The following is a 110,348-nucleotide window of genomic DNA, read 5'->3' as shown; positions in this document are numbered from 1 at the left end:
GTGGTTTCCCTTGTCCGGGGGCGACGCTGACCCCGGCCCAGCTAGCAGGACCTGAAATCCAGGGGGTTCGTACTTGGCCGTGTGTCTCTTGCCTGCGTCTCAGCCCCTGGCTGCCCGGCCGCCAGCGTCTGCCCTCCAGCCCGGAGCAGCAGCTTCCTCACCTCCCCTACCAATGACAGGCTCATTTCTCCAAGGCCAGACCCTTGGTTCATTCAACGACAGACATGTGAAAACCTGCTTTGTGCTAGGACTGGGGCTTGGCAATGAGCAAGACAGAGCCGTGGAGTTAGGGAGGCCATCACACTGACGACTACAAGCTGCTAAGTGCTACGGCAAAAACCATGTGTAACGGGATCGGATCTTGTCTGTAGGTCAGGGAGGACTTCCCGTAAGAGGCAGCACAGCAAGCTAGATGAGGATGACCAGGAGGTGTGAGGAGTGGGCCGCAGCATTCCAGGAAGAGATGCCTGGACTGGAGAGAGGGCAGGTGAGCCTTGAGGCAGAGAGGGGAGGCCAGAGCAAAGCTTGGCCTTTGTCACACTGAAAGCCACGGGGAGCCAGTGACAGGCTCTGAGCAGGAAGGTTTTGATTCAAACACTGGCTGCTGGTGGAGGAGTCCCCCCAGGCAGCAGAGGGGGGCTGATGAGTGTAAGAGAAGGGGCCGGGAGAGGACGGCCTCCAGAGGGATGTGAGATGAAGCCCAGGGGACTTGCCAGCGGAGTCCTCATGCAGGTGCAGGGCGGGCAGAGCATCACAACCCCGGACACGCAGAGTGGCCGGGGTGAGGGGGTGGCCACCAGGAGGCTCCTGTCCAGGAGAAAGCACCCGAAGTTCTAGTAAGGGCATGGTGAGTTTTAGGTGTGCCTTTGACTGCCAAGAGGCCATGAGCAAGTTGTTGGAGCCCAGAGGCTGGAGCAGGGAATCGGAGAGGTCAGAGTGCGGCTTGCATCTGAAGCCATGTCCAAGGAGGAGGTCACTTTGGGAGGACGTGCAGAAGGAGCCCGGGACCATGCCTGGGGGTGTTCTTGACATTCAAAGGTCAAGGAGAGGAGGCTGGCCAGGCAGGGTATGGAGAGGGAGGTAGCAGACCGCCCCTGTGGCAGAGGCAGGGGACGAGCCGGCAGGTCCTTTCTTCCCAGAAGAGCAGAGCCTGCCACTGGCGTCAGCCAGGAGGCCCTGGGCCTCTAGTGAAACCGGAGTTCGCGGGGGTGCAGATTCTAGGCCTGGCTGGGGGGGTGAGCCCTGTGGGAAGGTCCCCAGCTTGGGAGATTCAGCTGTAAGAAGAGGAAAGGGTGACAGGGGATTTGAAGGCAGCAGAGGAGGAGCAAATCTGATGCCAAAGGGAGGGACGTTTGCCTTCAGGCTGCATCCATGCGCTGAGGGGGCGGAAAAGGTAGAGGGGAATGGTAGTGACCCAAGGGGGAGGCTTCCTTAGAGCAGGAGGGGTGGCTGGACACCCGCCAAGCGCGAGGTGTGCCTTGATGGAGCCTGCACTCGGAGGGAACCGCGGGCCGCGCCGTCACTGGGAACAGACCCCGGGGCGTGGAGGGGGCTCAGATCTGGAGCTAGCTCACGTCCACAGTGTACTCGCCACGGCTAGTGTCAAGCCACCAACCTGACTTCGCTGAAGGCACAGGTGGTGGGGGAGTTTTGAGAACTGACTTGGGTTCAGACACCTGAACTGGTGTGTGGCCACGGGATCCGGAGAGAAGGGCCGGGGGCCAGGGCATGCAGGCCCAGAGAGCTGGATGCTCCCAGTCCTTCCACCTGCTGACATGTGAGTCCGCCCTGTTCTTCCTTCCAGTCTCTCACTTGACTTATGGCTGTTTTGTTCCCTGTGCTGGCCGCTGGCCTAGCGGAGACGAGCATGTCACCCTCATGGAGAGCCCACTCAATCTCAACTTGGTGCCCAGAAATCTGGTGAAGTGGAGGGGGCAGGAGGCGCTAGGTGGCCTCTCAGACACCTGGAGGTCGGGCAGGGACAGAGAATGAGGCGTTTCTGGCAAAGGAAGGGCACTGCCTGGGCAAAGTGCTGAGATGCCACAGCCTGATGAGGTCCTGAAGTGTGGCTGGGCCCCAGGTGCCAGCGGGGGTCTTTTGGGAGCAAGCAAGGCTGGAGAGGAAGCAGGGCCCAGACCCCATCTGGCTCTGCAGATCTCACGGGTTTAACTTGCTACAAATGACCAGGAGCAATTGAAGGGTTTAGGACCAAGAAGCCATGTGGTCAGATCTGCATTTGAGAATAATTCTGGTTACAATCTGGCCCTGGGGGTGGGAGTGTCCAAAGTGGAGACAGAGAGACAGTAGGGAGGCTGCAGGCGGCCAGCCAGGAGGTGACTGCCGGTGGCCCGGGCTGCGGAGGCCATCGGAGGTGCAGAGGAAGGTGAGCACAGCTGACACTTTACTGAGCGGAGTGCTCACTACGTGCCACACCCTATTCTCAACACACGAGATGTGTCATCCCACATACCCCCCAGTCAGCTCTTGAAGATACATGCTGTGAGTACCTCATCTTACAGATAAACAGGCTTGGAGGTTAGAGGATCAGGCAAGGTGGCCTAAGAGTAGCGAGAGCAAGTTGAAGAGCTTGCTCTGGTTTGACAGGGCAGGGGTGGGGGCTGCCATTCACGAGCCCCTAGCCTTGACAAGGGCAGGCCAGACGTTGGACAACAGCAGTTCGATGTGGATGTGTTCTCTGGGGACCTTTGTGACCTCCAAGTAGAGATGTCACCACAGAGTTAGACATTCAGGCCCATAGCTCTGGGCTAACAGTAGAGGTTTGCGGATCATGAGCACAGCAATGGTGCTGGAAGCCGTGGGCTTGGGTGAACTTGGCCAGGGAACTCAGGGAAAGCGAGGACAGGCCCCAGCACAAGGAACCCCAGAAGGGCCGGGAGGGAGGGCAGTGGATGGCAAAGGCGCACAGAGGAGGCCAGCAGGGGCGGGGATGAGGGGGGCCCTGCAGGGGAGCCAGAAGGCTTCTCAGCGTGTAGGGGAGGGGGCGAAGAAGTGGATGCTCATGGCAGTCCACCCTGCAGAGACTGGTTGACAAGTGTCCCCTGGAAGCAAAGGACAGGGGTCATTGTCAGGCCCTCCCAGAGTGGTTTCCTTTCCTTTCTTTTTTCTTTTAAGATTTTATTTATTTATTTGAGAGAGAAAGCATGAGCAGGGGGAGGGGCAGAGGGAGAGGGCGAAGCAGACTCCCCGCAGAGCAGGGAGCCCCATCTGGGGTTGGATCCCAGAACTCTGGGATCGTGACCTGAGCCGAAGGTAGACGCTTAACGGACTGAGCCACCCAGGCGCCCCTGGAGCAGTTGTCATGGGGCAGTAGGGGCAGGAGTGAGAACTGAGTGGCAGGTGAAGGAGCAGGCCACAGCGTGGCCATGGAGGTGGGGACAGCGGGGTGCAGGTGGCTGAGCACTTACTGTTGAGAAATGAAGGTTTCCTTTTAGCGTGTCCTAAGCTTTTCCATTTACAGCCTTGATTTTAATTAATTTGTAGGGTTTCGGTAACTTTATCCCATTGGGGACTTAGAAAGTACAGTAAAACTTCAGCTAGCCAGATTCTTGGCAAGTGAGCCACTCTGGAAAATGAGTATTTGAGTGAAAATATTTGAAATATAGGATTTCTTTTTTTAAAACGTTTGTAGAATGGAAATAATCCTATAACCATATGCAGGAGAGAGAAGACACAAACACCCACATCCTCACCATCCAGTGTGAACAGCAGTTCCAGACTAATCCTGTGCCCAGCACCCCCACCTCTGAGCTCTGAGCTCCCGGACACTTGGAAGCAGATCCTAGACACTTGATCAATTCATTGGTGGAGCTTTCCTACATTTCTCTAAAAGACAAAACACATTTTTAAAAAAAGATTTTATTTATTCATTCATGAGAAACAGAGAAACACAGAGAGAGAGAGAGAGAGAGGCAGAGGCACAGGCAGAGGGAGAAGCAGGCTCCATGCAGGGAGCCTGACACGGGACTCGATCCTGGATCTCCAGGATCAGGCCCTGAGTCCAAGGCAGATGCTCAACGGCTGAGCCCCCCAGGCGCCCCAAGACAACACTTTTTAAAAAAATAATGTGACCACAGTACCATTATTACTCTTAAAATCTTTAACAGCAATTCCTTATTTAAATCAAGTATTCATTGTTCAGATTTCCCCCAATAGTCTCATTTCCCCCCAGTCGGTTAGTTAAAACGAGGCTCCAGACAAGGCCACACGTGGCGTTCATTTGCTGTTGAGACCCCCTTTCTCTGCAGGTAACTTCTGTGTTGAGGAAATGGGCGCTCGGAGGCCTGAGTGTCTGGGGACGCGGGAGGAGCGCCTGGGACAGAGAAGGCCAGACGGGGCGGCCAGCTGGGGACATTGATCTGCGGGCAGGAGGCAGGGGCGGGGCCCATCCTGAGTGAGGGGAGAGGCCGCCCGAGGGCTGGCGGGTGATGGCCCCAGGCCGGGGGCACAGCCAGGTGCAAGAGAGGTCGGGGTCAGGCTGGCGAGGAGGTCGCCCGAGGAACCAGGGAGAGGACAGGCGACAGCAGCTCCTCCCCGCCCGGCCTCCCTGGCGCCCCGCCCTGGCCTCCCCCTGCCGCTGCAATGCTGGTGGCCAGCGGGGAGCCCCTGCTCCGCCTCGCCCTCGCCCTCCTCCTGCTTCTGGGCGCCCCCGGCCCTGAGGGGGCCAGTTCTCTTCAGAGGAGGTTTGAGTATAAGCTCAGCTTCAAAGGACCAAGGCTGGCGGCGCCCGGGGCTGCAATACCCTTCTGGAGTCATCATGGAGGTGAGTGGGCCGGAGGGGGGGACCAGTGGGGACCGGCCAAGGGGAGCAAGGGGGGGGTGGATCAGCCGGGGGTGCTGGCCAGCTCCAAGCAGCTGTGACTCAGTGCTGCGTGGGCCTGCGGGCCCAGGGCCCCTGTCACTGACCTCCTCCTCCGCCCACCACGGCCCACGCCGCCCCCGGCCTCAGTTTCTCCGCCTAGGGCTTCTCTCTCTCCCTCTGCCTCTCCTGGACCCTCTCCTTCCTCTGCTTCTCCGGCCTGTAAGTACACATGCTCGCCCACCTGCTGAGGCCCAGACCCACCGCCCAAGGCAGCTTGGGCCGCGCCAGCCTCCCCGCTCCCTGCTCCCGCCTGGAGAACTGGGGGCTGCCTGGCAGCTGGAGCAGCAGCTCTGCCCTGTGTGTGCTGGGGGGGGCCGAGCACGAGCACGGTAGCTTCTGGAACTGCCCAACCAGGCCTCCGGAGTCTCCCTTCTACTTGCTCTTGTTCAAGACGGATCTTTCTCCCCACTGTGGGGCTCAGTCCCACAACCCTGCGGTCATGACCCGAGCTGAAATCAGGGGTCAGATGCTCAACCCAGACAGGCACCCCTCGGAAAGGCTTCCCGAGGACTGACGAAAACCCACGCAGTACAGACGAGCTTACGTTAGAAATGAACAAGAGGATCAAGACTAGGGGGTAAGGCTGAGGCAGGAGGTGAGTCTAGGAACACAGCTTGTCACCAGCACGTGCTGCGTGGCCTGCCCCCCTGACTTGGCCATGGAGCTGGCTCAGAGCTCCCTAACAGGCAGGGCAAAGAGAGAAAGCAGATCCATCACGTATTTCTGTGTGTGTGAGATGGAAGCTCTGAGCGGCGCGTGATTCCTGACTGAGGCCAGAACAGGTGTCCCTTTACCATGACAGGCCCCGTCAATCTTCCCTCACAGAGGCACCGGAGGTAAACAAAGGAAGGGGCCAGTTCTCCCGGCACCAAGCCGGGCCCTGCCTCAGGCCCAAGATGGGAGGGCCACGTGGCTCCCCCTGCCCCTGGGCCCCACCAGGCCCGGAGTGGCTCAGACCAGTGGAGGAGCAGAGGCTCTGCCGAGGTCACACAACCAGATGCGGCCTGTCCATTCATTCGTTCACTCACCTGCCACCACCACTGCCCCTCTGTGCCGAGCCCAGAGACGCAGCGCCGAGTCGGACTCGGGGAGCCGGCAGTTTGGGGTGAGGTCTCACGTACAACCCACGTAAGGCTGACTGCACACGTGTAGTATTCAGTGGACAATCCTTGCCTCCTACAAGCCACTTCAGAGGCAGTGGTGGCTTCTAAGGGCCCCCAGGACATCTGGCCTTGCAGCCTCTGAGCCTCCCCACCCCCAGCCCTGGCCTTGCTGAGCAAACAGCTGGGATTAGTAGCCTCCGGAAAGTCCTGGCAAGGCCTGGGCCTTGGGCCAGGTTCCAGGCTGGCAGGCCAGAGGGGTGGGGAGCCAGCTGGGTGAGGCCTCTGATCACCCTCCCCCCGATTCCCACCAAGCCTGCCTCAGTTTCTCTCCCCTTTCCCTCCTCCTCCCAGATAGGCCTCCCCCTAGCCACAGCTACTGAGAATTCACACACACACACACACACACACACACACACACACACACAATCCATCCCCCACCCTTTCCTCACCACCTGCCTTGCCAGCCAGGTCCCACTTTGGTTTTTGAATGCTTTCCTCACCTTGGAATGCCCCCAGGCGCCCCCACCAGGAAGCCCCCAGGCCTCCTTTGGCCACATGGGAGTCTCTCCGTGCTTCCGCAGTCTGGATCCTGAACCCCAACGTGGTTGTTCTCACAAAGCACTCTGCTGTGTTCCGGGGCCCCCCACGCATCCTTTTCCTCCGTGGGTCCTGTTTCCTCACCTGAGACTCAGAGAGGCACTAGTCTCTCTTGTGGGGTGAAAGGCTGATGCTTGAACAGTTGACACTTGAACAGCTCAGGGGTTAGGGACGCTGGCCCCACACGCATGGAAAATCAGGATGTCACTTGTGACGCCCCCAAGACTTAACTGTTAATAGCTTGGCCACAAGCCTTACCAATATGCACAGAGGCAAGTAACACGTTTTGTACGTTGTACGTATTATATATTGTATTCTTACAATAAGGTAAGCCAGACAGAAGGAAGTGTTAAGAAAATCGTAAGGAAGAGGGCGCCTGGGAGGCTCAGTCCGTTAAGCCTCCGACTCTTGGTTTTGGCTCAGGTTGTGATCTCAGGGTCGTGAGCCTAGGCTCCAGGCTCAGTGCGGAGTCTGCTGGAGAGTCTTTCCCCAACCCCTCCTTCCTCGCTGCTCCTCCCCCTGCTCACACTCATTCTCGTTCCTTAAAATAAATAAATTCTTTAAAAATATTTTATTTAGGGCAGCCCAGGTGGCTCAGCGGTTTAGCACCACCTGCAGCCCGGGGCCTGATCCTAGAGACCCACGATCGAGTCCCGCATCGGGCTCCCTGCATGGAGCCTGCTTCTCCCTCTGCCTGTGTCTTTGCTTCTCTCTCTGTGTGTCTCTCATGAATAAGTAAATAAAATCTAAGAAAAAAAAAGAAAAAATATTTTATTTATTTATTCATGAGAAACACACAGAGAGAGAAGCAAAGACACAGGCAGAGGGAGAAGCAGGCTCCATGCAGGGAGCCCGATGCGGGACTCGATCCCAGGACCCCGGGGTCACGCCCTGAGCCAAAGGCAGACGCTCAACCGCTGAGCCACCCAGGTGCCCCTAAAATAAATAACTTTTAAGAAAAAAGAGAATCACCAGGAAAACGCATTTACAGTATCATACGGCATTTATGAAAACAATCGCGCGCATATAAATGGACCCATGCAGCCCTAAGCCGTGTTGTTGGAGGGTCAGCCATACTTTGGAATCGGATGTGCTGAGTTCCAATCCACTTAGTTCCTTAGCTTGTCTGAGCCTCGTGTGTAAAATGGGGCCTTTTATTTATTTTTATTTTTTATTTATTTATTTTTTTTAAATGGGGTCTTTTAAAAGCAGGCCGCACAAACTTGTGGTGAGGCTTCCTTGAGAAAGCAGGTGAAGCGCCCCCTGTGGGTCTGACATCCGTTGCCCCCACCCGGCGAGGCGCCCCAGCTGTGGGGGGCTTCAGCTCTGTGCTGGGCTCCAGCGCCCACGTCTGCAGTGGGTTCCCGCATGTGACAGTGGGCCTGTTATTTACTGGCAGGCCCTGATGTCACCTCCTTGCTCCCCCAGAGTGCGGCCCAGGCCAGACAGAGAATGACGGAGGGCAGGGGAGGGGGGCGGCCCGGCTCTGAGCTGCCCCGGTCCGCAGGTGCCGTACTGGGCCCGGAAGAAGTGCGCCTGGCCCCGTCCACGCAGAGCCTCAGTGGTGCCGTGTGGAGCAGGGCTCCTGTCCTCTTCTCGGCCTGGGAGGTGGAGGTGCAGATGAGGGTGACAGGGCCGGGGCGCCTGGGAGCCCAGGGCATGGTGAGTGGCCCCAGCCGAGACCCAGCAGGGGCGGGGTGGGGGGGGGTGAGCTGGGGAGGCGGGTGGCGATCCAGAGGCTCCGGTGTCCCGAGGTCCCTGGGCTGAGCAGCTGGGGCCCCGCAGGCCGTGTGGTACACCCGGGACAAAGGCCAGGTGGGCTTGGCCCCGGGGGAACTGACCTCGTGGGATGGCATCGGGATCCTCTTCGACTCCTCGGCCGAGGACACCCAGGTGAGTGGTGATCTCCGGGCCGCCCTCCCGTCCACACTTCGCACTCCAGCCCGCACCCACGGCTCAGGCTGCTTGTCATCCCCACAGCAGAGCCCCGTCATCCGCGTGTTGGCCAGTGATGGGCACACTCGCCTCGAGTCGCACGGGTAAGCACCTGTCGGGACTGACCCCAGCCCGCTCCCGGGGCCTCCGCGGTACCCTCACTGCCTACCCGAGCCCCAGCCTGGGTCCTGAGGCGCCCCCCCTCCACCCCCCCACCGACACCGCCCGGCTGTGCCCTCTTCGCTGGCCTCTTATCTGAGCTGCTGCCCTGGAACTCCTGTCTCCTTGGTCCCCGCGGGGCCTCCTCCAGGGCGGGGACCCGAGTTTGTTCGCGCTTCCCAGGAACGGCCCCACTGAGTCCTCAATGCCTAGGGCCCCCACCCCGGTGGGGGGTGTCAAAGGACACAAGGGGGAGCATGTGCCGAGTGTGGTCACTCACAACACCGCCTCTGAGCAGCAGCACCCTGGCGGCGAGGGATTCTTGGCCCCCAATTGCAGGCTGGCCAGGGAGGCCCAGAGAGGTGGAGCGACTTGCCCGAGGTCACACAGCGGTGCGCGCAGGGCCGAGATTGGAGGCCATGTGGCCTGCGCCCTGCCCTGCGCCACCCCTCTTCCAGCTGACGTGGCTTCCCGTCCCATCCGGGAGCAGGGCCAGCCCGTCAGTGTCGCTCAGCAAATACCCCTCAGCTCATAACAATTAGAGTAATTGCTCATGTTTATGGAGCAGAGACTACCTGTGCGCCTGGCACCGGGCCGAGCGCTTTACAGTCACGGTCTTAGTTAAATCCTCATAACAATGTTATGAGGTAGTTCCAATTATTATCCTCATTTTGAAGGTGGGGAAAATTCAGGTTTGGGAGGGCTGGTCACACAGCCAAGGTGACACAGGCTGCCCCCGGAGCTGGCCTCCCTCCCCGCCCTGTGCCCGGCTGGGGAGCACCTGCTGTGCGCCTCCGCCCCACGGAGCCTCGGCCCCCTCGGGCCCCCAGAACTTGTCTGTGCCACCTGTCCCGACTCAGTCCTGCTGAGTCAGGCCAGGAGAAAGGAGAGGGAGGAGAAGCCTTCCCCACAGGCGCAGGCGGATGTGGAGGTCAAGGGAGGGCCCGGGGACCTGAGGGCAGGACCCACACCCCTCAGGCTCTGTCCCCCAGGGACGTGGCACAGGGAGGCCTTGGCCTCTTCTGTAAACTCCAACTCCCAGCTCCGCCAGGCGAGGCCTGCTTTCCTGCGCCTCTCCTCCTGCTATAGAAGCAGACTCGGCTAGGCCACAGGGACCTGTCCCGTCCCGGGTCCCCAGGACGCCTGCGCAGAGCAGCCCCCGGGACCACCCCCGCGACCAGACCTTGGGTCCTGTGCCCACAGGGACGGAGCCAGCGGCGAGCTGGGCTCCTGCCGCTGGGACTTCCGCAACCTGCCACGACCCTTCACAGCACGGATCACGTACTGGGGGCACAGGCTGCGTGTGAGTGGCCCCTCCGGCTTCTGCAGCTTCTCTGGGTGGGGGCTGGAGGGCTGGAGGGCCCAGAGCTACACAGCTGCTGTGCAAGCCCCGTGACCCCAACAGAGTCATGCCCGTGCCGCCGCACGGGGTTCCTGGCACATGCGGGCTCCTCCTCCCTGCACACACTGTTAACTCCCAGAGCACACACTTACGTGGGCTGGAGTGAGACCAGGTGAGCGTGTCCACCCCCCACCCCCATGCCATTCTGATGCCAAGCCCTGCAGCCGCCTGCAAGCTCTACTTTAGAACCAGGGGAGCCGGTGAATCAGAGATGGGGACAGTGCCCCACAGCTGGTCCAGGTCAGGGGAGAGGAGAGGGTTCTATCTGCAAGGGGCTCACTCCTCTGTACCCCTCAGGTGTCCCTGAGCAGTGGCCTCACTCCCAGTGACCTAGATGAGGTTTGCGTTGACACCGGGCCCCTGCTTTTGGTTCCTGGAGGTTTCTTTGGGGTCTCGGCAGCCACCAGCACCCTGGCAGGTGAGGGCCTTCTGGGCAGGTGAGGGCAGAGAGTGGTACCTAATGACTCATCCTGCGCACACCTTCTAAACGGCTCTGGGCATGGGGCTAGCCACTTCCTCTCTACGTGGCCTGGGAAGTCATGCACAAGCCCTCTCCGGGCCTCTGCTGCCACCGGGGGAGGTTGCATGGGCCTTGCAGGGCTGATGAGTCTCAAATAGGATAAGCACCAGAAGCCTTTATTCCGGTGATGGCCTCATACATGCCCCCAGCTGAGGACTGTGGGGCAAGCAGAAAAAGGCAGCCACGAGAGACATTTAGGGAACCGGAGCAAAAGGATGTAACGTCATGGAGAGTCCACGGAGGGACCCACAGCTGGAAAGCAGAATAGAACCTGAGAGTGGGAGTTCTTGAAGGCTAGGACTTTGGTCTTTAGGCTCTAGGCCCTAGGGAGCCATGGAAGGTTTCTGAGGAGGAGAGTGAAATGATCAGAGCCCTGCTGAGGGGGTGGCTGCTGAGTGCTTGCTTCTACCAGTAGAGGCCACGCTCTGGGCCCTGAGGGTGTCAGTCTGTTGCCCTGGCTCTTGCCCAGGACTGTCCAGTTTACCCACTCACTGTGGGGCACCCACCTTTGGCTCTGTGTGTGGGTCCACACTCACCGTCCACCCCCCTGCTTGTCTGCCCCCAACACGTTTCCTATGAAGTGAGCAAGATGAAGGATAGAGCTGCCCAGATCTCCAGCCTGCCCAGAATGTAATGGGGCCTGGGGGTGAGGGCTGAGCACACAGGCCACTGGGCCGAGGGGGGCGTCTTACCTTCCCTTCTCTTCCCCCTTCCAGATGACTATGACATCCTGTCCTTCCTGACCTTCAGTCTGAGTGAGCCAGGTCCTAAGGTGATGCCAGCCCTGGGCCGGCGCTTCAGGGGAGAGCTAGGGGAGAGACAGCCCGGGGACCCCTCCCCGTCACAGAAGCTTCTGCTCACGTCACGGTGTTCCATACCATCATTCCAGCCTTTATCTCTACTGAGAGCTGTCTGTGTCTCTGAGCTCTGCAGCTCTGCCCAGGCCAGGCCTTATTCCGGGCCGTGCTGGGGGCCAGAGGTGACCTGGCGCCAGGCCCTGTCCTGGAGCATCTCCCAAGCTGGCTGGGGACTGTGGGAACATGAAAGAGGGGTCCTGACCAGCTAAGGGGAGCAGGGAAGGCCACCTGGAAGACAGGAGCTTGAAGAGCAGAGAGAGGTGGCTGAATGGGGAGCAGCCGGGACAAAGGTCTGAGTCCCGAGAGAGCTGCTGGGGTGTCAGGCGGCAGCAGGAGGGAGGGGGTGGGGACGGGGCAGCCGCAGAGCTGGGCTGCAACTTTAGGGCCTCGTGGCCCAGTGAGGGAGACCCAGCTGGGGCGCTTCTTCCCTGGCTGGGATGGATGTTTGGTCCACCAGGATGGGGGCTGGGGCCCTGGGGGAAAGCTCCCCTCACCGCAGGTCTCCCACAGGTTTCAGGCCTGACTTCTGTCTTCTTTGTCCAGCCTCTCCACCAGCCCCTTCTGGAGATGGAGGAGCGCCGGCTGGCGAGGCAGCTGGAAGGGCTTCGGGCAAGGCTGGCCCTCGGCACCAGGGAGGACGCGATGCCAAAGCTGAGCTCCAAAGTCCAGGAAGAGGGTAGGGACCCAGGGAGCAGGCAGGTGGGGCAGGGGCCCATTGGAGCATCACAGGACCCTCTTCCCTGCAAACCAAGAGTCCTTTAAGTAGTGGGGAGAGGAGGGCCTGAGGAGGCCCCATCTAGCAGACCCCGGGTCCCAGGACTCGGCCCTATCCCCACCCCACCAAGCAGACACATCTTTTCAGGGGAGAGTCTTGGAGGCAGAAGCCTGACTTTCTGCCCACCCTCTCCAAGAAGCCCCCCAAAGATAGGACCTCCTACCGCGGTGCTGCCGGCTGCCTGTCCCAGCTCTGCCCCACTCTCCAGGGGAGCGACGCTTTGGCCTGCAGGAGACGCTGGGCAGACATCGCCAGATCCTGCAGGCCCTCCAGGGTCTATCCGAACGGTTGGCCCAGGCTGAGAGGCAATGGAAGATGCAGTTGGGGTCCCTGGGCCATGCCAGGCCTGTCGGAGCCTGGGTGAGTGGACCCCTTGGGCACCCAAGGCCCTGCCTGCAGGCCTGGAAGAGCGAGCTCCCTCAGGCACTGGGCCCCTGGCACTGGGGGGCTCCCTCTGTCCAGGAGGAGGAGCAACTGCTGTACTTGGGGACTAGTCTCCCCCAAGGCCTGGGGGGAAAGGAGAGGGGGGTGCAGTGCCGCAAGTGGCAGGATGGGCTGGATCTGCGAGGCCGGGGAGCGCGCAGGGGGTTAGCCCTGTGTGAGCAGGTGCCCCCGCATCTACGTGGCTGGGGCTGGGAGAGGCGCTGCCGGGTACCCGGGGCCCTGGACAAGTGCCAGAAAGAGACTGGGTGCTAATTTGCATGTAGCTCCACATGTGACTTGGGTCACGTACGAATGGCTGGCTTAGTGCTCAGATGCACCCGAAGCCTCGCTTCATTGCCACTTCCCTCCTGGCTTCTCCTCGGAACAGTCATGCCCCGTGGCACGCCCAGCCTGGGCCGGAGAGCTGGATGCTCGATGCCAGGTGGGAGAGGCCAGGGGCTCCTGCGAGCTTTGCTGGGCTCTGACAGCTCGGGGCTCTCATCTGTGTCCTCGGGCCAGAGTGGCTGAGGCTGGGCTGCTGGAGCGGCGGGGTGGCGACAGGGCCACACTCCAAGGCCAGGCCGCTCTCTGACCCTACTTCCAGGCCCGGAACTCCTCCTGCCAGGTTCTACCCACCCTGGAGAGGGGCGGTCACTTCTCCAGACCTCTCAGCGAGACAGAGGCGCAGGCACTGAGGGCTGTTGGGCACTGGCCCCATCTTGGACTGTGCCCTGAGGGGGAGTAGGTAGGAGAGGACTCGATTGGGCCTCTGCTGCCTCCAGGGGCAGAACCACTTCTGCAGAGGGCAGAGAGCCTATGACCCTCAGGGGTAAGCGGTTTGAGAGGAGGGAAGTCCAGAAGCCTAGCCAATTGGGGGATAAACTCAGTATGTCAGATAATGTCCAAAGTGAGCAGGGGCCAGGTAAGCTGGTAAGGCCTTCCAGAAGGAAGAGGGCTTCAGTGTCCCTGGGGAAGAGGGATTCTGAGAAGAGAGGGGCTGGGCCCTGGGCCCCAGAGAACAGGGTGGTACTCCTGCAGGACTCTGCCAAGGTCTGCGCCCTGCTCCACAGACAGAGGACTCTGCTCCAGGACCTGCAAGAGATAAGGTAAGGACATCTGCGAGGAGGGGCAGAGAAGTCCCGCTCCACCCACGTGCTCAGCCTCAAGTTCCTCCACGGGTTCCCTAGTCCTCTCCTCACTTCCTGAGCACCCAGCACAAAGTCTGGAGCACAGGGAGGGGCTGGGGCACCATTAGGTTTGTTGAGTTGACTTGAACTTAATTGACTCAAGTTTAAGGTTTTGAAATTCCTAGTTTAAAAGTAATTCTCCCTGGGAGGGGGCCCTCATGAGAGCCCCTATAAGACACCCCACCTCCCCAGGGAGGGTTGAATCTGAGCCCTCCTTCAGTGGCAGCGCCTGGAAGGAGGCTGTGCTTTGATGACATGCTTGGAGCAACCACAACCAAGATCAGGCCCAGCAGGAGGGTGCAGTCCCTGTGTTCTTTGTGCCTCCACCAGCCCCCCAACATCCCACTTTGGGCCAAGCCTCAGGGGCTCCCCACAGAGCTCTGTGGACAGGGAGGTCACCTTGATGTCACGGAGGAGGAAAGCTTCAGGCTGGATGCTGGATTCTGGGTCCCTTACTCACATCTAGACGCTTGAGGGTGGGAGGATGGGAAAGGGGAGAGGAACTAAGTCCCCCGGGGGCTGGGGATGGAAAGCAGAGCCCAGGGAGCCTAGAGTTGAGAGAGGCAACTTTACGGAGAACTTTCTCTGAGCTAGAACTGTCTGAGGACACAGGAAGGTTTGGGGGAAGAACACCAGCCCCTGAGAAGGGGCCCTATAGATGGTGCCTGTTCCCCACCAGGTGCTGCAATCAGGGATGATGAGGAAGGGTTAGGAGGTTTGGGTACAACCAGAAGATAATGGGTCACCTCCCCTGGTTCGCATCCCCCCGCCCCCCAGGGATGCAGCTGCCCGCGTGGCCTCAAGAGCACAGCTCTTCTATCTGCCTGTGGGCACCAAGCATCATTTCTTAGAGCTGGCCCAGATCCTGAGCCTCCTGCAGAAGGACGTTCAAGGCCCACTGGTGAGGGGGAAGGTAGGGATACCATGAGGCCCCCGCCCTTGAGGCCCAGCCCCTGTGCATCCCCAGGTCCTCCTGCCTTTGTGCTCCCTTCCTAGGACTGCTGACAAGCACATCTGTGTGGGGGTCTGTCTGTGTCTGTGATGGAGATCTTACCTTCTCTCTGCCCTCTCTGCTCTCTGGAGGGTTCCAGAGACTCTCGATGCCAGCAGAACCCTGGAGACCATTTGGTCCAACCCCCTCAGTGACCAGAAGCGAAATGGGAGTGCTCAGAGCTTGGTGGTGAAGCCCTCTCTTCCTGGTGCCCCTGCCCTGTCTTGCTTTTACATTTGCCCTCACTGTCTGTCTTTCGCTCTCTACTTCTCTCTTTCTCATCTCTAGAGCCTTTCAGAGCCCCGATGATCCCAGGCCCTAGGCCTTCCCAACTGTTCCCACAGATGGGCCATGGGAACTTGGGTGGGGGAAGCTGCTTTGTACCCTGACCCTCTCCAAATTCTCTGGAGATGACAGCCAGGGTGTCCCATGCCTGGGAAAGGAAGCAGAGCCCACACAGATGGCCCAGATTCCAGGTCCCCTCTTTCCTTTTGGGTAAGAAGCTGATACAGGACTTTAAAATGTCCCCTTTCAGAAAGCAGCAGCCAAGCCCCCCTGCTCACCTGGCCAAGCCCCAGGGGCCTCCTCGTGCCTGCAGCCTGGCATCTTTCTGCTCTTCCTCCTCATTCAGACTCTAGGCTTCTTCTGTTACGAGTACTTCAGGTGGGTCTTCCCACGAGTAAGACATCCTACACCTACCTGGCACCTCTTAATTCTGGGTCAGAGCCACCCGACTTGAGAGGTGGGGCACTGGGGCCCAGGGGGAATGTGCCTGGCCTGACAACTGCCAAGGAGCAGCACCTGGGCCAAGACCCATTTTTCTGATAGGCTCTACTGGTCACCTGCCCAACTGCTGGCCCCATCTAAGTCCCGCCCTCACAGAAGTCACTTGCTGGTGTGAGAAACTGACGAGTAACTGGTAGTTATGTGGTCGGTGCCATGATGGCAGGAAGCTCGGGGCTATGACAGTACAGGAATAAAGCCCTTGACCCAGCTTGGGCAGATAGAGGAATTGACCTGGAAGGGATGTTGGATACGGGTCGTCAAGGTGACTAGAAGGTTTCCAGCCTGTCAAGATAAGTAAAGGCATCAGTGCAGAGGAACAGCATGATAAGAGCATGGAAGCATGAAAAAGAAAGCACAATATTCTGGAGAAAAAGTGACTCGCTCAGTACTGTCAAAGCAGGGTGGGACCAGTTTGTGAAACCGAACGAACAGGATTTAAAAGGTGGGGGGAAGTCACTAATTCTGCTTGGTGGGTGTTTGTTGAAGGAATGAAACATTTAGAGATGGGGAAGGTGCTAAGGTGCTCAGAAGTGGGACTGACAGTCCTTATTGATGGAATGTCAAGACAAGAAGAATCAGGGTGGTCTGGGTGGTCCTGGAGGAGAAGTGAAGTGTGCTGAGCTTTAAAAAGCAGAGAAGAGACAGCCTCCAGGTGAGAACAGCAAAGGTACAAAGTGGAAATGATGACAACCTTATGCATTAGGTAGGCTTATAATGGTGGCCATAAGGCTGGAGCCACCTGGACAGACCTTGAATGCCAGGGGAAGAATGTGGTCCTGATGGGGCAGGTCAAGGGAGCCACGGAAGGTCCTAGAACAGGGGTGGAGAGATGCTAGAGAGGTGAGTTTGGAGCCTGGTCTCAAGAGCCCCAAAGACAGAAATCCAGGTAATCTTCTTCTTTCCTTGACAGTAGGCGGGAGCTGGACAAGAGCCTTCAGGACTGTTTGTCCACAGGCAGCCATCTGTGTCCTGCACCACACGTCCCTGGGGCCCTGGGGGTTCTGAAGAGGCAGCCTCTCTCCCCCAGTATGCGTGCACGACTCACCTGAAAGCCCGGAAGGAGGTGGATGGTGTCTAGGGGGGAGACAACTTGGCCAGTACCCTCTCCTTCTGGGTGCCCAGCTCCTGCTACACCTTAGCTTTGGGGGAGCTCCAATCTTATTAAAAGTGATTTACATCTCTCCATGCTTTGACATGTTCATTGACCTTCTGGCTTCACCTTACTTTCTGATGGCTTCCACTTTCTCCAGACAGGTACCTGGACAGTGAGCTCCAAGCAGGTAAGGAGGTCAAGGAATGGCTTCATTGCCAAAAGACCAAGATACCCCACGAGCCTTGAACCCCGGACAATGGGGGGAGAGGAAATCACAACCGGGTATAATTCTATCCCCAAATTCACCCAGCACAAAGAGTGGTACCTCCAGGTGTCCTTCCTGGCTTAGCTAAGCCAGCATCACCATGAACAACCTTCTCCCTGCCACCTCCTGCAGCTCTAGGGGTCAGCAGGGCTGGCATGGGAAGGAGGCAACCCATGGTGCTCGCTTTGGCAGCACACACACTAAAATGAGGCAACCCATGGAGATATAATTGGGATTCCCCCTCTCTGGTCTCCCTCCCTTTCCCAGCGTCCACCTCTCTGGGCAGCTGCTGGGGCAGCGGGTTGGGGACAATGGGGCAGAGCCCAGGGCTGGATCTTTGCCCCTTGTCGCCACTTGGATCAGCCAGCTGAGATCCTGGCTATCAGGGACTCAGAGGAGGAAGTGAGGGGAGAGAGGGGGAGCAGAGCTCCGGGCGCCTCCGTGCGCCCCCGTTCCCGGGAGACCCCACCCCCGCGGCCCTAATCCGCTGTCAGCGATGCCCAGGCGGAGCTTGGCGTGGAAGGAGGCACGTGGGGGAGGCGGGAGTGCGGAGCGGGCACGTGGTGCAGCCTCCTCAGCCCCGTGCATGCCCCCCGCCCCCCGTGAGGAGGGGTTTGGGGAGGCGGGGGCTGGAGGCTGGAGCGCGGGGCCCCGCCGGGCCGGCGGCAGGAGCTGTCCGCGAGCCCTAGTGCTGAAGTCGGTGCGGACGTGCCCGGCTCCCGGCGCCCGTGCCAGGGCCAGCGCGGACCATGGCGTTCATGGTGAAGACTATGGTGGGCGGCCAGCTGAAGAACCTCACCGGGAGCCTGGGGGGCGGCGAGGACAAGGGGGACGGGGACAAATCGGCCGCCGAAGCGCAGGGCATGAGCCGAGAAGAGTATGAGGAGTATCAGAAGCAACTGGTGGAAGAGAAGTGAGTGGGATCCCTTCCTGGCGCCGACGACCTTCCCCCGAACCCCCTCCAGCCACTTGACCCACCTCTAGGGCCGTTTCAGACACCAAATCCCCTTACCCTACTTTTCTAGATGCGGTAAGAGGCTGGGATGTGTTTTCTAGGCTGTCCCCACAGCTGCCCTATCTTAAACCCGGGACCCCATCCCAGCCTCGCACTATGGGCAGAAGGAGTGGGGGCAGGGGCAGTAGGGACCTGGGATGGGGTGGGGGCACGTGCATTTCTGACGAAACGAGTAATCCCTTAATCCGATCTGGTCCGTCTTCCAACTGGAGCTCCTCTGAGCCTGAGATTCTGAGAAAAGCGATGCAGCTGAGGCAGCTCAGAGTTAAGGAGACAGGTCTTGAGATGGGGCGCTCATAGATATTGAGGCTCAACATCGACTGTGTGCAGGCAGTGCTGGGGCCGAGAGGCATCTGAGGCTGCTTAGGTTCAGATCCAGTTTTGCTTTGTTTTATTTTGTTTAGCTGGGTGACTTTTGACCAGTTACTTAAACTAAACCTTTCTGTGCATCAGTTTCCTCCCCTGTAACACGGGGATGGCAACCATAAAACATGTCCTATATATTTTTTAAGATTAAATTATTTAACACATATAAACCACATAGCACAGTGCCTGGCACATGGTAAACCATTAAATATTAGCTATTATTTTGCTTAATCCTGATAATAGTTTTTTTTTTTTAAGATTTTATTTATTCATGAGAGACACACAGAGAGAGGCAGAGACACAGGCAGAGGGAAAAGCAGGCTCCATGCAGGAAGCCTGGTGTGGGACTCGATCCTGGGACTCCAGGATCACGACCTGGGCCAAAGGCAGGCACTAAACCGTTGAGCCACCCAGAGATCCCCCTGATAATAGTTTTGTGAGTGGCAAAGGAGGAAAATAAGTGATATATCAAAATGGTAGGGCAGCCAGGATGCAAAACCAAGTGTGTCCCGAGTACTTGCCCTCACACAACACAATCCGTCAGGAAGGGAAAAGACAGACGGGGTTGGAGGCCTCGAGGGACACATATTAGGGTCTGCAGAGCAAGCCACACTGGCTGACACTCCTGCCCCGATAGCCCAGTGTGGCAGGTGCAGAGATAACAAAGGGCCGTGATGATGGGGGGAGAGGCAGCAAAGCCTAACCGAGGTCCACCTCGGGATACGCAGAGACCCCTGCGTCCCTTCCCTCACAGACCCCACCCATTCTCTGGGCCCTTGAGATGACTGCGCCCCGGTGCCGCCCCCCCCCCCCCCCCTGCAGGATGGAGCGGGACGCGCAGTTCACGCAGAGGAAGGCTGAGCGGGCCACGCTGCGGAGCCACTTCCGAGATAAATATCGGCTGCCCAAGGTAAGCTTAGGAGCTGGGCTGGTAGGCACATGGGGACCTTGAGCATGGGGCTCCCCACTGTTTCTCCCCACTCTGGGCACCGCAACTCTTAGCTCCTGAAACTCATGGAGTTCTTGGTTGGACCTTTCCTTCCCTGACCCAGAGGGTAGGGCTTGGTGCTGAGGGGGGAAGCCCAGGCTTCCCATGACTGGTAGGTTTGTGTTTCTGGAGCCAGTTCAGACTCCTTCTCTCCCCCATGTGTCCCTCCCCCAACCCCTAGTCAGGCCCAGGCAGAAGTGGAAGGCAGTAGATTTTACCACAAGGGTGAGTACAGTCGAAGCTCCTGAATACCCAGGGAGAGGGGTGGTGTAGAGACTGCAGCACCCTCTGTGTGCCAGGCACTCGGCCTTCGTGCCTTTGTGTAACCCCTCAGTAGCGCTTCCAGGTAGCCGTTGCTCACACTACAAATCAGGAGACTGAGGCTCAGAGAGATTAAGGGACTTGAAAAGCCACACAGCCAGCTAGGGTTGGAGCTGGGGTCAGAGCTCAAGCCTGTGAATGCTGAACCTCAGTTTACTGCAGGACCTGTGGCTGCCTTCCAGGGCATGGAGTCTGTCTGCGGAGAGGAGAATGCCCCTTGGTTGGCCAGGCAGCCAGGAGGCTATCTTCCATAGGCAGTGCAGCACTACATGGGCATGTAAGTGTTGCCTAAGGAGGAAACTGAGGCACAGGCTATTCTCAGTGCCCAGAAGCTTCCACCTGAATTGCAAAACCAGACATTCGAACATCACATTCACTCATTCAGCAGGTGTTTCCTGATCCCCTGGCTGCCTCTGACTCTCCACAGGGCACCAGTCTTCTGAAAATCTCTCAGAGAGGGAAAACAAAAAACAAAAAACAGTCCAGAGAGCCTGGAAAGCTACTGAGTTAAAACTCAGCTAGGAATGGAGGCATTGCTCAAATGCCTGCACCGAGCATATTAAAAGACAACTCCTGCCATCAGGAAACTGAATCTAATAGAAGAGGGAAGACGTGGCTGTAACTGAGTAGGATATAAAGTGGAAAGTGCCAGGGTCCCCAAAGGGATAGAGAAGTGCAGTGGCAACCAGTAGGTGTTGGGCAGAGAGTTCAGATATTGGAATCCATGATGTAGGGTTTTCTTTTTTTAAGATTTTATTTATTTGAGAGAGAAAGTGCATGAGTGGAAAAGGCCTCAGTTTCCTTGTTTGTAAAATCGACAACAATACCTACCTCACAGGGTTATTTTGAATGTCAGCCATACGATAGGCACTTGATAAACGGTACCCATCACTATGACCAGTACACCTTCCAGAGTAGGTAATGATAGCCTATGACTTAGCTGACTGGGACAGTTTGACTTCTAAGCATTTTCATTTTGCTTTATTCACTATGCTAGTGTCTTCAGTATCTTAGAGCGAAGTTAAGTGGTATTAAAGTGCAAGGTGTCCATGTCCCAGTGTCAAAAGCTTGACCCTGGGATGTGGGGGTGGGGACTGAACTCCCTGGAACATGTGGCTCAAGAATCCTGGGGTCTGGAGCCCAGTCCAGGCCTCTTCCCTGTCCCTTCAACTCTGGGTCTTCCTGGACCTCCAGCCCCACTCCACCTCTCGCACTCTTCCCTTCAGAATGAGACAGATGAGAGCCAGATTCAGATGGCAGGTGGAGACGTGGAGCTGCCGCGGGAGCTGGCCAAGATGATTGAGGAGGACACAGAGGAGGAGGAGGAGAGGGCCTCCGTCCTTGGGCAGTTGGCCAGTCTCCCTGGCTTGGACATCGGCTCACTCAAGGACAAGGCCCAGACCACATTGGGAGACCTCAAGCAATCAGCTGAGAAGTGCCACGTCATGTGACTTCTTCACTGGGGGTTGCCCATTGGGGTGACCACAGGGCTGGGCCCACATGAGGGCTGAGAACATGTCTCAATGTTCAGGGACCCATACCCCATCTCAGTTTTATTTCCCCCTGTCCCCTGCTAGCTTGGGACCCTTCTCTTCCATGGCCCAAGCCTGCCTTCTGGTCTATCCCTTCCATTGGGGCCAAAAGTCCCCATTCCTCACCTTTTCCCTCAGGAACCAATCTCTCTACTCAGCCTGGAGAGGCCTCCTAAGATTGTAGGAATAGGCCCCTTTCCCTCTGCCCATGGCCCCAAGTTCGTGCGCACAGGAACACCCATTGAGAGACACACAGAGATATGGAAACCATAGCATGGGCAGAAGCATACGCCACAGATGAATCCTGGCACACACAGACACACGCACACAGGCCAGCCCCTCTAGACACCAACACTCAGATATGCTTAGAGAGGTCCTTAGGCAGACACCCTCAGTAGACAAGAGGCCCAGATTTGAGTCTCCACATTCACTCTCCTTGAAAGCCTCTGCTCTTTCTGGGTCTCACTGCATCATCTCTAAAATGAGAATGGACTAGGTAATTTCTAAGACTCTTTCTGGCTTGGCCTCTGGGCCCTCGGAGCCAACCCCCCACTCCTCCTTGGGCACGACAACAGCTGCAGCCGTAGCTGCCAGCGGCTGCCATTGTGCCGTGGGCTCTGGCTCGCGGGAGCTGAGCGGTGCTGTGTGAGGGGCCGAGTGCCAAGGATGAAGCTGGCACTGAAGTGGCTCCAGGCCTTCTCTGGACCCAGGCCCAGGCAATTTCTGTTCTGTTCCCGTAGAACTCTCTCTGGATTCCATAGCTGGATCTCCTCTGTGAGCTTCGTGAAAAATAAAAATTTGGAATGATGTACCGTCCTCCCACTTCTTATAAACCTCCAGGAACCGTGGGGTTCGCCACCCTCCTCACCTATAGCTTCATAGCAACGCCAGCCTCTATAAAATGCTCAAGCTCAACCCTCTCGGGGGCCCTGGGCAAGGGCGGGTCCCGGCACTGACCAAGTACCAAGTGCAGCCTGGGGCGGGATGGAACAGGTCTGGGCTTTGAGGAGGGTGTGGCAGCCAGCTGGGTGGGGGTGGGGGGTGGTTTCAAGGGCAAAGTTTCCATTAGGCCTCCCCTTGTAAAATAAGAACAAGAAACATAAAGCCTGTTCAGTAGGTAATGTGGGGAGAAACAGGCGGAGGGAGAGGAGAACAGGAGGATGGGGAATTCGGGGGGTGACGGCGGGACAGGCCGCCCGGGTATCTCCGGGGCCGGGCCGGGCCTCTGAGCGGCTCCCGGGCTGCCCCCCCCCATGAACCCCGCCGCCCTGACCTTCCCGGAGCTGGTGGAGACCAGGCTGGGGCCGCAGGCTGCCTGGGGGGCAAGGGCCTTCTCCTCAGCAGCAGGGCCCGCGTCAGCGCTCTCCCCCCGGGGCCCTTCCGCCTAATGGGATCCGACAGCCGCCTTTCCCCTCAGTGGTTTGCAGGACCCAGCGCGCACAGGCAGAGGGGCTGGCCGTGGGGGGCTGGGGTCACCCGTCGCCGAAGCCTCACATAGCGAGCGGGTGGGGGGCCCTGAGCCCCTTCACTGGGTTCCTCCCCGTGCCTGGGAACCCCAGGAAACCCTGACCTGCGTGTCCCTGAAACGGGGGCGGTGGGGGGCTCCCGGGCAAAAGGCAGCGGCTCTGGGGCCCGGGCCAGGGTGGGCACGGAGGACACGCCGAGGGGCCTCGAGCTCTGCTGGCCTCTCCCCGCCTCTTCCCTTCATCCTCCCCCCACCCCCCAGCTTCTCTGTCAGCCCGTCCTTCTCACTGGTGCCCTCCCGGTTTGTGCCTCATCCCTGGCCCCTACCTGCCCTGCACGGAACCCTCAGTGGGGGGCTCCTCCGTGCTGCCCCCCCAGGCCCTCTACTCTCTGTCCCCCCCTGGCCTAGGCACACAGCCACTTGGCCCGGGACTGGTCCACCCACCTGCTGTGATGTGAAGGCCACAGAGAGAGCCGCCGGCCCCCAAACTTCCCTTTTCAGAGCAATTAAAACCCTGCCATTGGGGCAGCGTAGCTTAGGGGAAGCCGGTTACCCACTGGGCCTCTCACTTCTCGCCTCTTGTCCTCCTCCCCTTCTCGCCTCTTGTCCTCCTCCCCTTCTCACCTCTTGTCCTCCTCCCCTTCTCGTGCTGGGCCGGCAGTCCGGCAGTCCGAGGGTACAGGTATTGAAGGGGGACGAGACAGCCCTGCGGCAGGGCCCCCGCCACCTTTCCTGGAAGAGAGGGACGACAGGTGGCCGGCCTGGGCCCCCAGCCCCACCCGACTCTCTGGCCCTGTAACACAGGCGATTTGGGGAAGACGGGTGACCCTTCCCCTAGTCCGGTTCCCTTCCTCCGCCCCCTTCCCACCCGCCCAGCTCAGGCCTGCTTCTCAGACAGAGCGGGGTACAGAGGGAACCAGTGACCTCTGGAGGCGGCAGGTCCCCAGGGAAGAGCTGGGAGGGTGATGGGGTTTGGAGTCCAGAGGACATCCCCTCCCCCCACTGGCCAGATGGGCCCCCCTCGGCCAGGGAGGCCAGCGCTGGGGACACCGGGGGAGCGTTTGCTTGCTGAGCCTGAGATGCGGGCGGGCCTGTTGGTCTGGGGTGGGGAGCCGTGTGAGGGGCGGCGGGGGGTGGGGGGGCAGCGGCACGGGACCTGCTGCCCTGCCCTGACCCCAGGCCTGCCCAGCACAGCCGGTCCCAGAACCCACGGGGCAAGGTGCGGGGAGAGCAAGGGAGCCGGGGTGGCCCGATCCGGGGGAGCCTTGGTGTGGAGGCCACTGCAGCCGTGATTAGCAGGAACCGTGCCTCGGGGTGTGTGTGTGTGTGTGTGTGTGTGTGTGTGAGCGTGGGCACTCCAGAGTGTCGGTCTGTCCAGGTGGGGCCTGCGCGGGTCTGTGAACCTGAACGTGGCTGTGGTAGTCCTGTGTGTCTGTCTGTTGCCTACGGCCTGTTAGTGTCTGTTAGTGGGATTTCTCGAGTGTGGGTACGAGTCACCCCAGAGAAAGCGATGTGCCCCCTCCCTCCCGTGATTGGGCCACTTCGCACGTGGGAGCAGGGACAGCAGCTGGCTTCTGGGAACACGGGGACAGGCGCTCTCCTAGATGACCTCCTGTGGGAACCACATCTTCCTACTTAGCTGGGCACAGGGACACCTCAGTCTGCTCCAGCAGCGGCCTGTCCGCTTCTCCCGGGGCCCTGGGGAGACAGAGGGACCCAGGCCAGGGGCTCCTGTAGCCCGGCCTCGTGCTGGCTCTGGGTTGGGGGGCTGAGTGGCAGCGGGAGGACAGGCTGGCTGGCGCACGCAGACGCCGGGCTGTGTCTGTCCCTCTTTGTGCACTTTTGAAGTGTTAAAGGTGAGAGTTTCCAACTCTCACTCTCAGGAGGAAATACATATTTTTTAAAAACCAGTTTAGGGCAGCCCGGGTGGCTCTGCGGCTTAGCGCCACCTTCGGTCCAGTGTGTGACCCCGGGGTCCCGGGATCGAGTCCCATGTCGGGCTCCTGCAGGGAGCCTGCTTCTCCCTCTGCCTGTGTCTCTGCCTCTCTCTGTATCTCTAATAAATAAATAAAATCCTGAAAAAATAAAAATAAAAACCAGTTTAGCTTATTTCCCATAGGTCTTTGCCATTCGAAGAGAATCCTGAAGCGCAAGTCCCACTTCGTCGGGCTGGGCTTCCTCCTTCCTCGGCAGGTGGCTCGGACACAGGACCAGCCACCTACACGTTCCGCCCGGGGAGGGCCCTTCCCCAGGGCCTCCTCCACTGGCCTCGGCCTCCCAGGCCTTTCCTGTACCTGGCTGGGCCTCTCCTCCCCACGGCCGCCCGCACGCAGCCTCAGGCTCTTGTCGGGCACAGCCCATCAGCTGGTACACATCAGCAGCGGGGTCTGCAGGCCAAGCCTCTGCCCCGGGATCCTTCTGTTTCACCCGCCTTTCGGCCCCATCCTCCCTCCTTCCCACTCTCCCTCCCACCCACCCACCCTGAGCCCATTCTCCCTCCTTTCCCTCATTTTTCTCACTCAGGCTTTCTTGTGCGGCCCACTGCTGGAGATTAAGTACATTCTTCTCCCTAAATCTGAAAATGAGATTTTGTTGAACTTAGGTCAGGCTCCTATACAGGGGGTCATTTAATCCTTACCAACCACTACAGACACCTCTTCATTTCCTGGAGAAACTAGCTCATCCATGGGTCCCAAGCTTCAAGGGCCAGCGGGCAGGGCCAAGAGCCTCGCCACGCCTCTGCCCACTGCTCCCCACTGCCCCCCGAAGGCCAGGCCGAGGCTTCCGGGAATCAGGTCCCAGCCGGTTTCCTTCCTGTAAAGGAAGCCCGTTCCTGCCTGCTCTGAAGGCCTAGGGAACTGCTGCCTTGTTTGCTGCCCCAGGGGATGGACTCCTGCTCCCCTCAGTCCCCAAAGATGCTCCTGAGTGCCGTTCCCATCGACACCTGGGAGGGGGAGGGCAGGCTGCCAGAAACTGCTTCAGCCCAGGGTCCTGGGGAGCTGGGCTTGAGCACTAGACCCCCGAGAGGATGCCCTTTCCCTGGGTCTGGCTCACTGCTCACTCACAAGGCCAGGGGGAGAGGGGATGGCGAGGCCAGGAGATCCTGTCTGGGGGCCTTCCCCTGCCCTCCCTCAGGTTCTCCAGCTTTTCCTGGGGCCCCTCCAGCCCAGTGAACAGCGGCTACCTCTCTTTTTTTCCCAGGGCAAGAAGAGAAGCACAACTTCAGAAAATAATTTAATAAACAACGAATTATATTCTTTACACCTAGCCTCCTGCAAGGAAGACACCTCTTGCCCCAAGGAGGCACTAAAGGGCACAAAGGTCAGAGATCACCAGCACCCTTGTGGACTTTTTTTAAAAAGAACCCCCAAAGAACTCCACGTGTATACATTTTTCTCCAGATTAAAGTCACTGCTGTCCTCTTAAAAGCCCACGTGGGGAGCTGAGGAGGTATTCACAGCCCCACTGTAGAGCTGGGGAGACTCAGTCCAGAAAAGGGGAAGGGACGTGCACAGGGTCACACACTGGAGTAGCAGCAAGGGCAGACCCAAAACCAGGTTTCCTGGGTTGCTAGCTCCTCTGCAGCCGGATGGGTCAGGCACCCCCATGCCTCCCCCTTCCAGGCCGGGACCAGCTCTGTGGCAAGTAGGGGCAAAGGCTAAAGGCTAAGGACTGCTCTCCTTGTGCTCCCCTGGGCCAGAGCGGGAACAAGAAGGCATGGCCAAGCCTTGGTCCCACCCCTGCAAAGTATATTATCTTCAGGTCTGAGGGATTGTCTTAAACTATCAAGAGGGCGGCAGGGGTCAGCTCCCAGGAAACCTGGTGAGCTCTGTGGGGTTGAGTGCCCAGTGCGGGGTGGATGGTCCCTGAGGGGTCTGGGGGTGCCCCATTCCAGTGCCAGGAGGGAGGGAGTTGTGGTAAGGGCTCCCGGAAAGGACAGGGTGGGCCCAGGGCACAGCTGCCTGCTGACAGAGAAGAGCCAGAGGAGAAGCACCCTGCAGAGGGCCCCCTGCCCTGTTCTCAGAGCAAGGCCAGGGGCTCGGGGCCCCCAAACTGACAGGCTCAGGATCCAGCAGTCACCAAATCACAGAAGTCACGCGGAGGAAAGCCTCCCAGAGTCCTGCTCCCCTTCCCCCACGGGCCAAGGCCCAGCGCTCCCCACCAGGGGACACAGGCCACCAGGCCACCTGGGAAGTGCCAAGTATCCTGGGGGGTTGTGTCTTAGAGCTGCCCATGCCTGAAGCCTGCTCTGTAGCTTTGCAGGGGGCCACAGGATCCTGGGCGTCGGTCCAGGTGTGTCTGCAGCGATGGCTGGCTTGTGGTCATCCGGTCATCCTTCCCGGGTCACTGCAGGGTGCACGCTGTGGGGAGGAAGGGGGAAAGCTAGCCTCAAGTCTCTGGCAGAGAGGCAGAATTTGGGGCTGCCCCCAGCCCTTCCGAGCCCAGGACAGGACTCACAGGTACGAACGGACTCGGACAGTCCCTCCTTGTCCAGGGTCTCGGCTGCCCAGCGAGACTCCCTCATCTGTGGGGCATACAGGCAGCCCAGGGGTGAGGGGCAGCCAGGCAGGCCTGGGCCCCACCGAGCAGCCCCTGAGTGAGTGACGGCCCGAGGGGAAAGGACAGAGAGGCGATGGGGAGACTCCGGGACAGGCGGGAGGGCGGGACAGGCCAGGGGCGCCGGGGCGGACAGCCGCAGGCAGACAGGGCCAGAACCCAGACGTGCCCACCTTGACCTGCTCCTTCAGGTATTCGGCTCGAGCCATGAGGTTCTGAACCTGCCACGGGAAGACATGAGGTTCTGAACCTGCCACGGGTGCGGGCTGGAGGGGCCTGAAAACTGCTTTCCTCCTCACTGCGGATGCCCTCCAGAACCCTCCAGCCGACCCGAGCTTCCTCCCCCTGAGCTCGGTCTCTGCTCCCTCCTCCAGGAGGCCGATGCCCCTGAAGCAGCGCGGCCCACTTTCCCAGACCCCTGGCACCCGAGCCCCTGAAGGAGCGCACAGGGCCACTGTGAGGTGTGACTCCCAGATGTGGAACACCCTGAGGGAAGCTGGGGAGGTCCCCCAACATGGGGGCAGGGGGAGAGGCAGGGAGGAAGCTTCCCGACCCTCCCAATCCCAGTGGGCACCTCGGTGTGAAGCAGCTCCCGCCTCCGGCCTGTGGGCTCCGCTACGAAGAGAGGGAGAGCACGCGGTGAGGGCTGGGCAGCCCGGGCTCGGGGTGACCACGGGGCGGCGACCACGGGGCCTCACCTGCCAGCAGCACCAGCAACTCCCCCAGGGCGCGCTGGTACAGGTCCAGGGCATCCTGCTCCCCACCAGCCTCCTCCTCCTATGGCCACAGACACACTGGGTCACTCAGGGTCATGCCCAGGACGCTTCCTGCCCCACCCGGATCCCTGGTACTGGATACAGACCTTGGCCATGGCAGCCGAAGCCACTTCCAGGGCCGCAAGGAGCCGAGGTTTGTCCCGGGCCATCTCTGGGGGGAGGGCAAAGGCTCCGGGTGAGGGGTGGCCTGGGTTTCATCTCAGGGAGCCTACCCCATGCTGCCGCCCCTCCTGCTGGAGGGAAAGGGCAGGGGCCGAGGCCAGGAACCAGGCCTACCTCTGAGCAGGTCTTGCGCAGAGGTCCCCTGCCTCAGCAGGGCCTGATTGGAGGACGAGACGATGGCTTTGAGCTCCTCAGCCCGGGACACGTACTGCCCCACCTGCAGACGGTGAGAGGCCGAGGAGAGGCTGTCCCCCCAGCCCCACCCCCACCTCACCCGCACCCACCTCCCTCCATATCCCTGGTGGCTGCCCCAAGCTGTGACGTCCGGGGGCTGCGGCGGTGGGCCTGGGCCTCCCTGGGAGAGCCTGCCTCTCAGCTGCAGGAGAGCCAGGCTGCGGAGATCCCGGGATGGCGCCCGTTTCCTTTGGGAAACGCCCTCACCCACCTTTGCCTTGATTGCCTCCTTCCGCTGGGCATCCACTTCGTCTGCAGAGAGCAGGGGTTATGTGAGGAGTGCCCCGCCGCGCCCCAAATCCTCTGGAATCCTCAAAAGGACCCAGTGTCACGTTTACCCTCCACAAAATCCTGGGGGACAGGGGGGCTGCCTCTGGCGCCCACCCGGTGCAGCCACGGCCGCCCTACCACTGCTGACCCTGCCCTGTGTACTCACAGTGCAGCGCGGGCACGAAGAAGTCCAGGGCTTTGCAGTAGAGCGATAAGGCGGCAGCGGCGTCCCCGTCCTGGTCCTTCTTCACAGCCTGCACCACCAGGGCGGTCTGGGGGACAGGAAGATCAGGAGTCAGGCCACCCCCATGCTCACCATGAACACAGAAGGGCAGATCCTCCGTTCACCGCCTAACGGGGCTGCTGAGCGCCCAACCCCTGCCCTCATCACACCCCGTCCCGCTGGCCTGCGTACTGCTCGTGCCAGGCTCTCCCCACTGGGCATGTGCTCCAGGTCCACCCAGGGGTGGGCAAAGAAGTCCTGGAAGGAGATGCGACGGTTGGGATCCCGCTCCAGGAGCCGCTGCAACAGGTCCCGGCAGTCTCGGGAGAGTGGGGGCCGTAGAGGGAGCTGCGGGGTGGGGAGACCCATCATGCGGGGCTCTAGCACCTCAGCCCCCAGCCCGCGCCCCTGTCAGGATCCCCTGATCTGGGGACGCCCCAGAGGTCCACCTGTGCAGGTGGAGAACTCGAGCCTCGGGAAGAACAGTGACAGGACGAGGTGATGGAGCCGGTGGAGGGCCACACCCTCACCAGAAGCCTTGGTGTCCCAGAACCCTGGTTATGGGTCCTTCTCCCCTCCCTAGATCACTCCTGGGAAAGCTGGGCCTGGCCTGCTCTGCTCTTCTCCCCCAGGGACCCGCACAATTATTGGGGGACGGGGAGGGTAGGCCCTCTGCTCCCTGCCGTGAGCCGGTCTGGGCTCCCAGAACCCTAAGCCTCCACCTCCCCTCTGGAGCTTGTCCCCACACACAGGGCCGCCCGGAGCCCATGCCCCGGGCTGTGCAGGTGGCAGTGAGGGCTCTAATCTCAGGGCCGGGCAGGTTGCCAAGGCCCTCCAACACGTACCTCGATCACCCGGTTGCTCCGGATCTTCTCTTCCAGCTCCGTGAATGACCTGGAGGCAAAGGGGGGCTGCCCGAAGAGGGCTTCTGTGGAAGGGAGGCAGAGGGCAGGCTGGGGGGGGACAGGGTCAAGCCTGGCCCGGCCCACTCCTGGGGGTGGTGGGGGGACCCGCAGGGTCACGTGGGTTAGCACCCTTCAGGAGTGGCCCGGTGAGGCCTTCCCTGAGGATACGCGGTGGAGGCCCCAGGTTGGGGCCAGGGCCAGGGCTCTCACCATACAGGATGACCCCCACGGACCACAGGTCCACCCGGGCGTCGTACTGCCGCTGACACACCATCTCGGGGGCCATATAGAGGGGGGAGCCACGGAGCACATGCTTCTCGTCCCAGGGAGACATGTGCTGTGCAAAGCCAAAGTCTGCGGGCAAGAGGCCAGGCAGCAGGGCCCCAATTCTAGCTGCTGCCGCTCCTGCCCCTAAAGCCTCCCCTGGGTCCAGGGCAGGGCTCCTCCCCACCTGTAGGCTCACCAGGATCAAGCCTACTCTGTAGCCTCTGCTCACACCCCTTCTCTCCAGATTAGCCTAGAACACCCTCCTACACCTTCCTCTGGGAGCTGGAACAAATTCCACCCACCCCGCACAGCCCTCTTGGGGATCTTTTTCCAGGAAGGCCACCCTGATTGCCCTAGCTATGAGGCTAGGGCCCAGTAGGGCCTAGAAGATGAGAGTTTACCTTGCTTTCTGGCCTCCCAGGCTCAAGTCCATTCTTCTCCAAGTCCCGTCAGGGGCCACAGCCACCTCCTCCCCCACCTCCCACCCTCCGGCACTGCCAGACTGAGCCCATCCTGTTGTCACACATGGAGTCTCGACCCTGACCCGAGACTGAGGCCTGACCCCGTCCAGTGCACTCCTGGAGTCACGTGTGGGGAGCCCGAGAGATGTCCTGCCTTTTGGTGGTGGGGCCCATCTCTGCATCTCCCAGCCCATCACTGTTTGATGACTCAACAGAGGGTGCCATGAGAACAGGGGCTGCTGAGCGAGCCCAGGCAGAGGGAAGCCTCTGCCACCCTCCAAACCTCATCCCTGCTGTTCCAGACTCACACCTGCCAGTTTAAGGTGGGGCTTCTCCAAGGAGCTCAGCAGAATGTTCTGTGGCTTCAGATCCAGGTGAGAGATATTCTGTTCATGCAGGAACTGCAGGGCACTAGCTGGGGAACAAGGCCCACCCAGAGAAACAGGTCAGAGGAGCCCACACTCCCCTGCCTCTCGCCCCTCCCCCCAGCCTTCCATCTGCCCCTTCAAGCCTGCCCAGCCTGACCTTGGCTCTTTAACACTTAAGGATCAGGTTCCTGCCACTTCTAAGAATTTGCCCCCCAGCACCCTGGACTCCTGCATGTCCCCTCCCTCTCCTAGGAGCCTCCCCAGCTCTTGGGGTCTCATCGTTTTCCTTAGCCTACTTGAGTCTACCCCCGGGGCCCTGGGACATGCTAGAGTTCCTTATGGAAACCTGGATTCCCCCCACAGGAGGTGGGGGGGGGCTTCTCTCTCCACCTCTCCTGGCATCCCGAGGCCAGGGATAGGCACACGGGAAAGACGGGCCCTAACCGTCCAAGCTGAGACAGAGACAAGTGCCAGGGATCAAGGCCGGTTGGGGCAGGGGTCACAAGAAGGGGTGTCGGGCGGGGTCAGAGGCTTTACCCAACTGCTGCATGAAGACGCGAGCCACCTTCTCGGGCAGAATCCTGCGGGTGTGGATGAAGCGGGACAGGTCGCCCCCTGCGCAGAACTCCATGATGAGGTAGATGTGGTCGCTGTCCCACTGCGGCGACAGGCAGACGGCAGCTGGGAGGGAGCGTCCCTCCAGCGCCCTGTGGGGGCCGCCCCACCCCGGGCCCGCACCTGGAAGTCTCTGAGCTGCACGATGTGCGGGTGTCGAATGCCCTTGAGGATCTCGATCTCCGTCAGGAGGTTCTCCACCGAGGCCTTGTTCAGGCTCTTCTTGGCCACGCACTTTATGGCTACGACCTCGCGGGTGTCCTTCTGGGGCGGCAGATCCGAGGGCTCGGGGCGCAGCCGGTGCCCCCCCCCCCCCCCGGCCTGCGGGCTCCCAGTCCGGGTCTCAGGCCCGCGGGCACCGGCTTCGGGAATCCCCGCCTCCGCACCGAGCTGCGCCCCGGGGGCCCCTCCGCGGCGGCCTTCTGGAACCGCGGCCCAGCCTCCTCCCAGCGCCGCGTCCGCCCGCTGCCGCGCCCGCTCCTCGGCCGCTCGCGGGGCTCCCAGGCCTCCGCCCGCCTCCCGACACACCGGGCTGTGCGGCCGCGTGCAGCCCCGGCGCGGCCCCCGCGCCCCCCGCGCCGCCCACCTTGGCGTAGGCCTTGTACACGGTGGCGTACGTGCCGCTGCCCAGGCGCTCGGTGAGGATGAAGCCGTCCAGCCGCGGGGGCCCCCAGCCGGGCCCCGCCATCCCCGCGCCCCGCGCCCCGCGCCCCGCGCCCCGCGCCCCCACCCCGCGCCCGCCGCTTCCGGCCGCCCCGCGTCCCGGGCTCCACGCCGCCCCCAGCGCCGCCCGCCGGGACTGCAGCGCGCTGGGCCGGGCGCTGCCCCCGGCCCCGCCCCCGCCCCCCCGAGGCCCCGCCCCGGCCCCGCGCCCCGCCCCCGCCGGCCTCCGCGAATCCCGGGGTGGGCGCGCCCTGGTCTTGGCGGGCGCGAGGCCGGCAGCCGTGGCCGCCCGCGGGAATCCCATCCGGGCTGTAGGGCTCACGGGAGGGGCAACGGCGGGGAGCGCGGCTGAGCAGGTGCGCGGGCTGGGGTCCGAGTCGCGGAGGCTCCCCCAAGCGCCCCGCCCGCCCAGAACCGTGGGACGACAGGGTGCTTTTCGCCGAGTAGCCTCGGGAGGCGGCTTGGCGGCTCCCAGGCCAGCGGAGCAGGGCGGCCAGAGGCAGCACCCTGACCGCCTCCTCTCGTGCAGGCTCCGTGGGCCTCTCCATCCCCCCAAGTATACCAGACAGGGGGACCCGTGTTGTCTGAAAATGTCGTTTTTATTTAAAGCACAAAAATCGAGACAGAACATATACATTTGTACACGGGGGAAAAAATACCAGAAAGTTTACAAAACCTTGATCACTGCCACGGCCTTCAGCGGCTCTGGACCTGAGTGGGCTGGCAGTCCGCAGGCCGCGTCGGAGTGGGCCCCAGGTGCCAGAGGCAGGCAGTTGGCCAGCTTTTTGAAAAGTGCCCTCAGTCCACACACCCACCCCTGTATGCAGCCTTCGGAGGACAGGGTGCAGGGCTTATCTGGGGGCTCCAGGTGCCCATCCCACAGACACGCCCACGGAATTACCAGGGCCAGTGACAGGAGACAGGTTCTGCTGGGGGTGTGGGCGGACCCTCCGATAAGAGGCTCGTGGGTCCAGCAAGACGGGTACAGTCCTGGAATGATTCTCCTGCCCTCCCAAAGAGTCCTATTGCTGAGGGTGGAAGGCAGAGTAGGGAAGAAGCTGAGGCCTTGGCAAAGGGCTGCTGTTCCTCAGGAGGAGAGGAAATCAGGATAAATAGGGCCAAACCACAGCAGGACAGTCAGACTCCACCCTGCCAGACAACTGCCAAAGGCTGGACAGGACCACCTGGGGTCAACGTCCTCCATCCCTCCCATCCCCAAATCCCAGGCAAGCCCACTGCACATTCAGTACGTCCATGGAGGGGAGGGCTCAGAGAGGCCCCAAGGGGCACACATGCCACCCATACCAGGGGCAGGTGCAGGGGGCACTGATCGGCTCTAAATCTGTGAGAAACATAAGGCAGGGAAGAGCCTACAGGTGATGCCCGAGGCTTTGGAGGCCCAGAGACCACCTCAGAGTAATCTGGGGAACAGAGCTTTCCATCCACCTGGACTGGAGCTCATCTAAAGGGGAGCCCTTGGGCGACTACCCCAGCCTGGGCAGGAAGGTAGAGGCAGGATTGTGGATGCCACAGGCTGGGTCCATGGAGCCAGTTTCAGGCTAGGCGTGCTGGGGAGGAGTGGAGCCCCAGGAACCCAGCAGAAATAAGACTCCAGCTGGCACAGGTCCAGGTCAGCTGGTGATTCCAAGTGTGCACATGTATGTGCACATGTGTGTGTCTGTGTGTGTATGTGTGTGCGTGGGGGGGGAGTGAACTTCATTCCCACTGCTTCGAATCCTACCAAACCACCACCAGAGAAGACAGCTTTTTTTTTCTTTTCTCTTCTGTTAAAAAAAAAAAAAAAAGCCCTGTCCCTCCCTCCCCTTCCCTTGGGCAAAATGGGAGAGCAGGTGGCTGAGGAAGGAGGAAGGACTTCAGCAAGACCCTCCCTGGGTCTGTGCTGAGCATAACCATTGTTTAAGGCACCCACGGCAAGTGCAGCTAGAAGGCAGGTGAGAGAAAAGGCTGCTGGGGCAGAGGAAGGAGAGTCAGGAGGACTAGTTCCCTTGGAAGGCTCCCCGGGCAGCAGAGGAGGCAGCGCTGCGGAAGGTCCTGTTGCTGAAGATGCCCTGGGAAAACTCCTCCTGGGCCTGCTGGAAGCTGGCCCCCGTCCGGCGGTACAGGGAATGCACCTGCAGAAAGAGGCTGCGGTGAGAAGTGCACCCTGGACGCCCACTTGATCTCCTACCCAGAGCCTTGGTGACAGTCACTGGACCTCTGGGATTAGGGTAGAGGGGAGCAACTGCCTCTAGTGATGGGCATCCCCGAGGCGGAGGCTGGAGAGAGCTGCCCCAGTGCCCACCACTCACCCGCTTCAGAAGGAAGAGTGAGAGCACGGCACACAGGGTGAAGAAGCCAGCCACCACCATCATGATGACTGACACAGCCAAGTGGTCTTGCTTCAGTGTAGACAGGGCTGCAATCCAACCACTGCAAAGGGAAAAGGAAGCCAGAGAGAACACAGTGGGAGTAGGCCCCAGAGGTCCTCTTCTCTAAGTGGCCACTGTAGGCTGACCAGCCACCAGCCAGGCACCTCCCTGCAGCATAGAGCCATGGGCCAGAAGCCCTTGGCCTGTGAAGGCTGAGAGGCCCCACGCTGCCCTCAGACAGGAGTAGTATGGGGGGCGGGGCGGGGGGCTTTTCCTGCTGCTATGAGGGCAGATGGAAAGCTGGGCTGTTAACTTCCAAAGGCTCACCCCCTGGGGAAAAGGAATACTGGCCAACCCATTACACTCATCCTGTATCACCTCCCACTGAGGGCCCAGGGCAGCCCCTCTGCCTCCCGTCAGTCATGTCACCTTCCTGAGCCCCAGGATCCTTACCTATAAATGGGGATATTTTCACACTTCCTGATTTAAAAACTTACTACAAAGCCACAATTCTCAAAACAGTGCACTACTGGCACAAGGACATATAGATCAATGGAAAAGAACCGAGTCCAGAAACACGCCAATATGTCTACCATCAACTGATCCTTGACGAGGGCGCCAAGACCACTACATGGAGAAAGAACACTCTTCAACAAATGGTGCTGGACATCCACATGCAAAACAATGAAGCTGGACCTTGACTTCAGCTACACAAAAATCAACCCCAGATAGATCAGAGACACCTAATATGAGCTAAAACCAGAACACTGGGCAGCTCATGTGGATCAGCGGTTTACTGTCGCCTTTAGCCCAGGGCGTGATCCCGGGGTCCTGGGATCGAGTCCCATGTCAGGCTTCCTGCATGGAGCCTGCTTCTCCTTCTGCCTGTGTCTCTGCCTCTCTCTCTGTGTCTCTCATGAATAAATAAAATATTAAAAAAATAATAAAAATAAAACTAGAACACTTAGAAGAAAACAGTTTACCCTCCATGACTTTGGATTTGGCACTGGTTTAGATATGACAGTGAAAATGCAAGCAACAAAATAATAGACTTCATCAAAATTTAAAACTTTTGTGCATCAAAGGACACTATCACGAGAATGAAAAGGGGAGGGGAAAATGTGTTAATCTGATAAGCTAGTATCCAGAATATATATAGAACTCAACAAAAAAAAAGCAACCCCATTACTAGAGAAAGACCTGAATAGATATTCCTTACATATGCCCAAAAAGTACATAAAAGATGGCCAACATCATTAATTATTCAGGAAATGTCAATCAAAACCACAGTGAGGGGACCCCTGGTTGGCGCAGCGGTTTGGCGCCTGCCTTTGGCCCAGGGCGCGATCCTGGAGACCCGGGATCGAATCCCACATCGGGCTCCCGGTGCATGGAGCCTGCTTCTCCCTCCGCCTGTGTCTCTGCCTCTCTCTCTCTCTCTCTCTCTCTCTGTGACTATCATAAATAAAAAAAAAAAAAAAAACAACAAAACAAAACAAAACAAAAAAACATGTTATTAAAAAAAAAAAGAAAAAACAAAAAACAAAAAAACAAAACCACAGTGAGAGGGGCATCTAGGTGGCTCAGTCAGTCGGTCTTGGGTTGTGGGTTTGGGCCCCATGTTGGGCTCCAGCATGGAGCCTACTTAAGAACAAAAAACAAAACAAAAAAAACCAAAAAAAAAACCATCACAGTGAGATTTACCTCCAGGTTGAGAACAAAACACAATTAAGCATTGGTGAGGTTGTGGCAAGACGAGAACCCTCACATGCGGCCAATGGACATGTTAAAGAAAACATGGTGCAGCCACTTCAGGAAACCGTGGCTGTCCCGCCCCATGTCTTACCGCATGACCCAGCAATTCTACTCCAGATACGTACCCAAAAGAACCAAAACCAGATATTCAAAGACTTTTATAAAATGTTCATACCAGCACTATTCGCAACAGCAAAAAGGTGGAAACAACCCCAGGCTCTGTCCAGTGGATAAGAGGATGGATGATTATTCCAGAAAAAGAGAAGTGAAGTACTGATCTGTGTTACAACATCACGATGAGTGAGAGAGGCTGGGCGCAACAAGCCACACATTGCATGGTTCCATTTACATGAAATGCCCACAGAGCAGCCTCGTCACTGCCCGGGGCTCAGGGGAGGACTGCTGAGTAGTACAGTCTCCTTTGGGGTGACACAAATGTGCTGGAAACCAGATAGAGGAAAGGGCTGTGTAACATTGTGGATCTACTAAACACCACTTAATTTTTTACTTTAAGATGGTTGAAGTAGTCAATAAAATAAATTTTATCTTCTGTGTACTTTATAATCAGCAAGATGGGGTTCCAGCCAGCCAGCCATGGGGGTTGGGAGGGGAGGGGAGGAAGGCCCTGGGAAGCTGGGGGCTGCAGAGCTCCTGAGGAAGCCTGGCGGGGCAGGGGTGAGGGCTGAGCAGGGGGTGGACTGGGACCAGAACTCAAGCCTGCTGAATGCGGGTCAGGAACAAACAGCACTTAGGCCACAGCCTATCTTCCAGGATCTCACTGAGGATAGTGAGGAATGGCATTCTCAGAGAGAAAGGGGCCAGCTTAGAAACAGCAGAGCGAGCCGGATGAGGGGTAGTGGGAGGGCAGGGTGCATGCTCCAAGTGCAAGGTGAGTCAGTCCCCTCCCTCTGCTCTGGGTCGGGCAGCTCCACTGGAGGGTGGGGACCAACGTAGTGCAGCTCTTCCAGCCTCGGGCTCTCAGCCAAGCGGCAGCCTGACCTTTCTGTCATGTTCCCTGTGCACTGGGGCAGAAAGGAAAACATCAACCAGCAGCTTTTCTTTTTGAGGCTAATTTAGAGCTGAGGACTACGGCACCCAGGAAACTCAAGCCAGCTCCATGCTCAAAGCAACCCGGGAGAGGCTAGGGCTCCAGCTCCTGACATTACAGGGTCTCTAGACAAAGTCACGGCACAGAGTCTGCAAAAGGCCTCTGTTGGCAGCTGCCCAAACCCGAGGGCTCGCCTGGGGCCTGCAGAAGTAGCACCAGCCTCTGGGAGGGCGCGGCAGGAGCAGAGGAGGATGCAATCCACCACAGGACAGAGCCCTGCTAGCCTAAGGGTGCAGGGCAAGTCCACCCACAAAACCCCAGAGAGTGGTGAACAGGCAAGGCAGCAAGTGACAACCGATGAAGAGTCAGAGGAGCCCAGGAGAGGACGCCAGCCAGCCCGCCCCCTCCTGGCCAGGGGGGGGAAGGTCCTCTGGGACAGGAGCCAGGAGACAGGGTGAGAGAGGCCAGGCCGCCTGGAAAGCATCATTCCCTCGTGGTGCCCCAGCTCTCACCTGTCCCCCAGGCCAGGGATGCCAACCAACTGGATGATATAGATCACTATTTGACAAAAAAATATGAAGAAGAACACGAAGAAGCTGAAAGAGTTGTCGGACCTGTGGAGAGAGGGGGAAATTGGAAGTCATAAACGGGCTCGGGGCTTACTCCTCAGCATTCCTGATTCCGCATGGCACAGGGAGCCAGGAGGCAGGATGGGAGTGCAGAAGACAGAAGAGCTCCTGGGGACCAGACACACTGTCCAGGGGACATAGACATCTACAATCATAATCAAAAAGGGCTTGTCACTCTTGCTCTTGTCACTCAGTTTAAGAGATCGTGCTTGACCCCTTAACCAAAGAGCTAAAAGTTGCTTCCCAGAGGACAATATTAAGAGGGGTCCATTTCCCGGAGTACAGATTTGCATTTCATAAAAGGAAATCTATGCCAAAGGTATAAATACCTAATTATAAAACCATTGGCCAGAAAAGTTATTCGAGGGGCGCAGAATTCTCAACCGAACCACCGTCTCCAGGTCCTCAGGGCTGGAACACTGCCTGCCAGAGTGCATGGGAGGGTTCAGCCACTGCCCCGCCCCATCCCTGGGGCCTGCTAGGCTCCCAGGCCCTAAACGAAAACATCAACTCAACTTGGAGGCATGCTTCCACAAGCCCTAGGGGTGTGCGAGGTAGACCCACAGTCCAGTGTCCATTGTAGGTCAATCACTTGGCACTCAGTGAGCTCAAGGGAGTTCCTGAGGAGGTGGAGGAGGGGCGTACACAAGCTCCCAGTGATAAGCCATGGAGAGCTTATCAAAGTCAGACCTCCTTGGAGCTGCATGCCCTAAAGCTGAAGGGGGGGTGAAGAAGCCCATCCGTCTAAAGTCCTAATGCATCAGACAGCATGGGAGCGGCGGGGGCACAAGGCAGGCTGGGGCACAAGGCAGGCTGGGGCACAAGGCAGGCTGCGAATCCCTCTCCAGGTCTCCCCTGCTAGTCCAAGGATACTGTCCAGAGCAGACCCCAGGCACAACTCAGGAAAATGGCTCCTGACCTCCATCTGCTCTACTGTGGGTGGGAATGGGAAAGTGGATTTCCCTACCACCCTGTTCTGCTCTAAGATTGGGATGGGAGCCCTGGGCGTAAGGCCCTTGGCTGGCTACCTGGGATGCCAGTCACATGCTCACCCCTTGCCCCAGCCCCACTCACCTGAAGGCCTTATAGATGGGTCGGTACCAACAAAGGAAGGCACAGGGAGTGAACATGATCAACCACAGGATCGAAAGGCCAAAGTCCACTCCCTTGGAGCTGTCGACTAAGAACCAGGCCAGGCAGGCAAGCAGGTTCAGAAAGAGAGTCACCGAATGCACTGGCGAGGGTGAGGAGAGAGAAATGAGGGTGAGGAGAGAGAAATGGGCTTGTGCCAAGGGGACTGAAAGTTTCCCAGGCCCGGCAAACCACCCCTGGAGGGGATGCAAGGTCCACACAGTGAGGGCCGCAGTGGAAACTGCGGACCCTGGTCTACATGGAGGCAGGGTGAGCTCCTGGGGCAGCAGAACCGGGGACCGAACCAAGTTTGTAGAAGGTGAAGGGACAGCCTGGGTACATGAAGGTGGGAGTGGGGAGGCAGACTCAAGGGCTGATCCACGGGGAAGAGGCCTTTCTCTCGGTGATTCTTGTCCCTGGCCCTGCAGGGCTCATGGTGGAGCTACAGGGAGTCTTCTATTCACCCGCGCTCCTAGGAGCCGAGGGGCCTAAGGGAGGGAGGCCTTCACCCAAGGAGGACCCTTCAGGGCAACGAGCTCCACGGGAACTCTGAAGCCTCCTGCTAGGCCTGCCCTCCTCGATCTGTGGCGGGAACCGGCCCTTTCAGGGCAGGGAGTAGCCTGTGGAGGGCCAATCCTGTGGGCGGAAGGTGCCCCCTTCAGCCCAGCACTGAGAGGCACTGGGGTCTGTAGCGAGGAGCAGTCAGACCACAGACAGGGCTTGAGCTCAGAGGGCATGGGGGGGACTCACACATCCAGAGATAGTAGAGCATCTTGCATATCCGCTGGTAGTCAGCAGGGATCTCGATGGAGAAATCCTGATAGAAGCAGGGCTTGACAGGGCACCAGAAGGGCAGGGGCGGCCAGTTGTTCTCTCTCACTGTGTGCAAAGAGGCAACGAGGTAAGGCCTTGGCCTCTACAGTGGCTTGCTGGAGGCACACTCTGGTACTTTATGGGCCAAACCAGGGCTCCCAGAAGGGCACAGGCAAGTGAGGCTCAGGGGTCTCTACGGGTAGGGAGTGGGTGATGGGCCAAAGTGTGATGGGCCACGGAAACCCACAAGCCCACTCTAAGATAATGGATCCCAAATGCCCTGGGAAACAGCAAAATGGCCTAAGTGGTTACTTTTATGAGCTACCAGCCCATAAGCACGAGGGGTGGTCATCATGAAGATGAGAGGGAAGCACATGCAGGAGCAGGGCCCCTACTCTAGCAAGAACTTTCAGAGATGGGGATGCCTGCGGAAATAACCTCCACCGTGGACCACACTGCCGGCCGGCGTTCCGGCCTCCACCTCCCTGCTCTCCACACCGGCCCCAGCACCACGGAGATGACCAAGACCCAGCAGCGCTCCAGGGCTGCCCGGGGACAGGCAGGCTCAGGGCAAGCTCCTGCACCCCGCACTCTGGCCCAGAGGCTGGCCACCTCCCTTACCATGTAAGCTGGCCACCGTGCTCTGCAGCTCCCGCTCCTTGCGCTCTAGCTCAGCTGCCTTCCTGTCCAGCTCTTCCTGCTGCCGGAGCAGGCTTGCCTGGGCTGCGGAGGCCACGGCCTGGGGGGCACAGAAGGCATGGGCAGCCAGACATGGGAGATAGAGGGGCAGTGTCAGCCTCAGCAGGACGTCAGAAGGGCCTTGCCCCATGCAGGGAGAGCCAATCTCAGCCCCACGGCGTCTTGGGAACCAGAGAGCATCACAGAGACGCCAAGGCGACCTGCGTCCTATGCCTCTACACCACCTCCGTTCCCTTAGGCATTCACCAGCCTTAACCAGGGCGCTGCTCTCTCTCCTTCTTCCCTGAGCTGGAGCAGAGAGAACTATCCCCTGTTCTGGAATCCAGGCAAACTTCAATTACCCTTTAGGGTAACAGCAAAGGGGAAATGGCCTCACAAGAGACTAATCTGTAACCAGAAACCAGAAAGCCACACCTCATTTGAAGAGCCTGGAGGGTGTGTGTGTGAAGGGGGCACAGTGCAAACCCACTAGCAGTGAGCACAGAGGGGAGGCACCTGAGGGCAGGCCTCGGGGATCTAAGCACCACCCCTCCCCACCCCCAGACCCTGGGAGATACCCCTGCCGCCCACCACCAATCTGTGAAGGTTACATCCCAGGACTGCCCGCCAGGCTTGGAGGACCTTGGAGGTCGTGCAGAGTGCAGGCTTCATCCCCTGCGCGGGACAGCAAGGCCCCGGAGTGAGGAGGCATCTGGGGAACTCTGGGAGGCTGAGCCGAGCTAGCCCCAGCAATGCAGCCCAGGGCCCCAGTCCTGCCAGGTGCGACAGCCCCCGAGGCTCGGGTCCTCATGAAGTCTACAGTCCTCAGGGAGCAGACATGAAACCGGTCATCTTGCAGGACGAGAAGCCAGGCATACACGTACATGCGTATGTATACGTGTGTGTGTGTGTGTATACACATACAGACGCTCGCTCTCCCACTCTCTCCAACGAGCTCTCTGAAGAGCTAAGGCTGCCTCTGGGAGATGATCCCAGGCACTGGGGGCCAAAGCAGGCCCAGAACTGACCACGCTGGGCCATGCTGAGGGTCTCAGCTGTCCCTCCCAAGTCCAGTCAGACAACGGGAACAGCTTGGGACCCATGAGAGTCCAAAGCCTGGCTCAGGCCTTGCCCTCACTCACGTTCATCTACGCTTTGCCTACCTTCGGAAGCTTTCGCATGTAGCTGTCTCTGAGAATACTATCTCCTCCTAGTAGCATCTGCCTCTCTGAGAGCTCACTCACTGTCAGGAATCTGGTAGGCAGGAACTTGCTGGCCTGTCTAAGCAGGAGCTGCAACACACAACTCCATTGTGGGTCATGCTCACCGGGGCGGCGTGCACCACAGGGGCAGGGCAGTGAGGTGATGGAGTAGAGGGTCAGGTACAAGGCGGACAGGGTTCACAGTATTTGGTGAAGGGATAAAGGAAAATAGGAGGGAACACAGGAATAAAAGAGGTAAAAAAATAAAAATAAAAAAAAGATTCCGGGGCCCAAGTGGAGAGGACAAACTAAAGCTCCAGAAGGATCTGGAATAGCTCAACAGGGGCAAATGCTCTAAAGACACCAAGGACTCCAGCCTGGTAAGCAGAGCTTATGTTTTGGTGGTAGTGGTGGGCGGGTGTAAGGATCTAGGGTGGCTGAGCAGAGCCTCCGTGTGCAAGTGACCAGCTCCAGAGAGATCACCAAGAGGGCCCTTGACGGGGAGCCAGGAATTAAGGCCCTCTGTCCACGCTCTCCCTCCAATCTCAGAGCTCAGGTACCGGTCTGGGAGCTTCCCTTTCTGGAAAGGAGAGGCAAGAGGGATCTTCATCAACAGTTACCTGGGGGGTGGGCTGGGTTGGTTCCATGGAAGGCTGGAGAACCGCTGGCTGCGAGGGCCCAGGGAGCTGCGTGACAGGAACTGTTGTCGCTGCATTTGTCTGTGTGCGACACCCCAAAGGAGGCAGGTGAGTGGCTCCACTGGCCGGCCACACAAGGGCAAACTCATGGCAGGGTGAGTGATGTGCCCCTGCCTGTGAGGGGCATTCCCTTTGGGGCACACCTGGGCTGCCTCTCTGGCTTCCTGGCCACGAAGCCTCAGGCGCTGGGCAATGTGATGCTTCACCCAGCACCCCTGCTGGAGCCACGGCTCCCCAGCGCTGTCTGGCCCTCTTCAGAGAGGGGCCCAGATCACAGACTGGTGACTCCTTCATCCTTCCCCCACCCCAAGTTCATGTTAGGACTGTCCCTTTGAGGACTGAAGCTTCTCAGAGCTGTCGCCGCCTCTGCCAAGGCTCCTGGCCCCAGAAACGTGGCACCACCCGGAGGACCCAGGGACTCAGAAAGAGGGCATGCTCACCAACCTCTGAGAAGGGGTTGAACTCAGCCAGGCTGCCTTGCGGGGCATTGGTCAGTTGGGTCACAGAGGGATCCTGCCAAGGTGAAAACAGCCATGAGATGTGAGCAGAGACTGTTGATGAAGGGGAGGCACATCGCCATCGCTTGGCCCCTCCGCTTGGCCCCTCCGAGGGCCAGCAGGCACTCCCAGGGATCCCCTCCCTCTCGGGAAGGCTCCTATGCCCAGCCCCTGCCACACCAGGGCTGCTGCGATCTTCTCCCTTTCTGGAAAGGGAGTTCAGCCCCAATGACTCCCCAGAAGAGACCCAGAACAAGCTTCGCACTCCGTGACCTCAGAATAGATACCACCCATATCCTTGTTGGTAACCTTTCCAGATGAAAAACGGTTTACAGCATTGACCTCCAGGATCGGGGTGGGGTTTTTTGGGGGGGGTGAGAGGGGGAACCAGGGGTAAAGACTTATTTTTTTACTTTATAACCTTTCGGTTACTGTATTTATTGTCTAAAAAAAGTACTTATTCCTCTGATTTTTTAAAGGACAGTTTAAGGTCATGGAACACAAACATGCTGCTGGCTGCCAGTGCTGATTTTATTAAATCAGGCACACTCGCTAGGAATAGAGGCATAAAGGGCTCCGATGAAAAGCTGGGAGAATGTTTTTGGGTTTGGTTGTTTTTTTTTTTTTTCCTGGATTCTTTTCAAAAAATGCAAAAATGTCCTTAGAACACAGTCTTTTCCTGAGTTTTCAATCTTCCCTTCCCCATCTGACCTCTGCCAAGGCCAGCCCTCTGGCCTAGGGCCTGCCTGCGTAGCAGTGCCTGTCATCTCCTGCACCCCAGCAGCCTCTGTGCTGGCCTGGGGCCATGGGCCTCATCCTGCTCCCTCCCTATCTCCCTCGGCCCCACCCTCCCTGCCCTCCCCTCCCGTACTTAATAGGTGTGGGGCTCAGGTCCAGCTCTGCAAGACCTAGGCTCGGGAGAAACAGCTGTGAAGGCTGGGCACAGGCTGCTGGACTTTGCCAAGGCCCTGGTTCCGAGGCCTCCCCTGGCCCCCCTGCGTACCTACCCCCTCCCTCATGGCTGGTTCACACGCTCCCACCGGCTGGCCCAGCTTCACCTCCACCAGGAAGCCTCCACCAAACAGATTCTCAAACACAGTATTCACACGAGACAGACCTTCTGAGGATAGTCCTCTCAATTCTTGGCTGTGGGAAACAGACCCTCGCCAGGGTGCTGTGCTTATCTTAGGTCTCAACATGGCTGGTCCCTATTCGGTACATTCAGAGAAGCAAGGGTCGGCGGTGGGCGTTGCTGAGGTTTTTCACATGTACCAATTCTCGTCTTCCCACCTGGGCCTCCAATTCCTGAGACTGGCTGACTGGCCCCAGGGGCTGGCCCAGAGCGGGGCACACAACCCCAACTCACTTCTCTCTGGATGAACCTCACCTCTGCACCCCTACCCAATGTCCTCTGCAAGGAGGCAACATGGCTAATGTCCTTTCTGCTGGACACCGGTCCTGCCGGGTGGCCCCTATAACTTGAACAAAGTGGTAGGGTGAGGTTCAGAAGGCCACCTGAGCTGGGGGAACTGGCCTTGAGGTTATTTGCAGCTGAGTGACTAGCAGATTTCTCCCAGAATCACTGGGCTGGCTTCCTCCAAGAAAGATTTGGGGCTCAGGCTCCGATCCCCTTTCGGACTCCGCAAGCACCAAGCCCCAGCAGGCCGGGTGAGCTGAAGTCATTGAAATCAGATCCACCATCCAAGGAACTGGTTACTTGAGTCTGTGTCACGGGACAGAGGACAGAGAGGGTGGCTCTCGTAGCAGTTTCGGGTGCTGGTCCACATGTCTGCCCGAGGTGCACACGTTTTAATAAGCAACCTCCAGACCATGAAGAGATGTCATTTCCTTTACTAAGGTCAGCCAGAAGAGGATTCTGGGCTGGGCAAGCTGACTACTCTGTCTGTAGTGATCCCTTCTCCTTTTTCTAGAATCTTTAACTCTTGGCCCTGGACCTCTTTAGGGGTCCAAACAAATACTGTCTCCACTAGCAGGTACCCTCTGCAGCCAAATGCTGCTACTGCCTTTTTTTATTTTTTTTTTAAGATTTGTGTATTTATTTGACAGAGAGCACAAGCATGGGGAATGGCAAAGGGAGAGGGAGAAGCACATTCCCCACTGAGCAGAAAGCCAGACACAGGACTTGATCCCAGGATCACAGCCTGAGCCAAAGGCAGACACTTAACTGACTGAGCCCTCCAGGCGCTCCAGCCAGAAGCTTCTGTGTCTATTTCATACTTCTGGCTCTTAGTGCTTGGTGAAGGGCCGGACGCAGAGCAGAAGCTCACGTGATGTTGCAGAGTACCTGCTGCATGCTCTCCCCTACTTTCTCTGGGGGTACTGCTCAAAAGCTGAGGAGCACCTGCATCACTGTGTGGCAGCCTCAGGGTCCAGAAGCACCCCACCTCAGAAAAGGGGCCTGGAATAGTCCGCCTTGTTCAGCAGCGCACCCCCAAAGCCTGCTGCTGTCGGCAAAGTGCTCAATGTGTGGTTGAATGAATGAACCCCATTCCCAAGGAGCATTGATAGGGCACTGTGAGTGACCAGGACACCTGCTTCTGTTCATTTTTATTCCTGGACTTCAGGGAAGTCCTTGGGGAACACACTCATGGTAGGAGACATTGTGGACAATCTCACACGAAGGGCCACACTGACCAGTCTGAATGAAGACCCTTCCTTGGCTTCTACTCTGAATCATATGAAAATAAGAAGTCCCCTGCAGCAACCTTCTTTCCCACTTACCAAGCATCAGCTGACTCATAAGTGGGTCAAGTCGTTACTTCAAGGGATGCGAGAGCTAAGTTTCACCTAGAGAGAGGTAACCTAAAACCCCCATGGTACACAAAGGACTCAGGCTGGTTAATGCCCGTCACTGAACTGGTAACAAAGAAAACTCTCCTGCACTCGGTTCTTTTCATTCAGGGAAGAGTTACAGTAGGAGGACGCACCAAGACAAACAGGGGTGCAACCCTTGCCCTCCTGGAGCCAATGATGGATGGTTCTAGCAGACATGTGCACACAGCACAAGAGCCCAGGGCAGCGTGAAGAAGGGGAGGGCGGGGAAGGGAGGGCAGGAGAGGGGAGGAGAGGCCCACCACCCCTGGGGAAGGGGACCCCTCGTGTAGCTGGAGTGTCAGGGAACAGAGGGAAAGGAGGCAGACAGGCAGGCTGGAGCTCCGCTGGGAAGGGCGGGGAAAACATGCGTGTTTCCATTTTGGCAATCACTTTCCATGTCACAGGCCTGGCTGTGCATGAGCTGTAACTTTTCCCTGCTTTTCCGTCCTACACTCCACCCAAGCTGCCAGTAGGGGGTTTATTTCAGGCTCCAAATAAACACATTAAATAAATACCTCATTAACAAAAACAACTCAGCCATTCTCTCTGGGAGGCAGGGAATTACCAATACTTTGGAAACTCTGTGAAGTCCTATTTGCTTTGGAGACAAGGGTATGTGTCATACGACAAAAAAGGGCAATCATCCCCAGGTGGGCTGGCTGGGTCCCAAGTGAAAAGAGCCACAGTTAACCTCAGTACTTCCTTACCTGAGAATCGACCCTAAGGAAATATGATGAAAATATGTAAAAATCTGTATCTGCAAAGACATTTATTGCACCAGTATTTACAACGGGCAAAGAAAATCAGGGGCACCGTGGTGGCTCAGTTGGTTGAGCATCTGATTTTGGTTTTGGCTCAGGTCATGATGTCAGGGTCATGAGATAGAGCCCTGTACTGGGCTCTGCACTCAGCATGGAGTCTGCTTGAGATTCTCTCTCCCTCTGCCTCACTCTCCACTCACTCATTCATTCTCTCTCAAATAAGTAAATAAAATCTTTTTTTCAAAGATTTTATTTATTTGAGAGAGAGAGAAAGTATGAATGGGGGTGGAGGGAGAGGAGAGAGAAGGAGCAGAGGGAGAGGGAGAAGCAGGCTCCCCACCGAGCAGGGACCCTGACACTGGGCTCCATCCCAGGGCCCTGGGGTCATGACCTGAGCCGAAGGCAGATGCTTAACTGACTGAGCCACCCAGACACCCCACAAATAAAATCTTAAAAAAAAAAAAATCAGGACATCCAATGACAACAAGCACAAGAATGTTTTAAGTACACATCCCCTCAATGGCCTAAACAGCCATTAAAAATCGCAGCAATGAACACAGGACAGCAACATAGAAAAGGCCTTGTTATATGAATCTCAAATAACAATTCTGTCAAAAGAACTCATATGAAAAGAGACTGGGTAGAAAACCAAAATAACAAAGGTTGCAAAAGAAAGACTATAGAAATAGAAATGATCTATTTTGTCTTCTAAACTTTCCATAATGTGGGACGCTCAGTGGTTGAGCATCTGCCTTCAGCCCAGGGCGTGATCCCAGAGTTGCGGGATCAAATCCCACATCAGGCTCTTTGCATGGAGCCTGCTTCTCTCTGCCTGTGTCTCTACCTCTCTCTCTCTCTCTGTCATGAATAAATACAATCTTTGAAAAAGTAAAATAAAATAAACTTCCTATAACATGATGACATTATTTTTACCTTCAAAGCACACATACCCAATCATTTTTAAAAAGAGCCCGAGAACCCACCAAATGAGCAAGGTGCACTCAATCCTCTCTCCCTGCCACAGTAGTGATGAACAAAGCAGCTCAGAGTGTGAGGCTGAACCAAGTGGCCTGGCACCAGAGGCCCTCCAGGACCCAGTGCCAGCACCCCTGGCAGCAGTCAGTCCTTGGTCAAACTGAGCCACTTGCCACCTCCTTCCACTTTGGTTTACTCCCTGCACAACCCATCCTACACCAAGAACAGGGCTAGGACATTGGGAAAAAAAAAAGCCTTGGTTCCTGTCTTCAAGAAGTGGACATACAGAGAACAAGCAGTCAGGGTGGGAGTGTTGGAAGAGGACAAGGCCAGGCAATAGCTTCACCGCGGAAGGAGGGACTGAGCAGACTGGGAGCAGACTGGGAGTCAGGGAAGGCCTCACTGAGGTGGCACAGGAGTCGGATCTTGAGCAATGACAGAAGTTTAACAGGCACTAAGGAGGGAAGCGAGAGCAGCATCTGCAAAGGTACAGCATCTCTACGTGTTCAGGGCACAGGATGTGGGGTGACCCAGTTGGGTGAAGGCTGGAATTCACCCAAGGCAGGACAGAGGACATAGAAGTTTATTGAAAATGCTGCAAGGGAGCAGTGGGCAGGACAGCAAAGGAAACACTGTTAGCCGTGAGGTGGGGGCGGGGGGGTGTAGTTAAGGGGAAGTAAGGGGGGATGGGATGGGAATGAATGGGATTTAGTTTGGGTACCTGTGCCCCGTTATAAGCAGCCCACTGGTCAGCTGGGGCTCACGGGTATTCTGAGGTGAGTCACTTAATGAGCCTGTTTGCATTCCGCTAGGGGGCTGGGGGCTCTATGGGCCTTCTACCTGACTCAGATTTCCAGTGCTCAAGCCTGTGACTTAAAAGTGGCTTCTAGGGATGCCTGGGTGGCTCGGCGGTTAAAGCGTCTGCCTTCGGCCCAGGGCATGATCCCAGAGTCCTGGGATGGAGTCCCGCATCGGGCTCCCTGCATAGAGCCTGCTTCTCCCTCTGCCTGTGTCTCTGCCTCTCTGTGTATGTGTGTCTCTCATGAATTAATAAATAAAATCTCCAAAAAAAAAATAATAAAATAAAGTGGCTTCTAGGGGCGGGCGGTGGGTGGCTCAGTTAAGCACCTGACTTTTGGTTTCAGCTCAGGTCAGGATGTCAGGTTTGTAAGCTCAAGACCAGGGTTGGGCTCTATGCTCAGTGGAGGATCTGCTTGAGATTCTCCTCTGCATCTGCCCCTACCCCCACTCTAAAATAATCTTTAAGGGATGCCTGGGTGGCTCAGTGGTTGGGCATCTGCCTTTGGCTCGGGGCATGATCCTGCAGTCCCAGGATCGAGTCCCGCATCGGGCTCCCTGCATGAAGCTTGCTTCTCCGTCTGCCTGTGTCTCTGCCTCCCTCTCTGTCTCCCTCTCCCTCTGTCTCTCATGAGTAAATAAATAAAATCTTAAAAAAAAAAAACCTTTAAAAATAAGTAATTATAAATAAATAAAAATAAGTAAAAAGTAAAAGCGGTCTCTATACAGAAGACAGTTCTGAGGACTGTGGAGTGAAGAGTATAGAGAACAGGAGTGCCAAGGAGCCAGCGTGAAGCAGAGGTCGGGCAGGTTGCAGGTGCCTGGACCCCACCCCAGGGCAGCGCAGGGCAGCTAGAGACTGGTACCGGCGTCTCTGCCGTGGCGAGCAGGGAGGGAGGATGGGCCGGGACTGCAGTCCACAGGGGTGACGGTGAAGCATGACAGCTGGGAGGGGAGCAGCAGGGACAGACTCCAGATACCCTGCCCAGGTAGATGCCATGGGCTCGATCACTCTCTGGGCAGGAGAGGGGGAAGGGAAGTTAGAGCAACTGGGTGGCTACGTTGGGTGACTGGTGACCAGTGCCACCGCTGAGCAAGATCAGCGGTCGCGGGGGAAGGGGAACAGGTTTGTCAGGAGAGGGTGTGGGAGCAGGGAGACGCCCTGAGAAGATACCGAGTCAGTTGGGAGATACCTATAGACTATGTCTGCTCGAAACGGTTGGCAACATCCAGGTGAGACGTGGAGCTACTGGTTTGAAGCTCGGGGGAAGGTAAGGGCTAGAGTCCTATGTCTGGTCTGGGTTTTTTAAAATAGGTTCCACAGTCAACGTGGGGCTTGAACTCACAACCGGAAGACCAAGAGTGGCACGCTCTACCGCTAAGCTGCAGATGCCCTGAGAGCTCCAGACCCGGGACGGCGGGGATGTGCATGCTATTCTGAGGCCAAAGTGCAGTACCTGCACGCACTGACCCTTGTCCCATACTTTCCCGAGATAAACCTGAAAGTCTTTTCTCCACTTGGGAGACAGTCCTTGAGTCTGCAGCCTTCCTGGAGTGGGCCTCACTGCAATAAATCCCTCTCTTGTTTCACCACCATTCATCTCTCTGCCTCTGGATTTGGTCAGCGCCAAGGGGCCGAACCAGGCCTGGTCGGGTCCCCGGAGCCTGGTGCTCTTGCACCCCTGTACCCTGGCTGGCTACAGAAGAACTTCCTCAGAGAGGCATCCGCTGAGCACAAAGTCAAGGACAGAGCTCCAGGTTTCGCAGGCTGAAAACAGGCGGAAGGTGGTGAGAGGCCGAGGACAGAAGCACCAGACACTAGCCAAGCGGTGAGCGAGATGCAAGCGGCGGCGCATCCAGGCCTGCAGCCAGGGGGAGGCAGGAGGTGCCCGGGGGCTGCCTGGTGACAGCAGGCAGGAGCCACATATAGCTGCTGGTGCTGTGTCACCTGAAATATGAAATACCTTCGCCTCCCATCTGCCAGGCTCCCTGCTCTCAGCCTAAGCCTTCCTACCACCCGACTCTGTCCTTCCTCCTCGGATCCCTCACAGCTGCTGCTGGCAAGTTTTGACTACGTCCTCGTACTCGGTGTCACTGTGAACAGTTAGCACTTCCCGGCTCTCCGGCCACATCAGAAGTTCTGGCCGGCCGCGTGCTCATTTACGTACATCTCCGGCACAGGCCCTCGGAGCAGCAGGAGCTCAGCGATGTGCATACATGTGTCAGCATCTCAGGCACTGCTTGAGCGCTGCTGGACAGGTCACACACCCTGCTAACGTGCACAGCACTCTTCTCTGACAGAGTGGCAAGAACCCCTTGCTCATCCCGGTTAAATATTACCATTTCTCTAAACACAGGATTAACCTACTCCAAGTACCTGCAAAGAAAACAGAGGTGTAGGGACGCCCAGGTGGCTCAGTGGTTGAGCGTCTGCCTTTGGCTCAGGGTCTAATCCCCGGGTCCTGGGATCGAGTCCTGCTTCTCCCTCTGCCTGTGTCTCTGTCTGTCTTTCTGTCTCTCTCATGAATAAATAAATAGTCTTAAAAAAGAAAACACAAATGTGTTCAAGCTAGCTGCATCTCTGGCTAGGTGCTTTCTACCACCCAGCCAAGCTCCAGGTGCCAGCCACAGAGGCAGGGAGACGAGGTGCCAGCCACAGAGGCAGGGAGACGACTCCCAGCACCACCAGCACCACCCTGCTTCCTCAATCTGGCAGCTGTCTGGACTCACACTATCTGAACTTTACCAATTTCAACTTGTTTGAGACAATGCTCCAATTCCACAGGCAACTTCCAACAAGTCCATCTGGTGCTTTTAAGAATTCCCAAAGTCAGTCAAGCTGGAGCCCACCCTCTCTGGGAAACGGCAAAACCTCCATATCCGTGCAAGGGAACTTTTGTTCACACCCAAATCACATTTTTGCTACCACTTTCACCTCCCACAGGAGAGAAGCATTTTAAATCACTGGGAAGCAGCCATAGCACTGAGATTATCTTTTAATTGCAAGGAGGCAATGTGTGAAAGTGATATTGTGTGATCTGGCAACTCATGACACTGAAAGGTTTTCTCTGTTCGAGCACCACCAGCTACTTCACTCCCTTTCCTTGAGATTGATGCCGTCTGCCTGGGGGCAACGTGGCAGAAATGCCTGGAAGGAAAGCAGCTCTGGCACTGGCCTGGGTGACCTGCTTGTTAGTGGACTGCTGAAAACTCAAACCGGCATGTCAATGCCCACCTTCAGCCCTCTACCTCTTCACCAACCTGACAAGACTTCCTGAGAAGCTTTCAGGACTGATCGCGTTGGGATCAGTCCAAAGCAGGACCCACATACACAGAGTACAGAGCAGATGCACTATAATTAACAGAGGGATTAGGAGTGCCAGGGGAGGTTGTAAAATCGGTAACATTTGGCTTGCAGTTTCCTGCTTTCCTCCTGGAAGTTTGGTGAAACTTCTGCTGCGCTCTTGTGACAACTCTGCTTTCACAGCTCTTGCTTTGCAGAAGTTTGCTAAGGATCCCAATTATAACTCTATGCAAAGAAGAGGTCAAAAAGCTCACGCCCTCAGCACAGGGCAGGGGAGGCAGCTGGGAGTAGGAGGTGGATAAAAAACACGAGTAAAGAAGTCAATTTAAAGGCACATGGTGGGGGATGGGGGATCCCCTGGGTGGCTCAGCGGTTTAGCGCCGCCTTTGGCCCAGGGCATGATCCTGGAGACCTGGGATCAAGTCCCACATCGGACTCCCTGCATGGAGCCTGCTTCTTCCTCTGCCTGTGTCTCTGCCTCTCTCTCTCTCTCTGTGTCTCTCATGAATAAATAAATAAAATCTTTAAAAAAAAAAATAAAGGCACACCAGAAGTTGCATAGTCTAAGAGCAGAAAAAGGATTCCATAGTTGGATACCTTTGAGAAGTACTGGGTCAGATCAAGTTGAGCAAATGTCTTCACCAGAGGATTGCTCAGAGCCTTTTGCAAACTAACAACCCTTGTGAATCTTCAAGAAAAATGGAATACAGAGTGATTCCCAAACTTAGATGGCTACATATCCCTGAGCACCTTTCAGGACTGGTATTGCTCAGAACATATGCTCCTAAAAAGCAGAGCATACTTGTCTTAAAAAGCACAGTATCATCTGTATTATTCAAGTCCCACACACTGGGGGGTGGGGGTGGGGGACTTGCATAGCTAACACTAATTAGTGAGTACTAAAACTCACTTAACTAGCACTAATCACCACTACCAGTACTCTCAATTCAAGAATGTGGACAGTGATGACGAAGATACATTCCTTCCTTAGCTGGCCTAAACAATCCCAACCCAGTTTAAGACTAATATGTGAACTTCAAAAGCTCCATATGTGGGCTCCTGCCAGCTGCAAATTAGCTGCTGTCCCATCATCCCTGGGTTCCTGGTTTCCTCCTCTCTGAATTGAGGGGTTACAACAGATTTCTGAGGATGCTCCCAGCTCAGGGACTCTGGACACCAAGTATACTTTCATGACCCATCATGGAGGGGCAGAAAACGTGACTCTGCTCTGAAAGCTGGCTAGGTGTGACGGTTTCTGAGCCTATCGCCCTCCTCTCCCCTTGTTCTCTCCTGAGCTCTGCGCTAACACCCTGGGTAAATGAAGCTGGGTTCACACCCAGTCACCCCAGGGCTGTACCCTCCCAATGTGCCAGCCCTGGCAGTCAAGGAAGCAGACACTTCCATCACAAGGACAGGGAGGGCAGCTCACCAGGAGAAAGAGCTTGGGGGCCTCACGTCCAAAGCTCCTTCTCCCCCCGGGGGCCGCGTGCCAAGAGGAAAAAACCCAGCGCAGGAGTAGAGTCGCAGCCAGCCAGCTCTTGTCTTCCCACACAGGATTCCCCACCAGATGTTGCTCTTTACAGGCCCACAGCTGCTTCCTGTCCTGCCATATCCTGGGGCTGCCTGATGGACAGACTGTCTCACTTGAATGCAGAAGTTACTTCGACCACAGTTTGCACAATCATTCCTGGGGCTGGAGATGTGGTTTAAGACTAAGACTTTCAAGCTGCTATTAATACAGGGCAGCACACAGGCCAATTATCTCATCCACTGCTAGCACGGTGGACAAACTCTCTGCATCTTTTGACAGCTGACTGCCTCTGTTGGATAGCAGCAGACATTTTACGTCTGTTTCTGACAGGGGGGAATAAAAAGAAAAAAAGCAAATTATTACACAGAACCCATTCCAAGAGACTACTAGATCCTTACTAAAACTCAAAGTCCAGTGTTATACGGCAGTTTTGTAATTAAACCAAACTCTTGGGCAGCCCGGGTGGCTCAGCAGTTTAGCGCCGCCTTCAGCCCAGGGCCTGATCCTGGAGACCAGGGATGGAGTCCTGCATCGGGCTCCCTGCATGGAGCCTGCTTCTCCCTCTGCCTGTGTCTCTGCCTCTCATTCTCTCTCTATCTCTCTGTCTCTGTCTCTCTCTCCCTGTTTCTTTCATGAATAAATAAATAAAATCTAAATAAATAAGTAAATAATAAACCAAACTCTTACCAGATGATACTGGCAGGGAAAAAAAAAAAAGCAAATGTTTTTTTCTGTACTCAGCTAATAGAGATGACAGCGTTACATAAGAGACAAGGTCCCTGCAAGGGTTCTATCAAGAAACAGTAAGCTAGGGGATCCCTGGGTGGCTCAGCGGTTTAGCGCCTGCCTTTGGCCCGGGGCGTGATCCTGGAGTCCCGGGATTGAGTCCTATGTCGGGCTCCCTGCATGGAGCCTGCTTCTCCCTCTGCCTGTGTCTGTCTCTCTCTCTCTCTCTGTGTCTATCAAAAATAAATAAATAAATCTTAAAAAAAGAAACAGTAAGCTGCCAGGGGACTGTTCAGGATGTTACAAAGACCAAGCTACCAAAATTTGCCTGGAGGGCTCCCTTGAGACCAAGAAAGAAGCATAAAATGTCCACTCTCTCCACAGTGTACCATCATTTCCTTCTAGGCTCCTTTGCCTTTGCTCTGACCCTTGAAGGAATTCAAGGTGAGAAAACTCATGCTGTGAGTCGCAGGAAGGACCCCTGTCAGCACTTCCCCCACACCTGCAGGAAACTTCGCAGCGGCCAACGACCAGGATAAAGTGCCAGCAGGATGAGTTCACATGCCTGTGACATCCTGACGGAGCAGAATCGTCGGAGTTGGTAAGTCACCAGTCAGCACAATTAAGCTTCCCTAGAACTGGTTTTGAGCAGACATGAAAGGAAAGGCACGGGAGGTCGGGAGCGAGCAGGAGTCCCAGCCCCTCGTTGTGGAAGAACAACACCCTTGGCAGCTCAAAGGCAGAGAGGTTTGGGCTTTACGTGGGAAGACTTGGGCTGTTATCCTTTGCTCCAGACGCGAGGCCAGCGCAAAGGTCGACAGGTCTCAGCGCCCCTGCCAGCGCTTCGGGACCCTCAGAGCCCGCCCCCTCCCGTTTCCTCCCTCCCTAACCTGGGCGCTCTCTCTGCTCTGGCTTAAATCCCGGCCCAAACCAGAGCCGTGGCCGAGGTGCCGAGTGCTCATCAAGTCCATGTATCAGCGTGCCTTGGCTACCTCCCCGCCCGAGCAATTCTCAGCGGGTTTCCTACACCTTGTAGGCCTGTCTGGCCGTTGGGCAGGTGGAGGGAGAGCGAACCTTGGGATCTCCCTCCTTCTCCTGCCCGCTAGAGGCTTCCACCCCGCTGTGCTGCTGTCACCCTCTGTCCTAACAGGACTCGAAGCGGGTGTCCCCCCAAGTCTGCGGGGTGGGGAGGGGTCTCCCCGTCCGGTGAAGTCGCTTCTCTCCCCGGCCGCGTCGGCTTCAGTCCCCTTGCCTGGCAGGGTCCAGCCCGGGGGGCGACGTCGGGCGAGCTAGAGGGTCCCCCCAGCTCTTCCAGGCCACCGCGCCCCGCCCCCTCCCGGTGCCACCTGCTGCTAGCCCCGCCCCCCGGGCACGACGATTGGACGGCCGTCAGAGCCCATTCTCCCATTGGGCAGACAGCCCGTCTCTCCTACGCCACGTCTCCCGGCTCCAGCGAACGAGGCCCGGCCGCCGCGGCCTTGGAGAACGGAGTCGGGGGCTGTACCTGAAAGGGGTTTACGTCCACCGGGTCTGCGAAGGGGTTGGTGTCGACGGACGACATGGCGGTCGGGGGGCTGAGGAGCGAGCTCCGCCGGCGCTTCTGCCTCCGGGCGCCCAGACCCAGCGGCGCTCTCCGTGCAGACCCTCCACTTCCGGGAGCGAGGCGGCCGTTCTGGCGCAGGCGCGGCGCCCTCCCTGGGGGCGCGGCCCGCGGCGTCACAGAGGTCCGCCCCGCCCATCGCCCCGCCCCTGCCATCGCCCCGCCCACCACGGAGCCGCGTGGGCGGGGCGCCCTACTTCCAGCTGCTTTCCTCTCGCTGAGTTTGGGGGTGGCAAAGTCTCCAGGGGAGACTCTCCCAAAACCTCTGGGCCCGAGGGCTCCCAACTCTGCTCCGGGAATTTCCCAAGTAAACCAAGTGGAGGCGGCAAGTCAAGCCCCTGGGGTCCCTGGAGGCAGGCCTGGGAAGCCGCGCCGGTCTGGGCGGGAGGGCGGAGTGTGAGCTAGTTTGGGCGCGCCCGGGACGGAGCTCCTGCCCTAGAGGACGTCCAGAGCTAGGCCAGGGCCCGGGGTAGGGCCGAGCCCAAGAGCTCTTGGGAGAACCGACCGTGCCGCTGTCCACGCACAGGCGACCCCTGATTCTCCTGGGTCCTGCCCCCTGTGGCCCAGTGTCATCGTTCGGGTAATGAGGACCCCCGAGCCGGGTCAGGTGTAGGGCCCGAGCCGGGATCTGAATCTGGACACGAAGCCTTTGTTGGGTGAACGCGGGATTTCACCCATTGAGCCATCAGCCATGGGGGACACGGCTACTCCCCACTACCCTTATTTCTTCGTATCTTTCTGCTTTGTTCGCACCTGCTGCCGCCCAATCCAGCCACACTGTCATTCCTTCCTCTGGGCTGGTACAGGGCTGCGGATTGGCCTATTGCTGTTTATGCTGTAACCAGAGATGGCTTTAAAAGGGACAAAATATTATGAAATATTATTATAAATGATATTATTTAAAATATCGTTATAAGAATATTATTATAAAATAATATTATATTATCTTAAACCTTACTGCGTAAAGCCCTTCAATTATTTTCCAATTATTTTCCATAAAGGCCTGAATTCAGGGTAGCCCGGGTGGCCCAGCGGTTTAGCACTGCCTTCAGCCCAGGGTGTGATCCTGGAGGCCTGGAATCAAGTCCCATGTCGGGCTCCCTGCATGGAGCCTGCTTCTCCCTCTGCCTGTGTCTCTGCCTCTCTCTGTGTGTCTCTCATGAATAAATAAATAATCTTAAAAAAGAAAAAAGGCCTGAATTCTTGTATGGCCTCTAGGTCCTGTAGGATCTGCCCCCACCTATCCGTCCCTCCTACTGGCTTTTTAGTTTCTCAACTTCCCTGTTCCCTCCCGCCTGGGGGATCTTTCCCATGAAGTTCCCTCTTCCTGGTGTGTGCTTAGCTCATGCCCTCATCAACTTTAGTTAACCCCTACTTATCCTTTTATCCAAGCTCAGATGCCCCATCTTCACGAGTGGCCTCTCCACTCTGTAGGTTAGATCACCTCCTTCCCCCATAACAAATGCTTACATTACCCTGTAGTCTTGCTTCATAATAAGTATTGCAGATTGTAAGTATACACTTGTCTAGGCGGTTATTTGTGTTCTGTCTAACTAGACAGTAAGCTACACAAGGGCAGGAGTAGGGTCTGTTTTGCTCACTGTTGTAGTTCTGGCACTAACATAACCTCTCTTTCTCTGTGTGTGTCTCATGAACAAATTTAAAAAAAAAAAAAAAAGGACAGATGTTCTGGTCACCCAGGAAGTTCCAAGGGATAAGTGATTTAGGAGTTCTATGTCAGGAATTGGGGTCAAAGGCCAATTATAGGAACAAAAATTGCCCCTAGCACTTTTCTTTTCTTTTTTTTTTAAGATTTTATTTATTTATTTATTCATGACAGACACACACACGGTGGGGGAGAGAGAGAGAGAGAGAGAGAGAGAGAGAGAGAGAGAGGCAGAGACACAGGCAGAGGGAGAAGCAGGCTCCATGCAGGGAACCCGATGTAGGACTCTATCCCAGGTCCCCAGGATCCGGCCCTGGGGTGAAGGCGGCGCTAAACTGCTGAGCCACCCGGGCTGCCCCTGCCCCTAGCACTTTTATTGCTTAGGACTTTACAAAGGTTCTAGGAACTTTGGCCAGGAGTCCATTATTATATATCACATCATGGGCAGCATAGAGATCTTTGCTGTTTGCAGCCTGAAAGGAAAACAGTCCACACAACATGAGGCTAGCCTGCTTCCTCCTTGTCTGCCTGGCTTAGTACAATGCTGGACTGGTGAAGAAAGAATGGAACTTGCTATCACCAATGTGGAGCTTGACTACTCATCTGTCTCTAAAGACCACTGGGATCGGCCCCCTTCTCCGTGAAAGAGACATCATTTACTCATTCACTCACCCAGTGGGGGAGGAGGTGTAACATATTGGAATTCTATGCTGTTAGGCCAGTTCAGCCCTCCGAGACCCATCTTTCTCATCTCTAAAATGAGGCTAAAGGCACTACCTGTCTCATAGGGTGTCTTGAGAATGAAGTGAGACAATTCTTGAAAAAGGCTTAGCATGGTATTTATTTATTTATTTTAATTTTTATTTATTTATGATAGTCACACAGAGAGAGAGAGAGAGAGAGGCAGAGACATAGGCAGAGGGAGAAGCAGGCTCCATGCACCGGGAGCCTGACGTGGGATTCGATCCCGGGTCTCCAGGATCGCGCGCTGGGCCAAAGGCAGGCGCCAAACCATTGCGCCACCCAGGGATCCCTTAGCATGGTATTTAGCACATAACGACACATGTTCACTGCTGTTATAGCTTGAGCTCTCAGCTGGGCACTGGCAGGAATGTGAAGCTGAATTAGATATATAAGGTCTAGTAGGGAAAAGAGGTCATCACTAGGAAAGTGTGATCAGTTCCACTATAGATAAGGATGAAAGGCTCTAGGCTCTCCAAACACACTATTTTTCTGAGTGTAAGGAGGGTGGCATGAGGTGGGGTGTGTCCCAAAGATCTGAGTTCTTTCTTCCCTGTACAGAGATACTATGAAGGAGTGACTCTACCTCTGGCTTTAGTGGTAGTGGTGGTGGGAGGTGCTCCAAGAAGCCCCCGTACCTACACCAATCCCTCATTCTGTTCCCAAAAGGTTCATATGGCTGGGGGGGGGGGGGGGCGGATGGAGAGGAGGAGAAGGAGAGAGATTCAAAGGTAGGAGGTATGTGGGATGTGCTGTTTGTAGGATTCTTGTGTTTTCCATTTTATTGTTCCTTAGAAGCTTCCTTTGAAATGCAGGCTGATGTATCTGAGCCAGGGGACCTCCAGGGAAGGTTGATGTCCATAGCCAGGCAGAAACAGAGAAAACAGCACCCCTCCTTTCCCCTCCGGGGTGTGAGGTAGAGACCGTGGGACCTGGGGAAACGGGAAGGGAAGCAGAGTCAGGACTGTAGCCCCTCATTCCCTGTGCCTCAGCTGGCTGCCCTCCTCCTGGGCTGCTGACTGAAGTCCAGACGTCAGATCCTATTTCCAGAGGATTAGCAAGATTATTCCACAGACAAGGCCCAGCCCAGCCTCCGGCATGCGGAGCTCCACGTGATTCTCTCTGACTTGTGTGTGTGCCCTGTGGGCAGCTCCGCCTGGAGGAGGGATGGGGTGTGTGTGTCTGTGTCTGTAGTATTTAGAGCATAGAGGATCAGAGGAGCATCGCGCCCCATCCCATGTCACTCCCTAACATACCTGTTATTTCCATTTTATAGAGGAGGAAACTGAAGCTCAGACGGTAAGGTGCATGTGACATCTGTCATCATCAAGCACCAGTGAGCCCCTACTTACAGCAATTCTTTGCTACTGACCGAGGTACTCGGTAAAACCTGAAGTCCCCACAACAGTTTGCAAATTCGGCCCGCTGCCTTTCCCTTCTGCCCCCCTGGCGGGCACTCCCACCCCACAACACACCTGCTCACTCCGCTCCAGCCACACTGGCCTCTGTGCCACTTACTCCCGGATACAGCAGGCCCATCCTTGCGTTCCCACCACTGACTCTTTGCTCAAGCTGCTCCTTCGGCCGGAACATTGCTGGTCACCTCCAAGTCTGTGCTCAAGCCTCCCCTCCTCAATGAGACTGAGACATCTTAAATCCTGCAAACTGCCTCCCACTCGCACTCCCCCACCGCTTAACTTTTCGTGACACTTACCTTTCAACATTTTATATGATCTACTTATTTATTATGCTTATTTGCCCGTCTTCTCTTCACCAGGATGTAAGCTCGATGAAGGCAAAGCTATCCAGGGATCTTCACCTTCCTTTCGGATGCACCGCCAGCCCTTGGAACCGCCCGTGGCATTTTTTTTTTCGCCCGTGGCATTTTGCCAGCGCTCAATCTGCGTCCGGTGAAGGGACGAGCGGATACGAGACGCAGGACTGCGGGCGGCAGTCTCCGGGCTTCCGCGAGCTCCCGGGGACCGCTCGAGGGCGGGCACGCGTTCAGAGTCCGGGGCGCGGCCGCAGCAAGGCCCACGGGCCTCCGGGGAGGCGCTCGAGGAACTACATTTCCCGTGAGGCTCTGGGAGCAGAGGGGGCCGCGGGGGCTGCCGGGAAGGGCCGACGTGCCCGGGCCGGGCGGGCAGCGCGAGGATGGCGGCTCCGCGAGGTGGGCTGTCAGCCGCGGGGCGGGGGCGCGCGGGGCGGGGGCGCGCGGGGCGGGGGCGCGCGGGGCGGGGGCGCGCGGGGCGGGGGCGCGCGGGGCGGGGGCGCGCGGGGCCCCTGGGGACCCGGCGTGCCTGCCAGGTGGGACCCGGGCTTGCAGCCCCGCGGGTAGATGGGTGGGCTCCGGGCGCGACGGGGACACAGCCGTTACTGCAGCGCTCGCAGGAGGGTGGTGAGGGAGGAGCGCGCGTGGACTCGGACGCGGGGTGCCGTCTAGTGGGCGCCCCCTGCTCCCTGTCCGTGCCCCCCGCCGCCCCCCGGCAACTGTCTGCCTCGCGGCGGCGGAAGAGCCCTCCTTCCCGCTTTACAGATGGGAACGTCGAGGCCTGCGGCGGAGGGCCTGCACCCACCGTCTGCGGGACCCCCCCCCCGACGGAAGCCGCAGCCCGTGTGCGGGTTCCCCGGGGCTGCGGGGCCAGGCCTCGGAGCGGAGCGGAAGCTGACCCGCCGCCTCCGCCCCCCAGTGTTCCCACTTTCCTGCGCGGTGCAGCACTACGCCTGGGGGAAGATGGGCTCCAGGAGCGAGGTGGCCCAGCTGCTGGCCAGCAGCGACCCCGGGGCCGCGATCTCCGAGGACAAGCCGTACGCGGAGGTGAGCCCCGGGCTGTTCCCTTTACCGGCAGGTGGGACCATGGGTTCCTCCACTCGGAGGGCCTGGGCCAGTCCCGTGGATCAGCCGGGGCGGCCGCAGAGGGAGGAGGCCTTGGCCCCCGGGACCCTGGCAGGTGATGAGCCCAGGTGGTGGCGCCGGAGGAGAGAGGCTTGGGCATAACAGGCTGGGATTTCTCCCCTTAGGAACTCTCAGCACTTGGGGATCCCTGTTGGCTCGGCGGTTTAGTGCCAACTTCGGCCCAGGGCGTGACCCCTGAGTCCCAGGATCGAGTTCTGCATCAGGCTCCCTGCGTGGAGCCTGCTTCTCCCTCTGCCTGGGTCTCTGCCTCTCTCTCTGAAAAAAAAAAAAAAAAGAAAGAAAAAAAAAACAAAAACAAACAAACTCTCAGCACTTACTGAATTTTATTTTATTTTTTTTTTCACTTACTGAATTTTAATTCAGTCCTCTTTGACAACTGAAAATTTTACTTTGACTAGCCTTTACGTTTTAATAGCCTACAATATGCATTTTTTTTTTCTGCCATGAGGTGACATAAACCCAAAGCACAGCAAGGCGTCTACTTTGGAGGCTGGAATAAATGAATGTTAAGCCTTCTCAGAGCCATGTGAGAGACCTTTTTAGTGACCTTGACAGGGCAGGCATCTTTCTCCTCACTGGACAGATGAGAAAATCCAGACGGAGTGACCAGAAGTAACTAGCCCAGGCCTCCATAGCTGGCTGGAGGCAGAGCCTGAACGGGGTCTCCAGACTACTGGTGTTCTGGGGTCCGTTGTCTTCCTGTATGTCTGTGATGGCACGAGCATGTACGCCCAGGCCTGGGACGCCCATCTCGGGATTCAGGTTGGTGGTGCCAGATTCTTCCTCTTTCCCTCCCAAGTTTACTGTTTTTCCAGTTGTGGATGGGATCCCACCCCCGGGGAGATGCCAAGATCCTTGACGATCGCATCTCACAGAAGACACTAGGCCAGTGGATCGCCGAGAACCAGGACTGCTTGGGCTCGAAGGTCAAGGACATGTTCCATGGCAAGCTGCCCTTCCTCTTCAAGGTGCTCTCGGTTGAAACGGCCCTGTCCATCCAGGCACACCCTAACAAGGTACAGGATCAGAGTTGGGGTGCAGAGCTCAGGATACTGAAGAACTCATCAAGGCCCTCCCACTGCTTTTATTTGCTGCTTTTACTCCACCCACGCCACCCTCCAGCCCAAAGCTAAATCTAGGCCTGACGCCTCCCAATTTAGCTCTGGAAGGCTAGATAGTGGTGACACAGGCTGGCAGCAAAGGTTCAGTGGGCAGCTGACCAGCCTGTGCCAGGGGAGCTTCTCTGTGCTCTTCCCTGGGTTCCCCTCATCCAGCCCAGGTCTACTCACTTGTGCTGTTTGTCCCGCTGGCTCTATGGGAGAGTTCACCTTCCAGGGCAAGGCAGGTGCCCTAGCTGTTGCCTCGGCTCCTAGGCATTTGTCTGTCCAAACGTCTCATTTCTAGAGGGCAGAATAAGACCCAGAAAAGACAAGGATTGAGCCAAAGTCACACACCTTGTTAGTATCCAAAGCGTGGCTTGGTGTTTGGGTTTCCTGATTCACAGTCCAGGCCTCTTAAAATCTCCCCCAGATTTGGCCCATGTTCCTCCCTGGGTTGGCTGAACCCTGAGTTTCTGCACTCTGCCCTGAGTGGGCTCATTGCCGAAAGCATGAAGCCACTGCTGTCTGGTGGGTGGGGCTGGTTCCTGCTAGGTGATGATGCACCCTGACTGTCCTCTTGTCCCTCTGGCCACCCCCCAGGAGCTGGCAGAGAAGCTGCACCTCCAGGCCCCACAGCACTACCCTGATGCCAACCATAAGCCAGAGATGGCTGTTGCCCTCACCTCCTTCCAGGGTTTATGTGGTTTCCGTCCAGTTGAGGAAATTTTGACGTTCCTGACAAGTAAGGTTGAGCAGAATGCTAAGAACATACATGTAGGGCCAGGATGCATGGGCTGCCCCAGGGCAGAGCGGGGACTGGAGCAGAGAACAGAGGTTGGGTGTGACGGGAGCTGAGGGCTGGTTGGCCCAATGAATTCTTTTTTTGTTTTTGTTTTTTTTTAGATTTTATATGAGAGAGAGAGAGAGAGAGAGAGAGAGCGCGCACAAGCAGGGGGAGGGAGAGAGGGAGAAGCAGACTCCCTGCTTTGTAGGGAGCCCAGCGGACACGGGGCTCGATCCCCAGACCCTGGGATCAAAACCTGAGTGAGCCGAAGGCAGACGCTTAACTGACTGAGCCACCCAGGTGGCCCAGTCCGATGAATTCTTGAAGCCGCCGGGGTGGGCCTGTGCGCCCGGGGTGGGCCTTGGGGCTGGGTTCAGGTGTGGTTGCTGAGGCCGGTGGTGAGCAGTTGGCCAGAGCTTGCTTTGCGTTGCCTGGCTCCTTGGTTAGGGATGGGATAGGGGGCCTCCTCTAAGTTCCCACTTCTGCGGGTTCCGTCTTGCCATCCCTGAAGTGGTCACTGTCCGGGCTTTCCTGCAGAGGTGCCTGAGTTCCAGTTTCTGATTGGAGATAAGGCGGCAACACAGCTGAAGCAGAGCATGGGCGGTGACTCCCGGTCTATGGCGTCTGCTCTGCAGAGCTGTTTCTCCCACCTGATGAAGAGCGAGAAGAAGGTGGTGGTGGAGCAGCTCAACCTGCTGGTGAAGCGGATCTCCCAGCAAGGTGGGTATTGGAGGCCTGGGTGCAGAACCCTCCTGCCTTGCCCTGGACACTAGTCCAAGTTCTCAACCCTTCTGCTCTCCTGGAACACTAAAATGGACCTTAGATGACTTAGGTGTTCTATTAGCAAGTGAGAATATTTTTGTCTTTGTGGAGCAGGGCGCTAGGTTGAGTGCTGCTTCCTCACCGGCTCTTTTCTCTAGCTGACTGGAGAGGGCTTGGAAAACTATTAGATCTTCCCCCTAGGCATCCTGAGACCTCCCCAGCCCAACAGTTGCTCCCCATGGATGGATTTGTACTTTGGGCCTAGAGAGCAGGAAGGGGACAGGGGAATCTTCATCCCTTCTCCAAAGGCCAGAAGCCCAGAGCTTTCAGTGAGTAGATCTTTCCTTTTTTTTTTTTTTTTTTTTTGGTTAATCTATACACACACATACACACACAAACACGTTTCCTTAAACACCTGCTCTGTGCCCAACCTTGTGCTAACTAAGGAGAGTTCAGGAAATGACTGTGATGGGTGTGGTTGTCACATTTGGGTTGGGGAGTCAATACAAGTAGTGTACAAGATAGAGCGGACTCCAGCTAGGAACTTATGTGGTACACATGATGAAGCCCCAGCCCCTTCTCTAGGAGACCCCAGAGCTCTTCTGGTTCTCTCTCTACACATTTTCCTGCTACCTCTGAGCCACAGAGTACTGTTTTACCCAAGCATATCCTATGTGGGTTTTGTTTTTTTGTTTTTTTTTTTAATAAAGATTTATTTGAGAGCACAGTGTGATAGAGCAGAGTGTGGAGGAGGGGCAGAGGGAGAAGGAGAAACAGACCCCCCCGCTGAGCTGGGAGCCTAACATGAGGCTCATCCCAGGACTGAGATCATGACCTGAGCCACCCAGAAGCCCCTGATCCTATGTTTTCTTTGTGGTTTTTGTTTTTTGTTTATTTTATTTATTAATGAGAGAAACACTGAGAGAGGCCGAGACACAGGCAGAAGGAGAAGCAGGCTCCATGCAGGGAGCCTGACGTGGGACTTGATCCCAGGACTCCAGGATCACACCCTGGACCGAAGGTGGCATTAAACCACTGAGCCACCCGGGCCGCCCACTTTGTGGTTTTTTGGTTTAGTTTTTGCTGTTGTCTCTGCTTGCATGCCTCCACTTGAGGGCTTCTTGTACTCCCAGCAGAACGGATTACTCTCCTGGGGGCTCCCTGTTCCTATGTGAGGTATAGCCTTCAGCACCTGTGAGTCTGTCATCATATGCACACTTGTGAAAACTGGGGTTTTCTGCAGGCCAGAGACCTGTCTCCTTGACCTTTGTGTGTTCCCAGTACTTAGCACAGAGCGGGTGTGCGTGTCTTCGTGTGAAGACCCAGAAGCACCCTTCAATCCAGAGAGAGCAGCTGGTTTCTTCACTTTGGCACCGACACATCCAGCTTTTCCTTACTCTGCCTTTCCCCCATTCTCTGCACACTCAAGAGGGTTCAGCTCACACCTTCCCCTCCCCTAACTTCCAAGCCTTCCCTCACTACTCCAGCCCAGGTTGAGCTCACCCTCCCTTGGTCCGTCTCAGGACACAGTTTTGGCACATTCTGTCTCTTGTCATCTGGGGTGACCAACCATCTTGGTTTGTCTGGGACTTAGTGATTTTCTGAGACACAGTACCTTCAGTGCTAAGAAAGGGAAAGGCCTGGGCTATCTGGGACAGCGGGTCACCCCACATGGAACTCTTGGGTTATCGCCTAGAATGATTGAGCTTCTACAGCAGTGGCTCTCAACCAGGGGACATCAGCAGTTGTCTAGAGACATTTTTTGTCTCAAAACATGGGTTAGGGTGCTAGTGCTATCTTGTGGGTAGAGGCCAAGGGTGCTGCTAAACATTGTACAATACACAGGACAGCCCCCGTAACAAAGGATTATCTGGCCCCAAACTTTAGCCCTTTTGGTGGCTGGGGTATTGCTGGGCATACAGACGGTCCGAATGGAGAAAATGGCATCTGTGTGGGCTGGAAGATCAAGGAAGGCCGGCCCCCAAAGGGTGGGGACGTGGCTAGGAGAACATACCCACCAGTGTCTGGATTCCTGTGGGCAGGGACTTCCCCAGGACTCGCTGGCCAAGGTGGAGTTGTGAACACCACTGAGTGTTCCTAAGTGGCCTCACGTGCTCTGTGACCCTCAGTGGCTGCTGGGAACAACATGGAGGACATCTATGGGGAGCTCTTACTGCAGCTGCACCAGCAGTATCCAGGTGATATAGGATGCTTTGCCATCTACTTCCTGAACCTGCTTACCCTGAAGCCGGGAGAGGCCATGTTTCTGGAGGCCAATGTGCCCCATGCCTACCTGAAAGGAGGTGAGCCATATTTGTCGGTTTTTTTGGGTGTTTTTATTTTTGTAGATTTTATTTATTTATTCATAAGAGACACAGAGAGGCAGAGACATAGGTAGAGGGAGAAGCAGGCTCCTCGCAAGGGAGCCTGATGCGAGGACCCTGAGGTCACGCCCTGAGCCAAAGGCAGACAGACGCTCAACCACTGAGCCACCCAGGTGTTCCTGTTTGTTATTTTTTTTTCTTTTTTTAAGATTTTATTTTTAAGTAATCTCTGTACCCAAAATGAGACTTGAACTCAAAGCGTGGAGATCAAGATTTACGTACTCCACGGACTATGGCAGCCAGGTGCCCCAAGGTGAGCCCCATTTTAGCAGTGATCCCCACTACCAAGCTTTGCTTCATCATCTAGATAAAAGGGGGAAGGGGTGGTCAGAGGAAGATCTTTAAGGTCCCATCCAGCTCTGGCCTAGGGTTGGGCAGGGTAGTGGCCAGTAGGGTGCAGAATGCCAGCTTAGTGTTGGACAGTTTGAACCTTCACACGGTCCTTGTGAGGTCACGGTAGTCTCATGCCAAGCCCTGTCTGCATGTGTGGGAACAATGTGAACCCAGGCTACGTGGGATCAAGGCTATTCTCTCCCCTGCATCACTACCTTTGCATGTCTGTTTTCCCCACCTAGAGATTTTTACATGAAAACAAGTTGCCACAGAGAGGTGTCACATCTGGACTACTGGCTGTCTATCCTCATGGACAGGATTCTGTGGTAGAACGGAGTCTGGGGCTGACAGGATTCCCCCTGACAACAGTGGGCAACCGACCACCTGTTTTTTGCTATCTGGTATCTTAGCCCATTCTCCCAGGTTATGCATTTCACGCATTTTTTGCTGCACTCTGCAGGCGGTTCACGACCCTCAGGTTAGACCAGCCCTTCATCCTTCATCAGGTTATTAGTACATGACAACTGTCTGTCCCCAGACTGTGTGGAGTGCATGGCGTGTTCGGATAACACTGTTCGTGCTGGCCTGACACCCAAGTTCATTGATGTGCCAACCCTGTGTGAAATGCTCAGCTATACCCCCACCAAGGACAGGCTCTTTCTCCCAGCACAGAGTCAGGAAGACCCCTATCTCTATATCTATGACCCCCCCGTGCCGGATTTCACGGTCATGAAGATGCAGGTGAGTGGGGTGGCGGCAGTGGCTGTGGTGGGGTCTTGTATGGCTTGAAAAAGCCTGGCAAGGGCCACAATGTAGAGTACACCGGTAGCTGGGTTTCCTTATAAGCGCACTTAGAGGAGACCAGTGGGGGGCAGGGATGAGGATGATAGGACATGGCCAAGGGCCCTGCCCATTCCCTTTGTACCAGGGACCAGACAGGGCCTGCATGCTGACAAGAGCCTGAGCAGTGGGGGAGAAGAGCTCTCCTTGCTGCCCTTGAGGCTGTCCTGGGCCCGCTGGGAGCTGCCGGGAAGAGACCACCATCTGCATCGTCCTGTTCTTTCTGCCCAGGTCCCTGGCTCCGTCGCCGAATACAAGGTCTTGGCAGTGGACTCTGCCAGCATCCTCCTGGTTGTACAGGGGAGAGTGACAGCCAGCACTCCTACAACCCAGACCCCAATTCCTCTGCAGCGTGGTGGGGTACTCTTCATTGGGGCCAACGAGAGGGTCTCCCTGAAGCTTGCCGTGCCCAGTGACCTACTGCTGTTCCGTGCCTGCTGCCTGCTCTAAAGGCCGTAGCCTTCCTGGCTCTCCTCAGGCCCAGCTCCAACCCCTTCCCTGGTCTGGAGCTGGGTATGCCCTGAAGAGCAGGGGTAGAGTAGTGAGCCCCAAGGTAGGGACTCCTGAGCAAGCCTAGGACAAACCATCTCTCCTGGGAGGAGGACCCTGATGGGGACAAAGACCAGACACTCCCCTGGTCTTCTCACCGTACTGGAGCCAGGCCCTGCTCAGGGTGGAGGCGGCAGCTCTGTTCCAGCCTACAGCATTAGGCAGGCTGGTAACATCTAGGATTAGCTCAGGGTCAGTCACAGCAAGAGGGTCATTAATTTAAGAACAGGTTTCCAGCCCTGGGACTGCCCATTTCCTCAGCTGTGAAGGAGGGCAGAGCAGGCCTGTGGCCTAATATTGTCACCCTCTGGCTCTGTCAAGGCAATTAAAGATCACTTGTGTTGAGGCTCAGAGGCAGAGCAGTCCGCTGTCTGTGTGCCAGTATCTGAAGTGGGCTGATGGGGCCCTTCCTGGGTGTCCAGTTTTTGCTTTAATTCCCACCCCAACAGCTCCCTGAGGTGGGTATGTATGAAGCCCTTTTATAGGAACATCTGGGAAGGGATCTGAAGATGTGGAAGGTGGATCTAAAGATAGTGCAAGATTCTCCAGTGCTTCCACTCAGCCTTAGGGCAGGGGTCAGCACGCTAAGGCCAGCAGGCTGCCGGAGTCCAGCTGCTTTCAGGCTCCAGTGGCAAAAGGAGATGCATCAGACTATCTGGCCTCCAAGGCCTAAAGTATTGACTGGCCTTTCCAGAGAAATTTGTCAGCCACTTTAGGACACATTCAGTCATCATACAAACAGGGATTTGGGGACAGGATGACCCAATCTGTGTTGGGAAGAGAAACCTAGCTACTTTTCCTAAACCGGCAGAACACATATAGGATGTCTATTCACGCTGTGCCTACTACCTTCTAGACGTGCATGCGCCTCTGCAGGAAGCGGCCCCACTGTTTTGCCACTGACTAGTCAGGTCCTGTCACCACATACGAGGTGGAGACTCCCGTGGAGTAAGGGCTTAGACCAGCACAAAAGGATCTTTCAGGGCTGCTGCCCGTACCAGACGCCCTATACGATGGAAATCTAGAGAACCACCTTCAGAATGGTTCTGACTAACCTATTCTGGGGTTTCGTGGCCTCGAAGTCTTTTTCAGCTAAAAGCAAAAGCCAACCTGGGAAAGGAAAGGGTCTGCAAGATGGGACGTCCTCTAAAGAAAAGTGCTCTGCACAGGCCTGCCAGCCTCCAGTGAGGCCAGCCTGGAAATGCTGCCCACTGGGAGTTGCAGGAAGAGGCAGGTCTCAGGAGGAATGGCCACGGGTGGGCAGGGGGGACGGACCTCCTAGGCTCTTCATTTCACAATTCAGGGGGCTGTGGTCTAACCCTTACTTTCAAATCCTACTGCAACAGAGACCGCCCAACTAGCATGACTGTATTTATTCGTACAAACTTTCAGAGTTGTGGAAGCCTAAGCCAAGAGTTCCGTAGCGTCCTCTGTAAACACCACACACCTACTTCCCTCTGGGAGGTTAACTGCGAATACACCCTGGTCTCCCCAGGACAGGCACCTGCAGGATACCTGGCGCTCTGAATTAAGGCAGTTTGGCTCTAGGCACCTTGGTACCTTTATTGGTGACATTTTGTTTAGCCTGGGACCTCCGGCCCCAAACAGACCATTTCTACCCTGTCTAGCTGCCAGGTGCCTCCAACTTTCTCCACAAAGGTAATGACTTCCGCACAGAACCAACCACTTCTAGAACATCCTCTCCAGGAACAGACTCAGGCAAGTAGATAGCGTGGACTTAGAGTAACAACCATCTGGAGGGCCTTGGTCTTGGGGTCCTGCTGCCACCTTCACCCACCTAAGTGCTGCACCTAAGTGCTCAGGTCGTTGTCCTAACCACTCCCCCCCCCCCCCCCCACAGATGTAGCCCCACCACTGGGCTTCCTGCTACCACCACACTCTCTTCACACTGCCCTGGGGGGTGCCCTCTGTGCACTTCTGTACCTCTGCAGAAACCAGAAAGGCCTGCACAAAAAGTGTTCCGCATGTGAAGCACCCGTGTGGCGCTGCAGTCCCACCCCTGAAACCATGTAGGTCTCCTAGTCTCCAGACCCTGACCTGCCGTGTCTGTGGCCTCGGTCCCATCTACCTCCTGCTGTGATGCTACTGGATCAGAAGTCAACCACAGCCCCTGGATACCATACATCCTTAACTTCCTAGCATTTGACAGAAGCACCAAGATAGATGCCTGCGAAGTGCAGATAGATCATCCTAGTTATCTGACAAGGGCTTTTTAACTGACCACCTCAGCCTTCCAGTCACCTCAGAGCAAGAGTTCACGTCATCCTTCACACCTCTGGAGGCCACGGGACATCAAATAAAGCACCAGACCAGGCACTTCCCATGTAGGGCCCACCCCCCAATCCTCATGCCCCTTAGGCTGGGAACCATGTCCACTCTCACAGTCATCAGCATGGCTCTGGGTGAGATTCCCCGCCCCCCCCCCCCCAAAAGAAACCAATTCTAGAGAGGACTGGTATAGCGAGAGATGCCATCTGGGGTGGGGTATGGCCACTGGGGAGATTATGCTGGTCTCAGCCGTGTTCACACTGAGGGTGGAGCTGGGTTGCCCCAGAGGCTTACTCGGGAGGCCCATGCTGGAGTGAAGGGACACCCTCCGCAATGGCAGGTTATCTCCTTAGGGAGGGGCCCTGGGAGCTGGCACGGGGCCCATCCTGCCTGTGAGTCTCTGTCCACATCAAAGACCCACACAGCAGAGCCAGTACACTTCTCACTCCTTGCTAGTTAAGATCCAAAAGCTAAATAGGAAGGCATCTAACTGCTTCCTGCAGCTCCCTCTGCTGGTAATCTAAACCTGCAGGCTTCGGGGTGAGCTCCAGTCCCTTCACCCAACCTTTACACTCAAAGGCTGGGTGTTGAATAACCTAAAACCAAGGCAAAGGATGGTAACCAAGGAAAGATAAATAAATAAAATATGTACATAGTGGAGCAATTTTTCTCCACCGGGTGGAGGGATTACTAGGAGCCCTGATCCTGCTGTGTGTGATCAAGCAACCTGCTGTACTCCCTGCCATGGGCAAACAGGTGCAAGGGGACGAAGGCCAAGGGGCCCTGCTTTATGCTTTCTTGAGTGCCCCCTCGTGGAGCCAGGAAGAGGGAGCATATGGAATTTCTTAAGCTGAACTGAAATAGTTCAGCTCTTTTTCAAAGACCCCCCAGCTAGAAGCTGTAAAGTGCTATTTTCTGCTTCCATACAACACCGTCCAGCATAGCCTGGCCACAAAAGCTTTCTCCCTCCACAGAGGGGAACAAATACAGGTCAAGATATGTGCAAGTTTTCCTTAGCCAACTTGTCACCACCAGAACCAGAATTCCTGTGTGCCTGCCCTTATTAAAGTGGTTTCTCCAAACTCTGCTCTAATACCAGAGGAAAACTGCAGAGTCCCGCCTATCACCGCATGGCCCAGATGGGGGCCTCTGGCTGAGAAGCACCAGGTAAGGCGTAACTGCAGGTCATTGACCTTCTTCCCAGAGGATCAGTGCCTCCAGTGATTCTGAGGCTGATGGCCGTCCCCACTGCACTCTGTGAACTAAGAAGGGTCCACAGGGCTCTGCAGGCATGGTGAACAGGGCCCATCTTAGGGGGTTATGTCTACTGGAGAGTACAGGAGGAAGAGTCCCCAGGACAGCACCAGCAGCAGGAGCACGTTGAAGAGGCCATAGGCTTGGGAGGAATGAGGTCCAAGTCCTCATCATCTGGAATCTCATCCAGGTGATACCCATCTTGAAGCAGCTGCCGGCTCACATCCTGGTTCACTTGCTAAGGGCAAAAAAGGAGAGAACTGTAAGCCAGGAGGCAAAGCAGAAACAACTGCTGCCCAAAAGGCAGACCTACCTACCTTCGCTTACCAGAGCTTCCTCTCCATGCTCCACCCTCAGGCCAACTCCATGCATCACTGGACTACAAGAGGAAGTGCCTGTGCCTCACCCAGCAGGGAAAGGCCCCAAGCAGGGGCACCTGGGTGGCTCAGTGGTTGAGCATCTGCCTTTGGTTCAGGGCATAATCCCATGGTCCTGGGATCGAGTCCTGCATCAGGCTCCCCACGGGGAGCCTGCTTCTCCCTCTGCCTCTCTCTTTGTGTCTCCAATAAAAAAAAAAAAAGAAAAAAAGGCCCCAAGCAGCCTAAGCCAGTACTCTCCAGGCTGCACTATCACTAACCCCCAGGGGAGCTGTTCTCACTAAAGAATCCTTAGACATCTGATGTAAATATCAGATTCCAGATTCTGTTTGAAAGTCAAGGGCCTGACTGTTCCCACTGGGAACCTAAACTGGTCCCTACAAAGGCTGAAGAATATGGGACAATGAAACCAGGACAATGAGGTAGAATAGGAGTTACATAGGAAAAGGGTGGGGAGCAGCCTTGTCTGCACTGCTGGTTAAACATGCAGCACCTTTATGCCAGCAGAGCCTGTTCCCTGCAAAGTGGAACCTGTCAACCTAGATTTACCAGTTCCATTGAGCAGAAGGAGTAGGAGACGGGGAACAAGGTAGGACTTTCTCTGGCTCTTGGCTAATTTTTCTTTTCTCAGTTTTAACAATCTTAGGCACCCAGATATTCAAGAAGGAGAAAATTTACAAACTCCTTCTATTCTCTTTGGCAGAAACTCAGGGGGTTGGCCAAGGGTTTTCTGAACAAGGAAAAAATAATAAAAGTGGTGTACAGTCCAGTCATGTCTCCAGCACCTGGCCTCTAAGGTGGTAAGCTGCACATGCCAGAACTTTACACCCCTGTGTCTCTGTCTGGGACCATCACTCTGGAAACATGTCCAGAAGGCCATCCCACTGGTATCTCAGTCGGGAGTTCCCACTGATGGAACAACTGAAAGAACACAAGATGTCTGGACTGACTAGAAGAAAACAAGACTGGTGGAGGATGGCCAGGGGAGGGACAGGAATGCTGATCTCAAATAAAAGGCAATTAGAGGAAGTGAGACTAGAATTACTGCGAGACACTGGAGGGCAGGCCTAGGACGACTGAGTCCATCCTGCAAGAGACATTTCAAATAATAAGGAAAACTTCTCTAAGAGCTACCTAAGGAGTGTGTGCGTGTGTTAGAGGGATGGCAGGCAGCAAGGCTTCTTGGAGGGAGTGAGTACTCAGTTGCAAGAAGCATTCAAGCAAGAAGAGGCTGGTAAACACTTAGGTGGGATTTATCCAGAGGACTCCTTTCCTAAGTGGTCACCTGGGCTAGAAGACTTGTGAGGTCCTTACAGCCCTAAGGGTCTATGGTCTTCTGGATTTGAACAGCTTTCCTCAGACACCTATACCTCTGTTGGGGGAGTAGGGCAGAGTAGAAGATTGGAGAACCGACCGGAAGTCTGGGAAAGTGCCGTGTATACAGCAGGCACAAGACAAGCATTTAGCAGTGGCGGTGACGCTGCCTGCAGCCTGGCCCCGTGCAGAAAGGCGCTCTGGACTTGCCTCTGCAGAGGAATACCCGGAGGAGTATCTGGATTCCAGCTCCCCATCACTAGGAGAAGAGGAAAACAGTCAGTTCAGGGGGGATGCCTCTGGAGCACAGCTGCAAAGGCCAGGTAGAGAGCATGCAAGGGGGTCCGGAGGACTTGAGATCTGAACACCACAGGTCACAGAACTCAAGCCCAGAACCAGGAGTACCACTGGCTCTTTCTGTTGGGTCCAGCGGGGGCGGGGGTCACTGTCGCTGACAGCGAATACGTAAGGAGGGAGGATGATTCCCCCACTCGCAGTTAGTGCTCTAAACAGAAGAGCAGCATGATCACCTGAGTCCTCTAACCAGGCTATCCTGGGAAGGGATGATGCTCTCTAGAAGACAGCTCTGGAACACGCAGGGAGGGTCCTGGACGAGATCTGCAGTGGGACCCACGTCCCTCCCCAAGGGCCATTTCTGAGGGGGGGGGCACTCACCTGTCAGAGTCGAGGGACACCAGGTTTTCATCTGGACTCTGACTAAGGGCCGTGTAGCCCTTGTTGAACTTCACCGACCTGGGGGGAGATGGGAAGAGAGCAGGCAGAGATGAAGCACCGCCGGTCACCGGGAGGGAGGGCCAGAGCACCGGCCCTTACGGGGGAGAACGGGCTGCGGGGCTCCCGCCTCGCCTCTCCGCCCCGCGACCCGCGGCCCCGCGGCCCCGCGGCCCCGCATCTGGCTACAGCCGCTGGGGACAGGCGCTTCGCTGCGGCTCCGGAGGGAAGGCCTGCTGCTTCCAGAAGCGGGAACACTCCCCACCGCGCCGGCCTGCAGCGGAGGGCGGGGAGGCTGCAAGTCCGAGGCCAAGTCTCCTCTTCACGCCTCTCGGGTCGTAGCTTACGGGGAAGAGGCGCCGGCTCGGCTCCTGCCCGGCCTCGGAGCTCAGCCCCTGCGGAAAAGGCGAGGGAGCCCGGCCGCTCCGGCGCTTCCCCGCCCCCCCACCCCCCCGGCCCGGCCCGGCCCGGCCTCGGCGCCCGCCGCAGCCCCCCGCGGCCCCAGGGCCCTCGCGTGACGCCGTCACGGCCCGAAAGGGGGAGAAACTTAAAACAGCGAAGCCGACGGGCTGGCGCCAGGCTGCTCGCTGGCTGGGCCTCGGGCCGGGCGCCGGGGCCTCCCCGGACGCCGCCGCGCAGGAGGGGCGCCCGCCGAGACCTTTTCGCGGAGGAGTCGGGGCGGGGCGGCGGCGCCCCCAGCACGCCTTTCCTCCGCAGAACCGCCTTGGCCAGGTCCCGGGGCTTCTCTGCAAGGCAGACGGCGCGGGTCAGCCGGTCCTCCCGCGCCGGAGCCCGCGGTCCCCGGGCCGCCCCCCGCCCCCCGGCCCCCGCCCGGCCGCACTCACGCAGCTTGGCCGGAAGGGAAGGCGCGCGCGTCACCATGTACGGGCCCCTCTTCTCCACGGCCGCCGGGGGCCGCTCCGCCGCCCGGGCACCCCCGCCGCCGCTTCGGCCGAAGGGCGGCCCCGGGGCTCCCGCCGCGCCCCCCGCGGTCCCGCCGGGCCGAGGTCCCGGGCCGCTGCGGTCCGCGCTCGCCATGCTGGGCCCTGCGCGCCGCCGCCGAGCCCCCTCCGCCGCCGAGCCCGCGCCCGCGTGAAGGCGGCCCTCCCGAGAAGGGCGGCGGCGCGCAGGCGCGGACCCGGCCCCAGCCTTCCGGCGGCGCGCTCGGGGCGGCCGCTCGCGGCCAGGGGGCGCGCGGCGAAATGGAGGCCGGGGCCGGGCGGGCCGCGGAGAGCGGGTGAGGGCGCTGCGGGCCCGCGAGGAGCCGCCCGCGGAGGCCGCCGCAGGCTCACCGGCCCTCGGGCGCCGCAGCGACGCCGTCCTGGTCCCCGGGGCCGACACAGGCGCAGGACTGTGTGCCTCAGGCACATTCGGGAAAAGGAATTTAAAACGAGCTTTTGAATCATCAGAAGCACAGAGGAATGTTTATTTTCGTAGATTCCAGCCTTTGAAAAAAAAAAAAAAAAGTTATTTGAAAGAGAGCGAGCGCGCACCGCAGCCAGACTCGCGGCAGAGCCGGCAGCCGGGCTCCATCCCGGACCCCGAGGCCGTGTCCTGACCCGCCCGGCCGCCGGCCTCGGCGCCCCCACCCCCGTATTGCACATTCGGAAACAGCATCTAGGACCTTGAACTCAGGACCCTGACATCAAGACCTGCAGTGAAAACCAAGACTTCACCCCTTAGTGGACTGAGGCACCCAGGCGCCCCCACATGGCTCGAGTCCTCTCGACTTCCCAACGTGACCAGTTGTTATTCCTGTCATGCAAAGGAGATTTAGACTTGGTCAGATTCAGCAGTTGAGCGGTAAACTTGGGATTTGAATCCAGCTCCCTGGAATGTTTTTCTCATGCCCATGAGAAATGTTTTTCTCCTGGCTATGCTGCCTGTTAGACTGATGGGTACTTCTCCAAGGGCCAAAGAAAACATGATCAGAACCCACATGATGTCACAAAATCTCCAGGAACTTGCAGAATATCCTCATTCATGACCCTCCTCCATCTCCCATCATTAATGATCAGCTAATTGCTATGTGATTGAACATGACCCCTGAACCCAGATTATGTGACCTGCCAATAACTGGCAAGGTATTTAACTTACTCATTTCTCCATTTCTTCAGCAGTGAAATGGGGATAATAGTACCTATCTTGTGAGGTTAAATTGTAAAGTTCTCCAAATGGCACCTCGCATGTAAGAACTCAAGATATGTAATCTTATGGGGACACTTTAAGATTTTATTTATTCATGAGAGACACAGAGAGGCAGAGACAGGCAGAGGGAGAAGCAGGCTCTACGCGGAGAGCCCAGATGTGGGACTCAATCCGACGACCCCAGGATCATGACCTGAGCCAAAGGCAGACACTCAACCACTAAGCCACCCACGCAACCCTTATGGGGACACTTGACTCAGAGGGTAAAACAAGATCAAAACATTCCCCTTGGGGTTGTAAATTTAAGCCCCTGGGTGGGTGCAGAGATATTACTTAAAAATAAAATCTTAAAAAAAAAAGTAACCTTACAAAACTTACACTGTTCTAGGAACATGTTGTTTATTCCTGTGCTTGGCTTTATACTCCCCAGAGCCAGACTGCCTTGTTTATTTTGCAACTTCTGTTTTGATCCCTTTCACCTATTTGCCACACCCCAGCAACCACCAGTCTGTTATCTATAAGCTTGGTGTTTTTGTTTTAAGTAATCTCTATACCTGCGTGAGGCTCAAATTTAGGACCCCTGAGATCAAGAGTCACATGCTTCACTGACTAAGCCAGCCAGGAACCCATTTCTTATTTTGGGGATTCCGCATGTGAGATTGTACGGTATTTGTCTTTCTCTGCCGGACTTATTTCATTTAGCATAATGCTTTCAGGCTCCATCCATGTTGTTGCAAATGGCAAGATTTCATTCTTTTTATGGCAAAGTATTTTATGGTATATAAAAGTATATATATATATACATTATATATATTTTTTATGGTATATATATTTATCCATTCATCCATCGATGGACACCTAAGTCGTTTCCATATCTTGCTATTGTAAATAATGGTGCAGTGAACATGGAGAGTGGTGAATATATCTTTTCATATTAGTGTTTTCATCATCTTTGGATAAACACCCAGAAGTGGAATTGCTGGATTATACTGGAGTTCTATTTTTAAGTTTTTTGAGGGAAACTATACTGTTTTTCATAATGGCTGTACCAGTTTAGATTTCCATCAACAGCACGAGGGTTCTTATCTCCACATCCTTGCCAACAGTTATTTGTTTTTTTGAGACTAGACATTGTAACAGGCTAAGATGGAATCTCACTGGTTTTAATTTACATGTCCCTGATTAATGATTTTGAGCACCTTTTCATGTGCTTATTGGCCATCTATCTGTAGGACTTTAAGAATTTATTTATTCATTCATTCATGAGACACATACAGAGGCAGAGACATGGGCAGAGGGAGAAGCAGGCTCCATGCAGGGAGCCAGATGTGGGACTCGATCCCCAGTCTCCAGGATCACGCCCTGGGCCAAAGGCGGCACTAAACTGCTGAGCCACCTGGGGGGTCCCCCCCCAAGAGGTCCTTCTGAGAGGTGTCACCTACCTCCACCCTCACTCTTTGCCAGAGAGGGGCATCGGTCAGCCAGCACCCTAGGCTAGGCTTCAAAGGGAAAGACCTTGAGGACAATAATATGAGCAGTTATAGTGGTGGTGCCGATCTTTCAGCTTTTCACTTTTGAGCAGGTTAGCTGCAGGGTTGTCATATATGGCCTTTATTATGGTAAGGTATGTCCACATTATACTTTGTTGCGGTTTTATCATATATAGATAATATACAGAACTTTTATCATATATAGACTGTTGGCTGATGCTTTTCCTTCATCTGTTGAAATGATCACAGTTTTTATCCTTGTTACTGTGGTGTATCACGTTGATTGATTTGCAGATGTGAAACCTCCTTGTATCCCTGGAATAAATCTGTTGATCATGGAGTATAATCTTTTCAATATGTTAAATTCAGATTCCTAATATATTGTTGAGGGTTTTTACATCATGTTCATCAAGAGTGAAAATTTTCATTCTGTACTCCCCTCTGAAACTCTTTTCCCACCTCACAGGTTTCAGACTCCAGCCTTTGACTTCTTCCATTGTTGGTAAAGCAGAGAACTGCATGAATCTGCAGGTCTTTGTGGATCCCAGGTCACCAGCTCCAATTTCATCCTCCCATGAACGCATGTCACCTCCTTCTAGGGAAGATATATTTCCCAGTCCTCACATCCTTATGTAGCACTATCATAAGCAAAGTGAAGTGAGGATCACCAGGATTAACTGATCTGTCAAAGATCACAAAGTTGTAGAGATGAGAACTGAATCCTTATCTGCTTCAAAAGCCTGTCGTGTGTGTGTGTGTGTGTGGGGGGGGGGGCTGTCCTCTTTTTGTACCAGTCAGGTGCATGTCTTTAATGCTCTAGACTGAATTTTATCCTCCCTATTCATGTTTAAGTTTCAACCCCCCAGGGTGACAGTTCTTGGGAGATAAAAGCCATTAAGGAAGTGATTAACTGAGGTCATCAGAGTGGGCCCCTAATCCAACAGGACCAGTATCTTTATAAGAGACACCAAAGATGTGTGAACAGAGGGAAAAAGCTCCTATTTCTTCATCTTATTACTACATTCTTGTCTCCCATCAGCTGATGGGTAAATATAATACAAAGATGCTAGGACATACATCACATCCATCTTGAGGGGATCTAATTGGAATTTCACATCATCGATGTAGTATTTTTTCTTATTTCACAAGAGATTTTACTTATTTGAGAGACAGCACAAGCAAGGGGAGGGACAGAGGGAGAAGCAGACTCCCCACTGAGCATGGAGCCTGACAGGGCTCAATCCCAGGACCCTGAGATCATGACCTGGGCTGGTCAGATGCTTAACTGATTGAGCCACCCAGGCACCCTTTAATTATTTTTTTTTAAAGATTTTATTTATTCATGAGACAGAGAGAGGCAGAGACATAGAGGGAGGAGAAGCAGGCTCCATGCGAGGAAACCAACGTGGAACTTGATCCCAGAACTCCAGGATCACACCCTGAACCAAAGGCAGATAGATGTTCAACCACTGAGCCACTCAGGTATCCCGCACCCTTTAATTTTTAAAATAATCTCTACAAAATAAATAAGTAAATAAAATAAAATAATCTCTACACCCAACATGGGGCTCAAACTCACAACCCTAGATCAAGAGTCACATGCTCCATTGACTGAGCCAGCCAGGCACCCCCATCTGTGTAGCATTCTTGCCAAAAATGTTTAACTGGATTTTAATAATCAGGAAACAAATAGCGAGATGCAGATTGTAGGGCATTCTACACCACCTCTGGCCTGGACTCTTTAGAAAAATGAACTGTATATATATTTTATGGCAAAATTCTTAAAGTATATTAACAGTATTGTAATAATGTAGGAAAAGTCCTTATTCTTAGATGTCTGCTTCACTACTTAGGGGTAAAATGCCATAATTTACTTTCAAATGGTTGAGGAAAAAAGTGTATACATATACTAAGTACAAAACAAATGTAGCAAACTATCAGTTTTTAATATTTTGAAATAAAGAATAAGGAAAGAAGAGTTCTGTTAGGGGTAGACGCTTGTCCATCATCAAGCTGTTGAAGCATCATTTTCTTTAAATTGTGAACATTGGGCAGCCCCAGTGGCCCAGCGGCTTAGCGCTGCCTGCAGCCTAGGGCATGATCCTGGAGACCCGGGATGGAGTCCCACCATCCCACGTGGGGCTCCGTGCATGGAGCCTGCTTCTCCCTCTGCCTGTGTCTCTACCTCTCTATGAATAAATAAATAATCTTAAAAAAAAAATAAAAATAAATTGTGAACATTATTTATTGTCTACTTCCTTTAGATAGAACTAGAATCTATTAAGCTAAAAGATGTACCTACTTTCTCCAGCACAGTACAGGAGTCAGTCAAATTTGACTCATAGACAATGGGGGAATTGACATGACAAAACTGGCATTTGACAGGAGTAAAAAATTTATCAGTAAATGTATCTTGTCACTTTTGCCTCTTAGTAATAGGCTTAGGATTTAGAAGTTTGCTTGCTTCAAAAATAACTTCCATTATTTTAGATTAGCGGATTGACGAACATTTCCTATAAATGGTCAGAAAGTATTTTTGACTCTGGACTATGCAATATCTATCCCAACTACTTAGCTCTGCCACAGTAGTGCAAAACAGCCACAGACACTGTACAACAATGCAAATGTGGGACACCTGGGTGGCTCAGAGGTTGAGCATCTGCCTTTGGCTCAGCTCCGGATCCTAGGATCCGGGATTGGGTCCTGACCTGGGCTCTTTGTGGGGAGTCTGCTTCTCCCTCTGCCTATGTCTCTGCCTCTCTCTCTCGCATGAATAAATAAATCTTAAAAAAATAAAGTCCTTATTAGTTATGACTACACTATAGAACTTCCTAAATTGTGACCCTAACTCCAATTTTTCCAGGCTCCAAATTGGTTTCTTATTCACTATTCTATTACCAGTATCTGGCACAATGCTCGGCATACAGTAGGTATTCAATAAATGTGGCGTGAAAACCATCATAGCACTCGTTTCTCACCCTTGCAAATGGTTGTAAACCTATGTTTCCTCCTCAGGCGCCTCCTATGATCTTAAGAACAGAAACCATTTCCATCATTTTCTGTTCCTCCTATAAAGTAAGAGCCCATGATCCTGACATGGCCCTTTTTCAGCTAGTTATAGTTAATCCTTTACATCTGGGAATTGAAAAAACAGGTTTATTATTATTATTATTATTATTATTATTATTAAAGATTTTATTTATTCATGACAGAGAGAGAGAGAGAGAGAGAGGCAGAAACACAGGCAGAGGGAGAAGCAGGCTTCATACAGGGAGCCTGACATGGGACTCAATCTCGGGTCTCCAGGATCACGCCCTGGGCTGAAGGTGGCACTAAATCGCTGGGCCACCGGGGCTGCCCAAAAAAACAGGTTTAAATACGATTATGAATGTACATATGGGAGCTGTCAAAACAAACAAACAAACAAACAAACCTTTCCTCCCCACTCCAATGGTGCAAAGACCAAACAGGTCATACAATAAGTAAAATTACCTTTTTGATAAAGCTGTGGATAAACAAAAACCCTCAATCCTTTAGGCTTCAACTTAAATGTCACTTCCTTCCTCATAGTACCCATATGTACGTTCACAGAACTTTAAAAATCTCTGCCGTGATAATCTTTACATATGTGATTGTTCTGTTACCCCCACCCATCAACTGTAGGATTTGGGAGAGCAGACTTAAGATTATGTCATCCTTCGGGGAAGCAACCTAAAGAGAATCTGGAGGAAAAACAGCAGTGTGACTGCTATGTTATACTACACAAAATGAGGGGAAAGAGCTGGCCTATGGAGGGGTCAAACATAAGAACCATACCTATCAACTATACAATTAAATAAACATATGTGGCTATTTTAGTTTATTTCCATTTCTACTTTTTAAAAAAGGAGAGGGGGACTTTTTAGTAGGGAACTAGTCTTTCATAAAAGGTCATTTGTAAAAAAATAATAATAATAAAAAATAAATAAATAAAAGGTCATTTGTGTTGATACCTTACCAAAACTGATTGTACTAACATTTTCTTACTTCGCTTTAGAAGACACATAAACCTCAACCTAATAGTAATCCTATCCCCTGACACTACAGTCTGAATGACTATACTAGAAGTCACACAGACCTAGAACCTCTTTCTCCGACAGCCAGTCTCCAATAATATAGGACTTCTAAACTAAGATGGGATTTGTGTATTAATTCTCTCAAGAAGTAAACCGATTTTAGTTCTTAAAAGCACTGAACATCTAAAATAGCTAGTTATTTGATGTCCAAGGCTAATACTGCACAGCTAAAGGAGAACAGGTAGGGAAGGAAAAAGTCACTAAGAGAGAAGCTGGCTACTACACAGCACATTCTCAAGACTATCTCAATGATCACTTTTAAAATTATTTGATGTCAGATGGTTTCCAGAGAATTAAAGCAGTTCTCTCAGCACATAGTGGCAACAAAACCATGAAATCAATGGTTCTATGATGATTCATTTTCTGCTTTTCAAAGCAAACACATGGAATAATACCTAATTTCAGTTCAAACTCATTTCCCTTTTATTAAAGTCCAAGTTACCATTACATGGTTTGGTACTCAATAAAGGAAAACTTGTTCAAATAAGGTAATATGTTATCATCAGTATTTCCAGGTGATTGTTTACAATCAAGTAGCATTATGAATAAATCCTTGAGAAGCCCATCTGTAAGAGAAAACAGGAAGAATTAGCCAGAAAATAAAGGAAAGATAGAAATCTTACTAAAACAGTATTTACTGGGGTGGTCCTCTTTTCCAACCATAAAAGTGCTGGGGAGTTGCCCTTTAAAAATGTTTTTAAAGAAATATGTCATCACAGCTAGGATATATCCTATGTAGCAAAGATCTCTGGACTCCTTGGAATTCTACTTGATAAAATAAAATGTAAGGAAGAAATTTTCTATTCTGAATGCCTAATTTTCTCACAGAAATCTTTAGTACACATATTTAAAAAACCTTTCCATGTACTACAAAGATGAGCTAAATGACTTTAGCGAGGTGGTGGTGGTATGGGAGTGACAAAGATAAAATTGAGACTCCTGCTCCAAAGCAACCTTTAACCAGGCTCACTGGACCTTTATCTTGTGAGAGATCTGATACCAGCTCCTTCAATAATTTTGGGTGTACTTTTATAAGATAGTTTAGTTCCACTATTTTAAAAATAAATGTCCTCTTACTTTAAGGAAGCAAATCCACTATTTAAGCCTCATTGTTTACTACTGAGAAATGAATATAGCCTTCATAAATGCCTATATAGGACATGTTATAGTAAGAGCAAGAGACTCTGGAGCAGTGGAGCTGGACTGCCTGGCTTAAAGTGTAGGTTCCAGTACTAGCTATATGACTTTGAACAAGGTGCCTCAGTTTCTTCATTAATAAAATAGTAAAATGGAATAATTATAAAAATAATAACTCCCTCATGGGATGGTTTATGAGGATTAAATGAGTGAATATTTACACAGCATTTAAAACAGTACCTGACATAGGAAGTTATATATACTATATGTGCTTAAATAAAATGAAAATGAGTTATGCTTATACATTTTCTGTTTTACAAAGGATTTTCTGCACACTCCTCTCTACCTAGATAATCTTGTGACTGTTTCTATTACCTGCCTTCCCACAGAGAATAAGGTATCAAATACGTTTTAATTATCAGTGAATATTTACTTGACTGTTAAATTCTAATATGGGCACACAAAAACAAATGCATCAAATTAATAGAACCCTGTTAAAAAAATAAACAGATGTATAAAAGCATGAGTGATGAACAGCTAATACATAGTGGATTACTTTTAGTTTGGGGGAGGTAAAAGGCCTAGAATTTTATTTTTGAAATATTTTATATACATTTTTAATTAATGGGGCTTCTTCTTGCTTTTACACCAATAAGAGAACATTGTAACAACTAGAAATAACAATTCTAGCTCCTTAAATTTACCATCATTGGTGCTCTCTGGATCTTTTATGTTCATAGCCACTAAGGCAGCCATTAAAAGGTCTTACTCTGAGAACACTGAAATGTCATCCACTCCCCACTCCCTGGATTCATTTCCTGTCTTATTCAGTGGAGTGTTGCTTACCCATGGGTTTTACACTTTGTCAAGGCCCAGTTCCTCTGGAGTGGAGATTCCCAGTTCATTTAAAGTTGGTCTAAGTTCCTGGATGACATAGGGGTAGATTTCCTTATGAGGTCCTGCTTTGTCCTGATGGCAAAGAAAATATCTACATTTAGCTCTCTGAAAAGCTGTGTCTATTAAAAAACTGAAATTGAGAATGCTTTTAATCACATATGCACAGGCTAGTAGCAGAGGATCAAGTCACCTACTTTTTTTAAACTACTATTATTGGGAACCCTGGGTGGTGCAGCGGTTTAGCGCCTGCCTTTGGCCCAGGGCGGGATCCTGGAGATCCAGGATCGAATCCCACGTCGGGCTCCCGGTGCATGGAGCCTGCTTCTCCCTCTGCCTATGTCTCTGCCTCTCTTTCTCTCTCTGTGTGACTATCATAAATAAATAAAAACTTTTAAAAAACTAAAAAAATTATTATTATTATTCATGAGAGACACAGAGGGAGGAAGAGACACACACAGGCAGAGGGAGAAGCAGGCTCCATGCAGGGAGCCCAATGTGGGACTCGATCCCAGGACCCCAGAATCACGACCTGAGCCAAAGGCAGATGTTCAACCACTGAGCCACCCAGGTGCCTCAATTGTATTGCTTTAAATTATAAAATTCTTGTTTAAAATGCAATGTATTTATTTGTTCACTACTGAAAAACCAGGAATCATAATCAAAAGGATAAATATATGTCCTCTTATGTTTTCATCTATGTATTTTTTTAAAAAATAAAATGGGGTCACACCACAAAGAATCATTTCATTATTTTTTTCAGTTAATAGACTGTGAATTGTTGGGGCAACTGTCAGTTCAGTCAGTAGAGTTTGTGACTCTTGATTACAGGGTCCTGAGTTCAAGCCCCACATTGAGTGTGGAGCCTATTTAAAATTAAAAAAAGAAAACAGTAATAATACACTATGAATTATATAATGTTAAATGCAGGGATCCCTGGGTGGCGCAGCGGTTTGGCGCCTGCCTTTGGCCCGGGGCGCGATCCTGGAGACCCGGGATCGAATCCCACTTCTGGCTCCCGGTGCATGGAGCCTGCTTCTCCCTCTGCCTGTGTCTCTGCCTCTCTCTCTCTCTGTGACTATCATAAATAAAAAATAAAAATTAAAAAAAAATAATGTTAAATGCATTGATTACCATAACATTAATAGATAACCTCTTTCAGGAAGTCCCATCTTAAGAAACCACTAACATTTAACTTTATACCACAAATAGCACAAAGAATCTTTGTACATCCTTAATTATTTCCTTAAGATAAATTCTCAAGTGGAATTGCCAAACAAGACGGTATCAAGCACAACTTTTTATTTTTTATGTATGTATGTATGTATGTATGTATTCATTCATGAGAGACACAAAGAGAGAGAGAGAGAGAGAGAGAGAGAGAGAGAGGCAGAGACACAGGCACAGGGAGAAAGCAGGCTCCATGCAGGGAGCTGACATGGGACTTGATCCCAGGTCTCCAGGAACAGGCCCCAGGCTGAAGGCAGCGCTAAACCGCTGAGCCACCCAGGCTGCTCCAAGCACAACTTTTTAAAAAAAGATTTTATTTATTTGTTTATTAAAGAGAGAGAGCATGCACATGAGCAGGGGGAGTGGCAGAGGGAGAGGGAGGAGCAGATTCCCCGCTGAGCAGGGAGCTTGACTAAGGGCTTGATCCCAGGACCCTGAGGTTATGACCTGAGCTGAAGGCAGAAGCTTAACCAATGGAGCAACCCAGGTGCCCCTCAAGCACAATTTTTTAAAGACCTTCCATAAATTGTGCAAAACTGCCCTCCAAAAAGATTGTAATTGCAATGTACATTTCCTATAGCTTTAAGAACTGATTTTAGGTATTGGAACAAATTCAGAAACACAGAATATGCTGAAACCTACCAAGAGTCCACCCACATTGGAACTTTTTTTTTTCCCGGAACAACTTTAGCAATGTTATTTCACTGACCTTAACAACCTCTAGGATGCGAACTGCACTAGCAAAATCATTTAACCGTCTGCATGCCCGTAAAGCAGCATCAATGATTTTGGGTTCTGGAACCAGATCATAGCCAACGAGTGTGTTCATCCCTGTCAAATTAAAAAGAGGAGCCATATCAACCTGGAATATCTTCATATAAACTACATTTCAATTATCTATATGTTTATTAAATAATAAACATGTGATCTTGTCTGTCTGGATCTCTATTCTCCTATCTAGGATATAAGAGAACCTACCTTTAACAAATTCTAGATAGTAAGAGCATAGTTGATCCTCCACAGTGAACTAGTAGAAGGAACTATGCAGTAACATGCAGACTGAAGATTAAAAAACAATAAAAAACCCCAAGCATTTTCTTAAATGCTAATACAATTTTCGTAATAATTAGCTGGCTTCTTTTCAAACAAGAGGGTCATTTTCAACTTGTATCCTTAAATCTTATTACAATGAATATACTTTGGTTGCTTTAAAATAGCTTTGATTGGGAAATAATCTAAGAACCCGAGAAATGCTTAAGGAGAATTAATGAAGCCCAAATGAGGACATTACGAAGATACAGAGAAGCATTAGTGCACATTCAACCAGAAAATGGGCAGGATTACTTTCAGCTCTGCACAAAATGATACATCATAAAACAAGATTCTCTTAACGCAAACACAGAATTACTGTTCTTTTCATTACTGCTACTTAAGATTATTCAGTAAGAATTTTCCTGGTTTCAGCAAATTAAGAGTCATTATTACATTACTGCAGATAAATCTGAAGCATGTAGATGTCCTGCTTTTATTTATTTTATTATATGTACAAAAAGCACAGTGACTACAATACTAGAATATAGTCACAGAAACTGAACTCTTGGTCTGTGGCAAATTACCAAACACTTAAAAATAGTTATCTTTTTGGCTATTAGACTAATTATCATTAATGTTACCAACTCATGTTCAATACAAATCTGCAAATTAGGAAAAATAACTTTTATGTTACTTAGAACACTAATTCAGGGCAAAACAAATAATAATTCAGAATGAAAATCACAAAAAACCCAAACTATTACCAAGAGTAGGGAGAGAACCCAATGACTACTTGCTTAAATTACCTAAAAGGCACAAAACTGTTAACTCTTGCTCATATTGATCTACCATTACAGCAGTGGTTTTCAATCAGGGGTGATTTTGTCTCCCAGCAGACATTTTTGGTTGTCACACCAGGGTGGGGGTTGGTGGTTGGCACCTAGTAGGTTGAAGCCAAAGATGCTGCTAAACATCCTATAATGCAAAGGACAGCCCCACAACAAAGAACTATCGGGCCCAAAAAGCAAATTGTGCCTGCTTTAAAACTGCTTTACAAGAAACTATGGAGGCTATAAACTTTCCCAACTGCAAGTTGCATGACAATACCCAGTTTACATGAGGCATATTTTCAAAATAGCTGCTTTCAACAGAGTAGTGAAAGACTACAAAGTAGTTCCCAATTTTATGCCAAGTAGGCAAATAAGCCTATGTTCCACTTACCTTTACGCAATTCCCAGGCATCAATATCCGGCTTGTTGAAGTATGTCACCCAGCGAGCATCAAACTCCTCATCTGTCTCGTGTGACCCATGGGAGTAGCAGCGAACTGATTGGACAGCTATAATAAGAAAGAACAATGACTTCAATGTGCAGAAAGAAATATTACTTGACATATCTTATCAATATATTAAAGTTTGTTTTTTTTAAATTGTGTTAAAATATTTACAACATCAAATTTACCATCTGAACCACTTTTAAGTATACAGTTCAGTGGGGTTAAATATATTCAATGCACTAAATTCTGAATCAACTATATTTATCATGGCAGGAAAATTATTCAGCAGGTCAAGTGAAACAAATCTTATGTACCGATGTGAAAAAAATCCTTAAAAACTAAGCAAAGAAAAGCAAGCAGAACAAAGAGTACTATACTACGTACATATGTTTACACTTTTGCCCCCTAACATGCAAAGACTAGCTTCAAACTGTTAAAAGTGGTTATCTTTGGAAGGAAAACCTATTTTTTTTTAAAGACTTTATTTATTCATGAGAGACACCGAGAGAGAGGTAGAGACACAGAGAGAGAAGCAGGGTCTACGCAGGGAGCCCGATGTGGAACTCGATTCCAGGACTCCAGGATCACACCTTGGGCCGAAGGCAGGCACTAAACTACTGAGCTACCCAGGGATCCCCAGGAAAACCTATTTCTTTATATACTTCCACAATGTTTGAATTTTTATGATAAACAGTGTTAATTCCTAGTTTTATTTTTATTTTTAAAGATTTTGTTTATTTATTCATGAGAGACACAAGGAGAGAGAGAGGCAAAGACACAGGCAGAGGGAGAAGCAGGCTTCACGCAGGGAGCCCGACTTGGGACTCCATCCTGGATCTCCAGGATGACGCCCCGGGCCCAAGGCGGCACTAAACCACTGAGCCACTGAGGCTGCCCTAATTCCTAGCTTTAAAAAATGCTCATTCCAATTCTTAAACAAATGTATATATTTTTGATAAATTAAAAAAAAAAAATCTGATGCTTTCCTTTAAATTATATTCCAAAATAAATTACATATCCTGGCAAATACCAATTTAAAAACCTGTTTTATCAAACTATAGTCCCTTCCCTGCAAAGCTGATAAATCCCCTAAGAGGCAACATGCCCTCTCATTTATACCCAATGAAAAAAACAGTTCTATATGATATTTAAGAAGTTTTAAATAGATATATAGATCATGCACACACACATACACACAGGACACAGTGGGGAAAGTACAGTCTCTTTAATAAATGGTGTTGGGAAAACTGGATAACTACATGCAAAAGAATGAAGTAGGACCACTTTCTTACACTATACACAAAAATGAACTCAAACGGATTAAAGACTTGAATGTAAGACTGGAAGCATAAAATTCCTAGAGGAAAACATAGGGAATAAGCTCTTGGACATCAATCTGAGCAATATATTTTTGGATCTGTCTCCTCGAGGAAGGGCAACAAAAACAAAAATAAACAAATGGGACTACATCAAACTAAAAAGCTTTTGCACAGTGAAAGAAACCATCAACAAAAGGAAAAGGCAATCTACTGAATGGGGGATGCTATTTGCAAATGATAAAACTGATAAGGGTTTAATATCCAAAATATAGAAAGAACTCACACAATTCAGTATCAAAAGAGCAATCTAGGTATGCCTGGGTGGCTCAGTGGTTAAGCATCTGCCTTCGTCTCAGGGCATGATCCTGGGGTCCTGGGATCGAGTCCCACATCAGGCTCCCTGCATGGAGCCTGCTTCTCCCTCTGCCTATGTCTCTGCTTCTCTCTCTCTCTCTCTGTGTCTCTCATGAATAAATAAATAAAATCTTAAGAAAAAAAAAGCAATCCAATTAAAAATGGGCAGAGGACCTGAATAGATACTTCTCCAAAGAAAATATACAGTTGGCCAACAGACACATGAAAAGATGCTCGATATCACCATCAAGGAAATGCAATTCAAAATCACTATGAGATATTACCTTATACTGATCAGAATGGCTATTATCAAAAAGGTAAGAAATAACAAGTGTTGGTGAGAATGTGGAGAAAAGAACACTCATGTACTGTTGGAGGGATTGCAAACTGGTGAACCCACCATGCAATACAGTATGGAGGTTCCTCAAAATATTAAAAATAGAACTTTCATGTGATCCAACAATTTCACTTCTGGGTATCTGGGTATTTATCCAAAGAAAACAAAAACACTAATTCAAAAAGACATATGCACCCCATGTTGTTCACTGCAGCATTATCTACAATAGCCAAGACAAGGAAGCAATGTATGTGTCCATAAATAGATAAGTGGATAAAGAAGATGTGGTATGTACATATACACATCTTGCCATTTATGACATGGATAGACCTGGAATATTATGGTTAAGTGAAATGAGCCAGACAAAAACAAATACCATATGGATTTCACTTATATATGGAATCTAAAAAAATAAATCAAAAACAGACTCAGGTACAGAGAACAATCCAGTGATTGCCAGAGGGGAGGGAGGGGAGGGTGTAGGCAAATAGGGATTAAAAAAAAAAAAGAAAAACAGGACACATTTAGAATTCTGCTCCCCACATGGGGCACTTGGGTGGCTCAGTTGGCTGAGTGTCCAATTCATGATTTTGGCTCAGGTCATGATCTCAGGGATGTGGGACTCAGCCCCAAGTCCCATGCCTTTGAGTCTCGTGCCTCTGTTGGGCTCCAAACTCAGCAAGCAGTCTACTTGAGATTCTCTCCTTCTGCCCTTTTCCCAACTTGTGTTCTCTAATAAATAAATCTGGGATGCCTGGGTGGCTCAGTGGTTGAGTGTCTGCCTTCAGCTCAGGGTGTGATCCTGGAGTTATGAGGATCAAGTCCCACATCAGGCTCCCTGCATGGAGCCTGCTTCTCCCTCTGCCTGTTGTCTCTGCCTCTCTCTCTGTCTCTCATGAATAAATAAATAAAATATTTAAAAATAAAAAAGAAATAAAGAAAGAAATAGGGCAGCCTATTTCTGCCAGGTGGCTCAGCGGTTTAGTGCTGCCTTCGGCCCAGGGTGTGACCCTGGAGACCTGGTCCCATGCCGGGCTCCCTGTGTGGAGCCTGCTTCTCCCTCTGCCCATGTCTCTGCGCCTCTCTCTCTGCGCCTCTCATGAATGGATAAATGGATAAATGGATAAATGGAAGGAAGGAAGGAAGGAAGGAAGGAAGAAAGGAAGGAAGGAAGGAAGGAAGGAAGGAAGGAAGGAAGGAAGGAAGGAAGGAATCTTTGAGTGCCTGGGTGGCTTATCTGCCTTTTCTGCTCAGGTCATGGTATCAAGGTCCTGGAATCGAGCCCCACATTGGACTCCCTGCTCAGCAGGGAATGTGCTTCTCCTTTTCCCTCTGCTCCTCCCCCACTGCTTGTTCTCTCTCCTGTTCTCATTCTCTCTCAAATAAATAAAATCTTAAAAAAAAAAATTAAGGTAAACTTTACCCCCAATGTGGGGTTTCAACGTATGAACCTGAGATCAAGAGTCTTATGTCCAAAGACTGCACCAGCCAAGGGTCCCTATCCTTCATATCCTTAATACAGTAAATGTCAGGAGAAAGATCAGAAAACAGAAAAAGATGAAAGACTGCCAGTTCTGGAGATGGACTGCCACTACTACAACAAGTGAGAAGATTCTCATTTAAATTACTATGTGAGCCCGGAGCAAACTACCTGCCATTAGTCACAGGGGATCATAGCACAAGTTCCAATCTTCCCAGAGACATAAATTACCTCCATTAACCAAACCCAGAATGAAGGAGGACATGTATATGAATGGGCTGGAATTGGCCATACTTTAATTTCTATGGTGAGGAAAAATAATGTATCTCTAGACTTAAATGTATTGGTAAGTGCAAACATTTAAGCAAAAGTACATGAATATTTAATAATACTTACAAGACTAATATTCACATTAATACATCAGAAAGTATAGGTCAGGGCAGCCCCGGTGGCTCAGTGGTTTAGTGCCACCTTCAGCCCGGGATGTGATCCTGGGGATCGAGTCCCCATCAGGCTCCCTGCATGGAGCCTGCTTCTTCCTTTGCTTGTATCTTTGCCTCTCTCTCTCTCTCATGAATAAATAAATAAAATCTTTAAAAAAAAAAAAAAAGAAAAGAAAAGAAAGAAAGTATAGTTCACAACAACCTTGTAACCCACTTACCAAAAATGTGTAAGCTACTTTTTTCAAAAACTAAAATTATCCTTAGCTTAGAGGAGTGCCTGGTTGGCTCAGTGGGAAGAGCATGTGACTCTTGATCTCAGGGCGGTGAGTTTGAGCCCCATGCTGAGTGCAGATTACTTAAGTAAATAAGTAATTTTATTTATTTTTTTTAAAGATTTATTCATGAGAAACACAGATAGAGAGAGGCAGAGACACAAGCAGAGGGAGGAGCAGGGTCCATGTAGGAAGCCAATATGGGACCTGGTCCCAAGCCAAAGACAGACAACGCAACCGCTGAGCCACCCAGGTGTCCCATAAATAAATAATATTTAAAAAATTATCCTTAGCTGAATAAAGTTCAAGTATAAAATGTTACAATCTCTTTGGAAGACTGTTTAGTGCTTTCTTATCAAGTTAAACACACACCTACCATACCACCCAATAAATCCACTTCTAAGTGTTTACCCAAGAAAACTGAAATATACGTATTCCTTTCCCAGAGATAATTACATGTACATTTCCTAGCACCCAGAAAAGTGCTTCATACCCATTTTCTTTAGCTCTTGCTGGGCATGATTTCAAGAGATGACTAGCAGCTTTGTTTTGTTTTCTAATCAAAGAAAGATGATCAGCAACTACAAATCCCAGGCAAGGAGAATGATGGATCACCTTCAGTAAGTTGTTCACCTTCCTTGTGGAAGTCCCAAATTATAAGCTGCTTATACTACCAAAAAGTTTTTATGAAACAACTACTTATAATATCAAGCATGCAATGGGAACATACATTCCCCCCCCGCTCCAGCATAGCAAAATCAGGGGGTCTCCCACATGGTTTAAATTCTATCACTAACTTCAGTAAGGGGTAGGAGTAGGATCTACTCTCCTAGCTGTGGATATGCCCATATGCTTAACATTTTGATTTTTAGATATATACATAGTTTATAGACATTCTCTTTCCCCTACCAACCCAACTTATGTACAGCATTTCCAAACAGGTTTGAGGTTTGCAAGGCAAAGTATTTTGAAAGCAATTGCAATTGCTTTCACACAACCTGAGGGTTCCAGAGTAGGGAAAAAATTACTATCTGAGAACTGGGACATTTCTGCAAACTCAATCTAAAAATCTAGTTCTTTTTTTTTTTTTTAAGATTTATTTATTTATTTATTTATTCATGATAGACATAGAGAAAGAGAGGCAGAGACACAGGCAGAGAGAGAAGCAGGCTCCATGCCGGGAGCCCGACACAGGACTCGATCCTGGAACTCCAGGATTGCGCCCTGGGCCAAAGGCAGGCTCTAAATCGCTGAGCCACCCAGGGATCCCCCTAAAAATCAATTTTAACAATTACTTTTTGGCATTCAGTTAAGCATTCAATTAATAAACAAATCAAACGACCAAAAACCTAACATATTTATTTATTTATTTTTTTAATTTTTTTTTTTTTAATTTATTTGTGATAGTCACAGAGAGAGAGAGAGAGAGGCAGAGACATAGGCAGAGGAAGAAGCAGGCTCCATGCACTGGGAGCCCGACGTGGGATTCGATCCCGGGTCTCCAGGATCGCGCCCTGGGCCAAAGGCAGGCGCCAAACCGCTGCGCCACCCAGGGATCCCAAACCTAACATATTTAGAAAAAGTAATCCCTTTATTTAAATTTAGTTAAATCTGGTAGTTTTCCTCTTAATAACTCATCAGCTCAGATAAAGCCTCCAAAATGGACATTTTGGTTGTAGTAATTCTAGGAGAAAGGGAAAGAAATGAATAATGCAGAGGACACATGAACAAGCTCAAAGGCAGAGAGAGAGGGGTGGGTGGGGGCACAGAGAGACAGAAGCAGGTTCCAGGCAGGGAGCCTGATGTGGGACTGGATCCAGCGACCGCAGGTCACGCCTTGGGCCAAAGGCAAGTGCTTAACCGCTGAGCTACCCAGGGATCCCTAGAGCTCTCTCTCAAGTATACTCTCATTTGGCCTTGAATAGCCTCATCCAAAAAACTTATTCCTTTTTGACTTTCAATTTATAAAACCTGTTCAGTTTTATACAGATAAACCCTAACCTGTAATTTACAAAAATGAAATCCACTATAATAAAGCAAATACATGGGGATCCTGGAGTCCCGGGATCGAGTCCCACATCAGGTTCCCTGCATGGATCCTGCTTCTCCCTCTGCCTGCGTCTCATGAATAAATAAATAAAATCTTAAAAAAAAAATAAAGCAAATACACATGAAGCATTTGTACCAGGCAAGATTATATTATTTCACTTAAACCTCACACTACGAAATATCCTGATTTTAAAGATGAGGCAACTGAATTTTAATGTCAATTAACATGTCCAAGGTCACGCAACTAGAAAGTAGCTGACATAAATGTAACCAACACTACCTCCTTGTGGCAAATATTTAGTTCTATTAGACATCTAAAATATTTTCATTTACAAATTATACTCAAGATCGGGGATAGAATGCCTAGGAGATAAACCCATAAATGAACTAAGAAAAGAGGAATCTCCTTAATCTACAGTTTGCCAAAAATCTCTGGTCTTTTCCCTAGCCTGCCACAAAATGTAGCAATTATTTTGAAGATATCACAATAAAACTCTTCAAAAGGTATCTGGATGAAATAATCGTAGTACTTTGGCATTTAGATAAGGAAAAAACTCAAAAACCATAAAATCTGACAAAAATAACTAGAGCTGGGCAGCTCGGGTGGCTCAGCGGTTTAGCGCCGCCTTCAGCCCAGGGCGTGACCCTGGAGACCGGGAATCGAGTCCCCCGTCAGGCTCCCTGCATGGAGCCTGCTTCTCCCTCTGCCTGTGTCTCTGCCTCTGTGTCTGTGTGTGTGTGTGGTGTGTGTGGTGTGTGTGTGTGTGTGTGTGTCTCATGAATAAATAAAATCTAAAAAAAAAAAAACTAGAGCTAAGAAACTGAAAATAGTTCATAACTATTAGAATAGCTGATAAAGGAGTCAGTTTCCTCCTCTATAGCCTAAGAGTCTCGCGAAGTGCATGCCAGTCTTACTGCTCCATGATAAACTCCACAGGATAAAAATCTAAACTGAATGAAGAGAAGCGCACTTCTCAGGTGCCGAAGGGTCCAGGTGTAACACTCAGGAGTCAAGAGAGCCACCTTCTCAGTTCTGAGTTTGAGTTCACACGTTTACATTTGCACGCTCAGGGCTCCATTCCACAACGCGGCAAATACCGCCGTCGTGGGCCACCACCGCAGAGCGGCTACACCAACTACGAGGACAGCGCTGGACACAGGAGTCTCCCTTCCGGACCTCAGGCAACCCCGCACACACAGACCCAACCTAAAAAATGGAAGCGCTAGAGCGCGGCACGGCGGTCCCCGCGACGCCGCCGAGGTCTGTGAAGGTGACACGCAGCGCCGGCCCAGGAGGGCCTGATAACCCGCGCACGCGTCGCCAAGGCAGCCCCGGGTGTCCGTGCCCGGGTGTCCGGAAGGGCCACCTCCGCCCCTACGCGGACCGCGGCGCGCCCCGGGGCTCAATGTCACCTTCGCCCACGCGCTGCTGGCCGGCGGCGGACGGGCACTCCCAGTCAGGTGGCCGCGGGGTCGGCGCCGGGGCACGGCCACGGCCACGGCCCGGGACCGAGGGCGTCCGGGGCGCGCGGGAGGCAGGTCCGCGGCGGGGCGGCGGCGTCTTCGAGTCCCCCGCCGGCGGCAGCGGCAGCGGCCATCAGGCTCGTCCGCCCGCCCGCGGGGCAGGGGCTAGGCCGCGGGGCGAGCCTGCCCTCGAGTGGCGGCGGGAGCCCAGGTCACCGCAAGGACACGCGGGCGCCAGCAGGGGCGACGGGGGCCTTACCGGCGGCAGGGCCGGGGGCCGGGGCTGGGTACCGGAGGCCTCGGGGGCTGGCTCGGGCGGCGGCGGCGGCGGCTACGGCGCCACGGCGGAGAGCGGCGCCGAGCATGACGGCGATGGCGGCGCGCAGTGCGAGGCTGAGGCGAAGCCGGGTGTGAACTCGCGGGCCGCTCCGGAGCTGGCGGGGGCCGGCCTCACGCACGGACGCACGTCGGGTGGAGCGTCAGGCCCCGCCCACTGCGGCGCTCGCGCTTGAGCGGGCTACGGTGGCGCGCTGGGAACAAGCCACCTCCGCACCGCGCGCCGCCGAGCTCCGCCCAGGCTCAGGCTGAGGTCCGCCTGGGGCGAGAACGTCGGGAAGGTCGACGGCGGCCGCGGGACCCTGTCGGGGTTCAAGTCCGGCTGGGAAACGACGCCACCACCTCCAGATGGGGGCGCTAAGGGGCTCCAGGGGGCTCAGGCGGTAAAGCATGCAGCTCGATCTCAGGGTCGTGAGATCGAGACCAAGTTGGTCTTAGAGATAACTGGGAAAAAAAAAAAAAAGGAGATAAGGAGGTTTAGATGGGACTGTTAACAGTGACAGCAGCCCTAAGTTATAATAAAAGTATCTTCTTTGTATGACTTCTCTTCCCCGTGGAGCCTAAAATAAGGAAGTGGGGAAAAACACAACTGCGTACGTGTAAAGAATCTTTTTTTTTAAAAGATTTTGTTTTATTTATTTATTCATTTATTTATTTATGACACAGACACAGGCAGAGGGAGAAGCAGGCCCCATGCAGGGAGTCCGATGTGGGACTCGATCCCGGGACCCCGGGGTCACGCCCTGGGCCGAAGGCAGGTGCTAAACCACTGAGCCCCCCAGGGATCCCCTAATGGATCTTATTAGTAACTGTTAACATCACAAACCCGCAAGCATTAAAAATTGAGTTCAGCCACTTCACTCTACAGGCAAGGAAACAGGCTCATAAAGCAGATTGCTTGCTGGCAATCAGGGTTCTCAAATCCCCCATTCTGAAGACTTACCCTGGATATTTGTTGTATAGTGACTTATGATTTCGAATCCATGTTTTGAAAGCTTGTTTTGGACAAAGTTGTTTGTGGTTTGAATTTGTTTGGAATGACTTATTTTGATGAAATTGCTTTGAAGTTGGATATTTAGACTTAACTGATGAAACAGTTGCACTTGGAGCAGAGAGGACCCTTAGGCCATTGGCAGAATAGTAAGGTCCCTGGTGTCCATCATTTGATGGACTTCATTTATTTATTTTAAAGATTTTATTTGGGACGCCTGAGTGGCTCAGCCCTTGAGCATCTGCCTTCGGCTCAGGTCAGGATCCCAGGGGCCTGGGATCGAGTCCTGCATTGGGCTCCCTATGAGGAGCCTGCTTCTCCCTCTGCTTATATTTCTGCCTCTCTGTCTCTTATGAATAAATAAACAAAAATCTTAAAAAAAAAAAAAAAAAAAAAGATTAACAGAGAGAGCCAGAGAGCACAAGTGGGGGCAATGGCAGAGGTAAAAGGAGAAGCAGGCTCCCCACTGAGCAGGGAGCCGGAAGCAGCTTGATTCCAGGATCCTGGAATCATGACCCAAGCGGAAGGCAGACACTTAACCCACGGGGCCACTCAGGCACCCCCAGGACTTTTAAACTTTTTTAAAAATATTTTTTTAAAGATTTTATTTATTTATTCATGAGAGACACAGAGAGGCAGAGACACAGGCAGAAGGAGAAGCAGGCTCCTTGCAGGGAGTCTGACATGGGACTCGATCCCCAGTCTCCAGGATCATGCCCTGGGCTGAAGGCAGTGCTAAACTGCTGAGCCACCCGGGCTGCCCGACTTTTAAACTTTATAAAGAATTTGTGAGGACTTACCAAGAGCATCCCGTCTGGATAAGACTACCCTTTGCTATTCTCAGAAGGACTTGAGACACTTGATCCTGCCACGGCCAGGCTGGGTGCTCTTGTTTGGTAGTGGTATTAAACCACACAACAATCTCAGGTAGATAGGGACGTGTGTCCCTTCCTTGGCAAGGCTACTCCTTATAGACAGTGGCATATGTAATGCTCCCTGCAGTAGTAACCTTTTAAGCAGCCTACCTTGCCTACCGGGGCCTTGGCCTGCTTGCTATGTGCCCCAACAATGAGGAGTCTCGGTGATGAAGTTTTGGAATTACAGATGAGATCTGGAGCCGATGACCAAGAAAGAATTCTTGAAGACATCTTTGGTGCAAAATGGTGGTTTTATTAAAGCCCGGGGACAGGACCCATAGGCAGGAAGAGCTGCTGCCCCAGGCCTGTGAGGGGTGGCTGAGTATATGGGAGTTGGGAGTTGGGAGGGGTTTGAGGATAGCGTAGTCTCCAAGGAATTTTGGAAGCAAGATTTCAGGGCCTTGAGGGGACCAGCTATTGTCGGGAAAGGTCACTTATTACCACCTAATAAACCCTGGGTCATGACACCCTTCAGGTGGATATCAGTGGGCCTTGTGCTTGGAGGATGATGATTGCCAACACGTATCTTCGGGGGTTTAGATATAGAGGAAATTGTTTTTTAAGATTTTTTATTTATTTATTCATGAGAGACACAGACACAGAGAGAGAGGCAGAGACGCAGGCAGAGGGAGAAGCAGGCTCCACGCAGGGAGCCCGACGCGGGACTCCATCCCAGTCTCCAGGATCAGGCCCTGGGCCAAAGGTGGCGCTAAACCGCTGACCCACCGGGGCTGCCCAAGATAAAGGAAATTTCTAAAGGGATTTTTATATGTTAAAGTAGATTTACAGGCTCCTGGGGGTCGGGCTAAGATTGCCTTCTGCCCTTAGCAAAGTATTAACGAGGAGGCAGCTGAGTTCCATAGAGGACTGTCCGGCTCCCTGTTTCAAGGACTTGTCAATGTGCTGCCCCCCAGGCTCGGGCCTTGTCCTCAGTAGCCCTGTGTTCCCCCATCACAGGCAGGCAGCTGATACCCAGCTTTTCGTTGGAAGGGCTGACTCTCCCAAGAACCAACTCCTAGAAAGCTACACCTCAACTAAATTTGGACTTTATTTCTTTTATCTCCACTTTGTCTGGAACTGTAGTGTAATCTGTCATTGATTTGGAGTATGTTATTTCTTATTGGCTCCAGAAGAGACATTATCCTGTATGCTATTGGCTTGTGAAATATTATCACAGTGAACCTGTGTTAGGCAAATTATTGGCAAAGACAGTCTCCATCTCTGAGCACAATTTGCCTCGAGTAAAACAGTATTTCTGGCCAGATGCCTGCCCCCGATCCCTAGAGGAAGGCTCCTATAGCAGACTGCTCTGAAATGGGGTTGATCACATTCCAAGGCTCTTAACATCTAATCTGGCCTTATTAACTACATCCTAACTTTGAGCTCCCGGGCAGTGGGTCCACTTCCCCAGGCCTGAATTACCATACTGCCACCAAGAGTTAATGAGACAGTATCTTGTCTTGGTATCCTTCATTCTCTATCCCTGGACTCACCAAGGAAAGAAGAGATGGACATTCAGGTGCCACGTTCTCACTCCAGGCCCTTTCTCCTGGCTGTGAGCCTCTGCCCTTCTCATTTCCCTCCCTCTCAGTGTGGTTTTAGAGGGTATGACCCTGGCTGTCAAAAGGACAAAAAAGAGTTTCTTTTCAAGGCACCTGCCCTCACCTCCCACCAGCCTCACCAAAGGACACCTGGAGAAGCTTTGGCCTCATTGCATTTGAATTAATATTTATCAAATCTCAGGATGAGGTCAGCATTCCTTTTTTTTTTTTTTTTAAAGACTTTATTTATTCATGAGAGACACAGAGAGAGAGGGGCAGAGACACAGGCAGAGGGAGAAACAGGCCCCATGCAGGCAGCCCGATATGGGACTTGATCCTGGGACTCCAGGATCACGCCCTGGACCAAAGGCGGATGCTCAACCGCTGAGCCACCCAGGTGTCCCAAGGTCAGCATTCCTGTAATTAAGAAAGTACTAGGGTATATTGCACCTGAATCCCAGCTGGTCTCTCTGCTGTTAATTTCTCCACTTTGTCTACAGTGCCTTAGATTGGCTACTAGAGTGTTTTGTTTAATATAATTATGGCATGGGGATCCCTGGGTGGCCCTGGAGTCCCGGGATCGAGTCCACATCGGGCTCCCTGCATGGAGCCTGCTTCGCCCTCTGCCTGTGTTTCTGCCTCCCTCTCTCTCTCTCTCTCATGAATAAATAAATAAAAATATTTAAAAAATAATATAATTATGGCAATAATTTATTATGTGTCACTGCATGCTGCAAACTTTTCATTTATTTATTTTTGTTTTTTTTAATAGTTCCATGAGTTTTTAAAAATTCATTAACATATAGTGTATTATTATTTTGGGGGTAGAGTTCAGTGATTCATCAGTTGCATATAACACTCAGTGCTCATTCCATCAAGTGCCCTCCTTAACGCTCGTCACCTAGTTACCCCATCCCCACAGCCTCTCCTCTCCAGCGACCCTCAGTTTTTTTCCTGTGATTAAGAGTCTCTTACAGCTTGTCTCCCTCTCTGACTTCATCTTGTTTTACTTTTTTCCTCTCTTTCCCTATGATCCTCTGTTTTTCTTAAATTCCACGTATGAATGAGATCATACGATAATTGTCTTTCTCTGATTGACTTACTTTGCTTAGCATAATACTCTCTAGTTCTAACCACGCCATTGCAAATAGCAAGATTTCATTTTTTTGATAACTGAGTAATATTCCATTGTATGTATACCACATCTTCTTTATCCATTCATCTGTTGATGGACATCTGGGCTTTTTCCATAGTTTGGCTTTTGTGGACATTGCTGCTATAAACATTGGGGTGCATGTACCCCTTTGGATCACTACATTTGTATCCTTGGGGTAAATACCCAGTAGTGCAATTGCTGGGTCATAGGGTAGTATACTTTCAACTTTTTGAGGAACCTCTATACTGTTTTCCAGAGTGGCTGCACCAGTTTCATTCCTACCAACACTGAGAAGGTATCCCTTTTTCCACATCCTTGCCAACATCTATCGTTTCCTTCCATTTCTATTTGTTGTAACAGCTTCAAAAAAATAGGTATTAATTCTTCTTTAAATGTTTGGTAGAATTACCCTGAGAAGCCATCCGGCTCTGGATTCTTGTTTGTTGGGAGATTTTTTGATTACTGATTCAATTTCCTTGCTGGCTATGGGTCGGTTCAGGTTTTCTATTTCTTCCTGTTTCAGTTTTGGTAGTTTATACATCTCTTGAAATGCATCCATTTCTTCCAGAGTGCCTAATTCATTGGCATACAGTTGCTCATAATATGTTCATATAATTGTTTGTATTTCTTTGGTGTTGATTATGATCTCTCCTCTTTAATTCAGTGATTTTATTTATTTGGGTCGTTTCTCTTTTCTTTTTGATAAGTCTGGCCAGGAGTTTATCAACCTAATTAATTCCTTTGAAGAACCAGCTCCTAGTTTTGTTGATCTGTTCTACTGTTCTTTTGGTTTCTATTTCATTGATTTATATTCTTTATTAATTATCTTCTCCTGCTAGGTTTAGGCTTTATTTGCTGTTTTCTCCAAATCCTTTAGGTGTAAGGTTATGCTGTGTATTTCAAACCTTTCTTATTTTTTGAGAAAGGCTTGTATTACTGTATACTTTACCTCTTAGTGTTGTGCCCAAGATCGCGAATCCGAGAAGCCACCAAGGAGCCTACACCAATGCAAGCGCATGAGGGTTTATTAGCAAGCTCGAGCTTGGGTCCAAGTATACCTGACACAGCGGAGCAGGGACTTGGACCCCGAAGTGGGTTACAGCTGGGTTTTTTATAGGCTGGTCTAGGGGATTTTCAGAAGGGGTGGAGGAATTTCTCAAGTTCTGTTTACATTCTGGTATGGGGCTTTCAAAGGCATTGAGCTCTGTTCTCATTCTAATATGGGACTTTCTACCATGGGCATGGGCTCTGTTGTCTTTCTGATATGGGATTCTCTGCCAAGGGCAATTCTGAGCTCTGTTGTCTTTCTGATATGGGATTCCCTGCAAGGACATTGAGGACATTCTGCAGTTTTTCCCGTAAAGTTCAGCTCTTATTCACAGGGGCCTAATATGGCTGTACTTGTGCTAATGCTAAACTTTATGTGGGATGGCCTTAATTTTTCTTGGCCTCCACATTAGGACCGCCTTTGCTGCATCCCAACAGTTTTGAACAGTTGTGCTTTCATTTTCATTTGTTTACCTGAATTTTTAATTCTTTTTTGATTTCTTGGTTAACCCATTCATTTTTCAGTAGGATGTTCTTTAGCCTCCATGTATTTGAGTTCTTTCCAAATTTCCTTTTGTGACTGAGTTCCAGTTTCATTTTTTTTTAAATTTTATTTACTTATGATAGTCACAGAGAGAGAGAGAGAGAAGCAGAGACACAGGCAGAGGGAGAAGCAGGCTCCATGCACCGGGAGCCCGATGTGGGATTCGATCCCGGGTCTCCAGGATCGTGCCCCGGGCCAAAGGCAGGCGCCAAACCGCTGCGCCACCCAGGGATCCCTGAGTTCCAGGTTCAAAGCAGTGTGGGGGATCCCTGGGTGGCGCAGCGGTTTGGCGCCTGCCTTTGGCCCAGGGCGCGATCCTGGAGACCCGGGATCGAATCCCACATCGGGCTCCTGGTGCATGGAGCCTACTTCTCCCTCTGCCTGTGTCTCTGCCCCTCTCTCCCTCTCTCTCTCTCTCTCTGTGTGTGTGACTATCATAAATAATAAAATAAAATAATAAAAAAATAAATAAAATGGGTCTCTTGCAGATGGCATATCAATGGGTCTTGCTTTTTATCCAATCTGATACCCTGTGTCTTTTGATTGGGGCATTTAACCCGTTTACATTCAGATTAACTATTGAAAGATATTAATTTAGTGCCAAAGTGACCTGTAAAGTCACTTTCTATGTACTGTCTCTGTTCCTTTCTGGTCTATGTTATTTTGGGACTCTCTCTTCGCTTAAAGGATCCTTTTTAATATTTCTTGTAAGGCTGGCTTATTGACCACAAATTCTTTTAGTTTCTGTTTGTCCTGGAAGCTTTTTATCTCTCCTTCTATTTTTTTTTTAATTTTTAAAATTTATTTATGTATGATAGTCACAGAGAGAGAGAGAGAGAGAGGCAGGGACACAGGCAGAGGGAGAAGCAGGCTCCGTGCACTGGGAGCCCGATGTGGGATTCAATCCCGGGTCTCCAGGATCGCGCCCTGGGCCAAAGTCAGGCGCCAAACCGCTGCGCCACCCAGGGATCCCTCTCCTTCTATTTTGAATGATATCCTAGCTGGATAAAGTATTCTTGGTTGCATATTTTTCTTATTTAGCATTTTGAATATATCATGCCAGTCTTTTCTGGCCTGCCAGGTCTCTGTGGATAGGTTTGCTACCAGTCTAATGTTTCTACCCTTGTAGGTTACAGATCTCTTGTTCTGAGCTGCTTTCAGAATTTTCTCTTTGTCTCTGAGATTTGCAGGTTTCACTATTATATGTCAGGGTGTTGACTTATTTTTATTGATTGGGGGGGATGTGTGTCTCTGCGCCTCCTGGACTTGAATGCCTGTTTCTTTCCCCAGAAAGGGAAGCCCTGTGCTATAATTTGCTCCAATATACCTTTTGCTCCCTTCTGTCTCTCTCCTTTTCTTCTGGGATCCCAATTATTCGAATGTTGTTTTGCTTTATGGTATCACTTATCTCTTGAATTCTACCCTCATGATTCAGTAGTTATCTCTTTTTCTCAGCTTCTTTATTCTCCAACATTTTGTCTTTTATATCACTAATTCTCTCTTCTACCTCATTTATCCTAGCAATTAGAGCTTCCATTTTTTATTGCATCTCATTAATAACCTTTTTGATTTTGACATGATTAGATTTTAGTTCTGTTATTTCTCCAGAAAGGGATTCTTTAGTGTCTCCAAGGCTTTTTTTCAAGCCCAGCTAATATCTTTATAGCAACCCTAGTTCCGACATCTTACTTACATTCATACTGATTAGGTTCCTGGCAGTCAGTCCTGCCTCTTGTTCTCTTTTATGAGGTGAGTTTTTCTGTCTTGTCATTCTGCCCAGAGAAGAATAGATGAATGAGATACTGAAATAGCCACAAATCAGAGACTCGAAACCGGAAAAAGAAAGAGAGAATATAATCAGACAAGTAAACAGAACAGAGCAAAGCACTGGAACCTGTGTGTATTTTGGTCTGTTTGTTAGAAAATTTGATCCCAAAATTGTAAAGAAAGAAAAACGTATATATGTACAAAAATAAAATTAAATACAATGAAAGGATAGTTTATGACTGTGAAAAAGAAAATTAAAAGAAAAAAAAGAAGGAATATAAATAGGTGAACAGAACAGAGCAATACACTATATCCTGAGTGTATTTTAATCTGTTACTCAAAAAAAAAAAAATCGGTTTGTTAGAAGAAACTACATCTCAAAATTGTAAAGAAAGAAAAACATATAGGGCAGCCCTGGTGGCACAGCGGTTTGGCGCCACCTGCAGCCTGGGTTGCGATCCTGGAGACCTGGGATCGAGTGCCACGTCGGGCTCCCTGCATGGAGCCTGCTTCTCCCACTCCCTCTGCCTGTGTCTCTGCTTCTCTCTGTGTGTGTCTCTCATTAATAAATAAATAAATCTTAAAAAAATTAAAAACGATTTTATTCTTTATTTTTTGTTTTGTTTTTCAAAGATATTATTTCTTTATTTGACAGAGAGTAAGCAAGCACAAGCAGGGGGAGAGCAGGCAGAGAGAGAGGGAGAAGCTGACTTCCTGCAGAGCAGGGAGCCTGATATGGGGCTCAATCCCAGGATCCTGGGATCATGACCCAAGCGGAAGGCAAATGCCCAACCTAATGAGCCATACTAATGAGTATGAATGTAAGTAAGATGTCGGAACTAGGGTTGCTATAAAGATACTAGCTGGGCTTGAAAAAAAGCCTTGGGGGAGGAGATTTTTTTTTTTGTGTGTGTGTGTCTGGTATCTTTGTTAGCATAATGTTTTCTTTCTTTTTTTAAGATTTTTTAAATTTATTCATAAGAGACAGAGAGAAAGAGAGAGAGGCAGAGGCACAGGCAGAGGGAAAAGCAGGCTCCATGCAGGGAGCCTGACATAGGACTTAATCCCTGGACTCCAGGATCATACCCTGGAGGATCATACTCTTATTTTTAAATAAGAGTTGATAAAATAAGAAACTGATTGAAAAAGAAAAGAGAAAAGAAAAGTAAAATTGAAGACTAAAGAATCATGGGGAGAAAAAAATGAATTCTACATACTGTTTCTCCCCTAGCGCTGGAGTTCTGCAGTTCTCTAAGATTAGTAAACTTGATCTTGGCTGCATGTTCCTGCTGGTATTCTGGGGGAGGGGCCTATTGCCCTGATTCTCAGATGTTTTTGCCCAAGGTGGAATTGTACCACCCTTGCCAGGGGGCCAGGCTAAGTAATCTGTTCCATATTGCTCTTTTGTTCCCTGAGGGCTTTCCACTCTGCTTTAGAGGATGAGAGTGAAAACTATGGCCTCCCAATCTCCAGCGGAAAGCTTGGGTCCCCAGTCTTCTTCGGTGCACCCTCAGGGAAAAGCAATCAATTACTCCGGTCTCCTTGGTCTCCCTCTGCACTCTGTGTCCACCCAGCCTGTGACCTAGCATTTCTGTCTCAGGCATGTGACCCTGTTTTGAGTCCCCAAACCCTGTAGACTCCTGCAGCACGCTCCTGCATTACTCTTCCCAAACCGGGAAGGGGAGTCTTGCAGCTGATGGGGGAACAGAGGACTAGCTGAGGACAAAGCACAAGGCCGGGGGAGCACATTGACAAGTCCTTGAAACAGGCAGAGGGACAGTCCTCTATGGACTCAGCTGTCTAGATCTAATTAATACTTTTCTAAGGGCAGAAAGCAATCTTACCCTGACCCTCAGGAGCCTGTGAATCTACTTTATCATATAAAAATTCCTTTAGAAATTTCCTTTATCTCTAAACCCCCCAAGATACATGTTGGCAATCATCCCCCAAGCACAAAGCCCACTGATATCCATCTGAAGGGTCTCATGACTCAGGTTTTAATAGACAGTAGTCACTGACCTTTCTCGACAATAGCTGGCCCCCTCAAGGTCCTGGAAACCTTGCTTCCAAAATTCCTTAGAGACTACGCTATCCTTAAACTCCTCCCAACCCTCAGGTATATAATCAGCTACCCCTCACAGGCCCCGGCAGCAGCTCTTCCTGCCTGTGGGTCCTGGCCCTGGGCTTTAATAAAACCACCATTTTGCACCAAAGACATCTCAAGAATTTTTTCTTGGTCATCAACTCCGGACCTCACCCCCCAAACCTCCCTTATATCCCGAAACTTCATCACAGTGGTTCTGCTGCTTGCTGGGCTCCTGCTCAGAGAGCAGTTGCCCAGCCATGCCAAGGTATGCCATATATGGCAACCCCGAGTGGAGAGCCCACTCTTGGGCTCTCTGATTGCAGCTGGCTTCCCTACTCTGATGCCTGGGAAACCTGCCACACTCAGGCACCACCAGTCTTCCTGTGAACCCAGGAATCCTGAGACCACACTGACCCACCTAGGATAGCACCCTGCTTTGCCACCTGAGCGCCTTTCGGGAGGGACGTCCCTCACCAGATGATGCCTCAGGGATGTCCTGGCCACCAACTGATGAGCCCATCACCTTCTGCTGCAGCCCAGAGCCTTCATCCTGGAGGAGGTGTGATGAGCCCCTTCTGATGTGTGCAGAGGGGACCGATGATAATATTGGGGAGCTTGTGTGGATAAAGGTGCTGTTCCAGCCTGGGAATTTTTTTTAAAAAGGATTTTATTTATTTATTCATGAGAGAGAGAGAGAGAGAGAGAGTGGCAGAGACACAGACAGAGGGAGAAGCAGGCTCCATGCAGGGAGCCCGATGCAGGACTCGATCCCAGGACTCCAGGATCACGCCCTGGGGTGAAGGCAGACGCTCAGCTGCTGAGCCTCCCGGGCGTCCTACACCCTGGGAATTTCTAGTAAAGGGAAGATCAGAGTCCAGGAAAACTCTTGTTTTCTCTGGTAGGAACAAAGTGTATACTGGGAAAGTGTGAATGCTGCTTGTCAAGGCTGGACATGGTGCCTGAGGCCAGTAGGCTGACTGATCCTACATGCTTCCCTGTCCTCAGGCCCCCCGTGAGCAGTCCCAGTGATGAGGATCCCACTGCCAGAGGGATGGGGATGAAGGATGAAGGTACATGAGAGAATGATGTTCTCGCTGCTTTTGAATTACCGCTCTGCCACATGCCCTTAGACAAGTTACTTCACTTTCTAAACTTTCCTCATCTATAAAATGGGAATAATAATGGAATCTATCCAATAGGTTATTGGGCAGATTACATAAGATGTCGTATATGTGATGCATGGGAAACACTGTCCCAGTGGGCACACAGGGCACAATAAATGGTAACTAGGAAGAGTATTTTCCCGTTGTAAAATTATAGTTATTTAACCAGGGAAGGGCAGGTTATGATATGGAGAAAAGGGCATGGAGGTGATGTGCACAAATATACCACCTTGGTCACCTGAGAATCAGGAAGAAGGAAGCAGCCGTCAAAGGTGATCCTGTGGGGCTGCCATTAAATGGAGGCTTTAATGGTCTTTTTTCACATTGTAGTTACTTATATCTATTATGTAATTTCCTAAAATATTACTTTTTTAAAAATATTTTATCTATTTATTCATGAGACACACACACACACACACACACATACAGAAGCAGAGGCACAGGCAGAGGGAGAAGCAGGCTCCATGCAGGGAGCCTGACGTGGGACTCAATCCTGGGACTCCAGGATCACACGCTGAGCCAAATACAGATGCTTTAACCACTGAGCCACCCAGGTGTCCCTAAAATATTACTTTTTAATCAGAAAATTATTAAAGGATATAATTTTTATTGCTATGTGGCTTACATACCATAGATGCACCCCTTTGAAGTGTACAATTCAGTTGTAATATATTCACTCTGATGTATAATCACTATCACTGTCTAATTCCAGAACATTTTCATCACCCCAAAAAGAATCTCTCTACCCAATGGCACTCACCAACCACATCCTAAACAGCGACTAATCTATCTTCTGTCTTTATGGATTGATCTATTCTGGCCATGTCATATAAATAGAGTCATACCATATGTGTTTTTTTGTGTGTGTGTGTGTGTCTGGTATCTTTGTTAGCATAATGTTTTCTTTCTTTTTTTAAGATTTTTTAAATTTATTCATAAGAGACAGAGAGAAAGAGAGAGAGGCAGAGGCACAGGCAGAGGGAAAAGCAGGCTCCATGCAGGGAGCCTGACATAGGACTTAATCCCTGGACTCCAGGATCATACCCTGGGCCAAAGGCAGGTGCTAAACTGCTGAGCCACCCAGGGATCCCCAGCATAATGTTTTCGAGGTTCATCCATGTTGTAGCATGAATCAGTACCTCATTAATTTTTATGGCGGAATTATACTCTATTATGTGGATATACCACACTTACTTTATCCACTCATAAACTCAAAATCAGTTTATGGACATTTGAGTTGTTTCCATGTTTTGGCTGTTAGGAATAAGGCTGCTATGAACATCATGCACATGTTTTCTTATGGATATCTATTTTCAGTTCTTTTAGGTATACATGTAGGAGTATAATACAGGTCAAATGGTAAGTGTTTTTTTAAAAGATTTTATTTATTTATTTAACACAGAGAGAGTAAGTACAAGCAGGGGAGTGTCAGAGGGAGAGGGAGAAGTCGGCTCCCCACTGAGCAGAGAGCCTCACATGGGGCTCCATCCCAGGACCCTGGGATCATGACCCGAACTGAAGGCAGATGCCTAACAACTCAGCCACCCAGGCGCCCCTCTATTGTTTAACTCTGAAGAATTGCCAAGCTATTCCAAAGCAGCTTCTACCACTTTGCATTCCTTCCAGCAATGTATGCAGGTTGCAGTTTTTCTACATCCTTATAATTTTTTTTTAATTTTTATTTATTTATGATAGTCACAGAGAGAGAGAGAGAGAGGCAGAGACACAGGCAGAGGGAGAAGCAGGCTCCATGCACCGGAAGCCCGATGTGGGATTCGATCCCGGGTCTCCAGGATCGCGCCCTGGGCCAAAGGCAGGCGCCAAACCACTGCGCCACCCAGGGATCCCTACATCCTTATAATTTTTTAAAAAGAATTTATTTATTCATGAGAGACACACAGAGAGATATATAGAGACACAGGCAGAGGGAGAAGCAGATTCCATGCAGGGAGCCTGATGTGGGACTGGGTGTCAGGACCCCAGGGTCATACCCTCAGCCAAAAGGTGGTCGCTCAACCACTGAGCCACCCAAAAATTGAGTCCCCAGTTTTTTTTTTAAAACAAAGAAAGCGAAGTCTTTGTAGCTGTTTGAGCTGGGCTCCACACCCTCAGTTTCCTTTCGGGAAACAGGGCCCAGGGCAGAGAAGCTCTGTGCTTTGTGTCCTTTAGTGGCTCTTCTACAGTGTGATCTCCCTCAGCCTGCTAGCTCCTGGAGTGGAGTCTCTGTCTTCCAGAACCGCCCCTAGGGGGCAGCTCCTAACAGTTCTTCAACAGTTAGGTTTCTCTCCAGGAAAGGGTTCAAACTGGCTGAATGTGCAGGGACGGAAAAGGAGATTTAATTTCATGCCTCTCCTACCAATGTGAGTGCTGTTCTCTATATTTTAGCTCAGAGAATAGTCAACCCTGATTAACTATCAAAAATCATATGATGATCTAGGGGCACCTGATGGCTCAGTCAGTTAAAGCATCTGCCTTTGGCTCAGCTCATGATTCTGGAGTCCTGGGATTGAGCCCGACAGCAGGCTCCCAGTTCAGTAGGGAGTCTGCTTCTCCCTGTGCCCCTCCCCATGCTTGTTCTCTATCTCTCTCTCTCAAATAAATAAATAAATAAATAAATAAAATCCTTAAACAAAATATCATATAAGGATCTTATTAAAATGCTTATTTCCAGAGTGCCTGGGTGGCTCAGTCTGTTAAGCATCTGCCTTTGGCTGGGGGTCATGATTCCTAGGGTTCTGGATCAAGCCCCATATTGCACTGGGGTCCCTGCTCAGTGGGGTGCCTGCTTCTCCCTCTCCTTCTGCCACTCTCCCTGCTTGTACTCTCTTTTTCTGTGTGTTAAGTGAATAAATAAATAAAATCTTTAAATACAATAAATAGCCTATTTCCATTTCCATTCCTTCCTAGGAGATTCTAATCCCTTTAGTTTGGAGTTCAGCCCAGACAATCTGTATTTTTAACAAGTACCCTAGGTGATTCTGATGAACTGTAGTTGGGAAGCAAGATATTATATCCTTTATCCCACAGTGATGTGGCCCATTTTGCAGATGAGAAAGCTGAGACTCAGAGAAAAATTAACTTGCCCCAAATCACAGTTAGCCTGACCTTCTCCAAAGCCTCTATGTTCCATATGACGCCAGGCATTACATTTGTTAGCATGGGCCTGCAGAGTAGAGAGCCTCTCTCCATGCAGGACTGGAAATTCTGACAACAAAGTCCTTGGCAAACACCCTACATTCCTCTTCCCTATTTCCACTGAATGTGGTGAGAATACATATTGTATTTGATTCCTAAGCCTGTTATAACAAAGTACCATGGGCTGGGTGACTTAAAACAACAAATTTGTTTTCTCAAAGTTCTTAGAAGCTCAAAGTCCAAAATCAAGATGTTGGCAGGATCATGGTCTCTCTGAGGGATCTAGGGAAGACTTTGTTCCATGCATTTTTCTTAGCTTCTGTTGTTTCCCGGCAATCCTCGGCATTCCTTGACTTGCAGCAATGCGCCTCCAATCTCTGTCTCCATCTTCATGTGTTGTTCTCTCTACATGTCTCTCTCTTTTTTTTTAAAGATTTATTTATTTATTTATTCATGAGAGAGAGAGAGAGAGAGAGAGAGAGAGAGAGAGACAGAGACACAGGAGGAGGGAGAAGCAGGCTCCATGCCGGGAGCCGGACGTGGGACGTGGGACTTGATCCCAGGACTCCAGGATCACGCCCTGGGCCAAAGGCAGGTGCTAAACCGCTGAGCCACCCAGGGATCCCCTGTCTCTTTTCTTTTTATAAGACACCAGTCATACCAGGTTAAGGACCTACCCTACTTCAGTCTGACCTCTTCTTACATATTAATTACATCTGCAAAGACCCTGTTTCAAAATAAGGTCACATTCACAGGTACCAAGGTTAGGGCTTCAACATACCTTTTGGGAGGGGAATACCCCCCAAATATCTAGGATAATCAGGAAGTATCAAACAAAAGCAGGATTCTCATGCTGGACTTACACACCCAATCACTATGGTGATACTTAGTTTCTAAAAGCAGGTACAATCCAAGGGCCAGATGGGAAGAGAAGCTGTGGTGGGCACAGGGGGAGATTTGGGCACTGTGCATGGCACTTGACAGTTAAGGACTTTGATCTGGCATCAAAATAGTTCATAAATCTGGCTCAACTAGATTTTATTCATTCAGTCAACAGCTCTGTAGGCTTCTCAT

At 52.5% G+C, this 110,348-nt stretch overlaps 7 protein-coding genes and 1 long non-coding RNA gene across 28 annotated transcripts; 3 read left to right on the top strand and 5 right to left on the bottom strand.

The window, feature by feature from the left end:
• The first annotated feature begins 4,392 nt into the window (after window positions 1-4,392).
• On the top strand, window positions 4,393-17,388 carry LMAN1L (lectin, mannose binding 1 like). 11 transcript variants are annotated; one of them, XM_072746018.1, is made up of 13 exons: window positions 4,393-4,780; window positions 8,087-8,241; window positions 8,365-8,472; window positions 8,560-8,618; window positions 9,877-9,976; window positions 10,373-10,493; window positions 11,312-11,367; window positions 11,996-12,128; window positions 12,436-12,587; window positions 13,689-13,756; window positions 14,615-14,750; window positions 15,364-15,491; window positions 16,869-17,388. In XM_072746018.1, exons 1-13 carry the CDS (start codon window positions 4,600-4,602, stop codon window positions 16,951-16,953), a joined length of 1,482 nt encoding a protein of 493 aa, XP_072602119.1. In that variant the 5' UTR covers window positions 4,393-4,599; the 3' UTR covers window positions 16,954-17,388. The 11 variants fall into 11 exon arrangements, with proteins under 11 accessions (XP_072602119.1, XP_072602122.1, XP_072602118.1 ...); XM_072746021.1 differs by having other exon boundaries at window positions 16,865-17,007; XM_072746017.1 differs by lacking the exon at window positions 16,869-17,388 and adding an exon at window positions 16,528-16,797 and having other exon boundaries at window positions 14,615-14,738.
• Window positions 17,389-17,593: 205 nt separating this feature from the next.
• CPLX3 (complexin 3) lies at window positions 17,594-22,003 on the top strand. The gene is made up of 3 exons (XM_025984584.2): window positions 17,594-17,885; window positions 19,176-19,263; window positions 20,889-22,003. Exons 1-3 carry the CDS (start codon window positions 17,722-17,724, stop codon window positions 21,111-21,113), a joined length of 477 nt encoding a protein of 158 aa, XP_025840369.1. The 5' UTR covers window positions 17,594-17,721; the 3' UTR covers window positions 21,114-22,003.
• Window positions 22,004-25,880: 3,877 nt separating this feature from the next.
• Window positions 25,881-32,251, bottom strand: ULK3 (unc-51 like kinase 3). 3 transcript variants are annotated; one of them, XM_072746042.1, is made up of 16 exons: window positions 32,084-32,251; window positions 31,621-31,761; window positions 31,420-31,540; window positions 30,825-30,929; window positions 29,997-30,140; window positions 29,727-29,809; window positions 29,074-29,229; window positions 28,825-28,930; window positions 28,600-28,640; window positions 28,269-28,371; window positions 28,079-28,143; window positions 27,915-27,993; window positions 27,791-27,831; window positions 27,390-27,437; window positions 27,118-27,184; window positions 25,881-27,020 (listed from the first exon to the last, which is right to left on the bottom strand). In XM_072746042.1, exons 1-16 carry the CDS (start codon window positions 32,183-32,185, stop codon window positions 27,004-27,006), a joined length of 1,419 nt encoding a protein of 472 aa, XP_072602143.1. In that variant the 5' UTR covers window positions 32,186-32,251; the 3' UTR covers window positions 25,881-27,003. The 3 variants fall into 3 exon arrangements, with proteins under 3 accessions (XP_072602143.1, XP_072602144.1, XP_072602145.1); XM_072746043.1 differs by having other exon boundaries at window positions 31,621-31,758; window positions 32,084-32,224; XM_072746044.1 differs by having other exon boundaries at window positions 31,420-31,563; window positions 32,084-32,190.
• Window positions 32,252-32,740: 489 nt separating this feature from the next.
• SCAMP2 (secretory carrier membrane protein 2) lies at window positions 32,741-55,624 on the bottom strand. Of its 2 annotated transcripts, XM_025985180.2 has the most exons (10): window positions 55,415-55,622; window positions 42,928-42,996; window positions 42,406-42,504; window positions 41,747-41,875; window positions 40,527-40,644; window positions 39,843-39,971; window positions 39,036-39,195; window positions 37,845-37,946; window positions 34,470-34,590; window positions 32,741-34,292 (listed from the first exon to the last, which is right to left on the bottom strand). In XM_025985180.2, exons 1-10 carry the CDS (start codon window positions 55,469-55,471, stop codon window positions 34,158-34,160), a joined length of 1,119 nt encoding a protein of 372 aa, XP_025840965.1. In that variant the 5' UTR covers window positions 55,472-55,622; the 3' UTR covers window positions 32,741-34,157. The 2 variants fall into 2 exon arrangements, with proteins under 2 accessions (XP_025840965.1, XP_025840886.1); XM_025985101.2 differs by lacking the exon at window positions 41,747-41,875 and having other exon boundaries at window positions 55,415-55,624.
• A 2,366-nt stretch (window positions 55,625-57,990) lies between these two features.
• Window positions 57,991-59,770, bottom strand: LOC140597461 (uncharacterized). Its single transcript, XR_011999294.1, has 2 exons — window positions 59,632-59,770; window positions 57,991-58,849 (listed from the first exon to the last, which is right to left on the bottom strand). It is a non-coding gene; the product is annotated as an uncharacterized lncRNA (long non-coding RNA).
• On the top strand, window positions 59,647-67,937 carry MPI (mannose phosphate isomerase). Of its 6 annotated transcripts, none has more exons than XM_072746035.1 (8): window positions 59,647-60,087; window positions 60,608-60,735; window positions 61,634-61,850; window positions 62,535-62,676; window positions 63,256-63,438; window positions 65,610-65,783; window positions 66,736-66,938; window positions 67,269-67,937. In XM_072746035.1, exons 1-8 carry the CDS (start codon window positions 59,647-59,649, stop codon window positions 67,485-67,487), a joined length of 1,707 nt encoding a protein of 568 aa, XP_072602136.1. In that variant the 3' UTR covers window positions 67,488-67,937. The 6 variants fall into 6 exon arrangements, with proteins under 6 accessions (XP_072602136.1, XP_072602135.1, XP_072602137.1 ...); XM_072746034.1 differs by having other exon boundaries at window positions 60,454-60,735; window positions 61,650-61,850; XM_072746036.1 differs by having other exon boundaries at window positions 59,955-60,087; window positions 61,650-61,850.
• Window positions 67,938-68,944: 1,007 nt separating this feature from the next.
• On the bottom strand, window positions 68,945-74,649 carry FAM219B (family with sequence similarity 219 member B). Of its 3 annotated transcripts, none has more exons than XR_011999293.1 (5): window positions 74,398-74,649; window positions 74,211-74,298; window positions 73,496-73,573; window positions 71,447-73,079; window positions 68,945-71,367 (listed from the first exon to the last, which is right to left on the bottom strand). XR_011999293.1 is itself a non-coding variant. In XM_072746039.1 (5 exons), exons 1-5 carry the CDS (start codon window positions 74,588-74,590, stop codon window positions 71,200-71,202), a joined length of 576 nt encoding a protein of 191 aa, XP_072602140.1. In that variant the 5' UTR covers window positions 74,591-74,641; the 3' UTR covers window positions 68,945-71,199. The 3 variants fall into 3 exon arrangements, 2 of the variants coding, with proteins under 2 accessions (XP_072602140.1, XP_072602141.1); XM_072746039.1 differs by having other exon boundaries at window positions 73,031-73,079; window positions 74,398-74,641; XM_072746040.1 differs by having other exon boundaries at window positions 69,130-71,367; window positions 72,921-73,079; window positions 74,398-74,646.
• A 7,055-nt stretch (window positions 74,650-81,704) lies between these two features.
• COX5A (cytochrome c oxidase subunit 5A) lies at window positions 81,705-95,067 on the bottom strand. Its single transcript, XM_025985459.2, has 5 exons — window positions 94,851-95,067; window positions 86,820-86,936; window positions 85,276-85,397; window positions 83,289-83,411; window positions 81,705-81,871 (listed from the first exon to the last, which is right to left on the bottom strand). The coding sequence occupies exons 1-4, from the start codon at window positions 94,954-94,956 to the stop codon at window positions 83,298-83,300; spliced, it is 459 nt and encodes a 152-aa protein (XP_025841244.1). The 5' UTR covers window positions 94,957-95,067; the 3' UTR covers window positions 81,705-81,871; window positions 83,289-83,297.
• Between the last annotated feature and the right edge of the window lie 15,281 nt (window positions 95,068-110,348).

The sequence above is a fragment of the Vulpes vulpes genome, unplaced genomic scaffold (genome assembly GCF_048418805.1).
Source record: "Vulpes vulpes isolate BD-2025 unplaced genomic scaffold, VulVul3 u000000678, whole genome shotgun sequence".
Classification (NCBI taxonomy): domain Eukaryota; kingdom Metazoa; phylum Chordata; class Mammalia; order Carnivora; family Canidae; genus Vulpes; species Vulpes vulpes.
This window is presented reverse-complemented; position numbering and strand designations above follow the sequence as displayed.

What these genes read in the sequence shown, in the direction of transcription:
- ULK3 (XM_072746042.1), bottom strand. Translation starts at nt 32,185, where the DNA reads ATGGCGGGGCCCGGCTGGGGGCCCCCGCGGCTGGACGGCTTCATCCTC. An exon ending in CTTCGTGCCCGCGCTGCACT is followed by an intron (nt 28,641 to 28,824) that starts GTGAGTACACAG and finishes TGCTCTCTGCAG; the next exon opens with ACGAAGTGGATGCCCAGCGG. An exon ending in TGCGCAAGACCTGCTCAGAG is followed by an intron (nt 28,144 to 28,268) that starts GTAGGCCTGGTT and finishes CCCTCCCCCCAG; the next exon opens with AGATGGCCCGGGACAAACCT.
- COX5A (XM_025985459.2), bottom strand. Translation starts at nt 94,956, where the DNA reads ATGCTCGGCGCCGCTCTCCGCCGTGGCGCCGTAGCCGCCGCCGCCGCC. An exon ending in GGCCCCCGGCCCTGCCGCCG is followed by an intron (nt 86,937 to 94,850) that starts GTAAGGCCCCCG and finishes TTCTTATTATAG; the next exon opens with CTGTCCAATCAGTTCGCTGC. An exon ending in TGCCTGGGAATTGCGTAAAG is followed by an intron (nt 85,398 to 86,819) that starts GTAAGTGGAACA and finishes TTAATTTGACAG; the next exon opens with GGATGAACACACTCGTTGGC.
- SCAMP2 (XM_025985180.2), bottom strand. Translation starts at nt 55,471, where the DNA reads ATGTCGTCCGTCGACACCAACCCCTTCGCAGACCCGGTGGACGTAAAC. An exon ending in TGGACGTAAACCCCTTTCAG is followed by an intron (nt 42,997 to 55,414) that starts GTACAGCCCCCG and finishes TCACCTTGGCAG; the next exon opens with GATCCCTCTGTGACCCAACT. An exon ending in CACGGTGGCCAGCTTACATG is followed by an intron (nt 39,972 to 40,526) that starts GTAAGGGAGGTG and finishes CTTTGCACACAG; the next exon opens with TGAGAGAGAACAACTGGCCG.
- FAM219B (XM_072746039.1), bottom strand. Translation starts at nt 74,590, where the DNA reads ATGGCGAGCGCGGACCGCAGCGGCCCGGGACCTCGGCCCGGCGGGACC. An exon ending in TTCCCTTCCGGCCAAGCTGC is followed by an intron (nt 74,299 to 74,397) that starts GTGAGTGCGGCC and finishes TCTGCCTTGCAG; the next exon opens with AGAAGCCCCGGGACCTGGCC. An exon ending in CCGGGTATTCCTCTGCAGAG is followed by an intron (nt 71,368 to 73,030) that starts GCAAGTCCAGAG and finishes TTTTGCCCTTAG; the next exon opens with CAAGTGAACCAGGATGTGAG.
- LMAN1L (XM_072746014.1), top strand. Translation starts at nt 4,600, where the DNA reads ATGCTGGTGGCCAGCGGGGAGCCCCTGCTCCGCCTCGCCCTCGCCCTC. An exon ending in TGAGTGAGCCAGGTCCTAAG is followed by an intron (nt 11,368 to 11,995) that starts GTGATGCCAGCC and finishes TTCTTTGTCCAG; the next exon opens with CCTCTCCACCAGCCCCTTCT. An exon ending in CAGGACCTGCAAGAGATAAG is followed by an intron (nt 13,757 to 14,614) that starts GTAAGGACATCT and finishes CCCGCCCCCCAG; the next exon opens with GGATGCAGCTGCCCGCGTGG.
- MPI (XM_072746034.1), top strand. Translation starts at nt 59,647, where the DNA reads ATGATCTACTTATTTATTATGCTTATTTGCCCGTCTTCTCTTCACCAG. An exon ending in GAGGATGGCGGCTCCGCGAG is followed by an intron (nt 60,088 to 60,453) that starts GTGGGCTGTCAG and finishes CCCGCTTTACAG; the next exon opens with ATGGGAACGTCGAGGCCTGC. An exon ending in AGGACAAGCCGTACGCGGAG is followed by an intron (nt 60,736 to 61,649) that starts GTGAGCCCCGGG and finishes CTGTTTTTCCAG; the next exon opens with TTGTGGATGGGATCCCACCC.
- CPLX3 (XM_025984584.2), top strand. Translation starts at nt 17,722, where the DNA reads ATGGCGTTCATGGTGAAGACTATGGTGGGCGGCCAGCTGAAGAACCTC. An exon ending in AAGCAACTGGTGGAAGAGAA is followed by an intron (nt 17,886 to 19,175) that starts GTGAGTGGGATC and finishes CCCCCCCTGCAG; the next exon opens with GATGGAGCGGGACGCGCAGT. An exon ending in ATAAATATCGGCTGCCCAAG is followed by an intron (nt 19,264 to 20,888) that starts GTAAGCTTAGGA and finishes TCTTCCCTTCAG; the next exon opens with AATGAGACAGATGAGAGCCA.